Consider the following 121896-nt stretch of genomic DNA (forward strand, 5'->3'; position numbering starts at 1 on the left):
GAAAGTAGGAGGCAGGGGAGGGGGAGCTCACACTGTAACTCAGACTAGAGCAGATAGAGGTCCTCTTGTCTCTCCTTCAAGAGTGCTTGGATTACAGGTCTATTCCACTGGCCTGGTTTCACATTTTTGTCAGATTCCAAAGAAACTCTGGCCAAATGGCTATCTGTGGTGCCTATGAGCATCCCCAAGTCCACGCCGGCCCCCAGGCTCTCTCAACATCACGGATACCTGTTATGGTGTCCACTCTGGCAAACTGGCTCTTCTCAGTTTTTCTCACCCTGCCTCCTACCGTGAACTACTTCAGCTCACGGGCTTCCCTCCCACTGCTTTCAATTTCCTACAGCCCTGCCATTTCAGCCACGACCTCCCTTGGTCCCCTCTTCTGTTGTCCTTCTCTTTTGGCTCCCCTCTTCTTGCCCCTTTGGTCCTTTGCTCCCCCTTTCTTCTCTTTCTTTCACTGCCTATCCCCTCTCTCCTCATGGCTAAGTCCAGTCTGCCGGCCATGTTCAATCTACTACTTTCTCTGTTCTGGACTCTTCCAGATGCCTCTGGCTGTGCTCACTTTCATATATAAAATAAAATCCTTCCCCTCTGCGGTACTTCGCAGAGGCCATGCCCTCAGTTTATACAGTTTTTCCTTTTTTTTTTTAAATTTATTTATTTATTATGCATACAATATTCTGTCTGTGTGTATGTCTGCAGGCCAGAAGAGGGCGCCAGACCTCATTACAGATGGTTGTGAGCCACCATGTGGTTGCTGGGAATTGAACTCAGGACCTTTGGAAGAGCAGGCAATGCTCTTAACCACTGAGCCATCTCTCCAGCCCCCACAGTTTTTCCTTTTAAATATGGAATGCTTAATGAATTTTCAGATCATCCTTGCTTGCAGGGGCCAACTTCTCTGTCTCGTTCTAATTTTAGTGCAAGTACTGCTGAAGCGAGAAACAGATGTGTGTGTGTGTGTTTGTGTGTGTGTGTATTTGTGCGCTGATGTGCTCTCCAGTCCTCATTTGAGGACAAGGACACCAGAGAACCACATGGGGTATCCTGCTCTGTCACTCTTCCTATCTTGGAGGCGGGGTCTCTCACTGAACCTGAAAAGGGCTGGCAGCCAGCAAGTGTGAGAGATCCTTCCGCCTCTGCCCCACTGCAGTGCTGAGGTTACAGACAGACACTATTATATGTATTTACATGGCTGCTCCACATGCATGCCTGGTGCCAAGAGACTAGAATTATGTTTAGAGTGTGATGAGCTGCTGTGTGGGTGCTGGGAATCCAGCTTGAGTCCTCTGGAAGAGCAGCCAGTGCTCTTACCTGCTGGGCCATCTCTCCAGTCCCCCACCTCCAGTTTGATTTCTAAATAGTATTTGCCAGAGGCAGGGTGTACAAATCATCCTAAAATATCTTGCTGGACCAGTAAGTAGGCAAGATGGAATGAGAAAACTATCTTCTAGGAGCTGTCATAGCAGGACTGTGGATTCACAATACTAGATAAGAGAGGGCAAATGATTTATAGAGAGGCACTGTGCCTTTTCCTTCAGCTCACTAAGCCAGGATGGCCTTGAACTCACAATCCTCCTCCCTCTACTTCTGGAGTGCCTGGGTGACAGCCAGGAACTGCCACATCCAGGTTATGTGATGCTAGGGATGGACACAGGGTCATCGCCTTTTTCTTTTCTTATTTTTCCTTTGTTTGAGACAGGGTCTCATATAGCTCAGACTGACCTTTATTGTGTAGTCAAGGACGACCTTGAAGTTTTTATCTTCCTGCATCTACCTCCCGAAAGTTAGGAATACCTGTGTACATCGTAAGGCCCAGTTCAAATAGTTCTAAAGGTGGACCCCCAAGGCTTGGTGTGTGCTAGGCCAGCACTCTTATCACCTGAGCTACACCCTGATTCCCTCATTTTCTCTGTTTGCAAAATTAGTATGTGTTTTTTGTATCTCTCTCTCTCTCTCTCTCTCTCTCTTAGTCCTAGCTGACCTGGAGCTCCCTGCAGACTGAGCTGGCCTTAGCTGGCCGCAGTCTGCCTCTGTCTCCCCAGTGGTGGGATTAAGAACACGCACCACCACGCATGGCCCCAAAATGAGTATGTTTAGTGAACAAGAGGGAACAGGAGCTTGAAGCTAAGCATTCAAAAAAGATATACAAGGCTGGCACTATATACGTATATAAAAAGATATAGTCTCTTTCCTGCTGCTTTTTTGGAGAATTAGGCTGGTCCTTGCCTTTCTTCCTCCTTCTGTTTGTATTTTTCTTTCTCTCTTCCCTCCCCCACTCCCTTCATTTCAATAAAACTTCCATATAAAAAATAAAAAAAATCAAAAGATATAAAAAGCTGTCCATTTATCAAAGGAATGGACCCAGAGACAAAGAACCCCACCAGCCTGGAAATGGAAATAGGTGGCGATCTTTTATCTCTTCACAAATGAACAAAAACCCCAAGCCTCTTTGCACTTTCAAAAAGCAGGAGGATAGGGCCTCCTAGAGGGTGAAAATGTCCACACACCAATGATAACGGTGATGATGACGATGATAGTGAAACAAAATGGGAATGTAGTTAAGTTGCTGAGGGCTCACTTAGCACACACACCTGGGTTTGGTTTCCTCAGCACCAACAACCACAAGCGGTGGTGCAGGCCTGTCACCTCCTCTTTAGGGACAACAGGAGGGGCAGGAATGCAAGGCCATCCACAATTAGATAGCAAGTTGAAGGGCAGTGTGGAATAAAAATAAAATAAAATGAAAAATAAAACACGGGTGCGGTTGGGCCATAAAAGCCGCTCAACGCATAAAGCCACCTGCTGCCAGGCCTGATGACTTGAGTTTAATCGCAGGGACCCACAGGTTGTCTTCTAACCTCCAATGGGCACCATGGCAGACGTGTGTAGGAGAGTGTGCACACGCACTCCTGCACACACACACACACACACACAATTGATAAATAAGTGTAATTTTTTGTACAGAAAGGATGTGAGTCTCTAAGACCATGTTTTCTTCCAGTCCTGAATTAAAATAAAATGTCTTTGTGGGGCTGGAGTTAAGAGCACTTTCTGCTCTTGTCGAGGACTCAGGTTAGATTCCCAGAACCCAAAGGGTAGCTCTCACAACCATTTGTAACTCTAGCTTCAGGGAATCTAATGCCTTCTGGATTCTACATCACTGCACGCACATGGTGTATACGCATATACACAGGCAAAACACTCAAATAAAAATAATCAGAGACAACGAAACAATGCATCTGACTTTTGGCTCAGATCTTCCACGTCCCTGAAGCCACATCACAGATAAGCTCACATCTGATCTAGCTTTTCTCTGTAACCGGAATGGGCTATACTCATGGTGAAGAGAAATTAGTCTTCAAAATTGGCCAAAATACAAAAAAAAAATATTTGAAAGACAGGGTCTGTAGTCTAGGTTGAACTTGATATATAAGTGAGGATGACTTTGAACTCCTGATTCTCTGCCTTAACTTTCCAAGTGATGGGATACTGACATTGAATGCCTTGCCCTTCTCCCCTCACTAGGGGATTCTACACCTTGAACTTTATCACCTAGCCCTACCTTTAAAAGATATCATCCAAGCTTTGAAAGGGTTTTGGGAATTGTATAGTAATACAAGATTAATGTCAGTTTTCTGATCTTGAAGGTTGTTCGCTGATTCTATGGAAGCTAATATTTAGGAAATGGCTGAGCCTGATAGCACCTAACTACATTCCTAGCGTGTGGGAGGCTGAGGCAAGAGCATTACCATGACTCAGGAGCAGCCTAGATTACATAGCAAGAGCCAGTCTCAAAAAACCAAAGCAGGGCTGGGGCTGTAGCTCAGTGGGTTAGAGTGCTCACCGAGCATGCAGAAAGCATGGGGCTCCACCTCCAGCACCAGAACTGGTGATGTGATGCAGGCCTGTCATCCCAGCCTGGGAAACGCGAGAGTCTGTCTCAGAAAAAGCAAACGAAACAACAAAACAGGATTAAAGAAGCTAATGTACAGCCCCATGAGGGCAATGTGTGTATCATGGTAGACCAGGTGTATATTCAGAGAGGTAGAGGCAAGGGGAATGCTGTACGGCAGAACGGGAAGGATTCCATAAGTTACCTTGAGTCAGTTATCCTTGGAGATGGTGAACAATGACCAGAGTGGTGTCAAAGACTGAGCGAGCGTTCAGCAGACGTCCTTGCATAAACACTTTTGTGAAGTTCCAGTGTCCTCCGCAATCACCGTCGTTATGGTTGTTATGAGGTGAGTGAAATGCCCTCTTTTACAATCTCTGGATTTGTTTTTCTTTTTCTTTTCTTTTTTTTTTATTTTTTATTTTTCAAGACAGGGTTTCTCTGTAGCTTTGAAGCCTGTCCTGAAACTAGCTCTTGTAGACCAGGCTGGCCTTGAACTCACAGAGAGCTACCTGCCTCTGCCTCCCGAGTGCTGGGATTACAGGCGTGCGCCACTGCAGCCCTGGTTGGATTTGTTTTTGAAGACACAGTTTCTCTGTACCTGTGTCGAGTAGGCTGACCTGCAGCTCACAGAGATTTGCCTTCTGTCTCGGAAGGCTGGCATTAAAGGCTGCTCCACCACACACTCCTGCCTTTTAAACTCCTTTTTACCATTGCTGTTGAAACTGAACAAAAGTGCCTCCACATTGTTTCTGACAACATTCATACTCAAGGAAAGTTACTAAAGCCAGGCCTGGTGACTCCTGCCAGCCATGCTCACGCGGGGAAACAGGAGTTCAAGGTCCTTGACTGCATAGCCAGTTCAAAACCAGCGTGGGCTTCTTGAGAGCCTGTATCAAAATAGAGGTCCATCCAAGATCCTGTAATAGTAATAAATACTGATAAAGTGGGGGGGGGGTGGCACCTGCCTGTGATCTTACACTTGCCAGGGTAAGGCAGCAGCACCTGGACTACATAGCAAGACCCCGTTTCTCACAAACAACAAATGACTCAAAGAATTGCTAATGCTTGTCTTATAATATTCATATTAGTTAATGGGTCCCCAGGATCTTGAGCGGTGCCTGGACCATAATAATGCTACCTTCTGAATTTTGATCTCTTGATCAAAATTGTTGTTTCTCTTGATAATGGTCTCTTGTAGTTCAGGTTGACCTCAAATTTCCTACGTAGTTGACAGGTGACCTTGAACCTCCTGAGTGCTGGTATTATAGGCATGTACTGTCATAATTCAGATTACGTGGTGCTGGGGAAAACTTACTCTGTAGACTAGGCTGGCCTCAAACTCAGAGAGGTCTGCCTGTTTCTGCCTTCCAAGTACTGGGATTAAAGGTGTGTGCCACCACCACCACCTGGTTCAAATTTAGGACTTTGTGTATGCCAGGCAAGTTCTACTAAGTGTCGTAGTTTTATTTGTGTGTGTGTCTGAGTGTGTCACTGTGTGTTCGAACAGAACAAACAAGTGTGTTGCTGGGCGGCGGCGCACACCTTTAATCCCAGCACTGGCAGGTCTCTGTGAGTTGGAGGTCAGCCTGGTCTACAAGAGCTAGTTCCAGGACAGGCTCCAAAGCTACAGAGAAACCCTGTCTCGAAAAAACAGCAACAACAAAAAGTTTGTATGCATGGGTATCTCTTTTCACCTTATTCTCTTAAGGCAGGGTCTCTTGGTAGAACTGATACTAAAATGACAGTCACTCTCATATCTACACCATTCACATCACCGGGGTTACAGGAGTTCTAGGCCTTGTTCAGCCTGCCTGCCTGCCTGCCTTCCTTCCTTCCTTCCTTCCTTCCTTCCTTCCTTCCTTCCTTCCTTCCTTCCACCCTCCCTCCCCCCTCCCTCCCTTCCTCCCTCCCTCCCTCCTTCCTCCCTCCCTCCTTCCTCCCTTCCTGTTTGTTTTGGTTTTTTTTGTTGAGTGGTTTCCCTGTGTGGCTTTGGTGCCTGTCCTAGAATGGAACTAGCTCTCTTAGACTAGACTGGCCTTGAATTTACAGAGATCTGCTGCCTCTGCCTCCCGCAAATTGGGATTAAAGGTGTGAGCCACCACTGCTCATTCAACTTTTTTATGTGGATACTGGGAACTTGAACTCAACTAACAGATCCTCATGTTTGCTAGGCAAGAGCTCTTGCACATCGAGCCATCTCCACAGCTATTTCTACCATCTCTTGTTTCATTTTTTCTCTTTCTTTCTTCCTTTTTTTTTTTGTTTTTGTTTTTTGAGATAAGGCATCTTCTCTTTGTGAGCATCTTGGCTGTCCTGGGACTCCCTTTGATGACCAGGCTGGCCTTGAACTCACATCTTTGCCTCCTGAGAGTGCTGGGATTTAAAGGCGTGTGCCAAGGCTGCCTGGCTTCTTGCTCCATTTTTTTTTTTTTTATGTATCTCTTGCATGAATTAGGGACTAAAGATGTGGGTTTTAGTCTCCTCCACAACACCTAATCCTTCTGGGCTGGTTCTGTGACCATATCGTCTCCCCTTACCCTAGGATTGGGTGTGATAAGGATGAATGTCCAGTAAACATGAAACCCTTGATTCAATTCTAGCGCTCCCATAGCTCTGGAGAGGTGGAGGACAGAAGATCAGAGAGGTTCAAGGTCATCCTCCGCTACAAAATGCTTTCGAGACTAGCCTGGTTCATACAAGTCTTCAAAAAAGACGGAAAAAAAAGCGTAAAGCAGTCACTTGGCAACAGTCAAGTTCAGGTCTGCCCCGGCGTTGTTTACTTAAGCGCGCCTTTGTTCTGCAGCAGGCGCAGGCAGCAAATCTACAGCCCTAGCTTGTGATGGGGAGGAGTCGGGATGAGGCGGGACCCATTCTGGGGGCGGAGCCAGGACGCGACAGGGGCGGAGCCAGAAGCTGCGGCGCCGCTGGGCCTGGAGCGCCCAGGACGTCCCCGTAGCTACAGGCCCCACCTCCTGGGCGGGACGTGAGCTCTGATAGGCAGATGTGGCTGAGAGGCGGTATCTATTGGTTCGCCGTGCTGTCCGCTCGGCGGGCGGTGCCCGGACGCAGGTGCCGGCCGGAGCGGAGCAAGCAGCTGCTGACTGGCCGGGCCGGGCCGGGACCCGGGCCAGGGAGAACCGAGGGGCCTGCGCGGTCGCCCGGCCCGGCCGCGAATCAGGTAGGCACGGAACAGCGGGTCAGGCCCGAGTATGCAGGCGGGTCCGCTGATCCCGGGTTCGAGGCCCCGGCTCAGTACTCGGGTGGGACAGCTAGGTCTGTGCTCTTGGCCTCAGTCCTGCTCAGGACGCAGGCACCTCAGTTTTCATTACGAGGTTGGTGAGAGATCTCGGTGTCTCGGCACGCAGTAAGAACCTCCGTGAGCCTCGGTTTCCCCATCTGTGAAAAGTGGGTCATCTCAGAACCAATCTGATTTAAGAGATGGCTGATGAGGGAAGCGCCTGGCATACAGTAGGTGGTCAATAAGTGGCTAATGTCACTAAGGATTCTGTCTGGGTAATAATTAACGTGATAAAGAGTTGGGCGCTTCACAAAAAGCTACTCAGAGTGCGCTGTACTGAAAATGTTGTTTTTCAAACGCTAGTCAGGGACTGCCAAGATGGCTCAGTTGGTCAAGGTGCTTGCCTGAGTTCTGACTCGAGGTCTCACGGTCAAAGAAAAAACTGATTCCAGAAAGTTGTTGTTTGAACTCCATAGGCACATCCTTGCATGAGTACACCCGCATGCACGTGCACAAACACACACAAAATAAGTAGAATCGAAAACAGTTTTTAAAAACTCTGTAGTCAGAGTTTATGTGGTTAGTGGGAAACATACTGGGTGAAAATACTAAAAATAATTCCTCTCGTCCAATGGGCAAATTGAGGCTCAGTGAAGTCAGGGCTGTGGCCCCAGGCCACAAGATGCAGTGGTTCTGGGATTAAACTTAGTTTCTGGACTGGGGATGTAGTTCAGTACTTGCCTAACGTGTACTCGGCCCTGGGTTCAATCCTCAGTACTGACACACACACACACACACCAAAATAAAAAAAGAGACAGATGGGGCCAGAAAAACAAATTAACTTGAATCAGGACATGCAACATCAGTGACAGAGCCAGGATAAAGTGCCTAGGTCACGGCCCATGGTGGCACAGGTCAGTTTTCTCAGGTACTTTGGAGGCTGAGGCAGGAAGAGTTCAAGGCCTGACTGGGTTACTTAGTGCTTTTTTGAAAAACTTATTTTTTATTTTTATCTTATTTTTGAGACACGGACTCACTATGTAGCCTTGTCCTGGAACTCTATATGGAGACCAGGTTAGCTTTGAATTCACAGAGATCCAACTGCCTATGCCCCCCAAGTGCCGGGACTAATTGTAAGTGCCACAATGCTTAGCCGTTTTTTAAATTTATGTATATGTCCCTTTATGAATTTATGTCTATTATGTAAGGGCCCTCAGAGGCCAGAAGAGGGTATTGGATCCTGGAACTGGAATTACAGTTGTGAGCCACCATGTCGGTTCTGGAAACCAAAACCAAACTTGTCCTCTGCAAGGGCAGTAAGTGCTTTCAACTGCAGACCCATCTCACAAGTCCCATGATACTTCAAAACATTTGTTCATTTATCTGTTTTGTTTATATATGAGTTTGCGAGCCCTCATCCGCCACAGCTCATGTAGAGATCACAAGACAACTTTTGAGAGTCAACTTTTTCTCCTTTCCTACCATGTGGGTTCCAGGGATTAAACTCAGCTCATCAGACTTGGTGGTGGCAAGCACCTTTACCCAAGGAGCCATCTCACCAGTCTTTAAAATAAAATTTAAAAAAAAATTCAAAGAAAACCCTGGAAGCTGGGCATGGTGGCACGTGCCTGCATTCAGTGCAGACACTCAGGAGAATGAGCAGGAGGGCCGCTGCAAGTGAGTGCAGCCAGGCACAGCGCCAGAGAGTGAGTCTGTGAGCCTCTAGCTGGAGAGAGATGCTGCAGTGTAGCTCAGAGACTTATTTAACATATGTGATATTCTGGGTTCAGTCTCTGTCATTACACATGGGTGCGGGACTCAGAGATGTGACCACGGGTAAGGTCCCCACTCCTGAAGTAAACCTTTACTCATTCTCCTGTTGACTCACAATCTGAGTGTGACGATGCATGCCTGTCATCCCAGCACACAGGAGGCTGAGGCAGGAAAATCACCAGAAATTCAAGGCCAGTGTGTGCTATGTAATGAAACGCTGTCTCAAAAGCAAAACAAAGGAACAAAAACTGGGGGTTTGGAGAGTTGGTTAAAAATACTTGCTAAAGCCGGGCGGTGATGGCGCACGCCTTTAATCCCAGCACTCGGGAGGCAGAGACAGGCGGATCTCTGTGAGTTCGAGACCAGCCTGGTCTACAAGAGCTAGTTCCAGGACAGGCTCCAAAACCACAAGAGAAACCCTGTCTCGAAAAACCAAAAAAAAAAAAAAAACTTGCTAAACTGAACAATATGATTCAGACCTTTAATCCTAGCACTCATGAGTCAGAGGCAAGCTGATCTCTGTGAGTTCGAGGCTAGCCTGGTCTACAGAGGGAGTTCCAGAACTGTTACAGAGAGAAACCCTGTCTCAAAAAACAAACAAAAGACTCAAACAAAGCCAGGCAATGGTGGCGCACGCCTTTAATCCCAGCACTCGGGAGGCAGAGGCAGACAGATCTCTGTGACTTCGAGACCAGCCTGGTCTACAGAGCAAGTTCCAGGACAGGCTCCAAAGCCACAGAGAAACCCTGTCTCGAAAAACAAAAAAAAAAAAAAAAAACAAAAACAACAACAACAAAAACCTCAAACAACAAAAACAAAAAAAGAACCCTTGCTGCTCTTGCAGAGGACATGGGATAAGTTCCCAGGGCCTTCATGGTAGCTAAGAGCAATCTGTAGCTCCAGTTCTAGGGAATTCAGTTCCCTCTCCTCTTCAAGCACCTACTGGACACACATAGTATACTTACGTGCATGCAGGCCAAAACTCATACATGTAAAATAAAATTAATAAAACAATTAATAAATTAATAAATAAAATTAAACAAGTCAGCCACAACAAAAAAGAGCTAGTGTCTGTTGAAGACCAGACAACTCACTGTACAGTTTAAATTCAAATCCTGGCTGTCTCTTGCTAGCCGTGTGACCTTCTGAACTTTGGCCTCTTCTTCAATCAGTGAAACTAATTACTGGGCTTGTAGTTTTGTTGTGCAGACCTGATGACTGGCCCTAGAACTGTTTCCCTCTGAGGGCAGGCTAGCCTCTGGGGCTCATCCAACTGATTCTTCCAATCTGTTTCAGAGTGGGGAGTGAGACGTGAGTGCAGCAAAACCACATGCGGGAGGACCGCGTGCCAGGAGGCGTTGCTTTAGTCACACTGGTCTGAGATAGGTACTCCAAGGATGTGATCTTTGCGGGAGACACTTGTTTGAAGTTCGAATGTGGGCAGATAGCTTGGCAGCCTAATATTGTGCGTATTGTTTATTTTTGAGATGGGGTCTCCTGTAGCCCATGCCGGCCTCAAACTCAGTCTGTATATAGCTGAGAATGACCTTGACCTTCTAATTCTGCTTGCACACCCTGAGTGCTAGGTGACAAGTGTGTACCTCCATACTCAGTTTTTTTCTATTTCTTTTTTGTTTTGTTTTTATTTTTTTGAGACAGGGTTTCTCTGTAGCTTTGGAGCCTGTCCTGGAACTAGCTCTTATAGACCAGGCTGTCCTTGAACTCACAGAGAGCCACCTGCCTCCCCTCCCAAGTTCTGGGATTAAAGGTGTGCGCCCCTACCTCCTGGCCCATACTCAGTTTTATAAGGCCATGGGGAGCCAAGCTAGCGCTCTGTGCATGCTACATAAGAACACTACCAACTATCACAAACCCACCTTAGTATCCAGTGTTTCATACATTTTTGCTGATGTTCCTTTTAAAAATTTATTACATTGTGTGTGTGTGTGTGTGTGTGTGTGTGTGTGTGTGTGTGTGCATGTGTATGTATGAGTTTTCTTCCACCATGTGGGTTCTGGGAACAGAATCCAGGTCATTGGTGCCTTTATCTGCTGAGATATCTACTTGCTATTTTTGTTTTGGTATTTTGAATCAAGGTCTTTTGTAGCCCTACCTGATTTACAGTTCTCTCTATAACCAAAATAAATGTGAACTCTTGATTCTCCTGCCTTGGTGTCTACAGTGCTGAAATCACAGGCATGTGCTGCCTTGCCCAGCGTTGCTGTAACTGTTTTGGCAATTTATGAACTGGTATGAGCAGATTTACTAGTATTGGTGGGTTTCCCCCAATAGCAGGTAGGATAACAAACTATAATGTCTGCATCTTCTAGCACTTGGAAGACAGAGGCAGAGGGTCAGGAACTAGCCTGAGCTGTATAGTGAGACTCTGTCACCAAGGAGAGAGAGCGCACTGGGGTGTAGTGCAGCTGGTAGGGTGTTTGCCTAGTATACACAAAGCCCTGGGTTCCATTCCCAAAACTACAGTACCAAACATGGTATTCCTGAAATGGCAGTGTTTGAAAGGTGAAGGAATAAAGGTCAAGAGTTCAAGGTCAGGGCTGCAGAGATGGCTCAGCAGCTCAGGCTGCTTTTCCAGAGGACCTGGGTTTAATTCCCAACATCCACATGGTAGCTCACAGCCATCTGTAGCTTCAGTTCCAGGGGGGCTGATGCCTCTTCTTGCCTCACAGGTACCAAGCTGTACATGTGGTACAAAGATACACATGCAGACAAAATGCCTATACACATAAAATACAAATAATAAAATTTTAAAACATTAAAAATGATAGTTCTTTTGTTAGATAGTGGATTCTAGGCCTGCCTTGAAACCCTGTCTCAGAAATAAAGAAAAGAAGGGATTAAAAAAAAAAAGAACGGAAGGAAAGGGAGAAAAGTCTAAAACAAATATCAGAGGTCGAGGTGGACTTTTCAGCACGGGTTCACAGAGGGCCCAGCTCTTCCCCAGCCATCTTTCAGGTTGACGGAACATGAGTGTCCACAGCAAGGCCGGCCTGGCTGATGCCCTGTGCCTGTTATCTCTGGTTCTCAGCCTTCCTCCGGCCTGTGTCTGACTTGGTTGATACTTGCTTATCTGACCTGCGATGGCTCAGCTGTGGAGGCCTAGGAGGCCGCGCTAGATTTTACCTGAGCTCTTCAGGGAAGAGTTGATCTGTCAGCTGACTGACTGGGTGTAAACACTCAGCTAATAATTATGTTCCATGTCTTTGGGTCTCCAGTTTTCACTGGCAGGACTGGTAAGAGCTGACTTGGGGCCAGGGTGGCCCTATCAGTTGGAACTTACAAATATTATTAGGGTTGCTGTGGTCTCTGGGTTTAACTCTTAGAGACAGGAGTCCTGGGTGTTGGACAGATCGAAACCAGTGATCTTTGGCTCTGGATTGATATCTAAGGAGCCTTCGTTACTCTCAGGGATTTCTCAGAAGAGTCGGATGTGATGCCACAGTTCTATGACCTCAGCTTCTTGAAGAGCTGAGGCTTAAGTTTAAGGTTTGCCTGGGCTACAGAGCAAGCTCCAGGCGAAGTCAGCCTGGGTAGCCTGGTGATACTTATCTAAAATTAAACCATTGCTACAGGGTGGCGAGATACCTCTTAGAGGTCTGAGTTTGAGCCGACCTGGTAGGCGAGAACTGACGCTTGCACTCGGTGAGCATCCCCTCTCTCCTCCATAAAGGAATGTAGGATAAAACTAACAAAAAATTTGAAAATCAAAAAGGAAAAGTTTTAAAGTGTTGGGTTTGTGGGGAGCTGGGAGTATAGCTTAGGAACAGGGCGATTGCCTGGTAAGGCTGTCTCTGAGTTCATATCCTGCTACTAGAAAGGAAAAAACATTCTTAGAGGAAATTTACACAGGTTGGAAAGCTGGAATTCTCTTTTTGCTGTTCTGGAGAAGAGGACAGGACTGCACAGGGTTCCTTTTGGCTGATCGGAACCCGAGGCAGAGGGCAGAATCCCGCCAAAGCCATGTAGAGCAGACTTCCGAATGGCTGCTTGAGGTGTCCAGTATTTCCTGCAGCCTCTTCCTGGGAACTGAGGACAGAGCAACTAGTCTTCTGGGACACAAACGTGTGTCATTTCCTTGATGAATTGAGGTCTCTAAGAGTGCACAGTCTGACAGAGGCCATGAGTCACCAGGGGCCCGAGTGTGACTCACCATTCTGCTGCAGTGCAAAACATTAAGTTTCTAGTTCTCTCTCTCTCTCTCTGTCTCTGTCTGTCTCTCTCTCTCTATCTCTCTCTGTCTCTCTCGTCCCAGGCCCTCATTGGATTCCAGGCAGGTATTCTAGCTCTGAATCCTGCTCTCAGCGTCTTTAGATGCATTCTGCTTCCAATGAAGACAGCTTAATATGTCTTTAGCCAGTCTCAAGGATTTGTTCTTAGCTGGAACAGCATGATTCTGGCTGTGCAAAACACTGACCCAGCACCCAGTAGGTGTGCAGCTACTTTCAGTTGCTTTTCCTATGTGACATGGAGGTTGATTTGCAGGATTTGGAAGTGGGGCCATGCGTGACTTTCCTAGCAGACTGAGAGAAAATCCAACCAAGCCCTAGCTGTCCTCCAAGCCTGGGCTAAATTGTATGTGTCACCTCATAAAGTTCTTACATCTGTATTTAGATGCAAACAGATTCAGAGAGGCAAGTCTTAGAGCCCTGGCCTGGTGCCAGTTCTGTTGCACTGATAAAATACCACGACAAAAGTAATCTAGGGGGGGAAGAAAGGATTTATTCTAGGTCACTGTTCCAGGTTCCAAGCCATCATTTCAGGGAAGTCACAGCAGCAAGAGCTGGAGGGAATTTGTCTTATCACATTTATAATCAGGAACAGAGAGACCGAATGCAGGCTGGTACCCAGCTCACTCTGTCCTTTTCATCACGTCCAGTGTGTAGCCCGCTTATATTCAGGGTGGGTTCCCACCTCAAGTAACCAATTAAGAAATACCTAGGGCTAGGTGGTGGTGGTGCACACCTTTAATCCCAGCACTCAGGAGGCAGAGGCAGGTGGAGCTCTGTGAGTTTGAGACCAGCCTGGTCTACATAGTTCTAGGACAGCCAGGGCTACACAGTGAAACCATGTCTCAGAAAAACCCTAAATAAAGCTGGATGGTGGTGGTGCATGCTTTTAATCCCAACACTTGGGAGGCAGAGGCAGGCAGATCTGTGTGAGTTCTAGGACAGCCAGGTCTACACAGAGAAACCCCATCTCAAAATAATAATAAATACTACTACTACTACTACTACTACTACTACTACTACTACTACTACAAAGAGAGTAGAGAAAAAAAGAGAAAATACCTAGGTAAGAGGGAGGACTCCAGATGATGACCTGAGATCAACTCCCAGGAGCTGTCCTCTGACCTCCACACGCATGCTGTGGCACATGTATGCCCACAGACATAAGCATACACAAAACAAACATAATTTAAAAAGAAAAAGAAATCCCTCAAGGGCACAACCACAACCCAGTCTGTAGGCGGAGGCTGCTTGTTTGTTCCCGGCTTCTCAGACCCGAAATAATTACACAAAACTGTCTTAATTAAAACGCTGCTTGGGCGATCACTTAAGCATATTTCTAGCTAGAGCTCTTATATCCTAAACTAACCCATCTCCATTAATCTGTGCATCACCACGAGGTCATGGCCTACCAGCAAAGTTTCAGCAGGCTCTGTCTCCTGTGGTGGCTACATGGCTTCTTCCTGATTCCACCTACTCTCTATATATATTTCTCTTAGCCTGGCTATATTATGTTAAGCCATTGGCTGAAAGCGGCTTCTTTATTAGCCAATAAAAGCAACACATATACAGAAGGACTTCCCACACCATTTCCCCTTTTATATTCAAATAGAAAGGAAGGTTTTAACTTTAACACAGTAAAATTACATATAACAAAACAAGTATTAAGCAAGAATTACAGTTACAGTATTTACAATATTGTAATTACAATATTGTAAATATAGTAACAATCTAGTCTGGACAGGTCCTCATTGAGAGCCCTTCCCACTACCACATCCCAACCTGGTCTAGACAACTCCTCATGAGAGCATCTTTCCAGGTATTCTTGATTGTGTCAGTTTGACAACAACCATCACAATCCTTGACAAGATGGGACTTGAGCCAGGCAGTCTAAAATCTAGCATTCAGAAGGCTTAGATCTTACGTTCCAGGCTAGCATGACTATAGAGGGAGATCATTTTGTGGGTGAAGGCTGGCTGCTCGTCCCCAGAACCCATGTAAAGACAGGCACAAGCCTTACATGTAATGGCAGCCCTCGTACAGTAAGTACAGCAGAAAACAGGTGTGCTCAGACCTCCGACCTCTACTCATGTCCCTTTGCACACTCACTCGCACTCACACACACTCGCATACACACCTCAGAAAAGAAGAGGGAACCCAGCAGACATGTAACTCACTGATTTTGCCTTTTATCTCTCTGCTGGCCTCCTTTCAGGCTCTTGGGACCATGGGCCTCAGGCCCTGAGGACAGGAGGCTCCTCGTGGCCATGACGACAGGTGACTGCTGCCACCTCCCCGGCTCCCTATGCGACTGCTCTGGCAGCCCTGCCTTCTCCAAGGTTGTGGAGGCCACAGGCCTCGGACCACCCCAGTATGTGGCACAGGTGACCTCAAGGGATGGCCGGCTGCTTTCAACTGTCATCCGGGCTTTGGACACACCGAGGTGAGTACTGATCATTAGCACCCTGACTTTTGTCCATTTCTCTCTGGGGTGAGTGATTTTCTCCTAGTCTGAGGTCAGGGGTCCTGTCACTGAGAGAGCCAAAGGCATGAACATGCCAGAGAAAAAAAGCCAAATACTGAGATGGAGAGATGGCTCAGTGGCTAAAGACCACTTGCTGGTCTATTTTTTTTTTTTTTTTTTTTTTTTTTTTTTGGTTTTTCGAGATAGGGTTTCTCTGTGGTTTTTTGGAGCCTGTCCTGGAACTAGCTCTTGTAGACCAGGCTGTTCTCGAACTCGCAGAGATCCGCCTGCCTCTGCCTCCCAAATGCTGGGATTAAAGGCCTGCGCCACCACTGCCCGGCCCACTTGCTGCTCTTGCAGAGGACCAGAGTTCAGTTCCTGGCACCCACAGTGGACAGTTCACAGCTATCTGTAACTCCAGCTCCAGGTGATCTGATACCCTCCTCTGGCTTCCTTGGGAACTCTCTCCCCACAGAGACAAACAAATAATAAAAAGAAATACGTATTTATAAAAAGAGACCAAATAGTTGGGTGTGGTGGAATATGTCTATAAATGGGGCAAGGGAGGTGGGCCAGTTGATAAAATGTTTGCTATGCAAGCTTGAAGACCTGAGGTTTATCCCTGGAATGAATGTTAAAAGCTGGGCATGGTAGCCTGTATTGTAATCCCAGACAGGACAAGCCGATCTCTGGAGCTCTCTCAGCCAGCATACCTTAATTGGTGAGTGCTAGGCCAGCTAGAGATGATACTTTAAAAGACAGGTGGTCATCCCCTGAAGAACGTCTGGCCTTCACACACACACACACACACACACACACACACGCACGCACGCACACACACAGGAACAGGGTTTTTCTTTTGGGCCACCAACCAGCTTCCCAATCATGACATGGAAACTTCTTATTAGTTATGAATGCTCAACCTTATCTTATGCTTATCCTACTAGCTTTTATGACTTAACCTGTTTCTCTTCATCTACGTTTTACATTGGGCTTGTTACCTTTCTTTCCTTCTGTATATCTTACTCTCCCTGCTTCTGTGTCTGGCTGTCTGGTAGCTGCCTGGCTTCTGGACCCAGGTGTGTCCCTCTTTTTTCCCCTCATTTTTTCCCCCTTCTTCTCCTTTGCCTAGATTTCTTCTGTTTATTCTCTCTGCGCAGCAGCTCTGCCTATCCATCTCCTGCCTAATTATTGGCCGTTCAGCTTTTTATTAGACCCATCAGGTGACTTAGCCAAGCAAAGTGAAACAAATGTAACACATCTTTACATAAACAAATGCTGCAAAGCAAATGTAACACGCCTTTACACAGTTAAAATAATATTCCATATTCCGCAGCATAAACAAATGAAACACATCTTTACACAGTTAAATATTCCACAACAGGGACACACACATGCTCACCAAGACATGAGTGTGGAGACACATATTTATAATCAGAACTGGAGACACAGAGAAAGGTGGATCAATGGGACTTGCTGGCCAGCTAGTCCAGCCACTGAGAGACCTTGGCTTACAAAATGAGATGGCAGCCAGTGAGAGGGCTCAGTGGGTAAAAGCCTGCTTTAGATCTCCATGAAGGAAGGAGAAAATCAACTCCTGAAAGTCATCCTTTGACCTCCAGATGTGTGCATGGCACACACATCCCTACCTGTCCACACACACACAAAATAAATGGATAAAATGCAATTTAAAAAACAAGGTAGCCATCCCCAGGCCAGCGGGAGACCCTGTCTGATAACCACGGTGGCTGGCCCCTGAAGAGTGGCAGCCGAGGACTCCGCAGGCATGTGCACACACATCCATGCTCACCAGCAACTGTCTGCTACCTTACACAAGCATGTTATAAACTCTAGTACTTGAATGCTGAGGTAGGAGGGTTAGAGTTCAAGCAAGACCATCATAGTCTGCATAGCAGTATCTTTTCTCAAAATTACTAATAAATGAACAAATTTGGGCTGGGGATATGTCTCAGTGATCGAGTACTTGCTTAGTGTGAGCAAAGCCATGGATTCTCTCTTCAGCACTAAAATTCCAGGTGACTGTGGAAAATCTGAAGATCAAATGTTGAAAGTTGTTTCATGAACTTTTAAACAAATGCTTGCTTCCTCCCTCGATATCCCGAGACAGGGCACCGATGTCAAAGTAAAAGTCCAATCCCCCAAAGTCTAGCTGTCTGAACCAGTGAGTTTACTGGGGTTACTTAGAGAGCTGAGTGGGCGGTTACATGCAGGAGCGTGGGTACTCCACAATAGCTGCATCAACAGAAAACCTTGCCCAGCATGGATGATGAACCTCAACAGAAAACCTTGCCCAGCATGGATGATGAACCTCTTCTGCGCTGTATAATCTAACACCTCCTAGACCACAAGATCATGTGTAACTGTGAAATTGATGGGCTGTAGTTAGCTGCGAGAGGTGCAGGAGGTGGTGCCTGGGGTTTCAGGGGAGGGTCCAGGGACCCTCCCACCCCGTCCTTATAGGGGGGAAGACCAACAGTCAACAGGCTGGGTCTTGAAGGTTGTTTGTAAATAGTTCCAGCTGCTTGTGAAGATGGTGAAAGTTGTCATGCCCAGAGTATAGGGCTCTACAATACCAGTGACTTTGGGCGTTGGAGAAGCCATGCAGTGAGCGAGGAGTGTGGAGAACAGTCCTGGACTGAAACTCCCACTGATACCTTCCTCTCCCCGCGTGACCAGATCTCTAAAACAGCCAAACCCTTCTGGTGAGATTATTCTGAGAATATGGTGTTATGGTCCTCAGAATGTGGGTGTGTTCTATGGAGCCAGTGTAACTGAAAGGATCGTAGGCTGAAAATACTGTGCTGGAAGATGCCATGTGTGCCTGGCTACCTGAGTTCAACCCCTGGAACACATATAAAGGTAGAAAAAGGAACCAGTCACACCAAGTTGGGTGGGAGAGACAGGCAGGTACTGAGATCTTGTTGACTAGCGTACCAGCTTAGCTGAAAATGCACACTTCGAGTTTAGAGGAGAGACTCTGCAGAGGAAGACACCTGACACAGTGCTCTGACCTGCACATGCGTGTGCACAGTCACATGTGTCTGTCTGTCTGTCTGTCTGTCTGTCTGTCTCTCTCTCTCTCTCTCTCTCTCTCACACACACACACACATACACACAGAAAATGGTTAAAGCTCCTCCAGGCCTTCATTTCTTCCCCCTTTCTTCCCTTCCCTTTTTCTTTCCCTTCCCCTCTTTCCTTCCTTTTTTTCCCCCCTTGAGACAGGGTTTCATGTAACCCATTCTGACCCCAAGCTTGTCATGTATGGCTGGCCTTGAGTTCCTGGTCTTCCTAACTCTGCCCTCTAGTATTGGGACCACAAATGTGCACCACATTCGCGGTGTGCTTGAACTTTTCAGCATCTGTAAAGCGGAAGCAGGGTGAGCAGTCCTGAGGCTCGCGGTGAGAACGGGATGACTGAAACCCAGCGCTGCACTCAGAGTACAGCCTGCGGCCATGGTTCCGGGGCCAAGGGGAGCCGAGGGCAGAGGAGCAGCAGTTTGAGGTGGGCTCCTCAGGTCAGCGTGGGTGCCAGTGAGACCCTGTCTCAAAAGCAGAACAACTGAGCATGGTGGCACACAGACTGGGGGGGCGGAGACAGGCAGGTTTTTGTGAGTTCAAGGCTAGCTTGAAGAAGTTCCAGGCTAGCCAGGGTTCCATAGTGAGACTCTGTCTCTAAATAAATAAAAACAAATAAATAAGAAAACAAAGTTAGGCATGGCGACACAGGCCTGGCGTACCAAGACTGCAGAGGTGGACAGGGGAGGACCAGAAATGCAAGTTAGAGGCCAACAAGGGCTACATGAGACCTTGTCTAAGAACAAACAAAAGACAGGCTGACGTCAGGTGTGGTGATGGATGTCTTTCATCCCAACACTGGAGAGTTGGAGGCAGGCAGATCTCTATGCTCTGCATGATGATTTCCAGAGCAGTCAGGGCTACATAACTTAAATATGTCTTTTTGTTTGTTTGTTTTGGTTTTGGTTTTTGGTTTTCAAGACAGGGTTTCTCTGTGTAGCCCTGGAAACCATATCTTACAATGAATAAAAACAGGCTTGGAAAGATGATTCGATGGGTAAAGGCCTGCTATGCAAACATAAGGACTTGTGTTCAAATCCCCAGAGCCCATGTAGAGATGCAGGTGTGATATCAGGCCTGCACATCTCTGACGACTCCTACAGAGAGGTAAGGGTGGAGGCAGGTGAAGCCCCAGAAGCTCGGAGCAAGCCTGACACATAGGAACACTGACTCTGCCTCAAGGTGGTAGGAGGTTGTCTTCGGACCTCTACCCAGGTGTCATGACACATACATTCATACATATATATACATATACACACATTCATATACACATATATATACATAAATACACATTCATATAAGATAAACAAGAAGTGCCTCATACATGGGGAGTGCTCAGTAAACCATAGCGTGTGTCCTCTCTGCCTTTATCAGAATTGCTGTTCCAGAGTTTCCAGGGCTTCCCAGAAGGAACTAAGCTGACGTGGCTCTTAAGAGTCTTACTGCTTCCTTTCCCCGAGTAGGTTTCCAGAAAGGGGAGCTCTTTCCTGTGAACTTTTAAGTTTGTGTGAGCGTGTGTGTATGAATCAGAATGTGTAATTAGAAAGGCGCTGGGAATGTGTGTGTGTGTGTGTTTGAGTAAGAGAGAGTTTGCTTGAGTGTGGGTACACACGTGCAATTGTGTGTCCATGTGTACTTTTGTGTTTATGGAGGTGAGAGGCAAACATCAGGAGTCTCTCTTGATCTCTTTTCAACACACAGGCACCCAGTGCATGCACACATGCCATTGAGGCAGAGTTTCTGACTTCAACCCAGGGCTGGATGATTCTGCTAGAGTAGATGCCTAGCATGTTCTGGGGACTCCATTTCCCTCTTCTAGGTGCTGGGATTGCATATAGGCCACCACACCCAGCTGGTGTTTGAGTGAATTCCAGTTCTCATGTTTGCATGGCAAACTCTTTACCCACTGAGCGTCTCTTCAGTCTCGCCAGTGGCCTTTTGCAAAAGAAAACAGCATGTTAGAGACTAGGCTGAAAGGAAAGATGTGAGCCCTGATTCTTGGGATCTGGGCTGTTTGGCATTCCTGTTTGTTTTGAGACAGTTTCTCATGTAGCCCAGGCTGATTTCCAGGCTTGAACTCCTGATCCTCTTGTCTCTATCTCCAAAGTGCTAGATTTACAGACATGCCTGGTTTATGCCTTTCTGGTGGTAGAGATGGGAGCCAGGACGTCCTAACCACTAAGCAAGCACTCTGCAACTGAGCCACAGTCCAGCCCTCGGCTGTAGCCTGCCTTCCACCAACAACGGGAAGGCTGGGGGAAAGGGTCTTTTCCCCTTTTCCCTTTCTCTCTCTCTCTCTCTCTCTCTCTCTCTCTCTCTCTCTCTCTCTCTCTCTCTCTCTCTCTCTCTCTCTCTGGGTGTGGTGTGTTCCCGACAATATGCTTTCTGGGCAGAAATGTTTAGAAAACAATGACTCATGTATTGGATAGCCCTTGGGTCCACTAAAGCCACTTCCTGCCTTCCGGAGCTGCCCCAGGAAGAACTCAACTTCCCCAGAGACTGGACTGTGATTAGAGACTCCCCCTAGTGGCTGTTATGGATGGTTTCTATGCCTCTTCGCCCATTCCACCCCGTGTCTACCTTAGCCATGCACAGAAAAACAAAGGAGTGATTTCTTATATGCATAGGTTTCTCAGTCAGTGTGACCTTTAGGTATAGATAGAGCCAAGAGACTTTGATAATGTCTTAAAAAAATATGTGTGGTGTGCATTTGTATATGTATGTGTGATGTGTGTTAGTGTATCATCAAGTATATGTGTGTAGTTGTATTTGTGTGTGATATGTATTAGTGTATTGTGTGTACATTTGTGTGTGATAATGTGTTAGAGTATGTGTGTGTAATCATGTGTGCATGTATGTTAGTGTATATGTGTGTGATGTGTGCTAGTATGTGATGTGTTAGTGTATATGTGTCATCAAGTGTGTTGCTGTATATGTGTAATTGTATTTTTGTGTGATGTGTGTTAGTGTTTGTGAGTGTAATGTATGTATGATGTGTGCTAGTGTATATGTGCACAATTGTGTGTGTGATGTGTGTTAGTGTTTGTGTGTGCTAGCAAATGTGTATAATATGTGCTAGTGTATATGTGTGTCATCATGTGTATATTAGTGTGTGCATGTGATGTGTGTTAATGTATGTGTGTGTCATGGATGGTATTGTTGTATGTGTGTAATTGTGAGTGTGTGTTAGCGTGTGTGTGATGTGTGTAATCATGTGTGGGTGTGTGTTATTGTATGTATGTGATGCGTATTAGTGTATGTATGTGATCATGTATGATCTGTAAAGGGTTGTATTAGTTATCTGTCTTGTTGTTGCAACAAGAACAACTTAGGGAAGGAAAGGTTTGTCCATCATGGCTGGGAAATCACAGTGGTGAGGCACAAGCATCTGAGGTCACATTGCACCCATAGGGAGGAGCTTAGGAATCAAAGAGATGAATGCTTATATTCAATTTGCTTTTTCTTTTAAAAATAGTGTGTATGTGTGGGTGTGTGCACATCCCCGTCCTTGTGCATCCTATGACATTTGTGGAGGTCAGGGAACAACTTGCAGGAGGCAGTTCTCTTCTTCCACTGTGTGGGTCCCAGGGACTGAGCTCAGGTCACCAGATTTATCAGCGAGCACGTTTATCCACTGAGCCGTCTTGTGTCCCTGCGTCCTTCCATGGAAGGGATCATCCTTGTTTGGGATAGGTCTTCCTCCTTCTGTTAGCCTAATTTAGAAAAGCTCTCACAGACACCCAGAGATGTCTCCATGATGTTCTACACCATGTCAGGTTGACAATATAAACAATCAGGACTACCAAGAGTGATAGTTACATAGGAATATCATGATAGTTTTTCATCTAAAGAAGAGAGCATTAGGCAAGCAGGTGGACAAGATGCTCACTGTAGGCTAAAAGGGGCCCACAGTAGCTCTGGGGAGGGAACACATGCGCCTACCAATGGAAGAGGAGAGGACACCTAGAGCTGGGGGCACTGAAGGATGAGTAGAAGTTTGCCAAGCAGCAGCCTGTGGGCCACATAAGCTTGTAACCTAGCAAGTAGTGATGCCGGTTATGTAAGAAGCCTATCACCCATCGTTGACAAGTCCTATCTCTGTATCCCTCCAGTGACTGTCCCTTCTGTCGAATCTGCCACGAGGGAGCGAATGGGGAGAACTTGCTGTCCCCGTGTGGCTGCACCGGCACGCTAGGAGCTGTGCACAAGAGCTGCCTGGAGAAATGGCTGTCTTCTTCCAATACCAGCTACTGCGAGCTGTGCCACACGGAGTTTGCAGTTGAAAAGCGACCCCGCCCTCTCACAGAGGTACATTGCTTGGGGGAGGCTGGCCATCCAGAGGGAGGAAGGGCATTTTGGGGACAGAGTTAGCAGTTGCTCAGGTCAGCTGGGAAAACTGTTATGTCCCTGCTAATGCTGGGAGGGATCTGCTGACGTGTGGGAACCTGAATGACCAGAGGTTGCAGGTCTGCAAACCTGTACCTGCTGTGCTGTCTGTCTGTCTGTCTGTCTGTCTGTCTCTCTCTCTCTCTCTCTCTGATTGTTTTGCTTTGTTTTTGAAGCAGGATCTCAGGTGTCCTAGGCTGTCCTCAAAGTAGCTTTTAGCTGAAGACGACTTTCCAACTTGTGGCCATCCAGCCTCTACGACCCAGTGCTGGAGTTACAGGCAGGCAGTGTCAGCAGTGGAACCCAGGGCTCCACGTATGCTGGGCTTGCCCTCTTCCAGCTGATCCACACCCCAGTTCCAGTCAGAGCCACTCCCCCTTTTAATACAACTCGAATTTGCTACTATCCTGTCTCTGTTTCCTGAGTGTTGGAATTATAAGCATGTACAACCATGCAGGGCTGTTCTTTGCTTCTTTGAACTAGAGTGTCATTTTAGCTCAGGGAGGCCGGGAACTCAGGCAATCCTTCTGCTTCAGCCTATTGACTGCCAGTATGACAAGGTATGAACCCTAGGGCAACCATTGCTAGTTCTTTTTATCTTTTTGAGAGAGTCTATCTAATGTAGCCCAGGCTGGCCTACAGCTTGCTATACAACAGACTAGCCTTACGCTCTTTATTTATTTATTTTTTTTGATTTTTCGAGACAGGGTTTCTCCGTAGCTTTTGGTTCCTGTCCTGGAACTAGCTCTTGTAGACCAGGCTGGCCTCGACCTCACAGAGATCCACCTGCCTCTGCCTCCCAAGTGCTGCAATTAAAGGTGTGCGTCACCACCTCCCAGTTTACTTTATTCTTAAAATTTTTTTAATATATTTTTTGTGCACTGATGTTTTGCCATGGGTGTTGGGTTCTCTGGAACTGGAGTTACAGAAGTTGTGAGCTGCCATGTGGGTGCTGGGAATCAAACCTAGGTCCTCTGGAAGGGGAGTCAGTGCTTTTAACCACTGAACTATCTCTCCAGCCCCTTAAAAATACTTTGAAAATTAATTATATGCTGGGCGGTGATGGCGCACGCCTTTAATCCCAGCACTTGGGAGGCTGAGGCAGGTGGAGCTCTGTGAGTTCAAGGCCAGCCTGGTCTACAGAGCTAGTTTCAGGACAGATCTAAAACTACAGAGAAACCCAGTCTCGAAAAACCAAATAAGCAAACAAAATTTAATTACATGTGTGTGGCTCAGTGGGTCAGAGGACAACATGCACAAGTTAGTTATCTCTTTTCCCCATGTGGAACCTGGGTTAGAACTCAGTTTGACAGACTTGGCAAGTACCTCTACCTGCTGAGCCATCTCACTAGCCTTTTATCTTTCTATCGTCTGTCTCTACCTACCTACCTACCTACCTACCTACCTACCTACCTACCTACCTACCTATTATAGTCCCAGCTGACCCAAGGCTAAGCCTCCTTTGGGTGCTAGGGTTACAGGCATCTGCCACCAAGCTCAGATTTCTAAGCATTTCTTTGTCACCTCTGGTATGCCCAGTGTTCCAGTCACCAGCTCACAGTTGATAATGTCCTTCTGATCTCCAAACAGGCCAGTTGGTAGGAACAGTTATAGAGTGTCTCAGTTCCTGTCCTGTTTGCTGTGGTATAATACCTTGACAAAAACAACTTAAATAGAAAAGACGTTACGACTTCCAGTTCCAGGTCACATGCCATCACTGCAGTGAAGCCTCGTTCATCTCAAACACGTTAGCTGGTGACATGGTATCACAGTCCAGAAGTGGAAAATAGCAACACCAGTGTGCATGGCTCTTCTTTTACCAGGCCAGCCTGTGAGATGTGCCACCTGAAACCACAGTGGGTCTTCTCACCTCAGTTAGCACAGCTAAGAGTATCCCTGACAGGCAGGTCCACAGGCTACCCTGATCTGGACAATCCTTCCTTGAGACTCCCATCCCAGGACTCCAGATTCTGTCAAATTGAGCATTGACACTTCACACCACCGAAGGCAGTGTTGAAGGAGAGGTGTGTGTGCAGTGCAACACTTGGGGTCAAGAGTTGTCGTAGGAGCTGGAAGTGAGCAAGTGCTTGCTATACAAACACGCGGGTCTGAGTTCAAATCCCCAGAACCCACATAAAGCTAGGTGTAGTAGCTCATTTCTGTCATCCCAGTGTTCCTAGGGGAAGTTGGGAGGTGGAGACAGAATTCCCCGGGAACTTATGGCTGGCTAGCCTGGTGTACACAAGAAGAAAACGTCAGGGAGAACGCATCTCAAACATGCATTCCTGTACTCATACACACAAACACACACAAAGACTAAAGGTCTGTGGGTTGAGGGAGAGGCCTTGGCTGGAGGTGAGTTCTCAAGCTGAGACTTGAGGGATTAAAACAGGAATTTAGAGCCTCTAGTGAGAATACAGTCCCTGTAGAGAACACAGCAAGTGTGACGACCCTGAGGCCAGGAGAAGGTCAAACTAGGAAAAGAGGCGGGAGCAGAGCTCTTAGTGTAAGGCTTACTTAGCACACATGAGGCCTGTGGTGTGACACTGTTCTTTATCTGTGTGAACAAACATCTGTGGTGTGACACTGTTCTTTATCTGTGTGAACAAACATCTGTGGTGTGACACAGTTCTTTAGCTGTGTGAACAAACATCTGTGGTGTGACACAGTTCTTTAGCTGTGTGAACAAACATCTGTGGTGTGACACTGTTCTTTATCTGTGTGAACAAACATCTGTGGTGTGACACTGTTCTTTATCTGTGTGAACAAACATCTGTGGTGTGACACTGTTCTTTAGCTGTGTGAACAAACATCTGTGGTGTGACACTGTTCTTAGAGATGTGTGAACAAACATCTGTGGTGTGACACTGTTCTTTATCTGTGTGAACAAACATCTGTGGTGTGACACTGTTCTTTATCTGTGTGAACAAACATCTGTGGTGTGACACTGTTCTTTAGCTGTGTGAACAAACATCTGTGGTGTGACACTGTTCTTAGAGATGTGTGAACAAACATCTGTGGTGTGACACTGTTCTTAGAGATGTGTGAACAAACATCTGTGGTGTGACACTGTTCTTTAGCTGTGTGAACAAACATCTGTGGTGTGACACTGTTCTTTATCTGTGTGAACAAACATCTGTGGTGTGACACTGTTCTTTAGCTGTGTGAACAAACATCTGTGGTGTGACACTGTTCTTTATCTGTGTGAACAAACATCTGTGGTGTGACACTGTTCTTTATCTGTGTGAACAAACATCTGTGGTGTGACACTGTTCTTAGAGATGTGTGAACAAACATCTGTGGTGTGACACTGTTCTTTAGCTGTGTGAACAAACATCTGTGGTGTGACACTGTTCTTTATCTGTGTGAACAAACATCTGTGGTGTAACACTGTTCTTTAGCTGTGTGAACAAACATCTGTGGTGTGACACTGTTCTTAGAGATGTGTGAACAAACATCTGTGGTGTGACACTGTTCTTAGAGATGTGTGAACAAACATCTGTGGTGTGACACTGTTCTTTATCTGTGTGAACAAACATCTGTGGTGTGACACTGTTCTTTATCTGTGTGAACAAACATCTGTGGTGTGACACTGTTCTTTATCTGTGTGAACAAACATCTGTGGTGTGACACTGTTCTTTATCTGTGTGAACAAACATCTGTGGTGTGACACTGTTCTTTAGCTGTGTGAACAAACATCTGTGGTGTGACACTGTTCTTAGAGATGTGTGAACAAACATCTGTGGTGTGACACTGTTCTTTATCTGTGTGAACAAACATCTGTGGTGTGACACTGTTCTTTATCTGTGTGAACAAACATCTGTGGTGTGACACTGTTCTTTATCTGTGTGAACAAACATCTGTGGTGTGACACTGTTCTTTATCTGTGTGAACAAACATCTGTGGTGTGACACTGTTCTTTATCTGTGTGAACAAACATCTGTGGTGTGACACTGTTCTTTAGCTGTGTGAACAAACATCTGTGGTGTGACACTGTTCTTTATCTGTGTGAACAAACATCTGTGGTGTGACACTGTTCTTTATCTGTGTGAACAAACATCTGTGGTGTGACACTGTTCTTTATCTGTGTGAACAAACATCTGTGGTGTGACACTGTTCTTTATCTGTGTGAACAAACATCTGTGGTGTGACACTGTTCTTTATCTGTGTGAACAAACATCTGTGGTGTGACACTGTTCTTTATCTGTGTGAACAAACATCTGTGGTGTGACACTGTTCTTTATCTGTGTGAACAAACATCTGTGGTGTGACACTGTTCTTTATCTGTGTGAACAAACATCTGTGGTGTGACACTGTTCTTAGAGATGTGTGAACAAACATCTGTGGTGTGACACTGTTCTTTAGCTGTGTGAACAAACATCTGTGGTGTGACACTGTTCTTTAGCTGTGTGAACAAACATCTGTGGTGTGACACTGTTCTTTATCTGTGTGAACAAACATCTGTGGTGTGACACTGTTCTTAGAGATGTGTGAACAAACATCTGTGGTGTGACACTGTTCTTAGAGATGTGTGAACAAACATCTGTGGTGTGACACTGTTCTTAGAGATGTGTGAACAAACATCTGTGGTGTGACACTGTTCTTTAGCTGTGTGAACAAACATCTGTGGTGTGACACTGTTCTTTATCTGTGTGAACAAACATCTGTGGTGTGACACTGTTCTTTATCTGTGTGAACAAACATCTGTGGTGTGACACTGTTCTTTATCTGTGTGAACAAACATCTGTGGTGTGACACTGTTCTTTATCTGTGTGAACAAACATCTGTGGTGTGACACTGTTCTTTAGCTGTGTGAACAAACATCTGTGGTGTGACACTGTTCTTTATCTGTGTGAACAAACATCTGTGGTGTGACACTGTTCTTTATCTGTGTGAACAAACATCTGTGGTGTGACACTGTTCTTAGAGATGTGTGAACAAACATCTGTGGTGTGACACTGTTCTTTAGCTGTGTGAACAAACATCTGTGGTGTGACACTGTTCTTTATCTGTGTGAACAAACATCTGTGGTGTGACACTGTTCTTTATCTGTGTGAACAAACATCTGTGGTGTGACACAGTTCTTTAGCTGTGTGAACAAACATCTGTGGTGTGACACTGTTCTTTATCTGTGTGAACAAACATCTGTGGTGTGACACTGTTCTTTAGCTGTGTGAACAAACATCTGTGGTGTGACACTGTTCTTAGAGATGTGTGAACAAACATCTGTGGTGTGACACTGTTCTTTAGCTGTGTGAACAAACATCTGTGGTGTGACACTGTTCTTTATCTGTGTGAACAAACATCTGTGGTGTGACACTGTTCTTTAGCTGTGTGAACAAACATCTGTGGTGTGACACTGTTCTTAGAGATGTGTGAACAAACATCTGTGGTGTGACACTGTTCTTAGAGATGTGTGAACAAACATCTGTGGTGTGACACTGTTCTTTAGCTGTGTGAACAAACATCTGTGGTGTGACACTGTTCTTTATCTGTGTGAACAAACATCTGTGGTGTGACACTGTTCTTAGAGATGTGTGAACAAACATCTGTGGTGTGACACAGTTCTTTAGCTGTGTGAACAAACATCTGTGGTGTGACACTGTTCTTAGAGATGTGTGAACAAACATCTGTGGTGTGACACTGTTCTTAGAGATGTGTGAACAAACATCTGTGGTGTGACACTGTTCTTAGAGATGTGTGAACAAACATCTGTGGTGTGACACTGTTCTTTATCTGTGTGAACAAACATCTGTGGTGTGACACTGTTCTTAGAGATGTGTGAACAAACATCTGTGGTGTGACACAGTTCTTTAGCTGTGTGAACAAACATCTGTGGTGTGACACTGTTCTTTAGCTGTGTGAACAAACATCTGTGGTGTGACACTGTTCTTTATCTGTGTGAACAAACATCTGTGGTGTGACACTGTTCTTTATCTGTGTGAACAAACATCTGTGGTGTGACACTGTTCTTTATCTGTGTGAACAAACATCTGTGGTGTGACACTGTTCTTTATCTGTGTGAACAAACATCTGTGGTGTGACACTGTTCTTAGAGATGTGTGAACAAACATCTGTGGTGTGACACTGTTCTTAGAGATGTGTGAACAAACATCTGTGGTGTGACACTGTTCTTAGAGATGTGTGAACAAACATCTGTGGTGTGACACAGTTCTTTAGCTGTGTGAACAAACATCTGTGGTGTGACACTGTTCTTTATCTGTGTGAACAAACATCTGTGGTGTGACACTGTTCTTAGAGATGTGTGAACAAACATCTGTGGTGTGACACTGTTCTTTATCTGTGTGAACAAACATCTGTGGTGTGACACTGTTCTTTAGCTGTGTGAACAAACATCTGTGGTGTGACACTGTTCTTTATCTGTGTGAACAAACATCTGTGGTGTGACACTGTTCTTTATCTGTGTGAACAAACATCTGTGGTGTGACACTGTTCTTTAGCTGTGTGAACAAACATCTGTGGTGTGACACTGTTCTTTATCTGTGTGAACAAACATCTGTGGTGTGACACTGTTCTTTATCTGTGTGAACAAACATCTGTGGTGTGACACTGTTCTTTATCTGTGTGAACAAACATCTGTGGTGTGACACTGTTCTTAGAGATGTGTGAACAAACATCTGTGGTGTGACACTGTTCTTTATCTGTGTGAACAAACATCTGTGGTGTGACACTGTTCTTTATCTGTGTGAACAAACATCTGTGGTGTGACACTGTTCTTTAGCTGTGTGAACAAACATCTGTGGTGTTACACTGTTCTTTATCTGTGTGAACAAACATCTGTGGTGTGACACTGTTCTTAGAGATGTGTGAACAAACATCTGTGGTGTGACACTGTTCTTTATCTGTGTGAACAAACATCTGTGGTGTGACACTGTTCTTTATCTGTGTGAACAAACATCTGTGGTGTGACACTGTTCTTTAGCTGTGTGAACAAACATCTGTGGTGTGACACTGTTCTTTATCTGTGTGAACAAACATCTGTGGTGTGACACTGTTCTTTATCTGTGTGAACAAACATCTGTGGTGTGACACTGTTCTTAGAGATGTGTGAACAAACATCTGTGGTGTGACACTGTTCTTTATCTGTGTGAACAAACATCTGTGGTGTGACACTGTTCTTTATCTGTGTGAACAAACATCTGTGGTGTGACACTGTTCTTTAGCTGTGTGAACAAACATCTGTGGTGTGACACTGTTCTTTATCTGTGTGAACAAACATCTGTGGTGTGACACTGTTCTTTATCTGTGTGAACAAACATCTGTGGTGTGACACTGTTCTTTATCTGTGTGAACAAACATCTGTGGTGTGACACTGTTCTTTATCTGTGTGAACAAACATCTGTGGTGTGACACTGTTCTTAGAGATGTGTGAACAAACATCTGTGGTGTGACACTGTTCTTTATCTGTGTGAACAAACATCTGTGGTGTGACACTGTTCTTTATCTGTGTGAACAAACATCTGTGGTGTGACACTGTTCTTTAGCTGTGTGAACAAACATCTGTGGTGTTACACTGTTCTTTATCTGTGTGAACAAACATCTGTGGTGTGACACTGTTCTTTAGCTGTGTGAACAAACATCTGTGGTGTGACACTGTTCTTAGAGATGTGTGAACAAACATCTGTGGTGTGACACAGTTCTTTAGCTGTGTGAACAAACATCTGAGATGGGTCGTTTTCGAGCAAAAATATCAAGGCTCAGCAGTTAAAGTGCTTGCCTTGTAAGCATGAGGAACAAGACTTCAGACCCCCTAGAATGCATGTGAATGTCAGGTAGGTGTGGCAGCTGCCTGTAATCACAACCTCAGAAGGTAGACACAGGGGATCCCCAGAGCAAGCTGGCTGGCCAAACAAACTATATCCATGAGCTCTGCATTTGATTGAGAGAGCCTGCCTCAGCGAATAAGGTGGAGGACAGACCGAGGATAATTCTTGACATCAGCCTTCATATGATGTGTGTGCATACACACATGCACACACAGCAACACTCCCACACAGACACATTGCCCCCCCCAATATATGCACACGTGTACAACATACTAAAAAAGGAAAGAAACTAGGGAGGGAAAGGGTGCCTTCAAGAGAGATGGCCGTGGTGACACCTGGCTTGGTGCATCACACAGATATTTGAACTTTGGCCTGAGCATGACAGTTGGGGTTGTGATTGGATGTCCCCAGGTGCTTGCTGTTTCCACTGATGCCACCCTGACATATGGTGGCTGGGAACCCCAGAGAAGATATCACTGGACTGAAGTGTGAGGAGCTATGTCTAGTCCTGAGACCAGAAGTACTGTCCAGATCAGTCAAGGCCACTGTAGGTCACTTGGAGACCACGAAAAGCCTCCCTCCACCAATGAGACAGTGAGAGGGACCAATCTCTCCATCCATCTTCTCCTCCCCTTGACTCAACCTGACATGCCAGTTTAAAAGTGTCTGACGCTCCTCTTTCTTGTGTCTGTCTCCCTTCTGCCCCTCTGTCCATCTGCAAGGCCTTTAGCTCTCTGGCCATCTGCCCCATTTTTAAAAATGACTTTACTCTGTGTGGGGGGCATGCGCACATGTGACACAGTACTCATGTGGAAGATGACTTGCAGGTAGTTGGTTCCCTTCTACCTTTATTTGGGTTCTGGTCACACACAGGCCATCAGCTTCAAGTGGCAAATACTTTACCCACCAAGCCATCCTGCGCTCCTCCCACTTTCCCTGTTCCGTGTCCTTCACTGGCACAGAAGTGCAGGGACCTTTCTGCTGCTTTCCTTGGAGTTCATTCTTTCTGAGCCGCCTCGAGCCACGCTCGTTTCCCTTGGCCCGCCATCTTGGGAGGCTGTAAGGTAGAGTGACCAAGGCGCTTGTGCTCCCTGAGTGGCACTAGCCAGGTTCTAGTCCTGACTGGCTTTGCGGGCCAAAGGATGACAGCCCTTATCCAGAATGCTTGGGCTGGTTGTGGTGGCACACATGTGCCAAAGAGTCAGAGACAGAAGGATCACCCAGCCTGGGATCTGTGGTTCATCTGGTGGGTGACATAACATACATGAAGCCTTGGACCTTCATAAATCCCCACATGGTGCCACACACCTATAAATCCCGGCACTGCGAGGTGGTGGTAAGGGGATCAGAAGTTCAAGACCAGCCTTGTCTATATATCGTTGAGTTTGTCCAACCTAGTTTACACGAGACCCTGTCTTGGAAAAAAAGAAAAAAAGCTTGGGACTAAGCTGGGCGGTGGTGGCACACGCCTTTAATCCCAGCACTCGGGAGGCAGAGGCAGGCAGATCTCTGTGAGTTCGAGGCCAGCCTGGTCTAGAAGAGCTAGTTCCAGGACAGGAACCAAAAAGCTACAGAGAAACCCTGTCTCGAAAAAAAGAAAAAAAAAAGCTTGGGACTAGAGTGGTTTTAGTTTTGAGAGTTCAGATTTTGGAGTGTTTTCATGAGCAATATGAGGTATTCTGGGGTCCAAATTGAAAGGAAATCCATATTTCATTCATATATGTATTACTCTCACATATATGAATGTAAGTTTTACGCAATATTTTAACTTTAATTAATTGTTTTCTTGTATTGCTGGAATTGGAACCTGGGGCCTTGCTCACCTTGGGCAAGTACTCCCCAGCTGAGCTAATCCCTAACCATTGTGTCAGTGAGTCAACATATATGGTGTCAGTTCTTTCTCTTTCTCTCTCTCCTATCTCCCTCTGGAGAGAGATGGCTCAGCAGAAAGATCACTTGTTGGTCTTTTGGAAGACTGAAGTTCACTTTCCAGCACCCATACCAGGTTGTTCACAAAACACTTGTAACTCTAGCTCCAGAGGATCTGACTCCCTCATCTGGCCTTCACGGCACCCATACACATGCGTATAGATACACACATATGATGTGGGCTGTCACTCTGTATGTAGGTTGCTTTTATTAGTTGATGAATAAAGCTGTTTCAGCCAATGGCTTAGCAAAATTTAGTCAGGCTGGAATAGATATATATAGAGAGTAGCCAGAGTCAAGGAGATGCCATGTAGCTGCCGAAGGAAAAAGATGCCAGGAAAACCTTACCTGTAGGCCACAGCCTTTTGGCAATACATAGATTAATAGGAATGGGTTAATTTAAGATATAAGAGCTAACTAGGAATACGCTTGAGCTGTTGGCCAAACAGTGCTGTAATTAATATAGTTTCTGTGTGATTATTCGGGTCTGGCAACTGGAGTGAAAGAACAGTCTGTTTGCACACATGCGCGCGTGCGCACACACACACTCCTGTATGTACAAATGTAAAATATTTAAGCAGCAGGTTTTTTTTGATTTCTCTGTGTGGTTCTGGCTATCCTGGAACTGCCTGTGTAGACCAGGCCACCACTCCACAGCACATCTGGCAGCCTGTGTAGACCAGGCCACCACTCCACAGCACATCTGGCAGCCTGTGTAGACCAGGCCACCACTCCACAGCACATCTGGCAGCCTGTGTAGACCAGGCCACCACTCCACAGCACATCTGGCAGCCTGTGTAGACCAGGCCACCACTCCACAGCACATCTGGCAGTCTTCCTTTCTTTCTGTTGCTGTGATGAGATACCATGACCAAGGCAATTTATAGAAGGAAGAGTTTGGAGGGTGAGTTCATGATTATGGCAGGGAGTGTGACAGCAGGTAGAGACCATTCAGTATCTGAGAGCTTACATTTTACCTTCAAGTAGGAGACAAAGAGGGGACTAACTGGGAATAACGTGGGCTTTTGAAACCTCAAAGCCTGCTCCAGTGACATATCTCCAACTTGCCAGACCTCATAATTCCCCAATAGTTCACCAATTGAGTACCAAATATGCAAATATATGAGCATATATGGGCCAGATATAGTATTTTAAATAATTTTGAGCTGGACATTGTAGGGACATTCTCAATACTTGGAAACAAGAGGTTCAGAAGTTGAAGGTTCACATGGGTTGCATGAGACCCTGTCTCAGAAAACAATAATAACCCACCACAGTGGTGGTGGTGCTGGTGGTGATGTATATATAAAACATATTTCATGGTGTGGAAGGTTCTACTTGTGCTATCATGATAGCATTTTAAAGATTTGTTCTTAAGCTGGATATAGGGGTGGTCACCTTTAATTTTAACACTGGGTAGGCAGAGATAGGAGGACTTCTGTGAGCTCGAGGCCAGCCTGGTCTACATTGTGAGTTCTAGGACAGCCAGGGCTACACTGGCTCAAAAAGCAAACAAAGAAACAAGTAAAGGATTTGTTTTTATTTTTTATTTAGAGATATGTGTGCGTGTCTGTGTGGTGTGTTCACTTGTGTGCAGCTGCCCGCAGAGGCCAGTAGAGGGCGTGGGATGCCCTGGAGCTGGAACTGCAGGTGTTGGGTTGTGAGCCTTTGACAAGGATGGTGGGAACAGAATCTGGTCCTGCTTTTCGGCCGCCCCACCCCCCACCATCATGCTGGTGTTTTGGAAGTTAAAGATTTTAGAACTTTTTGGATTGTAGATTTTCAGAATAGAATAGTCAGCCTGCTCTAGTTATGTGAATTTGCATAAATGCATTAACTCCCCTATTGCCTCTATTTGCCCATCAGTAAAATGAAGGCGAGCACTCAGCAGACTCAGTATTATCAAATTATTAATTTAATAATAATAATATTAAAGTATTATTATTACTTTAAAAACGTATGAATATCCAGGCCTACAGCCTGCCCCTATCCCGTCCCTTCTGTAACCCCCTTCCATATATAACACCTCTCCCTCATCTGCTCCCCTGCAGTGGCTGAAGGACCCGGGGCCTCGCACTGAGAAGCGGACGCTGTGCTGTGACATGGTGTGCTTCGTGTTCATCACACCGCTGGCTGCCATCTCAGGCTGGCTGTGCCTTCGAGGGGCCCAGGACCACCTCCGTCTGCATAGCCGGCTGGAGGCTGTGGGGCTCATTGCCCTCACCATCGCCCTCTTCACCATCTATGTGCTCTGGACACTGGTGAGTGGGCACAGCCCAGCAGGAGGGCTCAGCCGGGACCCCTGGACTGTGTGAGTGTCGCTTCTGCTGGAGGGGCACAGCCCAGGCAGGTGGGCTCAGCCGGGACCCCTGGACTGTGAGTGTCGCTTCTGCTGGAGGGGCACAGCCCAGGCAGGTGGGCTCAGCCGGGACCCCTGGACTGTGTGAGTGTCGCTTCTGCTGGGGGCACAGCCCAGGCAGGTGGGCTCAGCCGGGACCCCTGGACTGTGTGAGTGTCTCTTCTGCTGGGGGCGGTCCCCTCAGCTCACCCTTGCTGTGGCCCCAGGTTGGCGCTGTAACACAGGTCCAGGGACACCCCAGCCCACAGTGAGCCTTTCACTTCAAGGGTCAGAGGAGATGAAGGGGACAGGCAGCAAAAGGCTGAGGCAAGGAAGAGACTGGACTAAAGTAGGGCGGAACAGATACATAGTAAGGAACTGAGTGCTAGTGAGCTGGCCCCAAGTTTGACTCCCTGGACCTGTGTGGTGGAAGGTGAGGGCTGACCCAAGTCGCTCTCTGTCCTAACATAAAGGTGCCATGGCATATGGTGCCCCAGAGATAATTAAATAAATGTAACAACAAAATGAGATTTAAAACCTTCCAAAAAATATGAGACACACCTCTCCCTACTGAATTGTTGACTACTTTCGACTGGAGAAGGAAGAGACATTGCCTTCAGTTGTGTGCCCACAAGGCTCTGCTGTACACCCAACCCATGAGCTCACAGATGGCCTCCTTTATACTCAGTGTATCATAGAGCAAAGCAAAAAGACGTGAGTGTGGGGAAAGATTTTGTAGGGAGAACGAGAGTGGGGTGAGGGTAATCAGAATGTATTACAGACATATATGAAACTGTAAAAGAAGAGGGAGAGGGAGGGGGTATCTGGTCGGAATGTAGCTCAGTCTGTCGAGTGCTTACCCAGTGCCATTCTCTCTAGTTTCCGGCTTTGAGAAGGTCAAGTCAGGAGGGTTAGATGCTCAAGGTTATCCTTTGCTACATAGTGAGATTATGGCTAGCCTGGGACTCAGTCTCAAAAAGAAAAGGAAGGTAAGGAGGAAGAAAGGAAGGGAGGGACGAGGGAGGAAGAAAGAACAGAGAGAGGGAGAGAGGAGGAAGGAGGGAGGGAGAGAGAGAAATTGAGAGCTCGTGAGATGGCTCAGCAGATAAAACACTTGCTGCTAAGTCTGATGACCTGATTTGATCCCTGAGACCCACACTGGGCGAGAGAACAGACTTCTGTAAGTTGTCCCCTGTCTTCCACATGTGCACCCCACTCCACCTCCACAGTAAATAGAGGAAAAATGCAGGAGAAATTAAATCCCAGCTGGAGAGATTCCTCAGTGGTCCATGTGCAAGGCCCTAGATTAATTCCCTAGCACCACAAACAAACAAACAAAAATAAGACAAAAGTCAGCTGTGCTGATTTACACTGCCTGAAATCTCCTATGCAGGACTCTGAGGCAGGAGGATGCCTAACAAATTTAAGGCCAATTTGGGCTCTACAATGAAACTCTGTCACAATATAAATAAATAGACAGGGCTGGAGAGATGGCTCAGAGGTTAATGCACTGACTGTTCTTTGAAAGTCCTGAGTTCAATTCCCAGCAACCACATGGTGGCTCACAGCCATCTGTAATGACATCTGATGCCCTCTTCTGGCCTGCAGGTGTACATGCAGGCAGAATACTGTATCCATATAAATAATAAAGAAGAACTTAAATTTAATAAACAAATAAATAAGTAAACAAGGGTAGGCATGGTGGGGCACACCTTTAATCCCAGCATTCGGTAGGCAGAGACTGGTAGATCTCTGTGATCTAGAGCTCAGTGCCAGCCTGGTCTACATACAGAGTTCCAGAACAGCCAGGGTCACATAGAGAGACCCTGCCTCAAAAAGAAAAAGCAAAATGAAGGGAGAGATATTAAGAACTTGTCTGGGGGCTGGCAGTGATAGAGCATGAGTCCCCCAGGAGTTAGGGACAGTGTGGGTAACATGGGATAGTCCCCCAGGAGTTAGGGACAGTGTGGGTAACATGGGATAGTCCCATCCAAAGAACCTGAGTAGACAATGAGGGATTGAAGCCAAAATACAGGACTGAGGAGTGGCTCAGTTGACACAGCACTTGTGGAACATGCAGAAGCTTTGGATTCTAGTCCCTAGCACTACGTCTACCAGCTGTGTTTACAGACACCCGAGGTGGAGGCCTACCTGGACTGCATGAGACTCTCTCAAAAAGAAAAAAACAGGGCTGGCAAGAAGGCTGACTGAGTAAAAGTGCTTGCCTAGCAACCTGGCCCCCCGGGCACAGCCCTGGGACCCTCATAGGTAGCAGGAGAAAATTGACTCCACAGATCTGGTCTCTGGCTTTCACACGAAGGCCCTAACAAGAACAACCAACTTTTTTTTTTTAAGTTTTAAGACAAAATAAGTTAGGAAAGATTGTATGAGGTGTATTGATTGAAAAATTGAGGGGTTGGGAGTGTGGACCCATGGTAGGGCTATTTCCTGGCATGTATCAGGCTCTGGCTTCCATCCCTAGCACAGGAAATAAACAGACAATGAAGGTAACATTTACTGGTTTCTATGTGTCTGTGAAAGAAATTAATTTAAACTAAAAAGTAGTTGTGAGTTGGTGTTTGGTGGGTGAAGGCAATTGCCTTCATGGCTGTCAAACTAAGTTCAACCTCCCCGGGACCCACATGGTGGAGAGGGAGAGCTGATTCCTACAAGTTATACTCCGATGTCCGCACACGTGCACACACACACACACACACACACACACACACACACACACACACACAGAGTAAGAATACATTTTAAAAGTAGTTAAAAGGAAGAATAGAAGAGAATGGAGGCTGGGCAGTGGTGGTGCACACCTTTAATCCCAGCACTCAGGAGGCAGAGGCAGGCGGATCTCCGTGAGTTCGAGGCCAGCCTGGTCTACAAGAGCTAGTTCCAGGACAGGCTCCAAAGCTACAGAGAAACCCTGTCTCAGGCTGGAGAGATGGCTCAGAGGTTAAGAGAACTGCCTGCTGTTCCAGAGGTGCTGAGTTCAATTCCCAACAACCACATGATGGCCCACACCCATCTATAGTGAGATCTGGTGCCCAGAGCACTATATACATAATAAATAAATTTTTAAAAAAAGAAACACTGTCTAGAAAAACTAAAGAGAGAGAAAATATGGAAAGGGGAGGGGAACGTAGAGAACACTAAGACTATTATTGAAACAAAAAGTGATAAGATAAAGTAGGGGTACCACTAAAGCAAGCAGTGACATCTTTGATCAGAGAGGGAGTCCAGAGTCCTCGCATTCTCCGTGTGTCCAGCTGTGGGTCGTTCCTTGTGTCGAGAAGTTGTTTCCAGATCAGTGGTAGATTTTCATATTGAGCATGAGAGAGACCCTTGGTTTCAAGCTAGCAGCACACACACACACACACACACACGCACGCACGCACGCACGCACGCACACACACAGGCTTTTTAAAGAGGGTCTCAAAGCCAGTGAGGCAGTGGTAGTGCACACCTTTAATTCCTGTACTTGGGAGGCAAAAGCAAGCAGATCTCTGAGTTCGAGGCCAGCCTGGTCTACAGAGTGAGTTCCAGGACAGCCAGGGTACACAGAGAAACCCTGTCTGGAAAAACAAAACAACAACAAACGAGTAGCCCGTACTTGAACTCGGAGCTTAGCTGATGATGGCTCTGAAGTTCTCTCTGCATGGGGGACAGGTGTGCATCACCACACACGCAAGCAAACGCTGGCACAATGGAACCTCATTCCGTCTAGGCTGCTCTTTTACTCTTTGTAATAGTCCTACAGGCTCTAACTACCATACTCACATTGTTTCGAGCTGTTAAAGGCATCTTAAACCCTGCCTGTTGTAGGAGGCCACTTGTTTGTTCCCGGCTGCCCAGACCTGAAATAATCACACAGAAACTCTATTAACTAAATCACTGCTTGGCCTATTACTTTTAGCTTCTTATTGGCTAGCTCTTGCATTTTAATTTAACCCATTTCTATTAATCTGTGTATCACCACGTGGCTGTGGTTTACCGGCAAGGTTCCTTCTGGCGTCTGTCTCTGGTCTACATGACTTCTCCCTGACTCTACCACCTTTCTCCCAGCATTCAGTTTAGTTTTCCCCACCTAGCTTTGTTCTGCCCTGCTATAGGCTCAAAGCAGTTTCTTTATTCATTAACCAATAAAAGCAACACATATACAGAAGGGCCTCCCACATCAACTGCCGTGTTTTCACAGCAAGGATGTAATGCAGTTCTCAGAATGCATTCCTGCCATAAGGGACACATATTTTATTTTTTTATTAATATTTATTTATTTATTATGTATACAATATTCTGTGTGTATGCCTGAAGGTCAGAAGAGGGCGCCAGACCTCTTTACAGATGGTTGTGAGCCACCATGTGGTTGCTGGGAATTGAACTCAGGACCTTTGGAAGAGCAGGCAATGCTCTTAACCACTGAGCCATCTCTCCAGCCCAGGGACACATATTTTAAAATACATAGATTACATGAAGACATATGTACTGTTTTACACCTGCTTGTTTTATCCTTTAAAAAGAGAAGGGGCAGCTACCGAGCACACCCGTTCATTGTATGGGTGTGCTACATTTATTCAATCCCTGTGACTCATCTGGTACTTTGGCAATGTGGGGGATTTTTCACCCTGTTACGAATAGTACTTTGAGCCACTACCAATGAAGTTCTTTCTCCCTTCCTTTTTCCCTCTTTCCCTCCCTCCCTTTCTCCGTCCCTCCCTTCCTACTTCTTTCTCTTTCCTTTGTGTGGTGCTGGGAATGGAACCCAGGAGCTTGAGTATTCTAAGCAAGTGCTTTACCATGGAGTTAGTCCCTAGCACATACGGAATATTTTTCTGTGTTCATAGTAGATGGTGCAGAAGTGTGTGCACAGCGCACATAGAGTGCACAGTACACATGGAGAGCACATGGAGTGCACATGGAGTGCACAGTACACATGGAGAGCACATGGAGTGCACATGGAGTGCACAGTACACATGGAGAGCACATGGAGAGCACATAGAGTGCACAGTACACATGGAGAGCACATGGAGTGCACATGGAGTGCACAGTACACATGGAGAGCACAGTACACATGGAGAGCACAGTACACATGGAGAGCACATAGAGTGCACATGGAGAGCACATAGAGTGCACAGTACACATGGAGAGCACATGGAGAGCACATAGAGTGCACAGTACACATGGAGAGCACATGGAGTGCACATGGAGTGCACAGTACACATGGAGAGCACATGGAGTGCACATGGAGTGCACAGTACACATGGAGAGCACATGGAGAGCACATAGAGTGCACAGTACACATGGAGAGCACATGGAGAGCACATGGAGAGCACATAGAGTACACATGGAGAGCACATAGAGTGCACATGGAGAGCACATAGAGTACACATGGAGAGCACAGTACACATGGAGAGCACAGTACACATGGAGAGCACATAGAGTGCACATGGAGAGCACATAGAGTGCACATGGAGAGCACATAGAGTGCACATGGAGAGCACATAGAGTACACATGGAGAGCACAGTGCACATGGAGAGCACATAGAGTGCACATGGAGAGCACATAGAGTGCACATGGAGAGCACATAGAGTGCACATGGAGAGCACATAGAGTGCACAGTACACATGGAGAGCACATAGAGTGCACATGGAGAGCACATAGAGTGCACATGGAGAGCACATAGAGTACACATGGAGAGCACATAGAGTGCACAGTACACATGGAGAGCACATAGAGTGCACATGGAGAGCACATAGAGTGCACATGGAGAGCACATAGAGTGCACAGTACACATGGAGAGCACATAGAGTGCACAGTACACATGGAGAGCACAGTACACATGGAGAGCACATAGAGTGCACAGTACACATGGAGAGCACATAGAGTGCACAGTACACATGGAGAGCACAGTACACATGGAGAGCACATAGAGTGCACAGTACACATGGAGAGCACATAGAGTGCACATAGAGTGCACAGTACACATGGAGAGCACAGTACACATGGAGAGCACATAGAGTGCACAGTACACATGGAGAGCACATAGAGTGCACAGTACACATGGAGAGCACATAGATAGAGTGCACAGTACACATGGAGAGCACATAGAGTGCACAGTACACATGGAGAGCACAGTACACATGGAGAGCACATAGAGTGCACAGTACACATGGAGAGCACATAGAGTGCACATAGAGTGCACAGTACACATGGAGAGCACAGTACACATGGAGAGCACAGTACACATGGAGAGCACAGTACACATGGAGAGCACAGTACACATGGAGAGCACATAGAGTGCACAGTACACATAGAGTGCACAGTACACATGGAGAGCACAGTACACATGGAGAGCACAGTACACATGGAGAGCACAGTACACATGGAGAGCACAGTACACATGGAGAGCACAGTACACATGGAGAGCACAGTACACATGGAGAGCACATAGAGTGCACAGTACACATAGAGTGCACATGGAGAGCACATAGAGTGCACAGTACACATAGAGTGCACATGGAGAGCACAGTACACATGGAGAGCACATAGAGTGCACAGTACACATGGAGAGCACATAGAGTGCACATGGAGAGCACATAGAGTGCACATGGAGAGCACATAGAGTGCACATGGAGAGCACAGTACACATGGAGAGCACATAGAGTGCACAGTACACATGGAGAGCACATAGAGTGCACATGGAGAGCACATAGAGTGCACATGGAGAGCACATAGAGTGCACAGTGCACATGGAGAGCACACAGAGAGCACATGGAGTACACAGTGCACATGGAGAGCACACAGAGAGCACATAGAGTGCACAGTGCACATGGAGAGCACACATAGAGTACACAGCGCACATGGATGTGGAGCCGCCTTCCTCAGTCACTCTCCATCTTATTTTTATATGTTATCATTGCATTCATTTATTTTGTGTGTGTGTGTGTGAGAGCATGTGTGCCATGACATGTGTGTGGAGGTTAGAGGACATGAATGACTCTCTTCTTTCCTTTTCCGTAAGGATTCTCGGTAGGTTGAGAACCGTTATCTGTTATACTCCAAGCCATCTCTCCAGCTCATCCACTTTTTTTTTTATTTTTTATTTTTTTTTTGTGGTGTGGCCCTGGCAGGCCTGGAACTTGATATGTAGATCAGTGTGACCTGGAATTTACAGAAATCTGCTTGCCTCTACCTCCCAAGTAATGGAATTAAAGGCATGAGCCACCACTGTCTGGCATGATACCCATGTTTTAAAAATAATTTAAAAACATTTAAATTATTAAAAACATGTGTGCATGTGTCCTGGGTAGGTGAGAACATATAAAAGTTGGTGCTCCCCTTCTGTGTGTGCATGTGCCTGTGCGTGTGTGTGTGCATGTGTCCTGGGTAGGTGAGAACATATAAAAGTTGGTGCTCCCCTTCTGTGTGTGCATGTGCCTGTGCGTGTGTGCGTGTCCTGGGTAGGTGAGAACATATAAAAGTTGGTGCTCCCCTTCTGTGTGTGCATGTGCCTGTGCGTGTGTGTGTGTGCGTGTCCTGGGTAGGTGAGAACATATAAAAGTTGGTGCTCCCCTTCTGTGTGTGCATGTGCCTGTGCGTGTGTGTGTGTGTGTGTCCTGGGTAGGTGAGAACATATAAAAGTTGGTGCTCCCCTTCTGTGTGTGCATGTGCGTGTGTGTGTGTGTGTGTGTGTGTCCTGGGTAGGTGAGAACATATAAAAGTTGGTGCTCCCCTTCTGTGTGTGCATGTGCCTGTGCGTGTGTGTGTGTGTGTGTGTGTGTCCTGGGTAGGTGAGAACATATAAAAGTTGGTGCTCCCCTTCCACACCTTCTAGGTCCTGGTTATGAGACTCAGGCTGTCAGGCTCAGTGGCCTGTCTTAGGGTTCCTGTTGCTGTGAAGAGACACCATGACCACGCCCACTCTTATAAAGGAGAACATTTAGTTGGGTGGCTCACAGTTTCACAGGGTTAGCCTGTTATCATCATGGTGGGAAGCAAGGCAACGTGGCAGGCTGATACGATGCTGGAGAAGGAGATGCGAGTTCTTCTTTTTCTTTTTCTTTCTTTTTTTGGGGGGGGGGGTTCGAGACAGGGTTTCACTGTAGTTTTAGAGCCTGTCCTGGAACTAGCTGTTGTAGACCAGGCTGGCCTCGAACTCACAGAGATCCGCCTGCCTCTGCCTCGGGAGTGCTGGGATTAAAGGCGTGAGCCACCACCACCTGGCTGAGCTGCAAGTTCTTACATCTTGACTCACAAGCAACAGGAAGTGGTCTGAGACACTGGGTGGTATCTGGAGCATATGTGAGACCTCAAAGCCCACCTCCTCAGTGACACACTTTGTCCAACAAGGCCACACTTCCTAATAGTGCCATTCCCACTGGGGGCCATTTTCTTTTAAACTGTCATAGCGTCCTTTACCCACTGAGCTGTCTGGCCAGCACTCCACTTTTTATCTGAGACAGATTCTCTACACATGGACTCGTAGGCCGGGGACCTCTAGAAATCTACCTGACTCTGACTCCCGACACTGGTGTCACATGTACGTCTCATGCTGCACAGCAGACCCTTTATCAACTGAGCTGTTTGTCCAGTGTGGGTCCCAGGTGGCCGGGAAGACCTTAAACTCCTGATCCTCACATCTACTTCCTGGCTACCGGATGTCCTGTGTGCACCAGCACACCTGGCTGCTGTGGCGCTGTGAGGGAACGCAGGCCTTCATGGTGATAGGCTAACACTTTGGACGCTTTCCCAGCTGTGCCCATCCCCAAACACTAGTGTCCATTTTTAATTGTGTCTCTCCCTGTTTGTCCCTCCCCACTCCAACACCCCTGGCCCCCATCTTTGTCTTGTCTTCATAGTTCTTCCTCTTCTGGAATGTCGTGTACTTGGATTCAAACAGCATATGGTCACTTCAATCACCCTTTTCACTTGGTTATGTGAATTTCACTTTTCTTCGTGCTGCATTTGACGGCTCACTTGTTGTTCCATACTGAAGACTGAACCCAGGGCTCTCACAGGCTGGGCACGCCTGCCGCTGCTCCCACTGAGTTGTGGCTCCAGCTCTCACTTCTCTTAGTCTGTGTGTGTGTACGTGTGCGTGCATGATATGTGCATCTGACTGTGTGTCTTTATGTGTGAGTGTGTCTGTATGAATGTGCATGTGTGACTGTGTAAATGTGTGTGTATGTGTGTACACATGTGAGTCCTAGCAATTCTCTTGTCTCTGTCTCCCTCCACTTCCCAGTTTTGGGGTTACACAGGATCATGCTCAGCTTTTTACATGGATGCTGGGGATTCAAACTCAGGTCCTTAAGCTTATACAGCAAGTACTCCTACGCACTGAGCCATCTTCCCAGTCCCGTAAACACATCACTGTTTTTATCCTCTTACCTATGAAGGAACAGGTTGCTTCCAGGTTAAGCCATTGTGTGACTGCTCAGGGTTAAATAGTCCCAAGAGACTGGTAGGACTCCATTCTCATCAGCTGTAGAAGGGAAGAGCCTTGCTTTCTGCTGGGGTTAAGATGGTGGAGCCCTCACTTTTATTGGACTCATAACCAATGGGTGGGTGTCTGTACAGTATACAGAAGTATCAGATGTGGTGCTGCTTCTAGGTTTGCTCTATGGCAAATGCCACTCCCCTCCCCCCCCGGGTAGAGGCCTGTCTCTATCTTCTCACCCACTGCAGGACTGCCCCTGCAGGTCTCTTTCCGATACCATTGCCAGCTGTACTCAGAATGGAGGAAGACCAATCAGAAAGTCCGCCTGAAGATTCGGGAAGCAGATGGCTCCGAGGACCCCCACCACTCCTTGCTGGCTACTGGACTCTTGAAAAAGGTGGCGGAGGAGACCCCTGTGTGAAGACCAGACTGGCAGAGCCCTGAGGTAGTGGAGAAACCAGAGGCAGATGACAATGCCTTGCTTTGGAAGGATGGAAGCTACCTGACCTTTCATGCACAGCCACGATGCTTCTCAGGCAAAGAGCCACAGCAATCCCTGCTCTGTGCTCCTGGGTGAACATGCTTTCAAGGGTTTTATTTCACACATTATTGTACATGACAGGGACAGATGGACAGACCTGAGCTTTGGATGGGGCAGGCACCCTCATCTCATTCTGAGATCGGTTTGACAGTCCGTGGCTAGCAGCTTTGGCTGCTTGTGCTGAGGGCGCCCGTTGGGCTGGAAGGTTCCAGCAAGCTTCTAGCGTTACTCTGCACCTGGCCGGCTTGCTTTCCTGGCACTCTGGACTTTATATACAGTTGCACTGCATTTCAAAGCCACCCCTGAATGAATAAAAGGAGTCCTTGCTGGCTGACACGACTCATCAGTTACATTTCTGACCTGCTCCAAGTGGGTGATTCTGTGAGGGCAGAGTGGAAAACACTTGGCTTGTTGGAGGGATCTGTTATGAAGCTGTCTTGGTTTCTTTTTCTTTCTTTTTTCTTTCCTTTTGTTTTTTTGTTTTTTGAGACAGGATTTCTCTGTGTAGCTTTGGAACCTGTTCTGGAACTCCCTCTGTAGACTAGACTGGCCTCCAATTCACAGAGATCTGCCTGCCCCTGCCTTCCAAGTGCTGGGGTTAAAGGTGTGTGCTACCACTGCCCGGCTTCATTTCTTTTCTTATTTCTGTGATAAAGTACTCAGATAAAAGCAACTAAAGTAGGGGTGCAGAGATGGCTCAGTGGTTAGGAGCACTGGCCATTCTTGTTCAATTCCCAGCACTCATGGCAGTTTGCAGTTGTCCCTAACCCCAGTTCCAGGGGATCCAGTGCCCTCTTTTGTCTTCCACGGACACTGCCCACATGTGGTGCACATACATACATGCAGGCAAAATACCCATACACATAAAATTTTTTATTATTTATTTATTTATTATTTTTTTTGTTTTTCAAGACAGGGTTTCTCTGTGGCTTTGGAGCCTGTCCTGGAACTAGCTCTGTAGACCAGGCTGGTCTCGAACTCACAGAGATCCGCCTGCCTCTGCCTCCCGAGTGCTGGGATTAAAGGCATGCGCCACCATCGCCCGGCCACATAAAATTTTTTAAAAGGCAACTTAAGAGAGAAAGCATTTATTTTAGCTCACAGCTCCAGCTACAGTCCCTCATGGTGGGGAAATCAAGGCACAGTTGAGTCTTTCTGCATCAATCAGTACAATCAGGATGATTCCCGGGGCCAGGAGGTGGTGGCGCATGCCTTTAATCCCAGCACTTGAGGGTTGGAGAGATTGCTCAGTGGTTAAGAGCATTGCCTGCTCTTCCAAAGGTCCTGAGTTCAATTCCCAGCAACCACATGGTGGCTCACAACCATCTGTAAAGAGGTCTGGTGCCTGCAGACATACACACAGACAGAATATTGTACACATAATAAATAAATAAATAAATAAATAAATAAATAAATAAATAAATAAATAAATAAATATTTAATAAAAGATAATCCCAGCACTTGGGAGGCAGAGGCAGGCAGATCTCTCTGAGTTCGAGGCCAGCCTGGTCTACAGAGCGAGTTCCAGGACAGCCAGGGCTACAGAGAAACCCTGTCTTGAGAAACCACATAAAAAATAAAGTGTGCTTCCCACAGTCATGACCAGAGGCTCAACTCGCCAGGGACTCGTGATTCTCTCAAACTGACTGTAAAGGCTAGCACGGAAGCCTAAGGATGAAATGAAAGCAGAGTGTTAGATAAAGAACAGGATGCAGGGCCTGGGGAGACAACTCAGTGGTTAAAGTGCTCGCTACATGAACACGAAGACCAGACTTCCTAAATATATAGATTTGGGGTGTGTTTACGTGTGTGTCCCTGGTGATGCTAGCCCAGCACCCAGGAGCTCTCAGAGAAAGCTGAACTAGCCATATGGGCAAAGCTTTGGGTTCAGCTGAGAGACCTTGCCTCAGTGGATAAGGTGGAGAAGATGATGGTGGAGACACCAACATTAACCTCTGGCCTTTGCATGCACATATGCACACAGGAGGAAAAACAAAGAGAGGTGGGAAGAAACCGTTAGGAGAGCAGGGTCTCTCCTTCCACCTTTATGTGGCCCCAGTAAACAGGTTTTCAGGTTTGCACAAGTGCGCTCACCCATTGGGCCACCACATTGGTCTGCGCAGGATTTATGATGAATGGTCTTTTCAAAATTTTATTTTGTGAGTGTTTTGTTTTCCCCACATATATGACTACCATGTTCATGCAGTGCCCAAGGAAGCCAGAAGAGGGCAAGATATTCCTAGGAACTGGATGGAGTTCCAGATGGTTGTGAGCTGACATGTGAGTGCCAGGAGCAAAACCTCTGTCTTCTACAAGAGCAGTGAGCGCTCTTAACTACTGAGCCATCTCTCCCGCTCCAATAAATTTTAAGTCTTTTTTAATTTATTTTTTAAATGATTTTTAAAAAATTATTTTAGCTGGTGATATAGTTCAGTGATTGAATACTTGAATAGCTCTGGGTTTGAGTTCCAAGATCATTACATAAATATAGTTTTGAATATACTTTAGTAACGCATACACACTTTGAGACAGGGTCTGTAGGTAGCTCTGACTGGCCCGGAAATCAAAGACATCCTCTTCCCTCTGTCTTCTGAGTGTTGGCATTACTAAAGGCATATAACACCATGCTTGGCAATCTGTTTGTGTATACACACACATATGTGTGTACATATATACACACACACATATATGTATGTATATATATATATATTATTTTATTTTATTGAGACATGATCTTACTATGCAGTGAGATCTCACTGGCAATATATATATGTATGTATATACACATACATATAAAATAATTATACTATTTATATATTGTGTGTATTTTTTAATGGTACTGAGGATTGAATTCAGAGCTTTCCATAGTCTAGGCAAATACTCTCTATGGAGGGATGTCCTCAGCAACAAACGACTTTAAGAATAAACAAAGTGGGGGTGTGTGTTTGAAAACTGGCTCAGTGGTTAAGAGCACTCATGTGATGGCTCACAACCGTGACTCCAGTTTTGGGGGATTCATCATCCTCTCTGGTCTCCACTGAGACCAAGCGTACGCATGGTACACAGATACACAGGTAGGCAAGCACCCATACACACACAGATCACAAAGGGCCTTCTGTAGAGGCACACATCTTTAATCCCAACACACAGAGGCAAAGGTAGGCAGATCTCTGTGAGTTCAAGGACAGTCTGAAACACGTAGCGAGTTCCAGGCTGGCCAGGGCTGTAGGGTAAGACCATGTCTCAAGAAGATTGAATAAGCCATGGGTGGTGGCACACACCTTTAGTACCTTTAGTGCTCAGGAGACAGTGGCTGAGAGATCTCTGAGTTCACGGCTAGACTGGTCTACATAGGGAGTTCCAGAATAGCCTAAATAGAGAGATTCTATTAAAAATCAAAATCGAACAAAATAAAAAAACCCACAAACCCTCAAAACCACAAAAACAAGCAAATTAACAATAATAACAAAAACCAACATGAGAGTATCAATGTAGCCCAATGGCACAAAATATGCTGGTAGGATGCCCTTGTTCCATTCCCAAAGGAAAAAGGGAAGGACAATTTCTGCGTGCTTTGTTTTTCCAGTGAGCCCTATGTACTGAGGCCTTTTATACTGATATCTAATGGTGATACTATCCACTCTTACCTGGGATTACCATGGATGAGACGCAATTCTAAGCCTGGTTCACATCTCTTCCATTTTAAAGGTGGGAAGACTGAAGCCCAATGTATAAAACTTTATGTGAAGTTGTACAGCTTTAGGAGCTGGGGATTCCGGGTGCCCCAGTATTAAGCTTTGTACCCAACCCCCAAGCAGACTCTAGAAAGATGTAGAATGTGACCATAGCAGTAACAGCTTCTGTTGCTCCTTGTCCTCTTTCCTTTGTTTAGTTGGCCTCACCTCAATATGTAGCCCCTGTTGGCTGGCCTCAAGTTTGTGGCAATGCTCTTGTCTCAGCCTCTCGAATACTGAGATTACAGGTATGGGCCACCATGCCTGACTAGCTCACCTTTGAGCTCTTGTTGCATGCCGAGTTACTTAACAGTTAAGGGCACTTGGCATCTTCCTGCATTTAATGCCCAGGGCTGCTCTGAAAGGTGCTTTTCTGGAGAGTCTTTTGTTTTTGTTTTTGTTTCGAGACAGGGTTTCTCTGTAGCTTTGGAGCCTGTCCTGAAACTAGCTCTTGTAGACCAGGCTGGCCTCGAACTCACAGAGATCCGCCTGCCTCTGCCTCCCGAGTGCTGGGATTAAAGGCGTGCGCCACCACTGCCTGGCTTGGTGCATCTTTTATTAACCCTGCTTTCAGATAAGCAAATGGAACCTCAGAACATTACGCTCATCAGCATTCCCAATGAGTCCAATAGAGTGTGGTCCTTCCCTTGCCTAGTCCGTAAGCTCCTTCTCAAGGCAGGGTAGGGCATGGCGGCACATTAAAAACAGTGTTTTGCCAGGCCTAACAAAAACCAACCAAACAAAACCAAACCAAACAAAACAAACCAAAATAAAAAAAAAAAAAACGGAAAACAAATCTTGTTGCCCTGACTGGAAAGACAAGGGAAAGCCAGTTTTGCAGAAGGCTGAGACTCAGAGGCTGGGATCTGTTTGGCCTGTAGCAAGAGAAGGTTGGGAGACTTCATGGCTGGAACAGTACGGCTGAGGAGCAGAGCGAAGATGATCAGTGAATTGTCATCTGTAGGTTTATAGAAACTTACGTAATTACACAAGGCACAATTGCTCTCCTGGCCTGCCAAGCTTGGCACCAACCTCTCATCCTAACTTTAACACCTCTGGAGATGGTGTAAGGGTGCCCCAGGAGGTGCCATTAAGGAGACAGAGAGAAGGAAGGAGAGAGAAACAGAGTGGGAGGGAAGTAGGAAGAGGGAAAAGGGGGGCAGGGGAAAGGCTGGGAGGGAGGTTCTGTGTACATCTCTCCTAACATTTTGAATTGCATGGAAAGTTTTAGTTTGATGCTAGCTAGCGAGAATTCTGCATACAGGACCAATGCTGTGGCTACCAAACGTGATAACTTGCATTTGATTCTCAGAACCCAAGAGAAAATAACTCCAGCTTGCAGGCCATGGAATGCTCAAAACCTATATTAAGTCATACACACACTCATTCACACACACACACGAACACACTAATAAAAAGTATTCCTGTTGACAGAATTTTCGTTTTCTTTCTGCCCTAGTTCCATTTAAAGAAAGCTGGTGTCTCCTTGGCATGCCATGGCTATTGCCACCCATGAAATCAGAGCATCACCCTCCCTGAGGCCCTATTGGTGGTAGTTGCTGGAGGAAGGAGGAGTCATTTTCATGTAATCATGAAATCAGAGCATCACCCTCCCTGAGGCCCTATTGGTGGTAGTTGCTGGAGGAAGGAGGTGTCATTTTCATGTAATCATGAAATCAGAGCATCCCCCTCCCTGAGGCCCTATTGGTGGTAGTTGCTGGAGGAAGGAGGTGGCATTTTCATGTAATCATGAAATCAGAGCATCACCCCTCCCTGAGGCCCTATTGGTGGTAGTTGCTGGAGGAAGGAGGAGTCATTTTCATGTAATCATGAAATCAGAGCATCACCCTCGCTGAGGCCCTATTGGTGGTAGTTGCTGGAGGAAGGAGGTGTCATTTTCATGTAATCATGAAATCAGAGCATCACCCTCGCTGAGGCCCTATTGGTGGTAGTTGCTGGAGGAAGGAGGAGTCATTTTCATGTAATCATGAAATCAGAGCATCACCCTCGCTGAGGCCCTATTGGTGGTAGTTGCTGGAGGAAGGAGGAGTCATTTTCATGTAATCATGAAATCAGAGCATCACCCTCGCTGAGGCCCTATTGGTGGTAGTTGCTGGAGGAAGGAGGAGTCATTTTCATGTAATCATGAAATCAGAGCATCACCCTCGCTGAGGCCCTATTGGTGGTAGTTGCTGGAGGAAGGAGGAGTCATTTTCATGTAATCATGAAATCAGAGCATCACCCTCCCTGAGGCCCTATTGGTGGTAGTTGCTGGAGGAAGGAGGAGTCATTTTCTTCAGTGGTGTAGCCACTGTTTAGTTGCGCATGCTCAGGTAAATAAACCCAGCATCTATGCTCATGTGATCCTAACTCACTAGGTCACAAAACAACGACATGGAAGGTTCAGTGGGAAGGGGGAGGTAAATATGATAAAAAAAAATACAGTATAGTGTCAGGGATTGAAGCTGGTAGAGTGCTTGCCTAGCATGTTAAAGTCCCTGGGTTCCATTCCTAGCACCGAACGAACTGAACATGGTTTCTCTAGTCTTATCATTCCAGCACTCGGGATGTGGAGGTGGGTAGCCAGACATTCAAGGCCAGATTCTGCTACACGGAGTTCCAGGTCAGCACTGACTAGAAACCCTGTCTAAAAAAAAAGAAAGAAAAAAAGAAAATCCCAGCCGGGCATTGGTGGCACATGCCTTTAATTCTAGCACTTGGGAGGCAGAGATCTCTCAGTTCCGAGGCCAGCTTGGTGTACAGAGTGAATTCCAGGGCATCCAGGACTAAACAGAGAAACCCCATCTCGAAAGGCCCGCCCCCACAAAGTCACAAGCAAACTTAGAATATATATGAAGTTGTTAAAAAATAAATTAATAGACGTGGTGATGCATGTCTTTAATTCCTGTACTTGATAGGTAGGGGCTGAAGGATCTTACGTAGTGAAACACTGCCTCAAAAAAGAAACAAGAAAAATTAATAAAACAGAAGGTGGGGAAAAGTAAGCTGGAGTGACTAGGTCAGTAGCTGCGCTCACGGCGGAGCCCTCCAGCGGCGGGAGGCGTGGCCTGGAGCCGGGGGCGTGGCCTGGACCCGAGGCGAGTAGGAAGCGGGAGCTGGTCGCCGCACACGCAAGCGTTACTGGTCGTGCGTGGTCACGTGAGCGCGCAGGCGCAGCTCCGCACGGCTCGCTCGCTCACACAAAGCCCAGACGCGGAGAAAATGGCGGCAGGGGTCGAAGCGGCGGCTGAAGTGGCAGCGACAGAGCCCAAAATGGAGGAAGAGAGCGGCGCGCCCTGCGTGCCGAGCGGCAACGGGGCTCCCGGCCCGAAGGGGTGAGTGTTCTAGCAGCAGTTTGCCCTCCTCTTTCCGCAGCCAGGCTTCTCCGCAGCCCCGTTAGGTGTGCTGGCCGCTTCTCTTCCCCCATGGCGGCGCGGCGTCTGCGCAGGCCTCTCCCTGCCGAGAGCCGGGGGCGGCGGAGGCCGTGACGACGACGAAGCGGAGAGCGCCTGTCGGGCCGCCCCCTGCCGTCGGCGCTTCCCTCCCGCCTGGCCGGGCGTCGGCGAGGCCTCAGGCCCGTGGCCTGCTCTTTACTCTGGGAGCGGTGATGGCGCGCAGGCTCACGCGAGCCCCAGTCCCGCGGCACCTCTCACGGGGTCGCGAGGGGCGCGCCACGGAGGCTGTGCTTTCCACCCCTCCGCGTTACAACTGTGCTGCCGGGCGGCTCTCGTCTCGGTTTCTCAGATCCGCGAAGTTAGGGGCGGGAGAGGAACGCGCCCGGTCATCACGTGTGCGAGCAGCGAACGGCGGCGGGACCGAGAAGGTGCCCGCCTGGGCCCCGTGGCGGGTTCCGAGAGCCCCGGCGCCCAACTCTGCTGTAGGAAGTGCGGGAGAATGGCCCCCGGACCCGGGCTCTGGCCCGGAGTCCTTCCGCCTCTTCCTAGCCCTTCTTCCTCTCGAGTGCGCAGTTGCTAAAAGTGGGGAGAATGATCCCTGCTTGCTCGGTGTTCGTCCGTAGCGACAGGCATAGTGTGCAGGTGAAGGCACCTCTCTCGGGCTTTCAGGGTTTCAGAAATCAGGATAGCCAGACTTCGTCGTCCCCTTTTTGGAATCCTGTTTGGGGTTTGTTAAGAGTCCTCGGTTTGTTTTGTAGGTTTATTAGCTCGACCCGGTGAGTCCCAGCTTTTAGGGAGGAGGTTGAAGCTGCAAGGCTCGGAGGAGCAAAGTCAGAAAACCTCTGCCTCTGCCTCTGTGGAACTCTGGTCACACTGATTACCATTACTTGAGAAAGTGCATAGAGAAACATTTTGGTCTCTGAATTTTGTCTGCCATCAGATTTGTAAGACTCCAGAAGCTTTAGGGTTCTGGGGGGGGGGGGGGGCTGAGAGAATTTAAACACTTGTTGATAAAGCATTTACTAAGTAATGGCTACTTTGTTACTAGAGGAAATTCAAGATCTTTTATTTTAGGGAGAATTAAACACCATTGCTTAATTGGTTCATGTCTGTGATTTCAGCATTGGGGAGGCTGAGTTCTCCAGCTACATAAGTTCAAGCAAGTTCAAGATTTGCCCAGGCTACATGAGCTTCTGTCTAAAACCAAAAATGTGTGAACGTGTGATGTTATAGCTCATTAGGAGTGCCCAGGATGCACAAGGCCCTGTGTTCCATCCCACAACACGGAGAGATTAGTCTGTCTTATTTTGTTTTGTTTTTCGAGACAGGGTTTCTCTGTAGCTTTGGAACCTGTCCTGGAACTAGCTCTGTAGACCAGGCTGGTCTTGAACTCACAGAGATCCGCCTGCCTCTGCCTCTCAACTGCTGGGATTAAAGGCGTGCGCCACCACCGCCTGGCTGAGGGATCTGTCTTTAGTTAATCCCAACACTTTACTATGGAAAGTCTCAGCCTTTGAGTGTGTTCATTTTTACTTCCCTGTTCACCCCACTTGGATCCCAGGGTCTTGAGGATGCTAGGTAAGCATTCTTTCCTTTGAGCTACACCTCCAGTCAGTCTCATGGTCACTTTTTTCAGCCTTTGCTTTAGAGATGCCTTGTAGTTTCTGATTCCCTTTCTCCTCCAATTTTTGCTGTTCCCCCATTTTTTGAGATAGATAACTGACTAGCTTTTAGAGTCTACAGTGTAGACTTTGGTAGCCTTGAATGGAATCAGCTACCACTTCTGTCTCACCTTGTAGGATTGCTGATGGCCTTATTTGAAAGGCTTTAAGAAAAGTTACAGGATGAATTGCTGTTAGAATCTTTCTAGGGGAAAAGTTGAATTTGTTTTAAAACACAGTACAGTTTTCAAATTTCCCACTATCCATTTATTTTCAAATAGATATCTTGTGACTGAGTCATTTGACAAAACTGTGTGTGCCTAGGAAGTTTGATATAACCTTTGTTGGAAAGAACCTGAGTGGTCTGAGACTGGCTTAATGGAGAATACTTGAGAAAGTGGCAGCACCTAAAACACCTTTGTATTGGAAAACTGTTTTGTTTTAATTTCGTGTGTGTATGTTACAAAATTCTTACGGTAAAACTTTAAAAGAATAGAGGAGTGCCTCCCCACTTTTTGGCTAGGAATCGAACCTGGATCTTCATGCTTATAAGGTAAGCACATTGCCTACTGAACCTTCTCACTAACTGGTTTTTGTTTTTTATTAAAAATATGTGAGCCACACAGTGGTGGCACACTCCTTTAATTTTAGTACTCTGGAAGCAGAGGCAAGTAGATCTCTGAGTTTGAGGCCTACCTGGTCAACAAAGTGAGTTCCAGGACAGCCCACAGAGAAACTGTATCTTGAAAAAAGAAAAGGGGAAAAAATATTACATGAGTGAATGTTTTATCTGCATGCTTGTTTATATACTACATGCTTACAGTGCCCATGGAAGCCAGAAGAGAGCATCAGATCTCCTGGAACTAGCGCTGTAGCATGAGCTGCGGGCTGCGTTCCTGCCACCCAGCTCCCGGCTGCCTGCATGGCTAGCTTATGCCCCGAAATAACAACACACAAATTGTATTCTTTTAAACACTGCTTGGCCCATTATATCTAGCATCTTCTCAGCTAACTCTCGCACCTGGACTAGCCCATTTCTAATAATGTGTGTAGCACCCCAAGGTGCGCTTACCGGGAAGATTCTAGCCTAAGTCCATCCTGGGTCGGAGCTTCATCGTGTCTGCCCTAGAGAGGAGAGCTATCGAGTCTGAGCTCACTTCCTCTTCCAGCATTCTATTCTGTTTATTCCACCTGCCTATGTTCTAACCTATGAGGGCCAAGCAGTTTCTTTATTTTTTAACCAATGACCTTCCTCCATCATAGAGCTACAGCAATTATTAGCTTGTGGGTGCTGGAACTTAAATCCAGGTCTTCTGGAAGAACAGCTAGTATTCCTTTTTTGTTTTTCGAGGCTTTTTAAAAAATATTTATTTATGCCTCCGTGTATGCCTGCAGGCCAGAAGAGGTCACCAGATCTCATTACAGATTGTTATGAGTCACCATGTGGGTGCTGGGAATTGAACTCAGGACCTTTGGAAGAGGCCCCAAGACTGTTTCTCCATACAGCTTTGGAGCTTGTCCTGGTACTAGCTCTGTAAACCAGGCTGGCCTTGGACTCAAAGAGATCCGCCTGCTTCTGCCTCCCAGTGCTGGGATTAAAGGCGTCTGCCCCAGCTCTAATAGTACAAAGCTAGTATTAACAACTGAGCCATCCATCTCTCCAGTCCATTTATTTAGTTTTTGATGGTAGAGACCATCGATAGCATCCTGCATGCTAAGCAGACACTCCACCCTGAGCTACATACTAAATGAGAAGAAGCCTTTTTTTTTTTTTTTTTTTTTTGGTTTTTCGAGACAGGGTTTCTCTGTAGCTTTGGAGCCTGTCCTGGAACTAGCTCTTGTAGACCAGGCCTGCCTCTGCCTCCCGAGTGCTGGGATTAAAGGTGTGTGCCACCACCGCCCAGCGCCTATTTATTTATTTATTTATTTATTTATTTATTTATTTATTTGGTTTTTCGAGGCAGGGTTTCTATGGTTTTGGAGCCTGTCCTGGAACTAGCTCTTGTAGACCAGGCTGTCCTCGAACTCCCAAAGATCCGCCTGCCTCTGCCTCCCAAGTGCTGGGATTAAAGGCGTGCGCCACCATCGCCCGGCGCCTTTTTATTTTTTAAGTGTTAATGTGTATGCATGAAGGTGAGTGCCAGTGCTTTGAGGCAGGAAGAGGGTGTCAGGAAGTTGGGAGCTATGGGTGCTCTTTAATCACTGAGCCATTGTTGGGGTTTTTTGAGACAGCATTTCACCCTGTAGATCAGGTTGGCCTTGAATTCTGCTGCTTCCTTCTGAGTGCTGTGATGATAGATGTGTACCATCATGCCCTGCTCTGTTTGCTGTACTTTGAAAGTTGATTGTATACTTGGTGAAAAGGATTTTTGAGGTGCATTAGGACTGTTAGCTCAAGATTAGAATAGGAGGCTCTGTATTTGAGTGTGTGTTGTCAGAGCTTTGCTGTTACTTTGCCCTTTGGTTTTTTTTGTTTGTTTGTTTTTTGTTTTTTCATTGCTAGGGAGACAGATGCCGCCTGCAAATATAGACTTGCTTTTACCATTTTCCCCCCTTCCTTAAGGGTTTCCCAAATGGGCTCTCATATTACTCTTTTTGCAATATTAGAGTTAAAGCTGACTTGTCCCTTTGGTAGTTGTAGTGGAATCAGTGTTTAGCTATTTTCTGTGATGGACACTGGTTGGAATTTTTTCCAAATCCCCCAAGTGGATGCAGTGCTGAAAGTCTAGGAGGAAATAGGTTTCTTTTTTAACACCTCTCAAAATTATTATTGGTGTGCTGTGTTCTGACTCTTGAATACTTGTAACTTGGTAGTTGTCTCCACTTAAAACGAGTATTATTCAGACTCTAGCTCGTAATTGCCTATAGAACTTGTCCTTACATATTTTGTTGTACTTAACATATATAACAACTTACTTTTGCTCCTTTTTTTATAGGAATAGAGACAGTTTGCTTGTTTTTGTTGTTGAGACAGGTTCTCACAGTTGGTCATGTTGGCTTCAAACTAAGATCCACCTTCAGGTGCCATCCCAGTACTGGCTGGGCAGAGACTATTTATTTGCAAAGAGAAACATTGCTGGACTAGTGAGCTGGGAAGAAAATATTCTCAAAAGACCCAAACTGCTTTTGTTATGCTGTCTTTGTGTGTTTTCTTTTTCCTTTGGTTTTGGGGTTTTGTTGTTGTTGTTGTTTTTTGAGACAGGAGTCTTTGACTGTCCTGTCCTGAAACTTTGTAGACCAGGGTGGCTTGGAACTCAAAGAGATCGACCTGGCTTGTTTTGTTTTTAAGGCAAGATCTTAAGCATCTCTGGCCTTCTGCCCCTGCTTCCTAGATGCTGAGCATAGGGGTGCATACTACCACACATCCTTCTTGTTGATCCTCACAGCAAGCCTGTGTTCTATTATGGATACAGGCTATATATAGGTTTGCTAGCTAGTAAAGAGCCACACTGGAAATGGGCTGAATTATGTGGTCCATTAAGTGGATAATCTGTAGCTAGAAGAATGTTCCATTAAGAGCTCAGAATTTAAAAGACTTCTGTGAAGATTGATTTATGAAAGAGTTTGTTTTCAAGAGGGGAACATGGATTCTTGTCTCCGAAGATGTGATCAGAATTTCAGGGTATTGAGATTTATTTTTCTCCCAAACTATACTCTTCTCTTGATTGAGAAATTCCAAAAATAGTATGAGTAATAATTATGCATAGCAGTGTCATAAGACATAAGAGATGTCAGGGAGACAAAGGCACAGAAATTGTTAGCTCAAGATTAGATTAGGAGGCTCAGTAGTTGAATGTGCACTGTCAGAGTTTTGCCATTACTTTGTCCTTTGATTTTTTTTTTCCAAGTGGGTGCAAATGGGTTTTGTTGTGGGTTTTTGTTTGTTTTGTTTTGTTTTTGGTACTCATACAAACCAGGCTGGCCTGAAACTCAGAAATTCACCTCAGTCCTGGGATTAAAGGTATGTGCTACCATCCACGCAGGTCTTGAGACTGTTTTAGTGTACTGAATAAAGTAGTCCTTTGTGGTTTATATAAATTTATATAAAGGCACTCAATCTCTTTTTTCATGTTTTCTTTATTATTTATTTTGTGTACAGTGTTCTGTCTGCATGTACACCTGCAGGCCAGAAGAGGAAACCAGATGTCATTACAGATGGTTGTGAGCCACCATATGGTTGCTGGGAATTGAACTCAGGATCTTTGGAAGAGCCATCTCTCCAGCCCTGAAGGCACTCAATCTTTAAACAGCTGTTAATATAATGTCTTGAAAGATAATTAACATATATTAGGCCTTAGCAATATATTATGAGATATAATAATTTATTAAGACTATTAGAAAAGATTATTTTATTGTACTTGTTTAGAATTTTGAGTAAATGGGTGCTAGAATCTAGTTTTCTTTGGCAATTTGGTATTGAGAGCCAGTTAGGTAAAGAACTTATTAGCTGCCTTAGGTAGATCTGTCTGTTATGTCTGCAGGTTCTTTGAAAGATTACAGATTTGTTAGTTTTTGTTAAAGTTAAAAGTCAAACTACTGGCATATGTTGGATAGTTTTAAAATGAGAAGAAAGTGTAAAGTTTAACACAGTTTAACAGTAGTTCCAGTGCTCAATAGGTAGAACCAAGAGCTATGTATCATCTTCTCATTCTCTTTCTCCTTGTCCTGGGACTGAACCTAGGGTCTTGTGCTTGCTAGATAAGTGTTCTGTTCTTGAGTTAAATCACTAACTCTACTTTGCTTTTTGTTTTTTTCTGGTTTTTCAAGACAGGGTTTCTCTGTAGCTTTGGAGCCTATCCTGGAACTAGCTCTTGTAGACCAGGCTGGCCTCCAACTCACAGAGATCCGCCTGCCTCTGCCTTGTGAGTGCTGGGATCAGAGGTGCTGGCGGAGACAGTTCGTTCCCACTGCTCAGACTGGCAAGGTTCCGGCTGGCAGCTTGTGTCTTTCTCTTCTGCAAGGCTACATGGCTTCTCACTGACGCCACCTGCTCTCTGTCTGTATCTTCAGCCTTGTTATATTCTGTTAAATCATTGGCTGAAAGCAGCCTCTTTATTCATTAACCAGTAAAAGCAACATGTATACAGAAGGACTTTACACGCCACCACCATCTGGCAGCAGAGTTTGTTGTTGTTGTTTTCTGAGGCAGGATCTCATATAAACCAGCCTGGCCTCAACTCACAAAGATCATATCTCTGCCTCCTTGTTCTGGGGTTAAGAGTATGTGCAGCCAGGGCTGGTTTACTCATTTTTCAGAGCAGATATTTTTAATTTTGAAGATCATTTTATCAATTTTGCTTTTTCAGATTGACATCCATTATGAGTTAATTTTGTATATGGACAGAGTTTATAAGTGAAACTTTTATATGAAGCTTGTAAACTAAATTTTTTGTTGCTGTTGTTTTGTGGATTTTTATTTTGTTTTGAGGCAGGGTTTCTCTGTAGCCCTGGCTGCCTTGTAACTTACTCTGTAGACCAGGTTGGCCTCTGATCCAGAGATCTACCTGCTTCTGCTGGGATTAAAAGTGTGTGCCATCATAGCCCAGCTGAATTTTAATTTTCTTGAATACTGTTTTTATTACCCAAACAGTTAACTGAGGCTACAAAATAGATATAATCTTGAATTGTCTTTTTAAAATTGAAGATTCTTTTTGCTGCAGGTACTTTATTTATCAGTCTCATTTTCAGTATCTTCCAGATTTAGAATATTTATGCCTACAAAGGATCAGCAAGATGACTCAGACACAGTGGTTAAAAACATGGTGAAAGTAGAAAACCGACTCCTAATAGTTGCCTCCTCACCACATGCTTTTTATACAGCATGTATACTCATACATACAATAATTAAGAAAAAACAAAAAATTCTGTCTATAAGTCAGCACTCAGGTGGCAGAGTTCAAATCCAACCTGGTGTTCAAACCCAGTTCCTGGTCATACAAGGCTCCATAGTGAGACCTTGTCTCAAAAACAAACCAAAAAAATTCTATAAATATGTATTTATTTTCTGCTTAAGAGGGGCGGTTTCAGTATCAAGCATTATAGATCTGGATTTTTTTTAATAATTTTTTTTTTTACTTTGAGACAGGGTTTCTTTTTATAGCCCTGGCTATCTTGAAACTTACTCTGTAGACCAGTCTGGCCTTGAACGCAGAGAGCCAACTGGCTCTGCCTCCTGAATGCTGGGATTAAAGAGGTGTGTGCCACCACTGCCCAGCACTTACTAATGTTTTTTTTTAATGTAAACCTTTGAATATTTGGAATCTAAAAGAAAGTTATATTTTAATACATTTCTATCCATAGATCCTTTGGTGGATGGTGACAGGTGAATTGATGTATAATTTAAAAACTTTTGTTTTGCTAAGAAACATTTAGAGATGCATTGGCAGATTGTGTTATGTTTGGCAGTATTGTGTTAGGTGATGCATGTGTGCCCCCCCCCCCCATGTCTGGGGAGTTGGCCTCATGCCCTCCTTCTGTGTTATGCAGCATAAAGAACCATACCTAAGCCTAGGATACTAGGATAGCACTCTTTTCTTGAGCCTGGGTTCATGTATGTGTGTATATATATATATATATATATATATATATATATATATATATATATATATATATATATTATACAATATTCTGTCTGTGTGTATGTCTACAGGCCACCAGACCCCGTTACAGATGGTTGTGAGCCACCATGTGGTTGCTGGGAATTGAACTCAGGACCTTTGGAAGAGCAGGCAATGCTCTTAATCTCTGAGCCATCTCTCCAGTCCCCGAGCCTGGGTTCTTGATAGGTGGGTTTGTTCTCATGTAACTGAGACTGACCCTGACGCCTTTTTCTAGATGTTGGGATTACAGGCATGTACTACTGCCATTGTGTATGTGTGGGTGGGGGGGACGACTAGGCTGTAAGGCATGCATAATTGCAAATATCTGCTCTGTGGAGACCTGCATTTGGAATGATCCAAATCAGAACCAGAATTGGCCTCGTGTCGCACATAACTGTGTGGGATTATAAACTTGGTACTATAGATAGTGACTTTTCCTTGTACTAACATAGAAACTTTTTCTCTTGAATTCAGTGAAGGAGAACGACCTACACAGAATGAGAAGAGGAAGGAGAAAAACATAAAAAGAGGAGGCAATCGCTTTGAGCCATACACCAATCCAACTAAAAGATACAGAGCCTTCATCACCAACATACCTTTTGATGTGAAATGGCAGTCACTTAAAGACCTGGTTAAAGAGAAAGGTAAAGGCACTGGTGATGGAGTAGGGTAAGAAGGTTGCTGTGCCATCCTCTGGCTGATCTGATTTGGTTTGTTTTTTGTTTTGTTTTTGTTAGTGGAAGCTGCTCTAGGAAGACCATGTGTTCTGTTCAGGGTTAGAGCTACCCCTAGGTCCCCCACCCTTTTTTTGTGTTCATGCCCACGTGTTAAATAGGGTGATTTATATGGTCCCTTGACCTATATGATTTTACTGGCTTAATATGGTTATTGGGACTTCAGTTAGGGTTGAGGGGAGTGTTACTATGTTAAGGACAATTACCAGAATCTTCACATTATTTTGTTTGTTTTGTGTGTGTGTGTGTGTGTGTGTGTGTGTGTTTTAATTCTATCTTTTAAGTTTATTAAAAGTCTGGCTAAGAGATAGTTTTAAATTCTGTGGGTTTCCTAGGGTCAAATTTTGGTGCCTGGAATGTCTCTTGCTCAGATTCTAAACTCTGCAACGGGATCTTCTGCTTTAACTTAAGCTCTTCTCCTCTGAAGTCAGAGATGGACAGTAGGAGAGCTCAGATCATCTGTGCATGTGGTCCATGAGAGTATATGGTATCCTGGCCCCAGGCATCCAAATCAGTCCTGGCCTAAGACAGGTCAAGTAACCAAGGGCCTCTGCCACCTGGAGGTCCCAGGGGGCCGCCTTGCCTCTGCACATTGGTACATCGCCCTCTCCTGCACTGTTTGCTCTTGTCCTCCTTTCCTTCATGATTCTTAGCCCTGGAGTGGCTCTCAGGACTGAAGAGATTGCAGGGTAGGGTACCATGAGCTCCTGTTCTCACCCAAGGGAACCTAGGATCAAATCACCCTTAATGGAGTCTCTTTGAAGGACTGAAGGGAATTGGTTTTCTGGAACATTCATAATGAAGAGAGATTTGAGCTTGATTTGTCGAATGATTAATTTCTAGTGAGAAGATGCCACTTGGAAGGCCCTTTGGTGTGTGTACTGGTGCCCCTGCATTGAGTTTTGAAACTGAGTGGCCACAGCCATCATTATTCCATTACTTACTTGACCTTAACATGAAAGAAGCACTAGGCACTGTGAACCTTCACAGTCACATGTGCTGCTCCCATGTGGTATTTCTCAGATAAACAGATGAAAAAATATTTTGGTGTGAGATTTGTTCCTGCCTTGATCAGCCAAATCATTTCTGCCAATCCTCCTAGAGCAAGAGTGGAGTGTCTTTGTCTGAAGGGAGTGTCATGTGGCATCCCAGATACAGTGTTCTTGGTTCTTTGGGACTGCTGCTTTAACACAAGCTTAGAATTTCTGTATAGCACAGTTGGATCTCATTCGAATTAGTTTTCGGGATAAACCCAAATTTGTGTTCTTGTGATTTGGTTGAGCCACTGAATTGCTAATAAGGTATAGTAGTTCCAAGAACCAGGAATGTGGCTTTGAAAATGCAATTGTTAGAGTTTTGTATGAGATTGCAGGCCAAACTACTTTTTCATTTTTAGGAGTGTGTGAACCAGTTTTGGGACATGATGGATAAAGTAGGTACATTTTTTTACTGCTTTATCATTCAGTAATTCAGTTTTGGAAGCCATGAAGCTGGTAGCAGCAGCAGACATGACGTTTCTGGATGTAGAAGCTGTTCACCTCAATTTACTATTTTGTCCTGTATTAAGTGTGGAGCCAGCCTGGTGGTTTACTTGGATCCTTCCAAACTGGTTCTCATATTCCCCTGGCATACTGCCACGGATGCGGGTGCTCCTCCCTCTCAGTGTACTTTTTGGTGGTGTAACTCAGAATTACAGGTGTGCAGTAAATCTTGTTTTTATTGAATGTTAAAATGTTCTTGTTTAGCCCTCCCCTGTACAGGTTAAACGGATTACTCTTCTAAGTAATTAACAGTATAGGATTGGGAATAAAGTGATTCATAGGAGAAAGGTTAATTTTTCTATAGCAACATTGAGGTTTAGTGTGCGAAGTTTAAAGACATGTACTATATTTACATATGTATGGCTTCTTAAATGTTCTTGTTTTCATTATGAGATTTAAAGGCTTTTATTTCTGTTTGATTTTTAAAATATGTTACTAGTTTATCTGTTCTTCCTTGTCTCTCTTTTTTTCCTGAAATGGTCTTACTGTGTAACTGGCTGTCTTGGAACTCATTGTGTGGACCACAATAGCCTCTGTGGAGACCATAGAGCTCCAAATGCCTCTGCCTCCAGAGTACTGGGATTAAAGATTAATTTAATGTGTTGTCAGAGAGTCCTGTGTTTTTGGAAAGTTTAAGTAGCAGATAGACGTACTTAAACCCTAAAAGGATTTGTTTCATAGTAACCATAGCTGAACAGATCACAGAGATATGAGCTGGTGTAATCAAAGCAGTTTTTCTAATCTGCAGCCTACCCTGAGACTCTGTCCTTCTGGAATAAGAGGAATAAATTAGTTGTCTTCACCTCCAGTCTCTGTCATTGCAAGTATATTTAATTTTTACCTGTTTAGCAGCATTTTAGGGTAGTCTGTTAATGATCGGGTAAAAACCTGGTCAGTACACTTTCCCCTTGGAAAGTGACACAAAACTTGTTTGGTGCTGTGGTGAAATCAGTATTGCTCATTTTTAAGACAAGATTCATGGAGAATGTTTTTTGTTTTTCTCTGAGCTATGCAGCTGTTTTGCTCAACTCCTATCAATGAAGGTCCTGGGTAAAGATACTGTTTTTTTTTTTTTGTTTTTGTTTTTCGAGACAGGGTTTCTCTGTGGCTTTGGAGCCTGTCCTGGAACTAGCTCTGTAGACCAGGCTGGTCTCGAACTCACAGAGATCCGCCTGCCTCTGCCTCCCGAGTGCTGGGATTAAAGGCGTGCGCCACCACCGCCCGGCCTCAAAGATACTGTTTTTGTACCTTACTCTTTGCTTGAATACCTGCTTCCTGCTCCAGGGTGTCCCAGAAGAACAACATAAAGGTTTATTTGACCTTTTTTTTTTTTTTAAGACAGTTTCTCATATATCCTAGGTTGCTTTGGACAAGTACTGTGGTGACAGATGGCTTCCATAACTTGAGCATCCCTTTTTAATGGAGGCATTACAAGTAATAAATGTTTGTGGCACCAGAGAGTTCTTGGTTTGAAAATACAATTGGGAACCATTTTTACATGAGTTTAAAATAGAGGTTAAAGAACTATGTTTGAAAGAACTTTCATTGTCCGTAGCTACTCAGAAAATGGGATATTGTCTTAAAAGTATTTCACTGTTAGGATTGGGTACCAGAATAAAGATTTCTTTTAAACAAAAGGTGATTTATCTTTATTTATTTTTCCATCTTAAAATAATGTTGTCTGCCTGGTGATGATGGCTCCCATCTTTAATTCCAGCACTTTGGAGGCAGAGGCAGGTGGATCTCTTGAGTTTGAGGCCAGTATGGTTTACAGATCCGAATTCCAGGGCAGCCAGGGTTACATAGAGAAACCCTGTCTTAAAAAAATACACAAAGCCGGGCGGTGGTGGCGCACGCCTTTAATCCCAGCACTCGGGAGGCAGAGGCAGGCGGATCTCTGTGAGTTCGAGACCAGCCTGGTCTACAGAGCTAGTTCCAGGACAGGCTCCAAAACCACAGAGAAACCCTGTCTCGAAAAACCAAAAAAAAAAAAAATACACAAAATAATAATACTAATGTCTTAAGTTAACTGGAGGAGCACTTAAAATCTTCAGAATGAAGACAGTTGGGTTGTTGGGCTTCTTGTTTCCTGGTCTGCCTAGTGAGCTAGCAGTGTGGAGTTGGGGCAGCTGCCACTCAGGCAGGACTCAGCTGCACTGTTGAATTAACAGGGTGCTCAGTTTGAGGAAGAAAGCGAGTGATATAGTTTACTCTCAAATCCTAGTTTAACAGCAGTCAGTTTAATTTGTATAAACAAAGATTTCTTTAAGCTTTTAATCCATCTGTTATTATTTAATGATCATCACTTTGAGTAAATTTCAGATTGCTGCTGACATAAAACTGAGGCCCAGAGGGCATGTAGTCCAATAGAAAGTCTTTCCTGGTTCTCTGCAATAATTTTCATTGTGGGTTGTTGAGGCAAAGCTGCTTTCAATTTCAGTCAAGTCCCTGCCCAATGCTCTTTTTTATATTTTCCTGATGGAAATTGAGCTGTTATTTAAGTACTGCTTGGTCCCCAGCAGTGTGGAGCTTTCCTCCGCTTGTTATTGTAGGTAGTAGACAGTTTGTGCTTATCACCATGTTCTTGGCTCAGTCATCGCATTGTTGTAGAGAATGGTTTCCCATATTTGAAGTTGTCTCCTTTTTTTCTTTTTTGAGACAAGGCTTTTCTGTTAGACCAGACAGGCCTTGAGATCTACCTCCCTCCAAGGGCTAAAAGCATGTTCCCAGCTAAAGTTGTCTTTATGAAATGTATCTTTAATCTGTGCGATTTTCCCTTAGATTGACTGAATGATTGATACTAAGAAAGCATGCTCAACAGTGTGTCTTGGTTTTTTATATACACACTTCTCCCCCCACCTTTTTTCCTTTTTTTTCTTTTTTTGGAAAAAGTATTCACATAGGGTGGCACACCCCTGTAGTCCCAGCACGTGGGAGGTGAATGCAGAAGGATTGAGAATTTATAGGCATGAGACCCTGTCCCAAAAAACAGCACAAAGATTGGCTCTTGAATCCCCACAACTAAAATACAGTAATTTCACTGGTCCTATAAGGAGATGGCAGAATCCTTAGAAGCTTACAAGCTGCAGAGGCAAAAAAATGAGATTTTGCCATAATCAAGGTGGGAGGCAAGGACTAACCTACCTAAGGTTGTCCTCTGACCTCCACAGAGGTGCCATGGAACACCCAACTCACACTAGTGTGTGCGTATGTACACAAACACATAAAAAGATTCCAAGAAAGTTGAAAGGTCCTAGGTCCAATCCCTAGATTGGACAATCATACACACATGTATTTTCTTCAGGAAAACTTTGGTTTCTGTATTCTCATTTTTTTTTTTAATTTAGATACTTTGACATTTAAAGCTGCAGTAGATTTGTCTACCCTTGGGATTCTGTGAGTTCTGTCCAAGTTGGTGATCAAGGAGCTGTAGCATCTGCTGCTACCTTGACTTACCTCCTGACTCTTTAGCTGACAAATTCTGCTTTATAGTCTTGTGGCTAAGGTGTACTGACTACACAAAACAAATATTTGACATACTAGATAGGACAAAGAGGCTGTTGTCTTTGGGGGGAGGGGATAGTTCAAGACAGGGTTTCTCTGTGTATCTCTGGCTGTCCTGGAACTCACTCTGTAGACCAGGCTGGCTCCAAACTCACAGAGCTCTGCCTGCTTTTGCCTCCCTAAATGCTGGGATTAAAGGTGTATGCCACCACCGACTGGCTTCTATTGTCTTTTTAAAAGCTTTCATGATTGCCTTCCTCTAGAGAAGTGAGAATTACAAGCAGGAGTAACCACATGAAGTCTCTTGTGGTATCCAGATTGGTATATTACAAACTTGCTGATGGTGCCCCAGTTTAGGAATACTTATTTCTGACACACAGAGAAAACATTTCTAAGAGGGAGATTATTTTTAATCAAACTTTAGAGCACATGATTGAAGCTGGGTGTGTGTCATCACTAGAATGTCAAGTGGAAAAAGCTATTATTTTCTTATCTTGGTATTTTGTTAAAATGGCTATGACTGTGGAAAAAGTTGGCTTTGGACTTTGTTGTTTTCTAGATTGCAATAACATTGTTTTGATTTAAGTGTCTTATGGACACAAGCTAGAAATTTCAAATGCAAAAGTCCTTGGATTCTGACAAACTTAAAAGTTGTCCTGAGGTTGATATTGTGGTTCTTTTATTTAAGGTTATTGGGCAGTAGTTGTAGCTGGAAGGAGATAAAACTTGCGATTTCTTTACTGGTTTGACATCAGAGGAGATAAGAGCTGTTGGTCCTTGAATGGCTGCTGTTGTTGAAATAACTGGCTTTTAATGTGGCTTCAGAAAGTGGTCATGGAGTTTTGGAACTGCTTTAACATTCTTGAGGGTAAAATAAAGCCAGCCGTCCATTGGCTGTGATTTTTTTTTTTGTTGTTGTTGTTATTGTTATTAGGCTACACAGAATATGTACTCAAAGTCAACTGTAATGGTCCCTCCCATTTCCTTTTTCTTTCTTTGCACCGATTCTCCTTGTTTTGTGCAAAGCATGAGTTCTATAATATTTCAGGACAGGACTAGGAGGGTGAGGCTATAAATAAACTTTGAGCATTTGGCCTTCAACCACTGCACAACTCCATTAATAATACATTCTTAAGATGTTCATTTTATTTGTGAAATAATTTTGTTTTCCATTTGAATCTTTCTGTATTTATTCAAAAAATCCCAGTTCTAATTCCTTTGAACAAAGGAGTTGTTAGTAGGGAGGACCTGTCGAGGCCGATAATGGGTTATATTTACCCTTATACTTTAATATCATAATCATCCTTCTAAGGAGTGATTGATTGCTAAGAAATCCTCTCCACCTCCTTTTTTAAACATTGGAAATGGGATTTAGAGGTTGTTTTCTACAAGTTAATGATTTGAGCCATCTTCAAGTTCAGCAGCCATTTGGTGGTTGTCTAGATGGATTCTAACATCTGTTATGGTGGTCATGAATTGGCAATCCAAACCTTGAGGAAAGTCTGCGGAAATTTTGGAAATCTTTGCTATTTTTCCTTTTGCATATAGCGTAGAATCATTGTACTCTCTTTAACTATCTTGTTGCCAGCTGAGCCCCAAATTTGAATTTGTACCCTCTTTATGGGGATTTTAGAAAATGTAAGAATAAGGCCTGATGCCATTCTGATTTATCGATCGTATAGTCAATATTTTTTCCAAACATTGGTGCCTTGTACTGTGTGCAGAATTCAGCTATAGAATTTGTGAGGCCTAGTACAAAAATGATGGTCCTCTTGTTAACATTAGAAGTTTCAGTATGATGCTAAAAATCATCACAGGGCTCTGTTACACAGTTTGCACACACAAAACTGGCCCTGAGGTTGTGTGTCTGTATGCCTTTTGGTTTATGTATAGGCACATTCCTGTATTTGTAGCATGTGAGGTCAGTTCAGTGACGTTGTGGTATATGTGGTGTTTTTCTGACTTCACCATTAAGAGTAAAAATTCTTCCTTCCCCTGAAAGTAAGGCTTGCAGAATTTTTTCCTGTAGATTTGGATTGCCTCTAGTCATGAGTGAGCGTTACAGATAGGGAAAGTGATAATGGAAATCTGTGGAAGTAGTGTGTTTGTGGTGGGAGGAAAACCAAGGACATATTGTTAATGAGTTTTCACCTATTTACTGCACACCTGTAATGCCTAGTTTGGTGGTTTAGAGAATATGGAGTGTTTCTGGGCTTTCTTATAAGGCAGAGGCTCCATACAAGGTTGCTGATGATTGTTCTAAATTCCCATTGTTTTCTTGGCTTTTCTCCCTTGGTTTATGTGTCGTCTGGAAACTGATTTGTAGTTGGTGAGGTAACATACGTGGAGCTCTTAATGGACGCTGAAGGAAAGTCAAGGGTAAGTGTCTGAGAGAATTTCTTCTGTGGATTTACTACATGACAAATGTAACTGTATGGTGGCGTGGACTCGAATGCAATCAGGAAGGCAGTGAGTGCTCATGTTACTGTAGCCATGTTTGATTTTTGCCAACATTTCAGTAGGGTGGGAGGGGGCTTGCAAATGGGAGTCCCGCTTTCCAAATGGCTGGCCAAAGAGCTTTCTGGTATTCTGTTTGGATGCCCAATTTGGATAACTGGGGACCAATAGCAGCATTGTCTCTTTGTTTAACAGGAATTGGCTGTGTGTGAATTATGCATGGAATTTTAGCGGTGGTATAAGTAAAAGTGTGTTCTTGTCTAGAAAATGTTATTCTTGGTTGTTTGCTGATTTGAAAGTTGTGTGAACCAAAGATTCTGAAAAGTAGCCTTTGTGCCAGTAAATTGTAAACCACACATTACAAACCTGAACGTTCAAAATTGGTCTAGTTTAATGAGAATATAAACTACTTTTTGTCGTGCAATAGAATGGCTTAGAATAATCAAAAGGACGAGCTTAGTTTATGGAAAGGATGGATTTAGTAGGAGTATGGGAAGGATTGATTGAGTACAGAGGGAAGCAGATCGAAAGTTTGTGTGCTTTCTTGGAGAACCTGATTTAGGTCTGCTTATAACTTTTAACAGCTTTAGTGTAGTGTTGGTAATAGGAAAAGGAGATTAAGGAGCCCCCAGTTTTTTACAAGGAAGGCTAGGTCATGCACTTCTGTCAGCTTCCCCTTAGAAGGATTAATTTTTTTAAAATCCTGGCTTTTATTACATAAATCATATCTTTAATTTGTTCTTAACTGTCATTGATATTTACTGTTTTGCTTTTTTTTCTTTTTCTCTCCCTTGCTCTTCTGACTGATCTGTGGCCTCTTTCAAAGGGATGTGCGTAAGTATCACCTACTTACACTTACTGGGATTTGAATTCTCCAAGTTGTAGGACTGGTTTTATGTATTTACTTTTGACTCTTTTATAGTGTTGTTGAATTCAAGATGGAAGAGAGCATGAAAAAAGCTGCTGAAGTTTTAAACAAGCATAGTCTGAGTGGAAGACCACTGAAAGTCAAAGAAGTGAGCTCTTTTTTTTTTTTCCTCCCCTTGGTGTTGGTGATGGAACCCAGGGCCTTGTACATACTAAGAAAACAATCTGCCACTGAATTACATTCCCAGCTCAAAAGTAAGGTATAATTGTTTGGTGAAGATAAGAATGGTCCTTGACTAAAATTTATTGAGTAGACCAACCTATTATTTTGGTGTTTTTTTTTAAGTATTTATTTATTTTTCTTTCTTTTTTTTTAAATTTATTTATTTATTAAAGATTTCTGTCTCTTCCCCGCCACCGCCTCCCATTTCCCTCCCCCTCCCCCAATTAAGCCCCCCCCCAAGCCCGAAAAGCAGTCAGGGTTCCCTGTCCTGTGGGAAGTCCAAGGAACCCCCACCTCCATCCAGGTCTACTAAGTTGAGCATCCAAACAGCCTAGGCTCCCACAAAGCCAGTGCGTGCGGTAGGATCAAAAACCCATTGCCATTGTTCTTGAGTTGTCAGTAGTCCTCATTGTCCGCTATGTTCAGAGAGTCCGGTTTTATCCCAGGTTTTTCCAGACCCAGGCCAGCTGGTCTTGGTGAGTTCCCAGTAGAACATCCCCATTGTCTCAGTGTGTGGGTGCACCCCTCGCGGTCCTGAGTTCCTTGCTCATGCTCTCTCTCCTTCTCCTGATTTGGACCTTGAGATTTCAGTCTGGTGCTCCAATGTGGGTCTCTATCTCTGTCTTCTTTCATCGCTTGCTGAAGGTTAATATTCAGGAGAATGCCTGTATGTTTTTCTTTGGGTTCTCCTTATTTAGCTTCTCTAGGATCACTAATTATAGGCTCAATGTCCTTGGTTTATGGCTAGAAACCAAATATGAGTGAGTGCATCCCATGTTCCTCTTTTTGGGTCTGGCTTACCTCACTCAGGATAGTGTTTTCTATCTATTTCCATCCATTTGCATGCAAAATTCAAGAAGTCCTTGTTTTTTACTGCTGAGTAGTACTCTAATATGTGTATATTCCACACTTTCTTCATCCATTCTTCCATTGAAGGGCATCTAGGTTGTTTCCAGGTTCTGGCTATTACAAACAATGCTGCTATGAACATAGTAGAGCATATACTTTTGTTGTATGATAAGGCCTCTCTTGGGTATATTTCCAAGAGTGGTATTGCTGGGTCCAGGGGTAGGTTGATCCTGAATTTCCTGAGAAACCGCCACACTGCTTTCTAAAGTGGTTGCACAAGTTTGCATTCCCACCAGCAATGGATGAGTGTACCCCCTTCTCCACAACCTCTCCAGCAAAGGCTATCATTGGTGTTTTTTATTTTAGCCATTCTAACAGGTGTAAGATGGTATCTTAAAGTTGTCTTGATTTGCATTTCCCTGATCGCTAAGGAAGTTGAGCATGACCTTAAGTGTCTTGGCCGTTTGGACTTCTTCTGTTGAGAGTTCTCGGTTCAGCTCAGTGCCCCATTTTATAATTGGGTTGATTAGCCTTTTACGGTCTAGTTTCTTGAGTTCTTTATATATTTTGGAGATCAGACCTTTGTCAGTTGTGGGGTTGGTGAAGATCTTCTCCCAGTCAGTGGGTTGCCTTTCTGTCTTACTTAGTGACAGTGTCCTTTGCTTTACAGAAGCTTCTCAGTCTCAGGAGGTCCCATTTATTCAAGGAGGCCTTTAATGCCTGTGCTGCTGGGGTTATACCTAGGAAGCAATCTCCTGTACCCATATGTTGTAGGGTACTTCCTACTTTCTCTTCTATCAGGTTCAGTGTTTTCGGACTGATATTGAGGTCTTTAATCCACTTGGACTTGAGTTTTGTGCATGGTGATAGATATGGATCTGTTTTCATTCTTCCACAGATTGACATCCAGTTTTGCCAGCACAATTTGTTGAAGATGCTCTCTTTTTTCCATTGTATACTTTTAGCTCCTTTATCGAAAATCAGGTGTTCATAGGTTTGTGGGTTAAAGTCAGGGTCTTCTATTCGATTCCATTGGTCGACTTCTCTGTTTTTATGCCAATACCAAGCTGTTTTCAATACTGTAGCTCTGTAATAGAGTTTGAAGTCAGGGATGGTAATGCCTCCAGACAATCTTATACAATAAAAGATTGTTTTGGCTATCCTGGGTTTTTTGTTTTTTCAAATAAAGTTGATTATTGTCTTCTCCAGATCTGTGAAGAATTTTGATGGGATTTTGATGGGGATTGCATTGAATCTATAGATTGCTTTTGGTAGAATTGCCATTTTTACTATGTTGATCCTCCCAATCCAAGAGCAAGGGAGGTCCTTCCATTTTTTGGTGTCCTCTTCAATTTCTTTCTTTAAAGACTTAAAGTTCTTGTCAAATAGATCTTTTACTTCCTTGATCAGAGTTACCCCAAGATATTTTATGCTATTTGTGGCTATTGTGAAAGGTGATGCTTCTCTGATTTCCCTCTCTGTTTCCTTATCCTTAGTGTATATTCTTTGTTCTTTTTAAGACAGGCCCTGTAGTCAAGACTGGCCTTGAGCTGATGGCCTTTCCTAACTGCTGGGATAGCAGCCAGTTCTGCAGGAACTTTGTAACAGTGGTTGAGCAAATCCTGAGTAACCTAAATGACCACTCTTCAATCCTTGTTGTCTCAGGAATACATATTCTGTGCCTCTGGTTTTTAGTATTGGAATTGTATAAGAGTCTGAATGCTATTCTTGGCCCATCTTTTGTTTTTGTCATTGATGTTGTTTTTTGAGACAATGTTGCTATAAAGCTTTGGTTGGTCTCAAGCTTGATCCTTCTGTCTCAGCCTCCTAAGTGCAGTGATTGTAGTGATGTGTCACAGTACACCTGCCTCTTTATTTTTGTGTGTTTATATATACCTGTGTGTACACAGTATGCACAGGTGTTAATGCTAGTGGTGTATGTTAGGTGTCTTCTATCACTTTTGACATTAGCTTTTGAGATAGGTGTTCTCACTGAAACTGGGGGCAGTAGACTCCAGAGATTTTCCTGTTCATCATTCCCTTCAGCACTGAGATTACAAGCATGCCCCAGTACCCAGCCTTTATGTGAGGATCTGAACTCAGGTACTAAGGCTTGCTCACTTTGCCCACTGAGTCATTTCTCTCTATCCCTTTTTGAGTTTTGTTTATTTTTATTTTATTTTTGTTACGTGCATTGGTATTTTGCCATGGGTGCTGTGTGAGTGCTGGGAATTGAACCCAGGTCCTCTGGAAGAGCAATCAGTGCTCTTATACACGAGCCATCTCTCCACTCCCCTTTGAATTTTGTAAAATTAATTTATTGCTCATCTCTGTCAAATCCAAACCAAGTTTCTTTTGTTGTTTTTTGTTTGTTTGTTGGTGCCAAAGATTGAACGCAGGGCTTTTTGCATACTAGGCAAGCATTCTGTCACTGAACTGTGTTTCTTGACCTCCAGCACTTTTTTATTTTCTAGGAGAATGTTGTTTTGTTAATATTACTGCCAATATTATTTACCTCCTTGACTCTGTGTGTGTTGGGCGAGGGAGTGATTTTAGGTGTCTGAGAAGATTTCTTTGCTGTGTAGTCCAGGCTAGCTTATAACTCAGAATCATCCTTACCTACCTGAGTGCTGAAATTAAAGGCACTTTAATTTCTTGACCTTTTTCTTTTTGGAAGGAAGACAACTTACTTGGGACTTACAGGAAAGCATGGTAGGGTATAAGTCATTTCTTATGTGTTGCTGCTAAATTGATGAGGCTGGGTTAGGAATTATGGGAAGATAGTTCAGTCATTAGGAGCACTTGCTGCTTTTCCAGAGAGGGTCTTTGTTTGATTCCCAGCACGCCAAGTGCAGATGCTCATAACCACCTGTGTAATTCCAGTTCCAAGGAATCCGATGCCTCTTCTGGCCTCTCTTGGCCTATCCACACACATGTGCCATACACCCCTATAAGGACACAGACATAATAAGATAATCATGCCAGCATCAGATTACCATAATTTGTTTATGTAGCAATACACTGCATTGACTATACTTCAGTGCCAGCACCTGGTGTCCTTGAGGAGTTTTTGGGAAACCTGGGGTTATAGAACTGTTATTTCAAACTTTTTGAAAAATCATTGTTGAGTTTTACACAAATTACACGTAAGACTCACCCATGCCATGGCTGAAGATCTTGTTTCAGTCTAGAATTTTCAACTCAGGTCAGCCAGTTCTTCCATTCCTTTTCATTTTAGTTAAATTGAAGATTGTTTCCCGCTTTTGGTTTTTAGGTTCTTTGTTTCTTATCTGTTGCTCTTCCTAGAATGCTTCTAGTTGCTGTGGTTCATTTCATCTTGTTAATAATTTAAGAAGTACCTTTCAAACAGTCTGTTGGTTGCCACAGTTTATTTTGTTTGCTTGTTTTGTTTTTATTCAGTGTTGAAAATGGAAGTGCCTGGTACATACCTTGCTCTGCGACTACAAAGTGTATCCTCAGGCTTAGAAGAAAGACTGGACTATAACAGAGTCCCATTTGGAGTTTTTTACTTTTTTTTTTCCTGGTTTTCCGAGACAGTGTTTCTCTGTTGTTGGAGCAAGCCCCGGAACTAGACCAGGCTGACCTTGAACTCACAGTGATCCGCCTACCTCTGCCTCCCAAGTGGTGGGATTAAAGGCACACCTTTTTATTTTGAGACAGGATTCACTTAGCTGCCTGGGCTGGCTTTGAATTAGATCTGTAACTCAAGCAGGCCTTGAACTGCTTTAGCAGTTCTGAGTGTTGAGGTTACAGACCTTTACCATTGACACTACTATGTTTACTGAGAGCACTTTTAAATTTTTATTTTTTAAATTATTGATGCTGGGGATTGCCCTTGTGAATATTATGTAAACACTCTTATCGCTGAGCTGCACCCCAGTACTGGTGAAGGCAGCAGTTCCCACTAATCCCTGCAAGTCTACTTCAACCTATTTCTGGCTGTAACACTTTGTGCTTCTTTCAGGATCCTGATGGTGAACATGCAAGGAGAGCAATGCAAAAGGTGATGGCTACGACTGGTGGGATGGGTATGGGACCAGGTGGCCCAGGAATGATTAATATCCCACCCAGTATCCTAAATAATCCTAACATCCCAAATGAGATTATCCATGCATTACAGGCTGGAAGACTTGGAAGCACAGTATTTGTAGCAAATGTAAGTAAATGGGAACAGTCTCTAAAATAGAAAAACAGGGAGGGATGGAAACATTATAAAAGCAGTGTGCATGTAGGGGGGAAAATTAAATTAAAAACAGAAAAATAGACTGATCTTGTCACTTTTAAACAAGTAATTTAAAGTAGGCTTAAGATAGCTTGTTTTTATTTTAAAGAAGACCTTTGTGTTGGGCTTTGTTCTCTTGTGACCACTGCATGTGTGGCTCGGTCCTTCTGGGGACTTGTTTACTGAAGTTTTCAGATGTTTACTAAAGCATTAGCTGGGTTTGTATCCTTATTGGGGTTTATTTACTGTAGTTTTTGGTACAGGACAAGAGTGGACAGAAACAGTATATTCACAACTGTTTTGTCTGAAGTAAATGATGATATCTTTATCTTCTGCAAGGACAGATAAGTTTAGAACAAAGTGGGTTCGGGACTGTTGCTAAGACAAAGTGGGGGTGACTTCTTTTATTCATTCATTCTTTTTATTATTTATTTATTTTTTTTTTTGAGACAGAGTTTCTCTGTAGCTTTGGAGTCTGTCCTGGAGCTTACTTTGTAGATCAGGCTGGCCTCAAACTCAGATCCACCTGCCTCTGCCTCTGCCTCTGCCTCTGCCTCTGCCTCCTGAGTGCTGGGATTAAAGGTGTACACCACCACTGCCCGGCTTCTTTCTTTCATTCATTCATTTCGGTTTTTAGAGACAGGGTTTCTCTGAATAGCCCTGGCTGTTCTGGAACTCGCCCGGTAGATAGACAGGCTGGCACCTGCTTTTGCCTCCTCCTGAGTGCTGGGATTAAAAATGTGTGCCACCCACCTCCTAGATGGTTTTTTTAAGGTATGGTGGGGAAAGCGTTAGTTCAGTAAATGAAGAGAGTGAAGAAGAGAAAAGGTCAAACTCTGCAATCATACTTGAAAAATTCTATTAAAGTTGATTTTCTTGTGAAGTCAGTCAAAGGAAGTCTTGTTAATAAGGTAAAAATGTCTTTTTTTTTTTTCCTCCAAGAGGTTTACCTTGAGATTTTTATCCTCTTCTTTCACCTAGCTGGATTATAAAGTTGGCTGGAAGAAACTGAAGGAAGTATTTAGTATGGCTGGTGTGGTGGTCCGAGCAGACATTCTAGAAGATAAAGATGGAAAAAGTCGTGGAATAGGCACTGTGACTTTTGAACAATCCATTGAAGCTGTGCAAGCTATATGTATCCTTCTGTGGGAGTTAAACTCGTGGGTTACAGTGGCCACAGAACTGTTAGGCATTAATAGTCCTAAGTGTATTATAATAATAAGGTAGAAATGTCTATTTTCTCTGTGAAGTGAATAAATTACAAAATCTGAAAATTTGTGGAGTATAACACAGATGGTTAGAGGGTGTGGTTGCATCATAGGCACCTGCTATGAATGGTGTTTTCTGATGTTTTCAGAGTAGGAGAACTAGGGCCTTTAATATATTTATCATACCCTTATGGACTCTGTCTCTTGTGAGTAGACATGATCTGAAGAAGCCCCTGTCTCCTTGCCTTAAGCTTGCCCTGGGGTTATATCTTTTTAAAATCACATGACTCCAGGAATTAAACTTGGGAGGCCATTCTTGGTCTTACCCAGAAAACATAATACTTCAGAAATGGTAGCACTCTTGGCATTGAACATATAAAAGATTGCTGTAACTACTTACCAGAAAGATTTTGTAGTGTAAGATCATGAATAAAGCTTCGCACCTTAAGAGTTCAAGTTGCTCATAAATTCACTGGGAGGACTGGTAGTTCCGGAATTATTCCCTTTTAATCATTTTATCTTGCATGCTTTAACAGTTGTTAGAAATAGCCTTAATTGTAATACCAGCTATGTTTAATGGCCAGCTTCTGTTTGATAGACCAATGCACGTCAAAATGGTGAGTTACTAGGATGACTTTTTTTGTAATATGTTATAATTCTACTGTGCATCCAGCCCTTAAACTAAACCCTCATGTCATTGTTTAGAAGGCTGCAGAGTTATGAGCACCTTTGCTCATGCACATCATATCTGTAGACTGTTAAATGCTATGTTCAGGAAGATTGTTGAGTATTCTGCTTGAACAAGTGATCAATTACAAAGAATCCTTTGCATATAGCTCCAGTTTTTTTTTTTTCATAAACATGGGGGGAGTTATTTTTTTTTAAAGATTTATTTATTTTGTTTACAGTATTCTGTCTGCATGTGTGCCTGCAGGCCAGAAGAGGGCACCAAATTTCATTACAGGTGGTTGTAAGCCACGATGTGGTTGCTGGGAATTGAACTCAGGGCCTCTGGAAGAACAACCAGTGCTCTTAACCTCTGAGCCATCTCTCCAGCCCCCTATAGCTCCAGTTTTTAAAGTATTACATGCAGTGTTTCGTTAATACATCTGTAGTGACCAAGTATTTGATTCAGACATCCTTTAAAGGTCTATTGGAATTCAGTTTTAGTAAACAATAGACCTGCTATTGCATTGCCAAAGATAATGATTAATAGAAACAGTACTGGGAATGTTGATGGCAGTCTGGGTAGGATTCAGATTCAGGAGTAAGATAAAAGGAGCTATAAATTTTTGTTGTTTCATACAGTTTAATTCTTTGAATAGCTAGTAAATTTATAGTCCTCAGCAGGAAAATAGTTTGAGCCTCACTGTCCCACCCACCCAATAATACAAATGTATTTTTATCCTGCTTATTGGCATGGAAGATTAAAAAAAAAAACAATGCTCCCATATATCTCTTTGTGTTTAATATACTTATTCTGTGCCATAGTTTATTAACTGGTTGTCTAGTTTCTTTAAATTTTTTCTTTTTCCCTAGTGATAGGGATTGACACAGTGCCTTGCACTTGGTGTCATACCTTCTGGGCTACATCTCTAAACTTGACTCTCTACTTTTATTGTTTGTATTTTTCTTTGTTTTTGTGACAATTTCCTGTAATTCAGACTGGCCAGGAACTTGCCCTCTGTCCAAAGCTGATCTCAAATTCCTGATTCTTTCTTCTTAAGCCTCTCAAATCCTAGGATTCCAAATGTGTGGCACAGCAGCTGGTTTCTGGCCGGTTATTGGTAATTGCTTCCATCTTTTGCTGGTGCTGGTACTGCAGTAGATGTTGAGATCTTTTTCTTTTTCCCTTCAGGATGAGAGGGCCTTACCAAAGGGAGATTTTTTCCCTCCTGAACGACCACAGCAACTTCCCCGTAAGTATTAGAGTTATACTAAACAGAAAATGGTTAGTTATGTTTACGCTTGTGGAAGGTTAGCCTGGGGATTCTCTTGATCAGTATGTTAGTCCTGTTACCCACCCCCACCTCACACAGGGTTGTACTATATATAAAGCCCTTGTTAGCCATAAGTCTGTTTGCCTTTGCTTCCCAAGTGTTGGGATTTGTGGTGTGCACTGCCATGCATGTTTTGACCAGTCTCTTCTATAGATTTTCAGGGTAAGACATGAGTAGAGAAATCCACAAGTTTTGGATACTGGCACTGGCTCAGAGGGTAAAGGCATCTGAATCAAAGCCTGATGACTTGAGTTCAATCCCTGGGACCCACATGGTGGAGGAAGAGGACCTACAAGTTGTCCTCTGCCCTCTGCTTGTGCACCAAGACATGCGTGCTCTCTGTCTGTAGTGGTCTGAATGACCCTCACTGGCTTATATATTTGAATGTTTGGTTCCCAGTTAGTAGTCTTGTATGGGAAGGATTAGGCGGTGTGGCCTTTTGGAGGTGGTATGTCACTGACTTTAAGATTTCAGGGGCCCACAACATTCCTAGTTAGCTCTACTTGTAGAGATGTGAACTTTTATTAACTACTTCTCTAGCACCATGTCTTCTCTCTGCTGCCACACTCCTTGCTGTAATTGTCATAGAGTCTTAATCCCCTGGAATCATGAGCCCCCAAATTAAATACTTTCTTGTATAGGTTGTCTTGGTCCCTGTATCTTATTATGGGAATATAAAAAGTAGCTAAGGTATTCTTATATCTCACATACAATTCCGTCTGTCTGTCTGTCTGTCTGTCTATCTATCTATCTATCATCTATCTATCTATCTAATTTATGGGAAGGGCTCTTGGATTACACTGTGGCAAGGCAGGCTGTGCAGATGTAAAGAGCAAAATTAGGCACTTTGAAAGTGTCTTGGGGTGGTTGAGCAAACAAATTACAAAGGTAATGAATGCCAAGTTGCCCTGGATTTTGCTGTACGGTCTAGCAGTTCCCCTTTCAGGTATGTTCCAAGGGTGAAAACTGTTATGTCCACACGAAGAAATGATACATAAATGCTTAGAGTAGCATGACTCAGTAGTCAAAAAGTCAAGCCAGGCTTGATGGTACACACCGTTATGACACTCAGAGTCTGAAGCAAGTGAATAATTAGTTCAAAGCCTGCATAGATATACAACAGGTAGATCCTGTTTCAAAATGGGAGGTGGATATTGGAAGGTGATCCATTAGCTTATGAATAGATAAATAAGTCTGGCAGATTCTATTGATGTAATAGTACTTAGTCAAAAAAGAAAAAGGAAGAAGGAAATGCAGACATGATTCTTAACTGTAGGCAATGCCCAGAACAGGTGTATTTAAAAGGCAGCAAATAGTTCAGTGCTATCAGGGATGAAGGTTTTTTGGGTTAAAAAAAAAAAAAGTCAATGAAATTGCGATGGTTGCTGGCTTGAAAGAGGCCTGTGGCTTTAAGAGGAAATCAGAACTTCAGGTGTATTGTTCAGTGGTCAGGTGCTTGGCTAGGGCTTCAAATTGCCCAGCACCCAAAAAGGATCAGGGAGATGAAGATGGCTTGTCTGTTGAAAGGACCATATTTCTTTAGCACTGCCTACAAACATGTTTGCTGTGACTGTTGATGATTGTTCTAGAGATAATGGAGCACTGGCCCCAGGGAGCCCATTATCCTGGTTCTTCGTCTCTTGACGTGCTTCAAGGGTTGACCTTAGAGCTTTGAGTGCTCTGGAGTAGTAAGCCTTGGTGACTTCTTCCAGCTGTTGCCATGCAATTAAAAAACGTAGTTGTTAGCCAGATTAAATACCTAGAGCCTGTCGTGGATTTTGTTGTTACCTCTATTTTAAAGTGCCAGACTTCAGATACCAGTCTATATTCTTGTGTTCCTGTTTGAGTTTGTGGCACATAGCAGTGAAGATACACTGGGTGTCAGGTTAGTAATTCTTGAAGTAGTGGCACACATCTGTGAGGGGTGAGGGAGAAATGTTAGATCTCTTTAGAAAAAAAAAAATAGGCTGGGGAGGGTCAGATGTTCTACATAGCTTTAATCCCAGTATTCAGAAAACAGAGACTTGTGGATCTTTGTGAGCTTGAGGCCATTACAGGGCAATATAGTGGGCTATATAATTTTTTATATATTTATTTAATGCACTTATTTATTTTCTGTATGTGTGTGCATTTGCGTGGACTTGTAGGTCAGAGGACAAGTTGTAGGTACCAGCTTCTCTATCACATAGGTTCTGGAAGTCAGACTTGGGAGTGAGTGCCTTTACCCCTAAGCCATTTTGCCAGGATGTGATATGACTTGTTGGCTGCCCTTATTGTTTAAGTACATATTACATACTCTGGTCTGACTGTGTGTAAAAAGGTACACCTTCATAAAGAGGTGTATAGGTGTTGAAGTCAAGTTAGACTCTGGGCTTGCTTGATCTAGGGATGAAGCATGGCAGCCAGAACATCGCGGTTATCTTGCGTCTGGGTGGTGGGAGGGGGGGTCACCATACTTTGAAAAAGGGAATCCATACTCCTGACTTTCTCTGCTTCTTCCAGATGGACTTGGTGGTATTGGCATGGGGTTAGGACCTGGAGGGCAGCCGATTGATGCCAACCACCTGAACAAAGGAATTGGAATGGGGAATCTAGGGCCCGCAGGTGAGAATTGTAGTGCACCTGTCCTGGGGATAACTGGGGAAATTCAGTGTATTAAAGTCACTGTTTGGGTAGTGGAATCTGGAGTTTTTCAAAGAGGATAAATGCCATTGGGGCAAAATCTCAGCCTCGTGTTTACAAAAGCAGTGTCTCTTCATCTTAGCCTCGTGATAACTTTTGAGCAGAGATGGGTCATTCAGTAAAAGGAAGCAAGATAGAGAGTTGGTCTCAACCAAGGTCACACTGAGTAACAATGCAGGCTGCTGGCTGCAGGACCACAACTGCCATTGGCACCTTAAGTCTGTCAAGAAGACCATTTTGCCCCTGAGGTTGACATGGCTTTTTCTAGAATTGTGGGCCCTGATAGAGTAAAAGGAGTTTGAAAAACTTCTATGTATGACAAAACTCATGGGTCACAGGAAAAAAAGGCCAATGTCTTTGTTCAGGAAGATGAAGAAAACCTAATGAGTGAAAGCTTAGCTGTGTTCACTTTTAAGTTTGTATGTAATATATATCTATGCTATTAAAGCGTATTTGATTCTTTTGTTGGATCTAGACTTGGGCCATTCTTAGAGTCATTTGAAGTGGTGATGTCAATGCTCCTCTGCCTCATCACCGTCTGTTTAGCATATTCCTGGTCTCATGGCTCTACCCTTCCTAGCACACCCTTTCTGATTGAGAATATGGGAACAAGCTTTTTGTTTTAGAAGCTACATTACTGTTGTTACTATTATTATTATTATTATTTAAATTTTGCTTTTAATGAGGGTTTATTAAACATCTGTTTCTGTTCAATAACATTCTTAAAAGTGAATGCTTACGTATTTTGTGCTTGATCATTATATATATATATATATTTTTGTTTTTTCGAGACAGGGTTTCTCTGTGGCTTTGGAGCCTGTCCTGGAACCAGCTCTGTAGACCAGGCTGGTCTCGAACTCACATAGATCCGCCTGCCTCTGCCTCCCGAGTGCTGGGATTAAAGGCGTGCGCCACCATCGCCCGGCTTGATCATTATATTTTATATTTAATGGTGTCCGGCTTGGTCACTTAATAAGACTACATGGACTGTAATTTTAAGCCACGTTTAAACTTAGTCTGTTTAAAGTTTTTTTCTTGAAATAATGATACTTACAGTTGAAGTGGTGGCCACCCACCTTTAATGAAATATAGTAACATCAGAGAGTTTTGTATTCATTTACTGGTTTGGTATTTTATGCTTTTAAAGCTTAAATATTACTATTTTGACATAAATTTTGTTTGCATTGACTTTCTCTTTTAAAGGAATGGGAATGGAAGGCATAGGATTTGGAATAAATAAAATTGGAGGTAAGATTTAAAATGAAATACATGTATAATTATTTTTACTTTGTTTTCCTCTCATTTTCCTGCCTTCGAAGCTCTGCATGTCATTCTTCCTTTGGGTTTTAGAAGTTTGAGTCTAGGAATTATTTGTTTTATTTGTCCATTATTCATTCCAAAGGGTGTTGGCTTTGGTTCTAGCTTTCTTACTAGCTAGCTCTGTGACCTTGGGCAAATGGTTCCATCTCTGAACTTCTTTTTGCTTATTCACTGAGGGGTTGGATCAAGCCACCTTTTAAAAAAAGGAACCAACTCCCCCCCCCACCCGAAAGCTCTAAAAGTTTGGTAAGCTCTTGGCATAAATGCCAAAAATGAACCATAAAAACCCTTTTCCTTGCCTAATAAATGTGAGTAGGCTTATTGGGATGACATTAAATAACTTCTTACAGGCATGGAAGGACCCTTTGGTGGTGGTATGGAAAACATGGGGCGATTTGGATCTGGGATGAACATGGGCCGAATAAATGGTAAGAATAACATTTCTTCTAGTTGTGTCTTATCTATTCTTTGTAGCTAAGGGCTTCTTGCTGTCCTTTAGACTATAAACCTGCTGTGTATAATTCCCATGTTTTTTTTCTCCACTTAATCACATACTTTTTTATTTTTATTTATTTTTTTAAATACTTATTTATTTATTATATATACAATATTCTGTCTGTGTGTATGTCTGCAGGCCAGAAGAGGGCACCAGACCTCATTACAGATGGTTGTGAGCCACCATGTGGGTTGCTGGGAATTGAACTCAGGACCTTTGGAAGAGCAGGCAATGCTCTTACCCTCTGAGCCATCTCTCCAGCCCCTCACATACTTTTTTAAACTGCTAAAAATGGTAGACTTAGCTAGACCTGGTTCCCTTGAATGTAACTACTGTTGTTCTTTCTGCGGGGTTGGATGCGGGGTTGGAGAGAAAACACGAGACACACGGCGGTCCCACGTGGGTGAACTTTAATGGGAGGGGGTGACGACAGGTGAGGGAAGGGGGTGAAGAGACGAAAGGGAAAGAGGGGCGACTTATGGCGTCCCCCGTTTTTAAAGGGGAATCCAGGTGCGTCTGGGAGAATGTCCTGCTCATGCGTGGCTTTCCATTGAGCTGGAATTTGTAGTCCAGGGGGATGCTGTATTCTCTGCGCATGTGCGGCCTTCTCTCCAAAAGGAACAACAACTACCATATCAGATCCCCTCAGTACTTAAGCAATAAAATTTTCAATTTCCTTACTGCCTACAGCAAACACATAAACAACAGTGGTTATGCTCTGCACACTCTAAAATGTCTTTCAATGACTGGAGAGGACACACAGCTCTTGCACATGATGACAACCTACAGTTAAACTCTGTAGGTTTTGAGTGTTGATGTGCGTGTGCATGTGCACACACAATTTAAGTATATGAGTGCTCTATCTGCATGTAAGACTTTATGCTAGAGAGGGCATCAGATCCCACTATAGATGGTTCTGAGCCACCATGTGATTGCTGGGAATTGAATTCAGTACCTCTGGATGAGGAGCCAGTGCTCTTAACCACTGAACCTCCAGCCCCTGGTGTTTTAAAGGATGCTTTCCAAAACGCCCTTGACTTGGAATGCTGGACATGTTCTTTCTTGATCTCTTTTGCTGATGACTCTCAAGTTGTGGACAGAATCATTTATAAACTCTAGTTATGTAACACATCTTAATATCCCTTACAACCTTGTAATGAATATAACTCTAGTGTTAGAATATTAATGGTGTGTTGATATCACCTTGCTATCCTTGTTTGGTTTACGTAATGTTATGTTCATGAATTCAACCATGGACCTCTCCCCAAGTTTATTCTTTCATAGAGGGTCACAGTATCCCCTAGACACAAATGTTCCTGAGGTCAGAGAAGCAGAGACATAGCGGGAGTGGGTAAATGTATGCTTGATCTGGTCCACTGAGGACTCTTCCACCCCATAACTGCTAGTAGTATACTCTTAACATTTCTGTGGACAAGGCAAACTCCTCCCAGTCAGTGTATCAAGGTATCACACTTGATTGCCTCTGTTATAGAATTTGATTTCTTAATGACATTAGTTACAAGGGAGTGGCGCCTACCTTCCTCCGTCCTAAACACAACTTTAACCTGCTCTTGGGGGTTGTTGTTTGCTCAGTTGATAGGATCTAGGTCATGTTTTGCTAAGTAGAGAAGAGGTTCAGAAATCCTCAGGTAACTTTAGAACACCAAAGCCACACGATGCTGACCACATCAACTTGCTAACTTTTTTACTTGGCCTTCTGTAGACATGACTTTATATAGACAGTTCTGACCTATCGCTTGATCATGTTTGGTAGAATCTTTGTTGTTCTTTTCTAATCAGTGGGATTTTTAGTTGCCTAAGAGTTACTGATGAAGTCACATTAGTTGGGTTTGAACAGAGTAGGAATGGATCCTCGGCTCTATTGAATTAATGAGATCCCATTATTTGAGAAGACAAGAGCTTGTCCAGAATGCATTAGGCCAATATTTTGAGTATGGTGGAGCCACAAGGCATGCGGTGATAAAAGAAATCTCACTACAGGTGTTTCCAAATTTTGGAACAGCTGCTTATATTGGGCGAAGTGGTTCATTCTAATATACTCAGAAAGATTTAAAGCACCTGATTTAATTGCTCGGGCAACCATAACATGTCTGATTTAGATGACTTCCGCATATAAACTAAGATCAGAAGGTCTTGGTGCCAGTATGGTGGTCCAAAAAGCAACCAGTATCCTCCCTATACTTAACGCATTAACCAACACATATATTTTAAAAACAAAGAACAACCAGTGTTGCTATGTTCAGTCCTTCTAAGACTCACATGAGTAGGTATTGTTATTCTCATTTTGTCAGAAATTGGGGCACAGAGAGTAATGTGCCTAAACTCATGTGGCCAGTAAATAGGGATACTATGATGTGGATTCAGCCTGTCTTTAGCCTCTTCCTCATGCCTCCATCCTGCCTTTTAGAATTGCCTCCAGCACAGTGGCAGTCTCATGCTGAGAAACTGGATGTCTTTGCTTTTGAAAATCCTCTGTATGCCAGTGGAAGTTTGATTTCTAATTGCTGGAATGCTGCCGCTACTATTGATAAAGTTTTCCTGGAATGAGAGTAATTAAGAATTTGTGCTTGCATGTTTCTTTATGGTCTGTAGAAAAGTGTCCAAGTAGTGTGGGGCAGACTTGGAGCATCTTGTAAGGTGTTTTTGAGGAGCACACTGTCTGGTTTCCAGAGAACACAGTTATATGTGGCTTTTGTTACCTTTTCTCTGGTACCCTAACATACATAGATGGTGGTGAAGAGATGTAGGATGGCTACACCGTCAGTGATGCAGAGGCAGGTTTATGTTTTCAGTGTGCACCCATACTTGTGTGTGTTTAATAAAAAGTGAAAGAAAAGTCTGTCTGGCTTGATATAATGTTGACTCAGAAGTCATTAGGAAGGATATGTGATTGTTGTTCTAACTGGGGTGTGGTGTACCTTTGGAGTAGATAAAAATGAATGGGGTGGGCCTTGAAGCCTTGCTGAGGTGGTAATAAAGGTTTTGGGAAAGTAAGAGGTTGAGTCCAGCAATTAAGATTTAAGGTGCTGGAGAAATACAATCTGTTCTTACGTGTTCTTAGATGCAGGTATTTGTTGTATCTCCCTTTTTGTCCATTCAACAAAGAACAGAGACTTCCACAGGCAGCATCTAGGTTCTAAGATTTAGACAAACCAAGCTCTGGAGCCATTGAGTTTAGATAAAATGTTTTAAAAGGGGGAAGAAAAGAAACTTAAAAAGAGATGTGGGCATTTTGATTTAATTGATAATCATTATTCAGCCCTTTTGGTCCCATGTACTGATTATTGACATTAAACAGATTCTCAGGCCAGTGAATCATTCTATATAGATAAAGTTGTGGTAATGTTAGTGAGATAACAGAACAACATTTCATAATAAATTTCACTTTTATAAGTAAAATTGGGGCCATAAAAAGACCCTGTTAACACATGGATGATGAAGGCCTCTTCCTGTGTATTAAGGCCTGTGTTAGACTTGACTTTCTTGCCTTCCATCTTCACACTCAAATTGGACACGTTTGAAAAATGAAAAAGACTGATCTATGGGCTTTACCTGGGTTGCTTCAAGCTGTAGTTCCACCTTTGCCCAGAGTCTTTATTAAATTGTTAACAGGTTGGTAAGATGGCTCCACAGGTAAAGGCATTTGCTGCTGAGCGTAATAAACTGAGTTCCATTCTCAGAGTCTATGTGGTAGAAGAAGAAAACTGACTTCCACAAGTTGTTCTATGGTAACTTGCCCATGCACTCACACACACAGTCTAAATAAGTAAATGTGAAAGTATACCTGAGCCTGCTCCATCTCTAGTTGTTTATTTCCTTGAAAAGATCAGGCTGCAAGCTGCTTGCAAGCGAACTTATACACTAAAAGGTACCTACTACTGCACAGCACCAATTTGCCTGGTGTTCCCAAGGGGGAAAGTAATGTTTTTATTTCCCCTCATGTGGGCTTAGAACCCAGTGCCTCATGTATGCCAGGCAAACTTAACACGGATTCATACTCCCCTATCCAATACTACTAACTTTTCTGACAGCCTATCAGTAGAAGAGGAAAGCAAAGTGGTAACACATTTGTATCTTGCATGAGAGAGATGGGCATGTATGTTTGTATGTAAGTATGTATAGGAAAAAAGTAGGCAGTGATAGGAGTCACATAAAAGTTTTTGTTTTTTTGAGTTTATTTTGTGAAGGTGGGTATCTGTGTATGTGTGTACATTATATGTGTGGCTGGTGCCTTTGGAGGTCAGTAGAGAGTGTTGGATCTGCTGGAACTGGAACAGACAGTTGTAAGTCTATGCTGCTAGGAAGCGAATCCAACTCCTCTGCACTTAACCACTGGAGCCATCTCTCCAGCCCCATGAAAGACTATCTTGGGCAGGTATCCACTGTGGTTGGCCTTTCCCCCCCACAGCTTCTGCATGTTTTAATACATTGTAAAGGATGACAGATAGCTCACAGCAGTATTAATAGTGCTGTAAGGTCAAATGGATAGAAGTTTGTATCCAGACACATTTCTCCATTTAGTTTGCCTTGGCCTTGTACTTAACAGCATGTGACTTTGGCAGTTACTAAGGGATTTGAGCCTCGATTTCTTTATGTAGAGGAAGTGGTGGTTGCGAGTATTGGTGAGATAACAGCTTTTGGTTAATGTGTGTTAGTGCCTAGTAGATGGTACCAAAGTCTGCTCTATATAAGAGACTTCTCTGTAGCCTGCCTTTGAGTCAGTAGTTTGTTGATGAGTGTACCCACTGTGTACTTGTGGCAGAAGTTGTAGATTAGTCCTCAGAATAAGGTAGGTCATTTGTGTGCAGTGCCTCCCATCTTTTAAGGACTAAGGGTAAGTGGGCAGTTTCCTATAGAAGAGCTTTAGTCATTGACTTCATGTAACTTATTTGTCAGTAACTCTTAATATTTAAAGCATATGATGTTACTAGGAAGGTCTAGGATAATATTTTTTTTCCACAGAGATGGAGTATGGTATATGTGAAAGAAACTTTACCAGAAATGAGACTGCCTTGGAGTTTTGGAGAACCCCTTAACAGGGGAAATGGATAAGAAGGTTCCATGGGCTCCATGTTGGCAGTGTCCACTTTTGGGCATACACGTAGGTTGTGGAGGCCCAGCTCATCCCAATATCATGAATTCTTTTCCCAGGCAAACTGCCAATTTTTGTGTCCGGTTGGTATTAGTTGTGTTCTTAAAAATGTTTAAAGACCCTAGGAAGATTGTCTTCAAATACCTAATTCAGGTAAACATCCCAGCTCTACAGTTTGTCTTTATTAATTGTAGTTTATATGTATAGGTGTTTACCTGCATGTTCCACTTTCATTCCTGGTACCTAAGGAAGCCAGAGGCAGTGTCAGATCCCTTGGAACTGGAGTTACAGAGTGTGAGATGCCTTGTGGGTGCTGGGAATTGAACCCATGGGACCTCTGGAAAAACAACCAGTGATCTTAACCACTGAGCCATCTCTTCATCCCATAAATGGTTTTCTTAAGTCTAATCTAACTTGGTTGCTAATGAAGATAGATGCACATATTAACTTTGACTTTATATATGTGAATCTGCAAAGGTGTGGGGGACTAGAGAGAGAAGAAAGAGGCTTTAAAGGATGTATATGAGAGTGAAAGGGTTTTAGCATCCTAGGGAGGGAGAGTTGAGGAAGAGGTCAAGCAAAACCTAGTAGGTATAAAAATGGATAAGGAAATCCCTGCTTGGTTTGTTAATAAAGAATAGAATAAAGGCATCTACATTTGAAAAAGGTGAAACGGTTTTACTTTTTCTTGGTTGCTCTGAGTATCTGACTAGGAAGATTACTTTTCTTATTGCCACTGTTTCTATGTCTAGAATTGTCCTGTATTAAAGATAATGTTTTAAAACACTGTCTTGGTGCCATGTCTGTGACCAAAAGAAAACAACATGATGTTATGTTCAGAATCTTCCATCATTTTGCAGTTCTGTTGCCTGCCTCACCTATGTGACAAGCGTGTCAACCTTTCCTATCCTGAGGTGGTCTGTGAGGGTACTTCTCATGGCAACAGGAAATTTGTCCTGTCCTGATGGAAACATTATCTGCAGGCCTTACTGCCCCTTGATAGCCCTGCTACTGTGCCACCCCCTTTTTTTTTTGACTGATATTTATTCTTTGAATTCCCTGTGCAACACAAAGGAATAGAACAGTCTATACCAAATAAAATAGTTAATTTGTATTTTCAGAGTAATAGCATTCATTGGTTTGGAGTTTGTTCTGGTTTCTTTGTGTGTTTTTTTTGTTGTTGTTTATTGTTGTTCTTTTGTTCGTTTCTCTCACCTCCTGCACAGTCTCTTATATCATGGCAGTGAGTAGATATTTCACTTCTTTGTGCAAGCAGCTGTTTTTCATGCTTCAAAAATGTATCTGTGGCTGTTGACCTTGGGATAGGATGCACTTGAAGAGATGATAGCTATAAAAGGCCAGTAGTCTAATGAGGAAGTGTGTGAGAGTATTGTTCCCAGGCCCTTCGCAGCTCTATCAACAGCACATGAAATATGCTAAGACCTAGAAAGGATTATCGTGGACAGCCAGTGGATAAGCTCTGCCCAAAGCAACAGTGTAGGGAGACAGGGCAAAGGAACAATTGAAGCTGACAACTGGAGACCCAGAGCTTTGGCACAGGCAACTGCTGTGCCAGTAAACAGGGCATTTACATATATATTGGTTTGGAGAGAAGTTATAGGGAATAGTTAGTGAAGCACCCACTTACAGAATGTCTGTAGAAAGAGTTTGAATGTTTCAACTTCTTAAATATGTGGTTTAGTGGTGTAAAGCTCTCATAGGGAATAGGTTGATATATTAGGATCTTGGGTGCCATGGAAGAATGAACTGTGTACTTGCCAACAGACAGGAACCACCTTGTCTCTCTCTGTACTTTACCAACCTTCCTCCCACGTGTTTGGAATACAAGAAACAAACAGCGATGGGCTAGCTTTTCATTTGTGGTTACAGGGATAATGGTACAAGATGTGCTTAAGGACCAGAAAAATTAAGTACATTTTCGCACATTGCAAAAGACAGGGGGGAAATGTAAGTTTTTTTTTCCTTTTCAAATATTTTCTTTTATTATATGATGTACAGGTTAAAATTGCCTACCTTGAAAAATACAGAAAGGGTAATAAAGTAGGTAACTTTCTCCTTGCCTGTTTTTATAGATATGCTTTATCAGATGTGAAAATGGCTACTTTTGCAAAACAATAAATAGAACACAACTGTGGAATGCAAGGACCAACCCAAAAGACCAGAAGCTTTGGCTTTATAAATATTTAGCCTTTTGTCTATTTGAAATTTTTTTTTAAAAAAAAAAACTTTTCTTTTTAATTTTTTTTTCAAGGCAGGGTTTCTCTTTGTGTAGTCCTGGAACTTGCTCTGTAGACCAGGTTGGCCTTGAGCTTAATGAGATCCATCTGCCTTCAGAGTGGGACCAAAGGCACGCGCCACCACCGCCTAGCCACATACCAGTTTCTAAGCCTACAAATCTCTGCTGTTTAAACAAAAACTGTCAACAGATTTTTAGTTCCCAGGAAGTTCCATCAGTTCTTGTCACACTTTGATGGAATAATAATAGTCATGATTATGATGGTGGTCAGTTCTATATCAGTAGCTCCATGGAAGCTAATTAAATGTGATCATTTCCCCAGATTTCCTTATGATCTGGTGACCTCAGATGCACATACAAGGACAGTGAGCAAAACTTCTGTTGTTTTTTTTTTTTTGTTTGTTTGTTTTTTTGTTTTTCGAGACAGGGCTTCTCTGTAGCGTTGGTGCCTTTCCTGGAACTAGCTCTTGTAGACCAGGCTGGCCTCGAACTCACGGAGAGCTGGGATTAAAGGTGTGTGCCACCACCACCCAGCTGTTGTAGGCATTCTTAGTGTCAGTATTTTGCTGTGAACCCTACACATGTCCTGAAATGAGTCTCAGGTATCTTATGTTGCAAAGTTGAACATTTCCAGATGAATACTGACCCTCAATATAGATCTTCCATTTTCTGTGCATTTTGTTGCCCATGAGGTAATGTTGGTTTCCAGTTGCAATGGGGAAATCACGTGTAACAACAGTACTTAAATATCCAATGTAATACAGATTATTCATCACAAAAGCTTGTAACCATCTCCATCTGAGAGACACAGGGTACCTTGAACACAACAGAAGCCATGGCAGGATCTTGACTTGTTTTGAAGGCCATGTTCTTCCTGGTTTTGGACTATGATATTGGCAGAAGCACCTAACTTTTGAGGGGATGCTGTCCTGCCTTTTCTGGTAGGCAGGCCTCTGCTTTATTCTTGCTATTCCAACACAGATGGACCAGTGTATAATGTCCTTGAATAACACAGCATCACAGGCTTTCCCTTCTGACTGAATTCACTTTTTGTTCCCAAAAGTAGTTCAGGAATATCTTCCGTCTACCAGGCACTGTGGACCTGGATTCACAGCTCAGACACCTTCTCAAAGCTGGGATGAAGTGGGCAGCCAATTAGGCACCCACAACATGCATGCCGTAGTTTTTCCACATGTCTAGAAGGCTAGTCATTCCACTTCTTCATCAGCAGTCAGGGTGGTACACTCAAATAATCTTCTCCCAGTACCTTGCAAATACTGTCCATACTTTCGTGCATCCTGCAAAAATGACCACAGTGACTTCCCTTACCTCTGCTCTTTTTGGTTTTTTGAGACAGGGTTTCTCTGCAGCTTTTGGAGTCTGTCCTGAAACTAGCTCTTGTAGACCAGGCTGGCCTCGAACTCACAGAGATCCGCCTGCCTCTGCCCTCCCGAGTGCTGGGATTAAAGGTGTGCGTCACCACTTCCCAGCACCTCTACTCTCTTATAAACACTACATAGTAGTAGGTGTTCCCCAACTAAAGGGAGATGGCAGAGTCTCTAGTGACAGTGGTCTTTAGGAGTGACAGAGGTTACAATGGGTAGGGGTTCCTTCTGTGCTGTCAGATGCCTACCATTGGCAAGGATGCTCTTAAGATTGCTATGGCCACAAGCCCACAGAAAACGCATCTGCTTCTGCACATCATTCCAGAAAGGTTTTTCTGTGTCTCACTGCAAACAATTCTGACAGTTGGGAAGTCCTGTGATTGATGGTTAAAGACCTATTTTCTGCTTGTAGCTCTGTTCTCACATGATAGAAGCTAAAACTTTAATTTCTGAGGAGGATATTAATGATAGTAGCAGACTTTAAGGAGGCTTGGGTGTTTTCTTGATGGGACAGGGAAATAATTCTCCTGTGTCTTTGTCAGTATCACATTCTGCTTGCTCCTTGAGTACTGATGGTTCTCACTTCCTGGTTCTATACAACTACAGCCTCAATTTATTTTGTGGTGCAGAAAAGGGTGAATCTGTGCAGGCAGGCTTCAGGCTTCTGAGCAGAAGACATAGAAAGGCCTTGGTTTCCTGCTCACTGGGAAAGCCTCAATACTAAGTGTCTAGAACACCTCTAGAAAACTGCTGCTGAGCAAGGGTTGAGGGCCCTCTTCTCCTGTCTTTGAGTTTAGCTCATTAACGCACATCACCTCTCTGCTGGACGGATTTGCAGGCACCCCTGCAAACTGGCCTGACTCTGAAGCTATAAGGAGCCCTAGCATTGTGGCTTTCCTGTTTTCTGTAAACTGATTTTGTTTATGTGTGTTTCTTAAACCCCTTTCCTTTTCTTTAAAAAAGAATAAAAACAAAAAGCTATTATGCTTCTAGAATATAATAGGAAGGTTTCTGTTACAGAAAAATTTGACTAATTATTTTTTCTTCCTGATTTCCTTAGAAATCCTAAGTAATGCACTGAAGAGAGGAGAGATCATTGCAAAGCAGGGAGGAGGTAGGAATCACTTAGCTTGATATTCTGATTGTGTTGTTGTTGTTGTTATTGTTAGAACAGGCATTTAATGGGGACTCATTAATCATGTGTGGCAAAACATGGGCTCTGATACAGATTACCTAGGGTAGGAGCAATCGCTGCCTTCCATAGCTGTGTGGCTTGTGGTAAGTGACAATACCTATGTTTGTAGTGCTCGGCTTTAAAATGGGGGAATAATAGGTTTCACCTCAGAAGCTTGTAAAAGAGCCAGTGCATGTAAAAACTTTTAAAACTGAAAAGTGTACCACCTAATACATGATAAATGCTTGTTGAAACACATTTGTTTCATTAGAGTCAAGGAATGAATATCTATAGGACCAGTGTACATTGATGAATATTGCAAATATTTTGGTATATGTTGTTACATGATAGTTTTATGAGCACTTAGAATAAGTACCATTTTTTTAAAAAGATGGAAGTGTGTATGTGTATATATAGAAATGTGCACATGAGTACAGGTGCCAGTAGACACTAGAGGCAGGGAACTGTAGGTGGTTGTGAGATGTGTGGTGCTGGGAACTGAATAAACTCTGAGCTAGCTCTCCAGCCCTAACTGTACCTTTTAAGTCCCCCCCCCCCCTTTTTTTTTCCCTCCAGCCTTCAAGTTTGGCCTTCCTTTGGTAGCCCACTTGCCAGGCATTTCTATGGGAGCTCTGTTTAGGTCTTTTCTGATTTGCTTCTGTTGGCATGGGGCTGCCAGCACAATTGCTAGCCCTGATATGTCAAGCCAGAACCTGTTTTCCTCTTGCAATGTGAAAAAGTTACTTTCTAAGCTATTTCTATTGTGAAACACTAACAGTCTTGAAGTTGTGCTTGGGGTGTGTGTGTGTGTGTGTGTGTGTGTGTGTGTGTGTGTGTGTGTGTGCGCGCGCGCGCTGCATTTTACCACAGAAGTGGGCACAGAGAAGTCAGTTGACTTGTGCCAGGCCATATAACTTTAGAGTTACAGACTGTTATAAAAATTGCTGATTGTTCTCTTATTGAACCTCCCCCTCCCCAGCAAAGTTTCTCTAGCTTTGTAACCTATCCTGGAACTAGCTCTTATAGACCAGGCTAGCCTTGAACTCACAGATCTGCCTCCCAAGTGCTGGGATTAAAGGCACGTGCCACCATCACCCAGCTTGAATTTTACATTTTGGGTCAGTAGTAGGCTAACCATCGGCTAGACTGCTGTGTTGAGTGGTGGTAGGCACTACGAAATTTCGGTTTTGAGCTCTGCATGGTGAAGTGATGGGTCAGAGCTTGGATAGAGCCAGAACTTCCCTGTCCAGGGTTGCAAGCACCATGGTTGAGTGTCATTGTGCACTGGTCACTGACCCTTGGCCTCTTCAGTAATCGACCCTGCCTTGCTGTCAGCATCTTTCTTCCAAAGCCAATGAGATAAATATACACGAGCTGTCAATTTCTCGCACAGAAGGAAAGGTCCCAGGAAATGACCAGTTTGTGTGCATGTGTACACGAACTTTACCTTCTGCTTACATGGCTGTGTAATCACTGTGCCCTGGAAGCGCTAAGGAAATGCAGCCAGACTAGCTGTCAGCAGGGTATCTTAAGAGGAACAAGTTGAAAGAGGATAAAGGTTGTAAGTGGCTTTGGATTGTCTCCATGTAACTTACCAGTTGCCATGAGTTACCGAGTATGAAGTTTTGTGTGCTTCTTTGAGAGGGTTTCTCAATGTCTGCTGATGAGGAAACTAAAAAGTTTTCAGGAATTGATGTGTGACTCAGGTTTGTCATAGGTACCAGCATGGAGATAAAGTTGTTTTTTTGTTTGTTTGGTTGGTTTTTGTTATTTTGTCTTTTTTTTTTTTAAACCCCCTCTTGAGGCAGGGTTTTTTTCTGTGGTGTAGCCTTGGCTGCCCTGAAACTCAGTTTGTAGACCAAGTCAGCCTCTGCCTCCCCATTGTTGTTTAACTGGTATGTCACCACCACCCAGTGAGGGTGAGCTTTTATTACTTAAATTTTATTGTGAAATTTGTACCTGTGCTATGGAGTGGAAAGGATGATTGTGGAGATCTTGTTGCTAACATTGGGTTTTCTTAATAATAAATTATTTTGAGCATGACTTCCTGATTTGTGGTTGAACTTGGGATCTGAAGTGCCCAGCCAGGCATGCATTGGTATATGAATGCCTACACAAGTCCCTGACTTCCGCTTGTACTTTTTATTCCTGTTTCAGGTGGAGCTGGAGGCAGTGTCCCTGGGATCGAGAGGATGGGCCCTGGCATTGACCGCATTGGCGGTGCTGGCATGGAGCGCATGGGCGCAGGCCTAGGCCATGGCATGGATCGAGTGGGCTCTGAGATTGAGCGTATGGGCCTGGTCATGGACCGCATGGGCTCAGTTGAGCGCATGGGCTCTGGCATTGAGCGCATGGGCCCACTAGGTCTTGACCACATGGCCTCCAGTATTGAGCGCATGGGCCAGACCATGGAGCGCATTGGCTCTGGCGTGGAGCGCATGGGTGCCGGCATGGGCTTTGGCCTAGAGCGAATGGCCGCGCCCATTGACCGAGTGGGCCAGACCATTGAGCGTATGGGCTCTGGTGTCGAGCGCATGGGCCCAGCCATTGAGCGTATGGGCCTGAGCATGGATCGCATGGTGCCCACAGGCATGGGGGCCGGCCTGGAGCGCATGGGCCCTGTGATGGATCGTATGGCCACCGGCCTGGAGCGCATGGGCGCCAACAACCTGGAGCGCATGGGCCTGGAGCGCATGGGAGCCAACAGTTTGGAGCGTATGGGCCTGGAGCGAATGGGCGCCAACAGCCTGGAGCGAATGGGCCCTGCTATGGGCCCGACATTGGGCGCTGGCATTGAGCGAATGGGCCTGGCCATGGGTGGCGCTGGAGGTGCTAGCTTTGACCGAGCCATTGAGATGGAGCGGGGCAACTTTGGAGGAAGCTTCGCAGGTTCCTTTGGCGGAGCTGGAGGCCATGCACCTGGAGTAGCCAGGAAGGCTTGCCAGATATTTGTGAGAAATGTAAGTGGTTCTTCAGGAGCCCCTCAGTGTTGTTGTGAGTGAGTGGTGGGGAGATGAGTGGGCTGAGGGATGTCTGCTGAAGGGAGAACCGGGTAGCGTGGTGAATATGACTTGTCCATCCCCAAAACCGAACTGGAGGTTGAGGGTTTACAGAAGAAATAGTCCCAGGGCCCGGCATGATGGCCCATTCTTTTAATTCCTGCACTCTGGAGATAAAGGTTAGGTGGCTCTCTGTGAGATCCAGGTTAACTAGAGCTGCCAAGTGAGACCTGTCTCTAAAACACAAAGAAACAAAATTATAGTAGTCTGGCATTTGCCTAGGATGTATGGGTCAGTAGAGTAGACTGGGCTCTAAAGGTTTGTGGTTTCTGATTCCCTTGGCTTGAGGGACACTTTAGTCTTGGCACAGTGATTCAGAGAAAGGTGGTTGTGATAGAATTACATTTTGTCACTGGATTGTGGGTTGCCCACTTAGCTCTTAGGATATACCCATAAGCTAGAGATTTGTTTTCTTCTCTGCTGATTTTCATAAAGAAGTCAGCCTGCCTTTCTGTGATGAGAAGTGGAGATTGTTTTGGAATTGGGGGTACTACTGGGGATGGGTCCTGGCATTGACCCCATTGGCATGGAGCACATGGGTGCTCTAGGCAAATCACTCTGTACCTAAGCTACACCCCCAGCCCATGGAAACTTTCAAATCATAATCTTGTATCTATTGTGATGTCTGTACACTGAGACTTGGTTGCATCACAGATTAGTCTGCTCTTTTTTCCTCAGCTCCCATTTGATTTTACATGGAAGATGCTAAAAGACAAATTCAACGAATGTGGTAAGTGTCTGTCTGAGAAAGACTGTCCATGTGCACTTCTGTGTTGTGGCTTGTTGGTGATGCTTTTGAGTTGTAGCAGTGCAGCTTCCTTCCTAGCCTTAGCCACTGTCCATGGGCTCTCGAGTGTCCATGGCCTTGCCATTGTTCTGCCTCTGCAGCTATTTAGGCAGGTGTTGGGTGTCCTGGTATGTGTCATGCCATGTGTTCATTTCATCCGTGCTGTTCTTCTCTAGTTAGTTTGTGAGACAGCCTCTCTGTCTCTGCTACAACTTAAGCTGGATTTGAGTTCATGATTCTTTTCCCTCTCAGGCCTTCCATGTTCTGAAACTACAGGCAAATGCCACCACTGTTTTCTCAGTTTCTGAGAGAAGGCAGTAAGAGTCAGAAAAGCCATCTTCCTAAAATCACAGACTTATAAGAAGCAAAAACAAAAGAAGTAAATCCAAGACAAGTTGCTTTCCCCCATGAAGCCCAGAGTACACATATGCTCAGCAGTTGTAGGTCTGGTCTGGGCACACAGTATAGACTGAAAGTCTCTGGATTCATAGGCACACCTAGGCAACCTTTCTGGAAAGCTTCCTTGGTGACCACGATGTGGTCTTCCCTTACCATTGCATGTTCTCAGTTAAAAGCTCAATCAGAACACCTGTTTCTTGTTTCCTCATTCAGAAATGGCTCAGCATTCAGAAGTAGTGCTTTCCCCTGGTTCTTTAGTGTAAGCTGGAGAGTCAAAGCCCACCTTCTTGTCTGGTTCTTTGATTCTCTCCATTGCAAATTTCACATCAGTCATTATTATAACTAGATATTCCAAAAGCTCAGATTGGAACGTGCCACTCTCCCCACCTCTGAGAAAATGCAAACTCAAAATCTTCTGGAAACTTACCTCCCTACTGCCCTTGAACTTGCCAGAAGATTACCTTCGCCTTTCCCTACTTTTTTGTCCTTCCCTTTTTTCCTTTTTGAGACTAGGATCCAACTAGCCCAAGTTGACTGCAAAGTCATTATGTAGCCAAGAATGATCTTGAACTCTGAGGTTTTTGGTTTTGATTGGTTTGTTTGTCTTTTTTTGTTTTGCTTTACCTTGCTTTTTGTTATTGTTGTTGTTTCAACATTGGGTCTCTTGAACTCAGAGTGGCCCTTAAATTTACTATTGTATAGCCGAAAATAACCTTGAACTTTAACTCCTGAATGCTGGGATTACATGGATGTGCTTCTGTGCCTGGTTTGTATAAGTGCTAGGACTCAAACCCAGGGTTTTGTGCATGCTAAACAAGTACTGTATACACTGAGCTACATTCTCAGTGACTTTGAACTCTTGATTCTCCTACCTCCACTTCCCAAGGGCTGGGATTCCAGGTGAGCTACCTTTCTCTTCTCCTTTCTGTCTTCCCTCCTTTAGTTCTGTCTTGCCATTCCCTTTTGATCCTGGGTCTTGCCATGTAGCTCCAGTCTGGCCTAGAACTCAAAATCTTGCTTTAACCTCTCAAGTGCTGGGTTGCAGATGTGTACCATTGTGTCCTGCTTTGGCAGGCATGTTTTCTGATGAATTGCTCATTAATATCTTTCAGAACTTTATCATGAGTAGCCACTGGAGTGTCATCTCTCCCCAAGCCATTATTATTATTAATACAAGAACATAGCACCATAACACAGCACCAATGTGTCTTTGACTTGTGCTCTATTATAGACCCATTTCTTTTGTACTTGACACATACCTGGGTACTTAATAACCTGGATACTTAATAGGTCTATGAATAGATATGTGTAAGCTACTCACTAGGTGTACCTGGCTTACATAGGGCAGTATAGAAGTATCATACTGGCAGTGGCCTTGTGACCAGATAGTAGTATCCAACAATCAAGCCTCTAGAATTCTAATCAAAAGTTGGCTCCACATAGGCCCCTCTCCGTGTAACTTGCTGGAGCAGAAAGACGAACATTTGAAGCTGCTTGGCAAGTTCTTCACAGCAGGTTAGGCTGTTGTCCTGCTTGGAGAACAATGGCAATAAAGTGGAAAGGGCTGTAGTTGCTGGCACCATACGTGGTGTTCTGAGCATTCGCTTCATGCGCAAGGGCCTCTCTCCTTTTTGACTCTGTCACCGAAATCCAACAGGTGATCTGGACTGAGTGGAGCCCAGACTGAGGCTGAGCTCTGGGTTTGCCTGATGCGTGTGGTCTCTTCTTCCCTCCCTGTGCCAGGCCACGTGCTGTACGCCGACATCAAGATGGAGAACGGAAAGTCCAAGGGGTGCGGTGTGGTTAAGTTTGAATCTCCAGAGGTGGCTGAGAGAGCCTGCCGGATGATGAATGGCATGAAGCTGAGTGGCCGAGAGATTGATGTTCGAATCGATAGAAATGCTTAAGCAGTTGCCTTTTTTAAACATCAATACCAGACCTCTGAATTTGTATTTTTTCTTGTTAACCATTTTAATTTGTTGGCTGGATGTATAAAGATGTTTAAAAAATTCAGTTGCTTTTTGGGTGATCTGAATTAATATTTTAATGATTGGGGTTCCATTTGACTGTTTGCATTGAGATTGCAATGTGCGCAATTTTTTTTGTAGTTGTGGCATCTTGTTGACATCAAATATGACTTTGATAATAAATACCAGTTCCTGAAAGCGGCTTGCTTTTTTTGTATGTGTATATGTTGTAGAGGTGGCCATCTGAGTTCTGCGAGACGGGGCAGCTTGTACTTCCTTCCTGGGAGCTGCGACCTCCAGGGATCTCACCCAGTTGTTGTTGTCTGTGGACCCCACTGTTTGGAGAGCAGACCCTAGATATAGTAGGAACACTAGTACAGATCCAAGATCTTCCCCCGAGTGATAATAACAATCCTGAAAATCATCCTGTGGCTTTATTCTGTGAGTCCCAGACACTGAGTGAAGCTCACTTCAACTTGGCTTTTCTTTGTTCAAGACCACTAAGAATGTCACTATTTGGGAAATACTTCATGCTGATGTCCAGTTAGGCAGGAGTTCTACCAGTGAAGGGCTGTTATAGACTCACTTGGCAACGCAAGTGCCTGAAGCCTAAAGGAATTTTGGGATACAGCTACTGGTCATCTTGGATATGTATGGGTGCGTCTTCAGCAGCTCCCTTCCTATTGGGTGGGCAATTGATTTTTTTTTTTTTGTTTGTTTGTTTGTTTGTTTGTTTCACCTTTGGTCCCTTGCATGTGCCTGTGTTCTGCTGTGTGTTCTAGTCAGTAAGAAGAGGGCAAGAAACAAGAATGTTTTAAAGAGGGGTTTTATGTGGGCATGTTGGGTATCTGTTTGCCATGCTAGGATCCGGGGCTCCTGGGTGAGCAGTGGCTGGGCTGGTGGTTCTGGAACCCACCTGTCTGTCTGCTTACTGTCCCTGAGGAAATGGTTGGTTGTCCAGAGGGTCTGCAAAGAAGGAAGAATTCAAGTGATCCTGTGCCACAGAGGCATGATAGCAAGTATCCCCATGGGAGTCACTGTACATACCCCAAAAGCTGACATCATCGTATACTTCTGTTTCCCTGGCAGAGAACACAATATTGTCAATAGGAGCCAACCTTGGTGTTCCCCATTCTACCCAGGCAGGACCAGTACTTACAAGGGCAACAGTGCAGTTCTGGGTACGTAGCCATCTGCAGGGGAGAGCAGATAGAATGGATTTTCAACCTTCGCACTCTCACTCCTTTCCCTAGATGTGCGCCAAACACACTTACACTTGCCCTTGGGGTCCCGGCACAGCATCTCATCCTTGTTAGTAAACTCGATCACCTCCAGGATTTCTCCACGACGGATACCCAGGTGCTTGCCACCCCCACGCCGGGTCTTGGCATTGGGGTCAATCATCATCTTTGTTTGAATCACAATCTCACCTTCAAACTTGGGGAACATCATGTTAAAATGTTAGACTTTCTGTATCTGCTGTTACCTTAGTTTCTTCCCCAGGATGGAAATCAAGGGCCTTGGGTACCAGTCATCCCAGGACTCATTCTTCACTCCATGTTCTCACCTTGAACTTCTTTCTAAACTCTCTCTCAGCTTTCTCTGCCTTCCTGATCTGTTTCAGCAGCTTGGGGTCTGTGGGTGGCAGCTGCTGTAGTTGAGTAGCATTCTTCCTAGAAGACCCAGACATTGAAGTACTTACAAGTAAGAAGTATCCTCTATTAGAGTCCCAGATCTCAGCCCAAATCACACCATTTGCCCCATGTACCTGAGCTCTGCGTCCTGCTGAGGCCATCTGGTGACTTGCTGGGTAGTCTGCACTTCATCTGAGGGCATTGGACAGAGTCAGGACAAAGGTCCCTAGTTCTTTCTACCCTAGTGACTTGATGGGTTGAGTCTGCTCTCTGGATCCTCAGGGCTTCCCTGAATTGACCACTCCTGTACTTTTCTTAGGGTTTATCAGTCGTTGTAGGTAAGGTTCATTTTGGTGAGGAAAATAATGGCTGAGAAGTTGACTGTCTAAAATTGTAGAGATGGGATGGATTTGTAGGCCTTTGTGTTTGGATTTTGTTCTCACTATATAGACCAGGCTGTCCTAGATCTATCTGCCTCTGTTTCCCCGAGTGCTAGTATTAAAAGCTGTGGCCACCATGATCACCCCATAAGTCGTAGACTTTGGGAGCCATTTTTCTTCTACCTCCTAGTATATGTTGGGAGTTGTAATAAGATTTTGGATTCAGAACTAAAAACAAATAATTCCATTGTAGCCATCCATAGCTTGCCTCTAAGGAGGAAAAACCAGGTTGGAGTATTTTGGTTGGTTGGTTGATCTTTTAAAGACAGGGCTTTTCTGTGTAGACTTGACTGTCCTGGAATCCACTCTGTAGACCAGGCTGGCCTTGAACTCAGATCCACCTTCCTTTGCCTTGGAAGGCCTGCACCACCACCACGTCCCTGGGGTGGAGTTCTTAGCCTGAACCTTCTGCTGCTGAGACTGAATGGTAGGGTTTCCCCGAGGGTTTACTTGTATCACTTCCCAGCAATAGGACAGGCTTCCAGAATGAGACCAACTGTTGGCTGGAGGCTTGGGTGACAGCCTCTTCAAGATCGGGATTAGTGAGGATCTGAATCAGAGGTCCCATTTTGTTGATAACCCAAATGTCACTTTTGACCAACTGTCCTTTCTGATTATAGCCCACAGGGGGGTGTCTGTGTCATACTGAGTCAGCACTGAGCTTGAGTTCTACTCTGTAGGCAGAGATCTGGGTCGTACTCAGAATCTGTGCTGCACCTGCTTTTCTCATGAACTGCCTCAGCCTTGAGTGGTCTCACAGCTAGAAGCTGGAGTTACAGGTGTACTGTGACAATACTGGGCTCTCTGGTTCTGGGTCATCCTGCAGCTTGTTCTGAAAAACATGTAGAAGGGCTGCCATGTTTCAAAGGAACCAAAGAATAGGTGGTCCGAAGGCCACTCTGGTACTAGAAAGATCACTCAGAGATACTCAAAACGGACTTGGAGAGGCTCTGTGCCATAGGAAGGCTCACACATTGCTCTGAACGGAGAAATTCAGGGGTCTGATATTTGATCATGATCTTGAACAGTGACCCCTCCCCCAACTATAGAGCTTCCCCTCCACAGAAGCACTGTGGGCGTTCTCTTGATGAACTAGGAGAAGCAAACAAAAAGGGCCCAGAAAGGAGCAAGGGCTGGAGAATTTGAAAGCATCTGTCTTTGTATCCGGACCTCCAGCTGGAACAGTGAGAGCAAGCACATCCCAAGGCCAAGAAAGCTAGTAAAACAGGGAATAGTGTGTGGGGCTGGGGGGGGGAGTGCACTTAGCTGGAATCCCCACAGCTCTAAATCAACTGGCTGGGCCTAGTCTCAGATCCTTGAACTTCCTCATTGGCAATAGGGTAACTCCCTTGGCTACAAAATCATCAAAGCTCTATAAAACCCCATGCTGTTGCCATGGAGACACCAATCGTGGAGCCCCTCAGACTGACTGCTGCGTGTATGCGTCTTGCTGGGACATTCTCTTGGGATGAACTGCAAGGAACCTGGTGGGTGGCATTTGCTTTGGTTTTGTTTGCAGGATCTCATCCAGGCTGGTCTTGGTTTCTGAGTAGCCAAGGCAGATCATCCTGCTGCCTAAATGCTGGAGTTATAGGTGTACATTTGGAACCTGATGCCTTCCTTATCCGTGATCCTGCCATGACTCCTCTGCACGAGTGCTAGGTTATATGAAAGGAGCATGCCACTCATTCCCTGCCTGATACACCATCTTGTCTGGTTTGCCAGCTGTGGTTTCTGTGATTCTTCTGTTGTTGTCCAGGCCTCTTGTCACATACTTCTACCTACAGAAAGCCTGGCTCCTTGGCTCTGGGCTTCCCCTTCCTTACCATCTGGCCCACCAGCATCCAGTCTGGTCTGGATCACTTTGTGTTCTTAAACTTGGATCATGCGAGCATGCCTTTGTAACTAATGTTTCATGGGTACCCAAGCCAACCACCTACAAACCTCTGCCCTTTGGGCTGAGACTAGAGTCACTTGTGGCTTCCACAGCATCATACAGCTCATAGATCTCGTCCGGGTTCCTGCAGGGATACCTGAGATGAGGGCCTCCTTTAGCCTTATACCCATGCCTGGCCCCTTTCTCCCAGCACTCACTGCAGGGTCTGTTGAGGTTGGGCTGGGAAGTGGGTCTCGGAAGAGCCAGTCTTCAGGACAGCTGTGGAAGAGAGAGGACGGGAAGGAAGTGGCTCTACCCAGATATTCCCCCTCCTCTGCCTGAACCACCTACTCTAACTCACCTGTGGCCGTTGCTGAGGCTCTCCGGAAGCTTTGGATACTGATGGGGACAGGTGGTAATGGGGGCTTGGCTGGAGGAGATCCCAGGCTGCTGGCTGAAGGCAAAGGCCTTCGCTGGGGCGGGTGCTGGACTTGGAAGTCTTCTGATCTCCAATTGGGTGTCCGAGAGATTCCATACCCAGGGCTGAGGGGGAACTGGGGGCTGGAACCCTCAAAGGCAGAGGGCAGCGAGCACTCAGATACTGAACCAGGAAGTTTGGGCTTTCCTGGCAGACCCTTGGGAAAGTCAGGCTGGAAGAACTTGCCATGTTGAGGCTTCAGAAACTTCCTGGGGAGTGAGCTGAACTCAGGCTCTGAGGATGTTCTAGGGAGATGACCCAGTTCCTGCTGCGAAGGCTTCTTAGAAGGCACTTTGGGGGCTGGCTGCTGAGGCTTCTTGGGAAATTTGCAGACTTCGGGCTCTGAGGATGTCCTGGTAAGGTCACTTAGCTGGAGCTGTGGATGCTTCTTGGGCAATGCATGGACGTCCGGCTGCAGGGAGTGAGATGGGGGATTATGTGACTCAGGCTTCCAGGGGGCTGTCTGGGGGACCTCATAGGACATGGGCTGCTGTGGATACTTTGTGTAACCAGTGGCCTGAAGAGATGGAGATTTCTTGAAATTCTCATTGAGCTCAGACTGCAGGGACTTCTTGGGAAAGGTACTGACGTCAGGCTCTGGCGAGTTGGGGTAAAACTCACTGGACCCAGGCTTGGATGTCTGAGGAACTTCACTGGACTCTACCTGTGTCAGGGACTTCCTAGAGGAACCAGCAGCCTGAGACTGCAGTGGCTTCTTGGGCAAGGACTTCAGAGGGGCCTCACTGGATTCAGGCTGCCAGAACTTCTTGGAAAATGTGGTAGGTTTGAGCTCTACTGAGGGCCTGGCAGGATTGCTGAGCTCAGATTTCAGGGGCTTCTGGGTAGATATACTAGGTTCCTGGGGTTCCCCAAGCTGTGGAGACTTGGTGAGTTCACCAAACTCGAATTTTGGAGGCTTCTTGGGGAGATTAGTGAACTCAGGCAGTGAGGGCTTAGGGAAGCTGGCAAACTGGGGCTGTGGGGGCTTCTTGGAATCTGTGAACTCAGCCTGTGAGGGCTTCTTGAGATTAGTGAACTCTGGATGTGGAGGCTTCCTTGGGAAATGTTTGAGTTCAGGCTGTGGTGACTTTCTGAGACCCTCTGACTGTGAGGTCTTCTTGGGGATGTCCGTAAACTGCAGCTGCAGGGGTTTCAGGGACACTGTGCTGAGCTCAGACTGTGAGGCCTTCTTGGGCTGCTCACTTAACTCAGTCTGTGGAAACTTCTTCAGGAGTTTGTTGAACTCAGGCTTTATGGGTTTTCTGGATGGTTCTCCAGGCTCTTGAGAGGCCTGGAACTTAGCTTGGAGGTTTCGGAAGTCCTGATTGCTTCCCTAAGAAGACAGGAAAGCAAATGGAGAAACAACTAGGTACCTACAGATACAGTTGGTCATAGACACACAAACCAAACCCATCACCTTCCCTTTCCCTTTGGCTCCCATTCTACCATTGCTTCTTCCTCAGCCTCAGCTCTACCTCAGCCAGCTTCTCTTTTTGGATAAGAGCTATTCCTCAGGTTCCTGGAAGCCACACACCCCTGACTCCTCCACCCAAGCTGGGTCAAACCTCATCTCTAACAGGACCTAGCTCCTGATGCCTCTACTAGCCCTCTACTAGCCCATGATTCCCACATGGTACTTCCCGTCAGTGAAGTACTTCCCAATATCCTCAGCCTTTGCGCCTTCTGCTCCCATTTGGTTCCCTCTTTGTCCCCTGCCTGACCACCAGGTTCTCCCCAGCCTGTTTTGTTCTGATTTCAAAATACATCCGGGCCAGGCAGTGGTTGTGCACGCCTTTAATCCCAGCACTTCTGCCCAGGAGGCAGAAGCAGGCGGATCTCTGGGAGTTCGAGGCCAGCCTGGTCTACAAGAGCTAGTTCCGGGACAGGCTCCAAAGCCACAGAGAAACCCTGTCTCGAAAAACAAACAACAAAAAACAAAACAAACAAACAAAAAAAAAGCATCCGGAATCCAACCACTTCTCACTGTCACCCCAGCTGGAGGAGCTATCCCCATAGCCCTGACTGAATATTGTAATGGGCTCATCCCAGGTCTGCTGCTCTAAAGGAGGCCTGCTGAATCTCTCTGTTCCCAACCTCTCAGTTTTCATTTTTCCAGGGAAAGCAAAAACTTCCCCACATCTCATAGCTTCTGTCATGTTTGTAATGCATAATCTCAATACACGGGTCTGTCCTCTTCTTCCTCCATGTCTTTGCGACAGTACTCCTTAAGGAGACAACCCTATTTTAAATCAGTTTCCCTTGCCCAGTTGTCCACCTTCACTGTCCTTCCTAACTGTTCTCTTTATATCTCCCATCACCTATCAAATTTTTTATATTAGTTCTGCTGTAATGTCTTTAAAACCAGGTTGTTGTGGGGGTTTGTATTTTTGTAGTGTTGGGATGGAGCCCAGTACTTTGCTAAGCAAGCTCTGTGGCATTGAGCCACACCACATCACTGACTAGCGTTTTTGTCTTGTTTGTTTGTTTATTGAAGCAGGGTCTCATATATCCCAGGCTGGCCTCAAACTTGCTATATAGCTGAGGAGAATAAACTCCTTATCCTCCTACCTCCACCTCCCACATGCTGGGATTAAGGTGTATGCACCACACCCAGTTTGACTAAACTGTTAAAGTCTATTTGGGAAGCTAAAGAGATTGCTCAGTAGGCAAAGTACTTGTCATGAAAGTCTGACTGCCTGAGTTCTATCCTCAGTACCCATACATAAAAAAGCCAGGAGCAGCACTTGGAGAGGCCTTGGGAGAAGATCCTCTAGGGCTTGCTGGCTAGCTAGGCTAGCTAAGTCAACAGGCTCTGGGTACAGTTAGAGACCCTGTCACGAAAAAGAAGGTAGAAAGCCATCAAGGAAGACCCAACCTTCACATACATCTAGATCATCAGTGACTTCCCAGTGCCTGGCACATAGTAGTTACTCAGTAAATATTTACAGAAATTAAAGTCTAAGCAGAACTACAGTCAGACAGGCATACATTCGGTCTAAGATGTGTATACACAGAGATGCTCACAACACCCACAACCAGCAAGCAGACTCTCCACATGAGCACATGTACTGTATGGTATGTTCAGAACATTCTGGTGCTCTCAGAGCTGGCCATTTGCCACAGGTTACAGGTACAAGTAGATAACAAGGCAATACCTTCTCTGAGGGGCACCTCAGCCTTCCTTCATCTAGAGTCAAAAAGATTGGAGGACAGGGAGGGCAGAATCGTGTGAGCCCATCTGAGATGGAGGGATTCAGAAGCACCTCTGGGAAGGAAGCAATTCTTTTCCAGAATTAGACATTTCTTTGTTGAAGCCCTAGTCATTGAGTTGAGGCAACAGCTCTAGACAGAGATAAGGAAGGGTTAGCAGAGATAAGGAAGGGTTAGCTTGGATGACTGGCTGGGTGGGTGGTGGTGGAGGGGGAGGCTAGGGCAGGAGGTGCATGACCCACTTACCCCACAGGATGTTCTCATCCCAGATGCTGACCTGGGGTGAGGAGATACCATTCCAGGCAGACCCAGCCTGCCCCGCTCGCAATCACAGATCCAAGCCTGAGCCACAAGAGCTCAAGCTGGGCCTTGACTGTTCTCTACCTTTGCCTGAAGCGTTTCATTCTCAAGACTGTTGCCAGCTCTATTCTGCCGGGCTACCCATGGAGCCTGTTTACCAGTTTCTCAGTTTTTGCTTGTGCCCCTTGTTTCTGGCGAGAATGGACTTCTACTAGGGGCTTGGGGACTCACTCACCATAGCTTCAGGGGGCGATGTGGCTTCAGGGGGTGAGTGGGCTCTGAGCTTAGGCTGCTGCTTTGAGGAAGTATCTGTGGTTTCTGCTCCACTGGCTGACACATCAAATAGGGGCTGTTGGGGTGGGGAGGGCAGAGGAGGAAGGAGGCGGAGATGACCTGTCTGTCCCCTCCTTGTTCCTGCCTGCCTACTATTGTCCCCAAGCTCAGGTCAGCATACCTAAGCACATCTCTAATGCACACAGTTACTAGCCGTTCACTAGCCTCTTGATTCCCTATTGTCCCCTTTACTCTTAAGACTTTGGGGTCTCCAAAGAAGCAGGCCAAGCCCAAACTCAGGACAGCCACAGGGACAGAGTACCTGAGTGGGGATGTTACAGTTTGCTCTGGGGCTTAGGAAGTCTCTGAAAAGAATTAGAGCTAGGATATGGCTGGTGCAATGGTGAGGACATATCTGTCATCCTGTGTTGCTTCATCTACCTTCCTTGTTTCGATACATGTACTCTCAACAGGACTTCCCTATTCAGGTAACAAATGCCCCACCAGCCAGGCCTGGGTACCCCGCAGAAGGCTCAACTGGGGTAGATTGGGGTAAGGTGGGGTATAAGAAGGAATGGCAGCAGATACTCAAAGATAGCACTGGTTGGAGGAGTGCACATTATAAGGCAAAGAGGAAGTAAAAAAACAAAAAACCCCTCTGGATAGACCGCATAAAGGAAAAGTGGAACCTTGGGTATGACAGCAGTGTCTAAGACTGCCCAGGATGGTAACAACTGGAGAACTGCCGAAAACGGGCCGCCCATGCATGCTTAAGCATCGCCATTGATGATAATGTTAAAGATTTGCCACTGAGGTGAGGGAATATCATTGCCACTGGGGAGGCAGGGGGTTTTAAGGACACATCAAGTTCCCAGTGGTTAAAGGAAGTAGAAGGAAGAAACCAGAAGACTGGGTTGCAGGAAAATGGAAGCGGCCCTTGAGAGCCCAAAGAAGGACCAAGGTAGATACAGGTAAAGGAGAAGCCTGATGGGAAGATTCAGTCCACAGGAACAAAACACTCAGTAGAGATATGATTCTCGGTTTGGAAACAGAATAGAATTTCTTGAGCTGTTAAGAGAAGGATCTCTTCCAGAGACTATGGCTACACCTCTCTGGGATTATTTGGGCCCTGGCAGGGTGGTTTCAGTACACAGGTAAGTATAAGTGTGGTGATGTCACTGGAGTCACCCTGACACAGAGCACGTGTTCTAGTATAAGTCTAGTATAAGTGTAGATATCACTGGAGTCACCCTGACACAGAGCACGTGTTCTAGTATAAGTCTAGTATAAGTGTAGATATCACTGGAGTCACCCTGACACAGAGCACGTGTTCTAGTATAAGTGTGTAGATATCACTGGAGTCACCCTGACACAGAGCACGTGTTCTAGGATAAGTGTGTAGATATCACTGGAGTCACCCTGACACAGAGCACGTGTTCTACTATAAGTGTGGTGATGTCACTGGAGTCACCGTGACACAGAGCACGTGTTCTAGTATAAGTGTAGATATCACTGGAGTCACCCTGACACAGAGCACGTGTTCTAGTATAAGTGTAGATATCACTGGAGTCACCCTGACACAGAGCACGTGTTCTAGTATAAGTGTAGATATCACTGGAGTCACCCTGACACAGAGCACGTGTTCTAGTATAAGTGTGTAGATATCACTGGAGTCACCCTGACACAGAGCACGTGTTCTAGTATAAGTGTAGATATCACTGGAGTCACCCTGACACAGAGCACGTGTTCTAGTATAAGTGTGTAGATATCACTGGAGTCACCCTGACACAGAGCACGTGTTCTAGTATAAGTGTGTAGATATCACTGGAGTCACCCTGACACAGAGCACGTGTTCTAGTATAAGTGTAGATATCACTGGAGTCATCCTGACACAGAGCACGTGTTCTAGTATAAGTGTGTAGATATCACTGGAGTCACCCTGACACAGAGCACGTGTTCTAGTATAAGTGTAGATATCACTGGAGTCACCGTGACACAGAGCACGTGTTCTAGTATAAGTGTAGATATCACTGGAGTCACCCTGACACAGAGCACGTGTTCTAGTATAAGTGTAGATATCACTGGAGTCACCCTGACACAGAGCACGTGTTCTAGTATAAGTGTAGATATCACTGGAGTCACCCTGACACAGAGCACGTGTTCTAGTATAAGTGTAGATATCACTGGAGTCACCCTGACACAGAGCACGTGTTCTAGTATAAGTGTGTAGATATCACTGGAGTCACCCTGACACAGAGCACGTGTTCTAGTATAAGTGTAGATATCACTGGAGTCACCCTGACACAGAGCACGTGTTCTAGTATAAGTGTAGATATCACTGGAGTCACCCTGACACAGAGCACGTGTTCTAGTATAAGTGTGTAGATATCACTGGAGTCACCCTGACACAGAGCACGTGTTCTAGTATAAGTGTAGATATCACTGGAGTCACCCTGACACAGAGCACGTGTTCTAGTATAAGTGTAGATATCACTGGAGTCACCCTGACACAGAGCACGTGTTCTAGTATAAGTGTAGATATCACTGGAGTCACCCTGACACAGAGCACGTGTTCTAGTATAAGTGTAGATATCACTGGAGTCACCGTGACACAGAGCACGTGTTCTAGTATAAGTGTAGATATCACTGGAGTCACCCTGACACAGAGCACGTGTTCTAGTATAAGTGTGTAGATATCACTGGAGTCACCCTGACACAGAGCACGTGTTCTAGTATAAGTGTGTAGATATCACTGGAGTCACCCTGACACAGAGCACGTGTTCTAGTATAAGTGTGGATATCACTGGAGTCACCCTGACACAGAGCACGTGTTCTAGTATAAGTGTGTAGATATCACTGGAGTCACCCTGACACAGAGGACGTGTTCTAGTATAAGTGTAGATATCACTGGAGTCACCCTGACACAGAGCACGTGTTCTAGTATAAGTGTAGATATCACTGGAGTCATCCTGACACAGAGCACGTGTTCTAGTATAAGTGTAGATATCACTGGAGTCACCGTGACACAGAGCACGTGTTCTAGTATAAGTGTAGATATCACTGGAGTCATCCTGACACAGAGCACGTGTTCTAGTATAAGTGTAGATATCACTGGAGTCACCGTGACACAGAGCACGTGTTCTAGTATAAGTGTAGATATCACTAGAGTCACCCTGACACAGAGCACGTGTTCTAGTATAAGTGTGTAGATATCACTGGAGTCACCCTGACACAGAGCACGTGTTCTAGTATAAGTGTGTAGATATCACTGGAGTCACCCTGACACAGAGCACGTGTTCTAGTATAAGTGTAGATATCACTGGAGTCACCCTGACACAGAGCACGTGTTCTAGTATAAGTGTGTAGATGTCACTGGAGTCACCCTGACACAGAGCACGTGTTCTAGTATAAGTGTAGATATCACTGGAGTCACCCTGACACAGAGCACGTGTTCTAGTATAAGTGTGTAGATATCACTGGAGTCACCCTGACACAGAGCACGTGTTCTAGTATAAGTGTAGATATCACTGGAGTCACCCTGACACAGAGCACGTGTTCTAGTATAAGTGTAGATATCACTGGAGTCATCCTGACACAGAGCACGTGTTCTAGTATAAGTGTAGATATCACTGGAGTCACCCTGACACAGAGCACGTGTTCTAGTATAAGTGTGTAGATATCACTGGAGTCACCCTGACACAGAGCACGTGTTCTAGTATAAGTGTAGATATCACTGGAGTCACCCTGACACAGAGCACGTGTTCTAGTATAAGTGTGTAGATATCACTGGAGTCACCCTGACACAGAGCACGTGTTCTAGTATAAGTGTAGATATCACTGGAGTCACCCTGACACAGAGCACGTGTTCTAGTATAAGTGTAGATATCACTGGAGTCACCCTGACACAGAGCACGTGTTCTAGTATAAGTGTGTAGATATCACTGGAGTCACCCTGACACAGAGCACGTGTTCTAGTATAAGTGTAGATATCACTGGAGTCACCCTGACACAGAGCACGTGTTCTAGTATAAGTGTGTAGATATCACTGGAGTCACCCTGACACAGAGCACGTGTTCTAGTATAAGTGTAGATATCACTGGAGTCACCCTGACACAGAGCACGTGTTCTAGTATAAGTGTGTAGATATCACTGGAGTCACCCTGACACAGAGCACGTGTTCTAGTATAAGTGTAGATATCACTGGAGTCACCCTGACACAGAGCACGTGTTCTAGTATAAGTGTGTAGATATCACTGGAGTCACCCTGACACAGAGCACGTGTTCTAGTATAAGTGTAGATATCACTGGAGTCACCCTGACACAGAGCACGTGTTCTAGTATAAGTGTGTAGATATCACTGGAGTCACCCTGACACAGAGCACGTGTTCTAGTATAAGTGTGTAGATATCACTGGAGTCACCCTGACACAGAGCACGTGTTCTAGTATAAGTGTAGATATCACTGGAGTCACCCTGACACAGAGCACGTGTTCTAGTATAAGTGTAGATATCACTGGAGTCACCCTGACACAGAGCACGTGTTCTAGTATAAGTGTGTAGATATCACTGGAGTCACCCTGACACAGAGCACGTGTTCTAGTATAAGTGTAGATATCACTGGAGTCACCCTGACACAGAGCACGTGTTCTAGTATAAGTGTGTAGATATCACTGGAGTCACCCTGACACAGAGCACGTGTTCTAGTATAAGTGTAGATATCACTGGAGTCACCCTGACACAGAGCACGTGTTCTAGTATAAGTGTAGATATCACTGGAGTCATCCTGACACAGAGCACGTGTTCTAGTATAAGTGTGTAGATATCACTGGAGTCATCCTGACACAGAGCACGTGTTCTAGTATAAGTGTGTAGATATCACTGGAGTCACCCTGACACAGAGCACGTGTTCTAGTATAAGTGTGTAGATATCACTGGAGTCACCCTGACACAGAGCACGTGTTCTAGTATAAGTGTAGATATCACTGGAGTCACCCTGACACAGAGCACGTGTTCTAGTATAAGTGTGTAGATATCACTGGAGTCACCCTGACACAGAGCACGTGTTCTAGTATAAGTGTGTAGATATCACTGGAGTCACCCTGACACAGAGCACGTGTTCTACTATAAGTGTGGTGATGTCACTGGAGTCACCGTGACACAGAGCACGTGTTCTAGTATAAGTGTAGATATCACTGGAGTCACCCTGACACAGAGCACGTGTTCTAGTATAAGTGTAGATATCACTGGAGTCACCCTGACACAGAGCACGTGTTCTAGTATAAGTGTGTAGATATCACTGGAGTCACCCTGACACAGAGCACGTGTTCTAGTATAAGTGTGTAGATATCACTGGAGTCACCCTGACACAGAGCACGTGTTCTAGTATAAGTGTAGATATCACTGGAGTCACCCTGACACAGAGCACGTGTTCTAGTATAAGTGTGTAGATATCACTGGAGTCACCCTGACACAGAGCACGTGTTCTAGTATAAGTGTAGATATCACTGGAGTCACCCTGACACAGAGCACGTGTTCTAGTATAAGTGTGTAGATATCACTGGAGTCACCCTGACACAGAGCACGTGTTCTAGTATAAGTGTAGATATCACTGGAGTCACCCTGACACAGAGCACGTGTTCTAGTATAAGTGTGTAGATATCACTGGAGTCACCCTGACACAGAGCACGTGTTCTAGTATAAGTGTAGATATCACTGGAGTCACCCTGACACAGAGCACGTGTTCTAGTATAAGTGTAGATATCACTGGAGTCACCCTGACACAGAGCACGTGTTCTAGTATAAGTGTGTAGATATCACTGGAGTCACCCTGACACAGAGCACGTGTTCTAGTATAAGTGTAGATATCACTGGAGTCACCCTGACACAGAGCACGTGTTCTAGTATAAGTGTAGATATCACTGGAGTCACCCTGACACAGAGCACGTGTTCTAGTATAAGTGTAGATATCACTGGAGTCACCCTGACACAGAGCACGTGTTCTAGTATAAGTGTAGATATCACTAGAGTCACCCTGACACAGAGCACGTGTTCTAGTATAAGTGTAGATATCACTGGAGTCACCCTGACACAGAGCACGTGTTCTAGTATAAGTGTAGATATCACTGGAGTCACCCTGACACAGAGCACGTGTTCTAGTATAAGTGTAGATATCACTGGAGTCATCCTGACACAGAGCACGTGTTCTAGTATAAGTGTGTAGATGTCACTGGAGTCACCCTGACACAGAGCACGTGTTCTAGTATAAGTGTAGATATCACTGGAGTCATCCTGACACAGAGCACGTGTTCTAGTATAAGTGTGTAGATGTCACTGGAGTCACCCTGACACAGAGCACGTGTTCTAGTATAAGTGTAGATGTCACTGGAGTCACCCTGACACAGAGCACGTGTTCTAGTATAAGTGTGTAGATATCACTGGAGTCACCCTGACACAGAGCACGTGTTCTAGTATAAGTGTGTAGATATCACTGGAGTCACCCTGACACAGAGCACGTGTTCTAGTATAAGTGTAGATATCACTGGAGTCACCCTGACACGGAGCACGTGTTCTAGGCCCCTGGGCATAGGTGGGGTTTCCGTACATATCTAAGGCTAGCCTAATCTACCCAGTGTTTTCTAGGCCAGCTAAAGCTGTATAGTGAGACCTTGATTCAAAAAATGAAAGAAACTTATTCCCAAAATGCATGTTCTAGTCAGGTATAGTGGCACATGTCTGTAATCACAGTACTTTGGAGACTGAAGGCAGGAGGATCTTAAGTGCATGTCCAGTCTCAGGCTACAAAGTTGAGACCTTCTTAGTAGTGCATAGTGTGACCTTTATCCCAGCACTTGGGCAGAGGCTGACAGATCTCTGTAAATTCAAGGCCAGCCAGGGTTATATAGTGAGACTCTGTCTCAAAAAAGAAAAAAAAAATTAAGACTCCGTTGAAGCAAAATCTGCTCAATAAATCTGAGGTTTTAGCTCTGTTTATCTATACAAGATAGCTACTTGTATAGCATGCACAAAGCCTTGGGTTTGAGTTACAAAACCACATAAAACAGCATTTGCGTGGCACATGCCTTTAATCCCAGCACTTGAGAGGCAGAGGCAGGTGGATCTCTATGAGTTCGAGGCCAGCCTGATCCACAGAGCAAATTCCAGGACAGCCAGGGCCACATAGAGAGCCCCTGTCTCAAACAAAAACCAGCACTTGGGAGTTTAAGACAGGAGGATCAGAAAATCCCATCGTTTGAGGTTTACATAGTACCAATCCAGCAAGAGACACAGTGAGACCTGGTCTTAGAAACAACATAAATGAATGTTTTGGCTTAAGTCTGCTATTGCGTGGTATGAGACTGGTGGGGTAGCAAGAACATGTTTAACTCTTGGGAATGGACCAAACTGTTCACAGGCAGGGAGACAAGCATCAAGATTCTGATGTCTCGGGCTGGAGAGATGGCTCAGAGGTTAAGAGCATTGCCTGCTCTTCCAAAGGTCCTGAGTTCAATTCCCAGAAACCACATGGTGGCTCACAACCATCTGTAATGCGGTCTGGTGCCCTCTTCTGGCCAGCAGGCATACACACAGAATATTGTATACATAATAAATAAATATTTAAAAAAAAAAGATTCTGATGCCTCTATATTTCCCTTCTGGGTCATAGTTCCCAGAGATTGAGCTGCTGCTATTACAGGAGTCTCAGGTAGACAGGGATAACCAAGTCTGGGTTTTTGAGTTTCCAGAATCATGGTGAGTGGAGTCAGTAGGGATATGAAAGAAGTCATGCCTATAATCCCAGCTACTTGGGAGGATGAGGCAGGTGGATTACAGATTCAGTTCAGGTTTGCTAATTGAGTGAAGACTCAGTCTCACATCAGAAAACAGTGGGCCAGTGAGATGGCTGGATGGTGGTGGTAAAGACACTTGCTGTGTAAGCCAGATGACCGAAGTTCGATTCCTGGAACCCACATAAGGTGGCGGGGAAGAAGCAGCTTCACAGCTGTCCTGTGTGTGATACACAACATACGCACACACAACACAAATGTACTGACCGAGAAACATACCATAGGCCATCAAAGCCAGCACAAGTGAAAGGCCTAATCTGGAGCCTGGGGGACTGAGCAGGGATGCATGCAAGGTGATCTGTAGGCTCCCAGCATGGCTGCCAAGGGCCTCCCCACTCTATGTGGCCTGCATGACCATGACCAGTTGGCTTGAACTCAACTATGGAGCCAGAAGCCTGAAATGATTGAGGGCCAAAGAAATGATCACGGTGTGCCTGGAGCAGTCAGAGTTCTCTGAAGGAGAGGCTGCAGCCCAGGTTGCTGAGATCTGCGAGCTGGGATCCAGGACCATGGCCACTTTCCACCTCTTTCAGCCAGGGTAATGATAAGTAATCTGGTATCACTCAGGTGACAAAACTGGCTGGATAATTGCCTAGCAGTAGCCAGGCACCACCTTGCCCTGCAGACAAGTCTCCAGGAGTTTGCTCAGTCTGTTCAACTCAACCTCTGCTTCTGAGCTGCTCAGGCAGAATACTCTATAGGGTCCCAGCTTGAGGTTGGGAATTATGGGAGTTATGGGGGTGGGGTGGGGAGGAGGCGAGGGTGTTTAGCAAAGCTTCTCAGAAGAGCAAAGGTTGGTTATGTGAAAAGCAGGGAGGATAATAGGCTAGTGGTTTGGGCAGGGAATGGGGTGTGGGGAAGTTCTATAGTTTCCTGGTATCTGTCCCCAGTACTCAGTTCCTGGGACAAGACTCACTGAGCAGACATTCCCAAATCTAGCCTCTCCATAGTGCGAGCATTATGACATCCACTTTATCGTGTGGGTGGGTGTATGAATCTGTGCTTATGTTTACAGAGGCCAAAGGTTGCCATCACGTGTCTTCCTTTATTCTCCAGCTTAGTTTTTGAGACAAGGTCTCTCACAAACCCTGACACTCACTCTTTGGCTAGCCTGGCTGGCCAGGAGGTCTCTCCACTTCCCACCAATCACTTGCTATTTATTCTTTTACTTTTGCCTAATAAATTCACTTATTCAAAACTAGAAGTATGGCTGTTGTACTTCATTCTCTAGAGCCTACAAGCAGTGAAGTTAGGTAGAGAAGGCAGGACTATGACAGTGATGTAGGGCCTGGAGGACCCAACTCATCTGGTGACTGGTGTCTTGGCTACAGACATCAGGAAAAGAGGTGATAAAGAGCCGGGCGATGGTGGCGCACGCCTTTAATCCCAGCACTCGGGAGGCAGAGGCAGGTGGATCTCTGTGAGTTCGAGACCAGCCTGGTCTACAGAGCTAGTTCCAGGACAGGCTCCAAAGCCACAGAGAAACCCTGTCTCGAAAAACCAAAAAAAAAAAAAAAAAAAAAAAAAGAGGTGATAAAGGACAATTCTGACTCAGAGTTAGGATACAAGGGAATAGTAAGTGGGACAAGGTGGGGTGGGACCAAGGAGGTCTTTGGGTTTTTCTTCTCCAGACGCAGCAGCTGTGAAGAGTTATGGCCACAGAAGAATATGAGGAGATTTGAGAATCCCTTTGGGCTGCTAGAACAGGATCTGTGTTGGCGTGTATTGTCTGTGGGGGAGTACACATAACCAAGCCAGCACATGTGGAGATCAGTCACTGAGACAGGGTCTTTCAACAGAACTGTTAACTCACTTTTTCAGCTAGACTGGCTGGCTATGAAGGCCCCAGGACCTGGCTCTCTCTGCCCCCTCCCATGCCCAGTTTTAAAGTGGGTGCTGGGAATCTGAACTCAGATCTTGGTTGTACCTAGTATAACATCTCTCCAGCCCCCAAACAGGAGTCTTTATCCACTGAGGACTGGTGAAAGTCTTCCACAGGTACTCTGATGGCTGGAGCTAGACGAGAGGCATGGCCTGGCATATTGTGTGTGTGTGTCATGTATTCCATCTGTAGCTGGGATGACCTTGAATTTCTGATCCTCCACACTACTCCCCAGTTCTGAAATGAATGCCTCCACCAGCACTGCTGGTGTTGGTGCTGGGGATAGAACCCATAGCTTTGCGCAGGCTAGGCAAGCACTTACTGAGCTACATCTCCATCCTTAAACAGGAACCTCCAACTCTCTAGAGCTGGGACTGGGGCAAAAGGGGGTCTGCAGATTAAGATAAAAGTTCAGTTCGCCAGCCAGGCGGTGGTGGCGCACGCACTCAGGAGACTCTCCAGCCCAAAAAGATTTTTTTTTGTTTTGTTGAGACAGGGTTTCGCTGTAGTTTTAGAGTCTGTCCTGGAACTAGCTCTTGTAGACCAAGCTGGTCTCAAACTCACAGAGATTTTGGAAGCCTCTGCTTCCCAAGTGCTAGGATTAAAGGCATGCACCACCACCACCCGGGCGGAACTTGCCTCTTTTATCAAGCCAAATGCTGGGATTAAAGGTGTGGCCACCAGGCTTTAGGAGGACAACTTTAGAGTTGATTTTCTTTCCCACCTCACTCTGTTTACACTGACGTTATCAGGGTTGCTTGTGCAAGCACTTGAACACGATGAGCCGTCTTACTGGTCCCACGTTTTGTTTATTTTTCAAGACAGTTTTTGATGAACTAACCCTGCATAAACTCAGAGATCTGCCTGCCTTTGCCTGCTTTTTTTTTTTTTGGTTTTTAAATAAAGGAAAACAACTGAAAATTCTATCTTATCTGGTTTCTGGAAGTTGTGGAACAGAATGGTGGGCACTGTCTGCCCTACCTATAGCTGGCTAGGGTGGCACAGGGCTGAGGTGCCAGGTAGACAGTGACAGAAGTATTGAGGGAGGTCAGGTTCTGTGAAGCCACTTCTAAGTCCCCTCCCATGGTGTGTTAGTACCCTGGACCCAGTCAGTAGGTGGCAGCCTACTGCTTATTTGAAGGGAGGGCAGGAGACTCAAGTTTTGTTTCCAGCACCCACAAGTGCCTAGGGATCTCACACCCTTTTCTAATCTTCATGGGCGTCACACTCACATTTACACACACACACACACACACACACACACACACACACACACACACACACACACACAATATAAATAAAAATCTTATCTGAGGGGCAAGGGACCTAAGACACAGCACAGGACCAAAGACCCCTCCCCCTTCAAATTACAAAAATCTCTGCAGGCTCTCCCACCCAGGCCAACACAGCTGGTTCAGAACTGTGAAAAAATGGAACGCTCCCCCTCTGACAGTTGTGACACAGCAGGAGCAAATGAGATTGGGTCTGTGTGGTGCTGAGGGGGCGGCCGCTGAGCCTGGGCCTCACCTCTTGCCTCGGGCTTCATTGCCTCAGCCTTACCCGCCCGGGCACCGGCACGGAGGGACCCGGGTGCCAGGTCTGTGGGGGTGTTGGGGCGGTGGTCCTGAAGGTGCAGTGTCATGGTAGGCCGTGAGGCCGTGGAGAAGTCACACTGCATGCACGAGTAGCGGCCATGCGTGTGTTCCCACACGATGCGGCTGGGGGCCAGGTACCCTGCAGGTAGGCAGGCAGGCAGGCAGGCCGTGGTCAGTCCTGGGTTCCACCCCAGAGGACCTTTCCACAGGGATGGTGGATGTCGGCCAGGGCAAATTAGACTTTTCCCTATGTTCGTCCCCCTCAGCTTCCAGGGTCCAGGGAGTTGGGTCCTTTCTCCTGGGCTTGACTGCCAATCACTGAAGGCACCAAGTTTGACTCCCATCCCTGGACCTCTGCAGGAGAGGACCACTCAGATACGGACAAGGCGCAAGTTTTTACACAATGCCGACGCAGATGAAGGTATAGGTGCCAGGCATTTGAAAGGTAAAAATCATGTATTTCAAAGGACACGCACTGCTGCTTCCGGGCATTCACAGGGCCGGCGCAGGGCACAGGAATGAAGGCCCCTCCACCCTGCCCTGGTCGTCACCTGCACGCACCTGAGGGTGCATCTGAGCCGCCCTGGGGTCTTCTGGGACTTCCGGCAGCACCTGCAGGAAAGAGGCAGGTAAATAAAGGTGGGCCCAATCAGCTTTGCAGGCAACTGGTTCTCACACCCACCTTGACTCTTTCTCCAGATGGCAGTGCTGGAGGCTGGAGGTCCTGGAGCAGCAGCCAGGAATGGGCGCAGTCGCGGGGGACTCAGTCCAAAGGGCGCAGGGTTCAAGTAGGGAAGGAAGGGCCCAGTGGGGGCAGAGGTGAAGGGCTCAAGTAGAGGGAAAGGCAGGCTCAGAATAGATGAAGGGTCGGAGTCTGCGGGGCGCTCGGGCACGGGTGGCTCTTTGTCCAGGGCAGGGGGTGGTGGTGGGACTGGGCTCTGAGCATGCTCTGCACAAACATGCAGATGCTTGAAGAGGGAGCGGTGAGTGCGGAAGCGCAGGAGGCAATTCTCACACCTGGGGGGAGACACAGGGCTGAACTGTCTCCTAGGCAACAATAGAAAGAGGTCTAGCCACTGTTACCCAGGGACCAGGATGTGGGAAGGGTATCTAGGTTGAAATCTCTGTGACTCTGTGCCCTTATGGAAGTCTTGATCCTTCCCGACCTCTCCAGCTCAGAGCCTCAAGCTCTGACTTTCCTTGGGCAGCCAGTTTTCCATTTAAGAAGGGAGATGGAACAGGACAGAACCACAGCATGTATGCCCTGCCACTCCAGCTGACCCTTCGGTCACTCACATCCATCCTCCATGCACTGCTGGGGTTGGTTATGTCCCAACCTGCCCCGCCCCTCCTCCACACGGACTAGAAAGGGACCAACAGAGCAGAAGGTCGAGGTCTCACTTGAAGTAGCGATTGGGCTTGTAATGTAGCTTGCCGTGGGCCACCAGCTCCTGCATGCTGGGGAAACTCTCAGTGCAGCTCAGGGCTGAGCATCGGAAGAGTTTGCCTGGTAGAGATGAAGGGCAGGTGTGGAGTGGGGTGGTTAGGACTGACCCTGGGGGGGTGTCTCTGTCTCTTCCACCCTAACCTGCCTACCTTCCAGTGATTGTGTGGGCGGGCAGTGGGTACGGAGATGCTGTGCCAGATCACGAATACTGGGGAAACTGAGGCAGCAGCCAGGGCTAGAGCAGGGTATCTGTTTTACTGCGGAATAGATGGGTGTCATCAATTTTTCCTTATTGAGCCCCCATTCTCAAAGCCTTGAACAAGTTCCCCTCCCCTTACTACTAGAATAAATTGCCTGGAAAGGCTGGATAGGTTTGACTGCTACACCTGCAAAGCCTTGGTGCTCAGTAAATGGTAAGGAACCCCCTAGATGGGATACAAGGTAATTCCTGATCCTGCACCATCTCAGTCCTACCGACGGACCTATGAAGGCTCCATCACAGATCACCTGGTGCTGGACGTCGTCTGGGCAACCTCAGGTCCTCATTGGTCCCCACAGCTGTGCTGGTTGAGCCCGGCTGGCAGGTGTCTGGGGCTGGAGCGGCGACCTGCTGCGGAGGTCCTCCACGGTCCCACACTGGTGGTATGGGTGTCGGGTTAGGGCCTGGCTCCTCCACAGAGGAGAACGTGGCTGTAGCTACCGCATCTGGAGACTCCACCTCCTTGTCGGGCTCACTGGAGCTGGACTCTGCAGTGGCTAGCATGTCCGGGCTGGGCTTGGACGGTTCCTCCTGGTGCAAGAAGTGGCTAGAATAAGGCTGGGATCAGAGTCTGCCTAGGACAGAGGGAGGTCTTTCCATTCCTAAGGCCCACAAGACTCGGGGTTTCTAACTCCCTCTCACCCCCGCCAAATATTACCCAGCCATTCCACTTTCTGAGTCACCAGCAAGATGAGTTACGGGAGGTGAGGGCAGACTGTCTCCTAATTTCAGTTGCAGAAGAAAGTCTATATCAGGGATTATGCATAGAAGAGCATCGTTAACATCCCTTCTCCAACTTTGACAGGAGAAAGGCACCATAGGCGGAGGCGTGGCCTAGGAAAGTGGGCGAGGGTCCGGCCTGGGAGCAACTTGGAAAATGCAGCAGGGCCTACAATGCTGGCTGAACTAGAGCCGTGCTCAGCGCCAGGACCTGAGGTTCAGGGGCCGAGCTCGGGCAGAGTGGGCGTGGCCCAAGGGGCAGTCAGCGGCGGGCGGGGACCCGGATATAGGGGCGGGGCTGGTTGGGGTGCGCGCCGCGGGGCCGCTCCCTGTCAATTCCCGCTGCTCCTCCGTGCCCGCGTGCCGGATGCCACGCTCACCATCCTCCCCTCAGCTCGACGTCCGGTTCGGGTGCCTTCGGTGGCTCCGGCTCCAGCAGCGGCGACTTCCTCGGCGACGCGGGCCTCGATCACGACGGCGCCATTTTCCCCCCTCCCCCCCCCCCCGCTCCTGAGATCTCGCGAGATCTGGGGTGTGGCCTAATCCTGAGCCTTCTAGGAGGAGGGGGCTGGCGCTAGCCTGCTGCGCCTAGCCTTGGCCGGAGATAATTTTGTAGCAGTGACTGCAAAAGCGGAAGTAAAGCTCCTACCTGAGAAATCTCTCCAGGCCCTAGCGTCCTTGCCTGCAAAATGAGCACCTCCATCCTTTCCCTATATGGCATAACCAACTCTGGAAAGGCGAAAAGCAGTACTTTTTCTTCTTTTTGTATACCAGGTCAGGTTGACTTCAGACTTTCAGTCTTCCCACCTCAGCCTGTCAGACTAGTGTTCCCATACTGTTTGCTTTTAATTGGTTTACTTTTCATTGAAAATTGACAACAGCTCCCCACCACCACCTTATTATTATTGTTGTTATTGGTCTGGGTTGTTCTTACCTTGAACTTGGATGTTCCCACACTGGGTTTCGGTGGTACTAGGTGTCGAAGCCAGAGTTTTCCTGTGTGCTAGGCAAACACTCCACACACTAATATGTGTGTGGACATGTATGCACAGACACATATGCAGGTGAATCTAGGTGTGCACAGATGGGAGCCTCCATATGGAGGCCCACAGTGAACATTGCCTTCCTCAGGTGCTCTACACTT

At 45.2% G+C, this 121896-nt stretch overlaps 4 protein-coding genes across 9 annotated transcripts; 2 read left to right on the forward strand and 2 right to left on the reverse strand.

The window, feature by feature from the left end:
• Nucleotides 1-6942: 6942 nt before the first annotated feature.
• On the forward strand, nucleotides 6943-45472 carry Marchf2 (membrane associated ring-CH-type finger 2). Of its 2 annotated transcripts, none has more exons than XM_075975651.1 (5): nucleotides 6943-7076; nucleotides 15372-15599; nucleotides 22830-23025; nucleotides 34871-35080; nucleotides 44849-45472. In XM_075975651.1, exons 2-5 carry the CDS (start codon nucleotides 15424-15426, stop codon nucleotides 44927-44929), a joined length of 663 nt encoding a protein of 220 aa, XP_075831766.1. In that variant the 5' UTR covers nucleotides 6943-7076; nucleotides 15372-15423; the 3' UTR covers nucleotides 44930-45472. The 2 variants fall into 2 exon arrangements, with proteins under 2 accessions (XP_075831766.1, XP_075831765.1); XM_075975650.1 differs by having other exon boundaries at nucleotides 44863-45472.
• A 6574-nt stretch (nucleotides 45473-52046) lies between these two features.
• Hnrnpm (heterogeneous nuclear ribonucleoprotein M) lies at nucleotides 52047-98983 on the forward strand. Of its 4 annotated transcripts, XM_075975656.1 has the most exons (17): nucleotides 52047-52210; nucleotides 61005-61174; nucleotides 68636-68688; nucleotides 69593-69600; nucleotides 69689-69782; nucleotides 74691-74729; nucleotides 74847-74882; nucleotides 75930-76083; nucleotides 76724-76773; nucleotides 78015-78075; nucleotides 80659-80760; nucleotides 82042-82086; nucleotides 82509-82586; nucleotides 92470-92523; nucleotides 94741-95543; nucleotides 96321-96372; nucleotides 98572-98983. In XM_075975656.1, exons 1-17 carry the CDS (start codon nucleotides 52098-52100, stop codon nucleotides 98733-98735), a joined length of 2076 nt encoding a protein of 691 aa, XP_075831771.1. In that variant the 5' UTR covers nucleotides 52047-52097; the 3' UTR covers nucleotides 98736-98983. The 4 variants fall into 4 exon arrangements, with proteins under 4 accessions (XP_075831771.1, XP_075831770.1, XP_075831769.1 ...); XM_075975655.1 differs by having other exon boundaries at nucleotides 52053-52210; nucleotides 74691-74882; XM_075975654.1 differs by lacking the exons at nucleotides 52047-52210; nucleotides 61005-61174; nucleotides 68636-68688; nucleotides 69593-69600 and having other exon boundaries at nucleotides 69669-69782; nucleotides 74691-74882; nucleotides 98486-98983.
• Nucleotides 98984-99723: 740 nt separating this feature from the next.
• Pram1 (PML-RARA regulated adaptor molecule 1) lies at nucleotides 99724-118670 on the reverse strand. Its single transcript, XM_075977765.1, has 11 exons — nucleotides 118259-118670; nucleotides 106969-107063; nucleotides 103107-104556; nucleotides 102964-103024; nucleotides 102814-102890; nucleotides 100564-100621; nucleotides 100363-100468; nucleotides 100070-100232; nucleotides 99955-99988; nucleotides 99843-99877; nucleotides 99724-99761 (listed from the first exon to the last, which is right to left on the reverse strand). The coding sequence occupies exons 1-11, from the start codon at nucleotides 118668-118670 to the stop codon at nucleotides 99724-99726; spliced, it is 2529 nt and encodes an 842-aa protein (XP_075833880.1).
• Nucleotides 118671-118763: 93 nt separating this feature from the next.
• Nucleotides 118764-121258, reverse strand: Znf414 (zinc finger protein 414). 2 transcript variants are annotated; one of them, XM_075975657.1, is made up of 6 exons: nucleotides 121133-121258; nucleotides 120281-120563; nucleotides 119923-120030; nucleotides 119728-119833; nucleotides 119009-119343; nucleotides 118764-118938 (listed from the first exon to the last, which is right to left on the reverse strand). In XM_075975657.1, exons 1-6 carry the CDS (start codon nucleotides 121133-121135, stop codon nucleotides 118874-118876), a joined length of 900 nt encoding a protein of 299 aa, XP_075831772.1. In that variant the 5' UTR covers nucleotides 121136-121258; the 3' UTR covers nucleotides 118764-118873. The 2 variants fall into 2 exon arrangements, with proteins under 2 accessions (XP_075831772.1, XP_075831773.1); XM_075975658.1 differs by lacking the exon at nucleotides 121133-121258 and adding an exon at nucleotides 120691-120985.
• Between the last annotated feature and the right edge of the window lie 638 nt (nucleotides 121259-121896).

The sequence above is a fragment of the Microtus pennsylvanicus genome, chromosome 6 (assembly GCF_037038515.1).
Source record: "Microtus pennsylvanicus isolate mMicPen1 chromosome 6, mMicPen1.hap1, whole genome shotgun sequence".
Taxonomy (NCBI): domain Eukaryota; kingdom Metazoa; phylum Chordata; class Mammalia; order Rodentia; family Cricetidae; genus Microtus; species Microtus pennsylvanicus.

Excerpts from the sequence above, each read along its gene's own strand:
- Znf414 (XM_075975657.1), bottom strand. Across the intron at positions 120,031-120,280 it reads CAGACGACGTCCAGCACCAG|TAAAACAGATACCCTGCTCT; the intron begins GTGATCTGTGAT and ends TCTATTCCGCAG. Across the intron at positions 119,344-119,727 it reads AAGCCCAATCGCTACTTCAA|GTGTGAGAATTGCCTCCTGC; the intron begins GTGAGACCTCGA and ends GTCTCCCCCCAG.
- Marchf2 (XM_075975650.1), top strand. The coding sequence starts at position 15,424 with ATGACGACAGGTGACTGCTGCCACCTCCCCGGCTCCCTATGCGACTGC. Across the intron at positions 15,600-22,829 it reads CGGGCTTTGGACACACCGAG|TGACTGTCCCTTCTGTCGAA; the intron begins GTGAGTACTGAT and ends GTATCCCTCCAG. Across the intron at positions 23,026-34,870 it reads GACCCCGCCCTCTCACAGAG|TGGCTGAAGGACCCGGGGCC; the intron begins GTACATTGCTTG and ends GCTCCCCTGCAG.
- Hnrnpm (XM_075975655.1), top strand. The coding sequence starts at position 52,098 with ATGGCGGCAGGGGTCGAAGCGGCGGCTGAAGTGGCAGCGACAGAGCCC. Across the intron at positions 52,211-61,004 it reads GGGGCTCCCGGCCCGAAGGG|TGAAGGAGAACGACCTACAC; the intron begins GTGAGTGTTCTA and ends TCTTGAATTCAG. Across the intron at positions 82,087-82,508 it reads TGGAATAAATAAAATTGGAG|GCATGGAAGGACCCTTTGGT; the intron begins GTAAGATTTAAA and ends AACTTCTTACAG.
- Pram1 (XM_075977765.1), bottom strand. The coding sequence starts at position 118,670 with ATGGGAGTCAAACTTGGTGCCTTCAGTGATTGGCAGTCAAGCCCAGGA. Across the intron at positions 104,557-106,968 it reads CATCGCCCCCTGAAGCTATG|GGAAGCAATCAGGACTTCCG; the intron begins GTGAGTGAGTCC and ends CTGTCTTCTTAG. Across the intron at positions 99,878-99,954 it reads AGAACTGCACTGTTGCCCTT|GGAAACAGAAGTATACGATG; the intron begins GTAAGTACTGGT and ends GTTCTCTGCCAG.